Consider the following 144,179-nt stretch of genomic DNA (forward strand, 5'->3'; position numbering starts at 1 on the left):
TATAGAAATTAGAGAACATGGCTAAATTATCAGTAACCTGAAGTATTTATAGAAATTATTAGAGCAAAGTCTAGAAAATGAGCTGTCCACAAGAGGCAAAACTCAAGACTTACTGAAACCTAAAGTTTTATTTACATGAATTCTGTTATTGGAAGCTTGGTTTACGTTAAAGTGAGGAGAGTCATGGAAATTTTTCCTCCAAGTTTGAGGAAACTATGGAAGAACTAGGAGCTGCGCGCCATGGTTTTAACCAGCCTCAACTTACAGATAATTCTCATCTTTTTTGGCAACTGCAGGAAACACAGTAATAGGATTTGGATTAGGATTGTTTTGTGGTGTGCCTATTTAATGGCAGATTGGATAGCAACTGTTGCCCTTGTTATCATTTGGACAATCTTGGAAATGTAGTCAAAGAAATTGGCAAAATGGAAGACTTGATCCAGTCGTAAAGTTAACTGCATTTTGGGCACCATTTCTTATGTTGCACTTAGGAGGCCCTGACACCATTACAACTTATTCCTTGGAAGACAACAAGCTGTGGTTGAGGCACCTTCTTGGATTGGGAGTAGAAACAGGAGTGGCGCTGTACGTTTTCATCATGGCTTGGACAGGTTCTCCGCTCTCTAGTCTATCCATTCTAATGTTATGTGCAGGAATTATCAAGTAGAGAACATGGGCTCTTAAGTCGGCAAGCAATGAAGAATTCAGAGCCTCCATGGTCACTCATGTTGACCCTGGTGCTAATTACGCCAAATTTATGCAGGAATACTCCTTAAAAGAGTTTGAAGGGTTCCGGTTAATAGTTGAGATAAATGGGATCCATGTTCCTTTGGATACCGATGAGGATACTTCTTTTGTCCAAAATAGTTCCGAAAATGCTTCACAACTACATATAGCATATGAGTTCTTACAAGTTTTTAAGCGTTTTTTTGTAGATCTCATCCTTGGTGTTGACGATCGGGAACGTAGTCGAGCTTTTTTGTCCAAACTGGGTACGGGAACGGGAACGGGAACGGAAAAAGCTTTTGAATTGATAGAAATGGAACTTGGATTTGTGTGTGACATGCTCTATACCAAAGCACGATTGCTGCATTCACCACAAGGATGGATTCTTCGCTTCATCAGTTTTTTTGCTCATGTGCTGTGCTGGTTTTATTCTCACTGGCTGACCACAAGCAGTGTCAATTGTTGGTTTGATCATCATATACCTGCTATCTTGTGCTGCTATTCTTTTAGAGGTGTATACAATACTCTTTCTGCTCTCCTCTGACTGGATTGATCTTTGGTTTCGTAAGCACTCAGCTTATCAAAAACTCATCTCTCCTCTCCAACTGCCAAAACCTCAAAGGTGGTCAAATTCCATGGCACAGTTTAGCGCATTGAGCTTTTACTTTAAAGACAAACCCATGATTTGTGGTGGCATCCTGAAGCTCCTTTGCCTTGATAAGGTGCTAGAAAAATATCACTACAGGGAGTATATTGCAGTATCTGTTGGTTTGAAAGAACTGATTTTTGACCATCTCAAAGGAAGCTGGGTACTAGAAGAGTATCATCATACTGCACTTGAATGGATTGTTAAGGTTGATTTTGATCAGAGCATTCTTATCTGGCATATTACTACATATCTCTGTTACGTGGAGGATCATGCAAAAACTCAAGAAACTCTAGAAAAGTCAAGGTACAGCGCATTGAGCAAAAGCTTATCGCAGTATATGTTATATCTCCTAATAATGTGTCCTTTTATGTTGCCAGTGGGAATTGGAATGATCAGATTCCAAGATACTTAAGTTGAGCTCATAAGATTCTTTGTAGAATACTAACCCACCTCTAATGGTAATACTACATCTCAGAGTGGAAGGAGTAGAAACATTTGCTCATGGGTTAACGAATGGTATTTCGCCAAAAAAAAGTCCGAAGGAGATAAATCCAAAGCCCATGAGATGTTGATGAAAGTGAATACTATAGTTGAACCCAGTAAAGTGAAAGGGGATAGAAGCAAATAGGTGTTGTTTGAGGGGTGTATGCTTGGATCACAGTTGCAGGAAGTTAAGGAGAAGAAATTGGAAATAATTTGTAAAGTGTGGGTGGAGATGATGGCTTATGCTGCAAGCCAGTGCAGAGGGACTTACCACACTCAGCAGTTGAGAAGGGGTGAGGAATTTCTTTCCCATGTCTGGTTTCTGATGGCACATCTTGGTTTAACTGAACACTTCCAAATATCATAGGGTCATGGAAGAGTTAAACTTGTAGTGGAATAAACACAATGCTAGTATAACAATAATTAGTATGGATCAAACTAGAGATTTTTCTATTTTCTTTCTTTTGGGTGAATCCAGTTGTACTTGAGATGCACAAGAAGTTAGAACAATTATTATTATTATTATTATTACTATTGTTTTTAGTTGTCATCAATTTTTCATCACTATCTCTCCGTTTTAGTTTCATTTTGTTGAGAGTGATACTTTAGCTGCAGTGATTTAGTTTGGTTGTATGTTCATTTAGTTTGATTGATGTTAGTTTGCGAAACTATGTTGCTGGTTTCTAACGATGTGTCTTTGTTAAATATCTTATATCTGATGTATTAGGTAGCCGAGATATGGCTTTATGTCACGGTCCCACTCTTACGAGAGTGAAACAAAGGCTATGCGGTGCTTACTAGCCCCTCGTAGGTAGTAGGCCAACCGGTAGTGTTCCTCGCAAGCCAAAAACCCACACGATGTTAGTATGTTGCAAGCACAAAGCAAGCAGTAAGCATGTAACAATAATCGTTAAAAAAAAGAACAAGCAAACAAGGCAATAACATAATTGAAGGAAATGCATTCGTTTTATTCGATCTCAATGGAGAGAACAGCAGGGAGGTTTACAAGCATGCCATTACAAGCATGCTATTACAAGTTCTCATCTATGCCAATGGTCTAGTCCAACAGCTCGCCGACTAGCCACACCCCCCTAAAGAGCTTATTGAGCCATTTTGATTCCGAGAGGACTAAATATTAAAATATGCGAGGAATCATAATAGCACTATTCCTTTACAAAACAAACTATAATCCAAGCAAGTGACCATGGGCTTGATTAATGGCCCTGGATGAACTTGGCTTGGTGATATAACAATCAAAATACAAAAGGACTTGTGACTCTCACATCCTCCCCCACCTATTCTGTCAACGTCCTCGACGACTCAGCTGCTCTAAACTCTTCAATCATCTGCTTGAAAGGTGTTAGGTTGATCTCTTTCTCCCAGCTAGTCTCTTCACCTTCTAATTCCTTCCACTTGATGAAATACTCCCGTACTGGCTGTCGATGAACTAGTCTGATTCTCTCAACTAGGATCTCCTCTGCCTCCTTCGCAATCTTTGGTTGCTTGATGTTGACGTCGGCTCTGGCTGGCTTGTTGCATGCTGGATTCTCCTCATCTGGATGGTATAGCTTGAGGTTGCTCACGTGAAACACTAGGTGCACCTTCATCCACTCTGGGGTTACTACTTTATATGAGGCTCTCTCGACCTTGTCGATGATTGGCATTAGCTCCTTATATTTCCTCATCAATCTCGGGTCTCGATCTCGAAGCCAATGGAATTGTTCTTGTGTGAGTTTCACCTTCACCATGTCTCCCACGTTGAATTCCAGAGGTCTCCGCTCTTTGTCTGCCCATTTCTTCATTCGGTCGGCTGCCTTCTCCAAGTAGGCCTTAGCTATCTCCATGTTGCTCTTCCATTCCTTAGTGAAGTTGAAGGCCCTTGGGTTTTTGCCCTTAAACTCGTCAATTGTGTGCGGCAGCAGGGGTTTCTGGCCATTAATTATCTCGAATGGGCATTTGTTCGTGGGGGACCCCTTTTGCGCGTTGAAGCAAAATTGAGCTACATCAAGGAGCTGCACCTAATTTTTCTGGTTGGCATTGATGAAATGTTGTAGATATTCCTCCAGCATGCCATTGAATCTCTCCATCTGTCTATCTGTCTATGGGTGATAACTGAAGGATATGTTGAGCTGTGACCTGAGAAGCTTAAACAATTTTGTCCAGAAGGACCCTGTGAACTTCGCATCTCGATCACTGACAATAGGTTGGGGCACTCCCTAGTATTTCACTACAAATTTGAACAATAGACGAGTAGTCTCCTCGACCGTGCAGTATATTGAGGTTGGAATGAAAGTCGCATATTTTGAGAATCTATCTACCACCACCAAAATACTTGTCAAATCCCCGATCTTAGGAATGTTGGTGATGAAGTCAAGTGATACGCTTTCCTAGGGGTGAGTAGGGATGAGGAGTGGTTCCAAAAACCCTGGTGGTTTTCGTCTTTCCACCTTGTCCTGTTGGCACACGAGACAAGTACGGGTGTAGTCTATTATATCATTGTGCATTTGCGGCCAGTAGTAACCTTGCTTGATTAGTGCATACGTCCTTTGTCATCCTGGGTGTCCCACCAATAAGGTGTCATGGCACTCTCGTAACAACATATTCTTCAGGTCTCCTGATCTCGGGACGAACAATCTATTTCCTTTCGTCCATAATAGGCCATCTTCCTCCCAAAATTGGCGGGTTTTTCCTTCCTTGCACAGTTTTAGGATATTTTGTGCGAACGAGTCTCCCCCGAGATGCCGTCTTATGAGATCTCTCCTTGAAGTATTTATCGTGCTAGCAGCCACATTTGCTAGCATCTTTAATGCGGCAAGCTCCGTCTTACGGCTCAAGGCATCCGCAGCCTGATTCTTAGTCCCCGCCTTGTGCTTAAAGTGAAGGTCGAATTCCGCAATGAGCTCCTGCCAACGCGCCTGCTTTGGTGTTAACTTTGGTTGCATGAGAAAGTGACTGACTGCCGAGTTATCAATCTTCACCACGAACCTCGACCCCAATAGATAATGCCTCCATGTCTTTAAGCAGTGGATTACTGCAAGCATCTCCTTTTCCTGGGTAGTGTAATTCCTCTCCGTTCTTGATAATTTCCTACTTTCATAAGCAACAGGATGATCGTCCAGGAGTAAGACTCCTCCTAATGCAAAGTCTGACACATCAGTTTGCACTTCGAAGGGTTTTGTGACACCCGGAAGTGCTAAAACGGGGTCACTCATCATAGCTTCCTTTAGTTCCCCAAATGCCACTTGGCACTCTTGACTCCATTCCCACAGCACATCCTTCTTCAGTAATTCTGTTAAAGGTGTTGCCTTCTTGGAGTAGCATTTGACGCACCGACGATAATAATTTGCCAACCCTAAAAAGGATCTAAGCTCTTTAACATTAGCCGAGGTTTTTCATTCCTGGATTGCCTTCACCTTTTCCATGTCCATGCGGATCCTTCCTTGCTCAACGATATAGCCTAAAAATTTGATCCGTCTTTTGGCGAAGGCACACTTCTCCTTTTTTACAAACAAGTTAGTTTCTCGGAGTCTCTACAGCATCAACCGAATATGTTTGATATGTTCCTCAAGGGACAAACTGTAGATCACAATGTCATCCAAGTATACCACCACAAACTTATCAAGAAAATCCCGGAATACTTGGTTCATAAGGGTACAGAATGTCGCGGGCACATTGGTAAGGCCGAATGGCATAACCAAGAATTCAAAGGACCCATATCGCGTGACACAGGTAGTCTTTTCTTCATCTCCTTTAGCAATCCTCACCTGGTAGTATCCCGACCTTAAGTCCAATTTGGTGAAGAATTTGGCGCCGCTAAGTTGGTCGAACAAATCGGCTATCAGAGGAATGGGATATTTATTGCACACGATGACTTTCTTCAATGCTCAGTAGTCTACATATAGGCGTAGACTTCCATCCTGCTTCTTCTGAAAGAGCACTGGGGCGCCATATGGTGCTTTTGATGGCCTAATGAACCCTGCTTCCAAGAGCTCTGTCAATTGTTTCCTTAGTTCGGTCAGCTCTGGAGGAACCATTTGGTACGGCGGCTTTGCAGGGGGTTTTGCTCTTGGGGTTAGCTCAATTTTATGGTCCACGTCGCATCGAGGGGGCAAGTTCCTTGGTAAGCTGTTTGGCATCACATCTTTAAAGGTTTCCAAGGCTTTACCACGACGGGATGGGTCGATTCATCATCCCCTCCTTCTTTAGCTACTATCACAGCTACATAAGAGGGCTCTCTACGCCTTAGCCCCTTCTTGAACTGGAGGGCTGATAAGAGTTTAGAATCGCTCAATTGCTTCCTTTGTGCTGGGATTACCCCATTTTGCTTTCCCATCATCAGTAAGCTATTAGCAGCAGGAATGGGGATTGCTTTCTTTTCCACCAGGAAGTCCATACCCAAAATAACATCAAAATTATCCATTTGGAACACAACCAGGTCCACATGATCCTTCCAAGTTCCTAGTTTGAGAGGCACTTGCTTTGCCAAACCCACCATAGTAAGGCTTTGAAGTTAATGGCTTTCATCCGTCCAGCATCCCTGTGCAGGTGTAAGCCTAATCTTCGGGCTTCACCTTTTGAACAAAAGTTATGGGTGGCCCCCATGTCCACCATCACGCTTCTCGTGGCCTTTCCATTAATCACCGCTTCCACAAACATAAGACCTTTCTCCTCGGTCTTCTTTGCTTGAACGACCTGCCTGTTGAGGGCATTTACGAATCTTAGCACCCCCACTTGGGTGTAGTCTTCTCCTTCTTCTACTGTTTCCTCTCGCCTACCCTCATTTTCTTGGGATCGAATGGAAGCTTGTAATGCATTGAAGGTGGTCTTGTGAAGGCATTTGGCAACTCTGTGGGGACCATTACATAAGAAACATATCATAGGTCGAGGTCTGAATCCGAATGCATTGGGATTCCACAGTGAAGAGTCTCTTGAGCTCAAAGGTTTCTTGGTGTCAGCTCTCCCAGGTCTTGTGATATTAGTAGGCCTGAAGAACCTACCGCTGCTGACGTTCGAGGGAGGTGGTTGTGGTTTTCTATTGCCAGGGCTTTCTGTCGAGTAGTCCATTAGGCATTCTGCGGCCCCTAGCGCTGAAGCTAGGTCTTGCACCCTTTGTCATTGGAGCTCTGTCCTGGCCCAAGGTTTTAAACCTTCTAGGAAATAAAAGAACTTATACTTCTCAGACATATCACGGATATCAAGCATGAGGGCCGAGAATGCCTTCACATATTCCCTCACATTTCCAGTTTGTCTTAGTTCTCGTAGGTGTCGCCGGGCAATGTAGTCCACATTCTCAGGAAGGAATTGGTTCTTGAGTTCCTTTTGTAGTTGGTCCCATGTGTCAATGGTGCACCTATTGTTTTTTATATCTTTGTATTTGGATCGTCACCACAGCTTCGCATCATTGGTTAGATACATCGTCGCCATGGTCACCTTCATTTCCTCCGAGTCCAGGCTTATTGCTAAAAAATATTGTTCCATATCAAATAAAAATTTTTTAAGCTCTTTCACATCACGAGCCCTTCCATATGCCTGCGGCTCTAGCACTTTGATTCACCCATAATCCCCCCCGATTGGGGCAGCTAGTTGATTTTCTACCACCCGCATGGTGGGGGTGAGCTTAATATTTATTTGCCCTATTTCCATCTTCAACGCCTCCACTGTGGCTCGAAAGTCCTCCATCAGGTCTTTCATTGTGGCCATTAAGTTGTCTATGGCCTCTTCCATGGCTCCATCTCACTCGCCCGCAGTGGAGCTCGAAGGGCCAGTACTACCCCATGGGGTTTGCTTCCTCTCGAGTGCGATCACTCGACTTGCTAGGTCATCGACCATCTCCACCTTTTCAAATGCCTCCTCCCAGTTATGGCCTTTGATGTGTGTATCCACTATGCCAGCGAGCTCCCCGAGCTGCTGGTCTATGGCATCAAACCGCATTTCGTTTGTTAGCTTCGGCATCTTGTGTGAGTGACTCCAAACCAGGCTTTGAGACCAACTGTCACGGTCCCACTCTTACGAGAGTGCAACAAGGGCCGTGCGGTGCTTACTAGCCCCTCGCAAGTAGTAAGCCAACCAGTAGTGTTCCTCGCAAGCAAATAACCCACACGATATTAGTATGTTGCAAGCACAAAGCAAGCAGTAAGCATGTAACAATAATCGTTAGAAAAAGGAACAAGCAAACAAGGCAATAACATAATTGAAGGAAATGCGTTCATTTTATTCGATCTCAATGGAGAGAACAGTAGGGAGGTTTACAAGCATGCCATTACAAGCATGCTATTACAAGTTCTCACCTATACCAGTGGTCTAGCCTAACAACTCGCCGACTAGCCACACCCTTCTAAAGAGCTTATTAAGACATTTTGATTCCGACAGGACTAAATATCAAAATATATGAGGAATCATATGATGCGAACCCACCCGAGCTCACACCACCAACAACTCGCAGGGGTACTGATCCGATACGGATGAAGTCTGGACCGATCACTAGGGCTCAAGCTAAGAGGTTTAAGGATAACCTTGCTACCTTTATCTAGAGAGTAATTCATTCTCAAAAGAGCTTGTCCATACCTGAGGATAAAAGACCTGTTTTAAGTATCCAAGTGGTGGAGGCTGATACATCGGATACCCATACATTGGACATTTTATATCAGACATCGTTGCCTCGGACATCGGGGTCTTGACTCGGACATTTGATCTCGGACTTCGGACATCGGATGTAACTTAGTTCGGACAGACATCAGTTAGCTCGGTCAGACACAACTTAGCTCGGACAGACATCAGTTAGCTCGGATAGGCCATAAGTTAGCTCGGACATCAGGCAGACATAAGTTAGCTCGGTTGAAGACATAATTCAGCCTAGATGTCAAAGTCAACTCGTTACCTAATTTGCGATTGACTTTATTTCTTTTTGGGTTATTTATTTATTTATTTTCTGGACAAATAACTTTAGGAAGGTTTTTACTTTATTCTTTCCATTGTCAATTAATTAATTCCTAATTTAATATAAAGGAATTAATTAATCAAACTTAGATTAGGAAAGGAAGTATAGTTTCGGCCAACTAGGTTTCTTTATATGTGTGGCCGATTTTTCCTAGGGTTTTTAGGGTTTGTTTTGTTTCTTTCAAAGCCTATTTAAAGGCTTATTTTTCAATAACAATACAACTTTGATTTGATTAAGAAAATACTTGTGAGATTAATTATCTCTTTGTTCTTTGAGAACACCTAAAACATCATTAGAGAATTGGTTGTTTTAGCTTGACTTATCAATAGGTTTTCCATCCCCTATTGTGGCGTCTACATTATACCAAGGTTTCTAACCACAGGTTGCTTAGGGGTTGAGGTCAATTCCATTAGAACTTGAACTTAATTAAGATCCGGGCTAATATAATACGGGTTTAGGAGCAGGTCGTCCTAGGTTCGTATCATCATAATAGTACTATTCGTTTACAAAACAAACTATAATCCAAGCAAGTGACCATGGGCTTGACTAAACACCCTGGATGAACTTGGCTTGGTGATATAACAATCAAAATACAAAGGGACTTGTGACTCTCACACTTTACATGTGAATGTATGGTTATTGCTGGTCTTGGTGAGGTTTGATGAAAATTTACCATTGAAAAGTGTTACATATTGTGCTGTAATGAAAAGTTCCAAAGCTGTTTTTCTTCGGTTTTTCACCATTTTCTATGTGTTGCACTCTCTAATTTCCCGCATATAAAACTTGCAAAGCAGGTCTTAACTGGGGGCATAGGGGGTGGGACAAATGTGGCCCTCAGATGATCAAGTTAGATGTTATTTAATAATATAGTTGGTTGATATGGACCTATATTATTATTATTATATAGGAAAATATCTTTTATTTAATTATTAGTTATTAATATTATTATAGATCAGCTAGTGCCCATGATTAGTATCGCGTAGTGATGGTTATTTATTTTGTACAGTTATAATAGAATGAATATATAAATCTATTGGCATCATGTAATGATGGTTATTTATTTTGTACACTTATGATAGAATGAATGTATAAATCTATTAATTGTATATTGAAAATATGAATGAGTGAAGTAAATTTCTAATCAAACTCTATCTTTATCCTTTTATTTCTTTCTTTTCGATTTTTCTATCTAAAATTTATGTTTTCCTTTTGATAAAAAGGAAAATGAATCATTGATTTTTATTTTTTTATTTAATTATATGTTATTTACTTCAATAGTTGGAAAAAATCACTCGTTGTTTGTTACGCTTTGTTAGACATTGCAAACAAAACTCGATTTTTTTAAAAAAAAATTAATTTGAAATTGTGCTAAATTACATTTTTTATGCAGTGACTACATTACAAACCCCGCTAATTGGTCCTTAATTGTTTACTTTTTCTTTTAATTTTTAAACAGTATACAAAATTACTTTTGACAAATTTAATAGATAAAATTAGATAATTGGACTAAATTTGTAAGAAAACAACAATATATGTGGGTACGGTTTTGTAATTTGGAGCAAAAATGCAAAAGGCGGTATATGTGAATGGTAAAATAAAAAAAATTACTTTTTTCTTTTTTTTTTTTTTTTTTTTTTGGGATATCTTATGGGCAAAAGTGCCTGAATGAACTGAGACTTCCCAGTTGGAAATAAAGGCTAAGAGAGTTGCCATCATGACCTGAAGGAAGTGATGGGGAAGCTGCTGGTTCAACCGAACCAGATGGAAGGAAAGCTGCTTTGCTTCTGACTTTATTCGCAATTGAATGGTGAAGACTTAATAAAAAAGTTTAAGTTGTTGCTCGCCATTTCCTCGTAAAGTTCTAACCATTTCCAGATCCTAAGTGTTTTTCTCTTCCTTTCTTTCTCATAATCAAATAATTAAGTTGTTGAGCCCCCATATCATGAATTGTCTGTACCTGATAAGCTGCTGTCCATAGAGACATGCATTAACTTGTTGTGAACATTTTTTTTTTTTTGTGGTAGCTAAGCTCTTCAAACTAAATTATGGCCAAGCCAGAGAGCATGATGAAATATAATGATCACTAGTTAGAACCAGAACCACACAACTGGATATACAACTTTCACGTGCCATACAAAAGCTAGAGAAAGTGCTGGCGCTTGAGGAGGAAGTGTTTCTTCGCCCAACATTCAGATGGAAAATAGATGAAGTTAAAATAGAGGCTTTCAACCTCATAAACTTGACAAGGCACTCAAGGGAGTTATTCGGTAGATTCGAGGAGTACATTTATGTTGGTGGACAAGGTAATAATCCGCTTGAGATATTCGAGAAAGAGGTTCTGAACTGTAGGATTTTGGAACAAAAAGCACAGCAAAAGGAAAGGAAAGAAAACAAGGAGCGTAAATTGGTGTGAAAACTTATCTCATTCAATTTTGGACAAAAATATATAAACACAAGCTTACAATAGTAAATCACCTACTTTTCACCTACTATTGCAATAATCATACCACCAGAAGACAAGCTATACTTTGGCTATCTAATACAATAGTGTTTTAGCCAAAAATTAAATATGAAACAACTACACATCAAAAAGCAACTAGGACAGCAATGAAAGTCTCATTGCACTAACACTCCCCCTTGGCACTTTTATTGGAAACACTAAGATCATTTTTTAATATTCCAAACCTATTTCTTAGCAATGGTTTTGCCAAAATATCAGTAAGCTGGGCCTCAGACCTGTAATGAACTAGCTTCACTTTACCATTTCTTTCAGCTTATAAACTTTATCTTCCTTTTCTTGAACAACAAAGCATTCAGGTTGTTCAACATACACTTTTTCTAGCTAGTAACCATTTGGAAATGCAGATTTCACATCTAAATGGTAAGCTTTCCAACCTTTTTGACTAGCAAAAGCTAGTAGAAATCTGATTGTCTCATGCCTTGCAAATGGTGCAAAGGTATCTCCATAATCAATACCTGGTTGCTGTACATAACCTTTAACTACCAATCTTGCTTTATTCTTGTTTATTGTACCATCTGAATTGAGCTTCATCCTAAAGACCCACTTCACTCCAATTACCTTTTTGCCTTGAAGTTTGTTCACCAATTCCCAAGTTTTGTTTTTGTTTATCATGTTAATTTCTATTTCCATGGTCTCTTTCCATATCTCGAACTGATTTGCATCATAGAAGGTAATTGGATGACACAATGCTTGGTTGCATCTCTCATATACATCAGTCAAGGGTTTTGCACCTCGGACATCGGTTAAGGATCTTGTATCTCGGATATCGGACAGGGGTCTTATACCTCGGACATCAGACAAGGGTCTTGTACCTCGGACATCAGTCGGGGGTCTTATACCTCGGACGTCGGTCGGAGGTCTTGTACCTCGGACATTGGTCAAGGGTCTTATACCTCGGACATCGGACAGGGGTCTTATACCTCGAACATCGGTCAGGGGTCTTGTACCTCGAACATCCATCGGGGGTCTTGTACCTCGGACATCGGTCAAGGGTCTTATACCTCGAATGCTTCTCTCATGTACATTAGCCAAGGGTCTTATACCTCGAATGATTCTCTCATGTACATCAACCAAGGGTCTTGTACCTCGGATGATTCTCTCATGTACATCAGCCAAGGGTCTTGTATCTCAGATGCATCTCTCAGATGCATCAGTCGAGAATCTTGTACCTCAGATGCCAATAGCATTTTCGTCATCTGAATTAGCCTTCTCCTGAATTTCACCATGTTCTTGGATAAAATTCTCTTCTGAGGCTTGAACTTCACTCTTTTTCCAATTCCATTATACTATAAAGCTTTTATCTTTCATTTCAACATTTAGAATTTTACTTCCATGTTGATCATATATTGTGCAACATTTATCTTGAAAATTCAAAGAATATCTATTTTTAAGCATTTTTCCCACACTTAATAAGCTTTGATTTATTTTAAGTACATATAACACATTTGAAATGAGTTTAGTACCTGTTGAAGTTTTCACAGCTACATCTCCTTTGCCTTGAACTTGGATAAAATCTCCATTTCCTATTTGGACTTTGGAAACAAAGGTTCTATCCAAGGTCTTGAAAAGATTAGCATCATGAGTCATATGTTGAGCGCATCCACTATCCACCAATCAAGCTTCTTTGCTATTGTTTTCTGCATAACATGTAGCAACAAACAATCTTTCCTCACTTTGCCATGCTTCATCAGTAACTTGTACCTGGTGTGCTTGTTGTATTGGTCCTCCTTACTTTTTGCAAACTTTTTCAACATGTCCAAGTTGTTTGCAAGCTCTACATTGAATATTAGCCGTAAACCAGCAATATTTTTTAGAATGGTTGTCATTTTTGCAATGAGAGCACATCATAAACTTCTTTCTTTCACCCTCTCTATTTGTTTCACCCTCTCTGTTTGTACCAGCACCATATCATCCTTTGTTATTACTTCCTCCACCTTGCTGCTTCCTTTGGTTATTGTTTACTAGAGCCTTGCCTTTTTGTTATGCTAGAAAAGCATTTTCTGAAGTTTCTTATTGTCTTATAGATCTTCTTTGTTCAGTTGCTTGTAAAGCATTAACAAGCTCTGACAAAAAAATCTGATTCAGGTCTCTTGACTCCTCCAAGGATAAAATCTTTGTTTCGAACTTTTCTGGCAAGCTGACCAGCACTTTTTTCACTATTCTTCTATCTCCTAGCTCCTCTCCAAGAATTCTGATCTAGTTTACTATCTTCATGAGTCTATCAATGAAGTCTTTTACCAACTCAGAATCCTTCATTCTTAGAGTTTTGAACTCCCTCTTTAAGTTCAATACCTACATTTATCTTGATCTTGCACTTCCCTGGAACTCTTCTTTCAGCTTGTCCCAGACTTCTTTAGCTATGGTGCAAGCCATAATTCTGGTGAATATCACTTTTGAAATACCAGCATGTAAGGCAGATAAAGCCTTAAACTTTTTAGCAACCTCCTCACTATGTTGCTTTATTTGAGCGATAGTGGGATTTGCTGTCAAAGAGGGAGGATTTCTTTCGGTCTTTACAACTTCCTATAAGTCAAAAGCTTAAAAGTAAGTTTTCATTTTTATAGACCACATGGCATAATTTTCTCCAGAAAATATAGGAGGTGATGAAGCAAAAAAATGAGTTCAAGCCATTCGAAAAAGAAGGAAAGGTAGAAGGAAGGTTTCTGTATTTTTTGTTATTTCAGTCACAACCCCTCTAAGATAATTTGAGCTTTGATACCACTTGTAGGATTTTGGAACAAAAAGCATAGCAAAAGGAAAGGAAAGAAAACAAGAAGCGTAAATTGGTGTGAAAACTTATCTGATTCAATTCTGAACAAAAATATATAAACACAAGCTTACAACAGTAAATCACCTTCTTTTCACCTACTATTGTAATAATCATACCACCAGAAGACAAGCCATACTTTGGCTACATAATACAACAATGTTTTAGCAAAAAGCTGAATATGAAACAACTACACATCAAAAAGTAACTAAGACAACAACAAAAGTATCATTACACTAACATGAACCTTGCTTACCAGGTGGACAGATGCCACATCTTCCTTCCTTTATGGAAGAGAAATGAGAAAAAAGAGACAACGAGGCAGCCTCATGGAGAAAATGATGCTTTTCAACAATCTTTCACACAATAAAATGTTTAAAGAGATCATGAAAGCCAAGAATGCATTCACTTCCTCCACCAACTGCAGCAGTTTAGCTATTGACGATGCCAATAGCCTCTCAAGCAATGCAGACATGCTGCCCCTGAAAGCTACCGATTATTGTTTGAAGTTTGGTAGATCAAATTTTGTTTATTTTAAAGAAAAGCTAAATGGAATGACTTCCAAAGAGTACCATTTATGGCGTTACTTATCAATCTTGGGGGAAGTAAGATCTGGAAAAACAGCTTTTGCCAAAGACATATATAGGGCAGTTACTAATGATCCGAAGTAGTGGTTTGAAATCAGTGCTTGGGTTAATGTGAGGCCGGAATACAAAATAAATGATATCTAAACTGACATAGTCCAACAATAGAAAGCCACTAACTTTGCAGTACCTAATGAGATAGTCGGGAGTCTGGATTCCAAAAGATTGTCTGAGAGGGTGAAGGAGTGGTTGGAACGTTGCAGATTTTTCATAATCTTGGACGATGTCCACTACATGTATTCGATGGAAATGTATAATTTCTCCAACCTATGTAAAAGGAATTGAGCTATGATCCATCATTGTATTGTTATTTATTTTCTGTTGTATTATATCCTGTGACAGTGCGAGTTATAATTAATTTCTAAAAGAATAAAAGAAGATAGAAGATCACTAAAAGTCTAGTGTCAGATTGCGAGGATTATGCTAGAATGAACAGCGAAATAATGTCAACAAATTCTCATCTTATGAAGTCGGTCCACCCTATTTTCAACATTCTATAAAAGCCAAAGATAGCTTAAAAAAGTTCTGCAAGTATAGTTAATTAACATTGAAAAAGTTCTGGTTCCAGATATATTACAAGCAACATTAATGAGATTTACATGTGTATGGTATAAGCTACATCCTCTACTTTGGAAGACAGATTGTTTCTTTCCTTCTTTCTTTCTTTACACTATTGGGAAACAGAGTGGACACCTCCTTTCTTGCCTTAGCTATTTGCCATAAAATTGCTACATAAATGTAACTCGGTGGTTTGAGGTCAATGGAAAAGAATATCTTCTAACAATGTAACTGGTAAGAAAATAATAATTAGACCTTTCTTTATCCTTTACTTGTTATTCCAATCTTGTGGGACTGCTAGAGACAAAGTGGACCTTGTTCTTTCTCTTTAGCAATGGTTGAGTAATATTGGATGTTTAGGATGGAATAACTTTGCACCTTGAAAGCAAAAGGTATGCAAAGATTAGTCCAAATCCCCTTCTTACTTTCCTAGAATGGAAATGTCACAACTTTTGCTGATATGCAATTCACTAAGATTTATTTCTACTTTTGAAGTTTGGAATGTCAGCAATCAATCATTTTGATCGATCAACAATCTGCATAAGTAAATGAACAAGTTTTTGATGTGGCAAAGAAATTAGGGAACCTGTTTTTTTTTTCACCCTATAATGTTATAGAAATCAAAGGAAAGTAATAGTCATCAGTTGTCTAGAGGAGGCAAAAACTTGATAATAAGTAACCTGAAGTTATATATACATGAATTATGCATAATCTTGGAAATGTAGTCCAAAGCATTGGCCAAGGAGAAAAACTCAATCCGAATATTGAGTTTAACTGCATTCTGGGCATTATTTCTTTTGTTTCACTTAGGAGCGCCTGACACCATTAGAACTTATTCCTTTGAAAGACATTGAGCTGTGGTTAAGGCACAACTTATTAGCTTAGGAGTAAAAACAGGAAAGGTGCTGTTCATTTTCATTATGGCTTGGACAGGTTCTCGACTCTCTAAACTTTACCATCTTGTGTCCTGAGTCATGCACCCAAATTGAAGCATACTAGCCAATCAGTTTTCTTTGTGCTCTATAAACCTCCCTTCATTATTCTTGCCAAGTTATTCCATATGCGGAATTGTAAAGAAGTTCCTTTCCTTGAAACTGAATCATCACCACGCGAAAATAGTGATTTAGCGACGCAAAAAAAAAAAAAAAAGTAAAACGAAATATACAGAGACGCATTATACCATATCGCTTAATGCTCTATCGCTAACAATATTAGATAAATAGCGACGTATGAGAAAAGGTCGCTAAAAATGGAGAAACAGCGACGCTGTAAAACCTATGTCGCTAAATATAGATGAAACAGCGACATTATATATACGTTGCTATATGTTAGGATTTTTTGCGACATTTAAAATACTATGCCTTTGTTTTGGCAAATATACGCATCGCTAAATCTTAGACTTTTAGCGACAAGTTTAATTGTACGTTGCTGTTGAGGAAATTAATATGTTGCTATATATATTGATGTTTAACCTTTAGTGACTTTTTATTTCGCGTCGCTAAATATTATCGTCGCTAAAAGTTGAATTGGCGACATTTATGTTATGCGTCGCTAAATGTGTTATGCGTCGCCCTTTTTGCTTTTTGTATATTTTTTTCTATTTTTTTATTTTTTAATTTGTTAGGGTTTAGTTTATTTTATTTTATTATATTTATTTTTTGGAATTGTGTGAAAATTGATTAGAAATTATCAATACCAAAAAATTAAAATAATAAAAATACCAAAATAACTAAAATTATCTTGATCGAAAGTAATTGGAATACAAAAATTGCATAAAAAATATTTTCATAACAAAATAATTATCAAATAAATTAAATATTATTTCATGAACTAGTTTTTGAATTAGTAACTATTGAACTATTGTATATGCGAAAGCACAAGCAATATTAATTAAATCTCCATGAATGCATACTCGTTGAGATGGAAGTTAACATCCTCTTGTTGAATATATTACACCCTCATAGTACTGCATGAAAAAATTAATAAAATTATAAACACTTATGCAAAATAAAAAATATTAATTATTAAAAAGTAATTTAGTAGATGATATAGAGAATATTACCGTTGTTTCTTAGGAAAGCAAATAAAAAATTTAATTAAATGTCATAAGTATTACTTCGACCATAAGTTAATAAATTTACTTACCAATTTATTTAGAAGGTAGTTTTACTTACCATGGAGATCTCCATGAATTGCATACTCATTGAGATGGTTGTGAGCCGTCGTAGTATCGCCCAGAACATCTTCTTCAACCAATTCTTCTTCAACAAAAGTATGATATTTTGTGGAGTTAAAACAACAGACCATCTCGAATCAAAACAATGTTAGGCAATATCACAAACAAAATATCTACAAAAGCAAGATTAAGAAAATTTAATGAAACTAATCTATGGTTAATATGAAAAAAATTAAAAAAATAAAAAACTCAACCCACCACATGCAACTGCCAACAACAAAGAAAAAAGAAACTCATCTACACGATGGAGACAAAAAAAGAAGAAACCCAACTCACAACGAGGGTGACACAGAGAAACTTGGCTTTCTGACGGCAATGTAGGCAAATGACAAATGAAATCTGAAATATCTCACTCTTCAAGTCCCTCTTAGGTTGTTTCCAAATCTAATATTTATTAGATAGAATACTTGATGTAGTTTAGAAAATAAAAGAGATTCAAAAGCCCACGTACAAATTTCAAAACGCGCCAAAATTTTCATAAAAATGGCAAAAAAGGCGACAAAACTGATAACGCAATTGTTTCTGGTAGCGTCGCCTGTTCCCCTTTTATTTTTTATTTTTGTTATTTAATTATTTTTTTCTTTGTTCATCTACAAATAAATATTAAAAATAATTATAAAAAATATGAAGCAAAAATACTAAGATAGTTGTTTAATTTTTTTGTTTTTCAAGTATAACTTACTTATTCTTAAAATTTGCAAGTCTTTTAAATTGTTTTTTTTTTTTAAATGAGAGAACAAGAGACGTAATAACCCTCTGATTACGTCGCTTGTTATTGTTGTTCTCTAATTATTTTGTTTCTTAAACATAGTTTATTTTCTGTTTAAAATTGTAAATTTTTAAATTGTAGATTTATTTTTTCAAAAAATGGAACAAAATAAAACAAAAAATAATAGGCGATGCAATTTGCTACGATTGTGTCACCTGTTCCATTTTTTCCTTTTATTTTGTTATTTCATTTTTTTTTCTTTTTTCATCAGCAAATGAATACTAAAAAGTATGAAGTAAATATCTATTATTTTGTTATTTCATTATTAACATATATGTGTATATACGAAACACAAATATCTAAAGATCTAAGATATGGTATACCAAATATAGAGTACTAATACAACAAGGACTTACTGATCAATTTATCTAAATAAATATATTAAATGAGCTATACTTTCAGTCATGTGTTTATGCTTCAATGATAGTTTATCTGATTTTACAAGATACATTGCTACAAATATTTAAGTCTTTAAATTGTATTTTGGCTTTTTAAAAAAAAAAAAAAAAAAGGAAAAGGCGACGCAATGTCACCTGATTGCGTCGCCTGTTGCATTCAATGATTATTTTTATTATCGTTCCCTAATTATTTTATTTCTCAAACACATTTTATTTTGTATTTAAACTTGCAAGTATGTAAATTGTTTTTTTTAACAAAAAGTTTTAACAAATTAAAAAAAATAATTGAACAGGCGACGCAATTCCTCCTAATTGCGTCGCTTGTTTCCTATAATATTTATATTTATTGTTGTTCTCTTTTTATTTTGTTTCTTAAGAAAAAATTATTTTCTATTTCAATTTGCAAATATGTAAACTATATTTTTGTTTTAAAAAAAAAGAAGGGAACGAATAAAAAAAAATGTAATAGGTGACGCACTGTTAAAACATTGCGTCGTCTATTTCTTTTTAAATATAAAAATACTATTTCAAATAATTGAAATTTAATAAGAAAATAATTTGTACTTAAAAAACAAAAAACTAAATAAATAATTAATATATTTAATTAATATTTTATTCATATTTTTATTAACTCTTTATTAAAATTTTCAAAATAATTAAATTTATCACAATATTTTTATTTTCTATCTATTAAATATGTATTAACTATTTATTAAATTATTAATTTTAAAATAATAAAATTATTATATAATTTAATATTTTATTTATTTGAAATATTAGTTTTCTATGCCTATATTTATTTGAAATTTATTATTTATAAATTATTTTGTATGAATTTATCTATCAAATAATCTTAATTTGATAAAACCAAAAACAGACGATGCACTATTAAAACATTGTGTCGCCGATTCCCTTTTAAATTCAAAAATACTATTTAAAATAATTGAAATTTAATAAGAAAATAATTTATACTTAAAAATAAATAAATAAATAAATAAATAATATATTTAATTAATATTTTATTCATATATTTATTAACTCTTTATTAAAATTTTCAAAATAATTAAATTTTTCACAATATTTTTATTTCCTATCTATTAAATATGTATTAACTATTTATTAAAGTATTAATTTTAAAATAATAAAATTATTATATAAGTTAATATTTCATTTATTTAAAATATTAGTTTCCTATGCCTATATTTATTTGAAATTTATTTTCTATCAATTATTTTGTATGAATTTATCTATCAAATGATCCTAATTTGATAAAACCAAAAAGCAACTTTCAAATTGGAGGGGGAAAAACAAATTAACGTCACTAAAGCGGGAATAGGCGACGCATTTCTGTGAGACTATTTCCAGATGCGTCGCTAAAAGTAATAATAGGAGACTGTTTTTAAAAATGCGTCGCTAAATTCACTAAACAGCGACGCATTTCTATGAGAGTGGTTTCCAGATTCGTCACTAAATGTAATAATAGGCGACTGTTTTTAAAAATGCGTCGCTAAATGCTTTTTTAAATATAAAAAAAGTTTTTAAAATAATTTTTCATTACCTTTTAAACATAAAAAAGATTTTTAAATAATTTTTCAGACCTTTAATGACACAATTATTAAGAAAAAATTTCTTAAAAATAATTATTAATGACACAAATTATTTTTTTTTTTTTATATTCATGATCATTTTTTTTCCCTAAATGTCAATTAATATTGAAAACACAAATAAATTTGCAAGTTAATTGAAATGTGAATTTCATAAAAAAAAAAAACCTTCATATGGGGCGACACAGAGGACCAAACCCACGTCACCCCATATCAACCCTTTTTTTTTTTTTTTTTTTTTTAGATATAGATATATGATCATGTTTTATTCCATAAATATCCAATGATATTGCAAACACTAAATAAATTTGCAAGTTAATTGAAATGTGAATTTGATATAAAAACCTTCATATGGGGCGACGCAGAAGACTAAAGCTATATTGCCCCATATCAAAAATTTTTTTTTCTTTGTATGTTCATGATACTTTTTTTTCTCCTAAATGTCCAATGATATTGAAAACATTAATAAATTTGCAAGTTAATTGAAATGTGAATTTCATATAAAAATCTTCATATGGGGCGATGCAGAGGACTAAATCCACGTCGCCCCATGTCAAATTATTTATTTATTTATTTATTTATATTCATGATCATTTTTTTCCTTAAATGTCAATTAATATTGAAAACACAAATAAATTTGCAAGTTAATTGACATGTGAATTTCATAAAAGAAATTTCATATGGGGAGACGCAGAGGACCAAACCCCCGTCTCCCCATATCAATTTTTTTTTTTTTTTTTGTTTAGATACATGATCAAGTTTTTTCCCTAAATGTCCAATGATATTGCAAACACTAAATAAATTTGCAAGTTAATTGAAATGTGAATTTGATATAAAAAACTTCATATGGGGCAATGCAAACGACTAAATCCACGTTGCCCCATATCAAAATTTTCTTTTTTATGTACATGATAATTTTTTTTTCCCCTAAATGTCCAATGATATTGCAAACACTAAATAAATTTGGAGGTTGATTGAAATGCGAATTTCATATAAAAATCATCATATTTTATGCCCTTTTCCCTATCTTAGTGGGCAACTCATGTAATTAACGTGGGTCGCCGGATACATTTTTCCTTTTTTTATAAACAAAAACACAAAATGAAGAGAAACGAGTAATTTATTTGGATTTCAAATTGTAATATCAACTAAACAAATATTGAAACACACTCAAATAACTAATATCAACTAAACTACCTAATAAGTTTTGAGTCATATTGAACGAGGCTGAAAAGCAACGTCACTTAGTATTGTTTGTAGCGACATTAACTGAGTTTCTGTTTCGTACTGTCGTTAATTGTTTGTCGCTAGATCTCAATTTTTTGGAATATAGCAACGTTATGTGAGGTATGTCGCTAATATTATTATTGAGCGACACGTTATCTCGCATTCTTTATTACGTCGCAATATGGGTGTCGCTACATCTCAATTGTGTTGTATGTAGCGACTACGAGTGAGGTTCGTTGCTATTATTATTATTCAGCAACGTGTTATCGCATATTTTTGTATTAGGTCGCCATATTACTGTCGCAAAATTGCTATTTTCACGTAGTGTATATTTCCTCTTTCATTTTAATCTATAAGCTACTTATGCATATATTTTCTTATAAATTGTCTTGCAAGAAAGAGATATTCAAACCAATGTATTACTTCTCGGCCCAGAAACCATATTGAGACAACCAGTCAAGTATGGCTGCCTACTACTACTACTAATACTAATTAACCTTTCTTTCTGGGATTCTGAAGTTAGGATCGGGCTCATAACTTCTCACGAGTCATGACTATGCTAATTGACTGAGTTTGTTGCTTGTTTTTGTTTGGTTTTCTTTTCCTTTTTCTTTTGACCTTACAATATGCACTCTTTTCTTTGTTTATGGTATTAAATATTAATTTGTTATATGGTCCTTGTGTTATATCTTGTCATGTGAAAACTTGGAATCTATTCCAGCAACAACCAAACAAGTTGCGATACCAATTTGCCGGTTCAAGGAACTAATATTTTTTTTATTATTATATTTATTTAAAACAAAAAAAAAAAAAAAATCTTTGCAAACAGTCTTTATATATAGGTTGTGTTAAACAAAATGGAATTATAGGAGCCACAGAGAATCCATTTTGGAGCATCCTTGACGTGCAATGAATTATAGTATGTATTTGGATGCGTTACGCCACAAAATACAATATCTCGTTCTGTAGATCCATTTTTCTTTTAGTTAAATAACCAACAAAAAAAATACTTCTTACGTTTTTTTTTTTTTTTTTGGGCCCTTTTTGGACTGTCGAGTAAAATAGGTTCCTAAAGGATTATATTATTCAAAGTTATGGAGATAAAACCATAATTTCTTAGCTACAGCCACCGCACAGCTAATATATGGAGATACTAAACCAATGTAAGGCAATAACAGTATATAACTGGTTTTGCGGACTCGAAAACAATTTTCTGAATATTTTTCAAAGTTTTTGAAAATCCAACAAGATTAAAACCTATATTTTTAAAACTTTGAATGTAATTGTGGACCTAAAAGCATATTAAACGAAGAATTTGATCATATAACTCAAACTGCCAGTTGAGTTACACCACTCTTTTATTGTGGTTGACCGAAAATTCTGTACTTTATGAAGATTGAAAAAAAATACTAAAAAAAAAAAATTTCAAAAAAGGGAAGTACAACTCCAATGATAAAGGGAGGAATATGGTTGGGCGTTGAAAGGCTTTTAGAGATGTATCACCGAAAGTTACTTTGTCATCAGATTCATTGTGTATAAAGGGGAAGGATAAAAAAATTTTTTTAAAAAAATTGATTATAATGGGGTTGAAATAATTAGAACGACAAAAAATATAAAAATAGATTCGTCCCAAATAGTAGCGAATATATAAGTTGAAAAGATTTCAAATACTGCAACCACCACCAAAAAACAGTTCAATCAATGATCTTAAATTAGTATCACTAACAAACAATGACAGAACATATATATTGTTTTTGGTGAATATGACAGATTATTCAGACCGACATTGCCCAAAAGAAAAAAAAAAAAAAAAAAAAGAATTGAAAAAGTATCTTCCTGCCTATGTTTTGGAAAGAAGAAAATGGAGAGAAAGGAAAAGAAAATGAAAGAAAAAAAATAAAAAAGAGGAAAAAAGTTGAGCTAGAAGACGTCCCAAATGTTAGAGCCCATGAAACAGGGAGAGAGACTGTTGGAGTCGTACTTTTTTACAAAACTTGTACAGATGGCTTTCTGGGTCTTATTTTGCTGTGGCTTCGCTTTTTTACATATTGGGTACTAGTATCATCAAGACATATAGACTAGTTATTTTTTGTAAAAGCCAAAGGAAGTATCAAAAGTTTTTTAAGTTAGATTATTATAGTTGATTAACATGAAAAAGTTTTGGTCCAGACAAATCACAGTAATAATGACAAAAATTTTGGTATTCCAATATTATGACGATGTTGAGAGTAATAATGAGAATAAATTCTGGAGTTCCAATCATAATTATTAAAATGGGCATCATATCATCTATTGTTTTTATAAAAAATATATTGCATATTTTAACATATCATGTATTGTAAGATGTAGTTTATAATTTAATTTTTATTAGAACATAATTAATATATATATATATATATATTTATATAATTTATTAAAAAATTCTTAACATATCATATAAATATAAAAAAAGTAATAATTGAAATGAAATAATCATATAAGCAAGAGAAAGAGACACTCTAAGTCTCAAGGAAATTTAAAAATAAATACTACTCAGAATGTAATAATATTACAATAATACCCCACGCCATACCCACATGACCACTTCCCAAATTTAAAAAGGCAGTAAATATAGAACAGTAAATATAACAGTAAATACAAAAGAAGTAATAATTGACGTGAAATAATAATATAAGCAAGCGAACGAGACAACCACTAAGCGCTAAGGAAATTTAAAAATAAAGACCACGGAGAGAATGTAATAATATTATAATAATACCCCACGCCAGTCCCACATGGCCACTTCCCCGAATTTAAAAAGGCGGTAAATATAGAACAGTGAATAGGTATTGACCGAGAAAACGAGGTTGCGCAAGTCTTCTCATCTTCGCGAACAAAGGAAAAGGAAGAAAATGGGTAGGTAAGGGTGTCCTAAACAAACAGAAACCACTGGAAAATACGTGAAAGTGAAGAATAAACAAGGAAAGAAAGAAGAGAAATTAAAAGATGGAGAACCGAAAACCAAACTTACCATTGTTGCTGTTGGGAGTGATTTTCTGGTGATTCAGTGATTTCTGTGTTTTTATAGTCACTTGTGCTTGATTTCTATGTTTGTTGGTTGCCGGATTAGGCTCTCTCACTCTTAATTTTCTGTATCGACTGTTTCGTGTATGGTTGTGGCGTCGGAAGAGGAACGTCTGCATACGGTACGTATAGATTTTGTTTCGAAACAATAAGTATCGTACGATACGTATCGTGTATCGTATGATACTGATAACATTGGCTACAATAGCATGATTTTAGGTAGAGGCAGAGCCACACCATTATAAGTCCAAATCACCCCTTAGTTTTCTAGCATTTTACATTGTAGGACTGCTGGCTGGTATGCATTTCAGATACATTTATTTCCATATTGAAGTTTGAAAGAAAATATCTGTCATTTGAGGCATCAGTGATCTAATCAAATTATGTTTTTTTTTTTTTCATAACCAGGATTGAGGACAAGGAGATATTATCGACATGGAACAACAATCTGCAGAAGTCGATGAACAATTTCTAAATGTGATATAGAAATTAGAGAACATGGCTATATTATCAGGAACCTGACGTATGTTTAAAGAACATCAGAGCAAAGGCTAGAAAATCAGCCGTCTACAAGGGGCAAAACTCAAGAATTGCTGAAACTGAAGTTTTATATACATGAATTCTGTTGTCGGAAGCTTGGTCTACGTTAAGGTGAGGAGAGTCACGGAAATTTTTCCTCCAAGGTTGAGGAAACTATGGAAGAACTGGGAGCTGCGCGCCATGGTTTTAACCAGCCTCAGCTTACAGATAATTCTTATCTCTTTGGGCAACCGCAGGAAACACAATAGTAGGATTTGGATCAGGATTGTTTTGTGGTGTGCCTATTTAATGGCAGATTGGATAGCAACTGTTGCCCTTGGTGTCATTTTGGACAATCTTGGAAATGTAGTCGAAGAAATTGGGAAAGATGGAAGACTTGATCCAGACGTTGAGTTAACTGCATTTTGGGCACCATTTCTTCTGTTGCACTTAGGAGGCCCTGACACCATTACAGCTTATTCCTTGGAAGACAACGAGCTGTGGTTGAGGCACCTTCTTGGATTGGGAGTAGAAACAGGAGTGGCGCTATACATTTTCATTATGGCTTGGACAGGTTCTCGGTTCTCTATTCTGTCCATTCCGATGTTATGTGCAGGAATGATCAAATACGGGGAGAGAACATGGGCTCTTAGGTCTGCAAGCAATGAAGAGTTCAGAGCCTCCATGGTCACTCCTGCTGACCCTGGTCCCAATTATGCCAAATTTATGCAGGAGTACTCCTTAAAACAGTATGAAGGGTTCCAGGTAATAGCTGAGGAGATTAATGAGGTCCACGTTCCTGTGGATGATTCTTCTATCCAAAATGCACCACAGCTGCGTAGAGCATATGACTTCTTGCAAGTTTTCAAGCGTCTTTTTGTAGATCTCATCCTTGGTGTTGACGATCTGGAACGTAGTCGATCCTTTTTTTCCAAACTGGATACGGATACGGATACGGGAACGAGAACCAAAAAAGCTTTCGAGTTGATAGAAATGGAACTTGGCTTCGTGTATGACATGCTCTATACCAAAGCACGATTGCTGCATTCACGAGGAGGATGGATTCTCCGGTTCATCAGTTTTTCCTGCACTTGTGCTGTGCTGGTTTCATTCTCACTGGCTGACCACAAACAGTGCTCAATTGTTAATTTGATCATCACATACCTGCTATCGTGTGCTGCTATTCTTTTAGAGGTGTATGCAGTACTCTTACTGCTCTCCTCTGACTGGACTGATCTTTGGTGTCACGAGCAGCCGACTTGTCAAAAACTCATCTCTCCTTTCCAGCTGCCAAAACCTCCAAGGTGGTCAAATTCCATGGCGCAGTTTAGCGCATTGAGCTTTTACTTTAAAGACAAACCCATGATCTGTGGTGGAATTCTGAAGATCCCTTGCCTTGATAAGGTGCTAGAAAAATATCACTACACAGAGTATATGACAGTATCTGATGATTTGAAAAAACTGATTTTTGACCATCTCAAAGGGATTTCTAAGGATTCATCAAAAGTTGCAACAGATATCAGAGACATCATATCCCGCCGAGGAAGCCGGGTACTAGGAGAGTATGCTGCACTTGAATGGAGTGTTAAGGTTGATTTTGATCAGAGCATTCTTATCTGGCATATTGCTACATATCTCTGTCACATGGAGGATCATGCAGAAACTCGACAAATTCCAGGAAAGGAGTGCGGCGGATCGAGCATAAGGTTGGATCATCCAGAAACTCGAGAAACTCCAGAAAAGAAGTATGGCGAATCGAGCATAAGGTTGGATCATCCAGAAACTCGAGAAACTCCAGAAACTCCAGAAAAGAAGTATGGCGAATCGAGCATAAGGTTGGATCATCCACAAACTCAAGAAACTCCAGAAAAGAAATACGAAGAATTGAGCATAATGTTATCGCAGTATATGTTATATCTCCTAGTCATGCGTCCTTTTATGTTGCCAGTGGGAATTGGAATGATCAGATTCCTAGATACTCAAGCTGAGCTCATTAGATTCTTTGAAGAATACAAGTCCACCTCTGATGGCAATACTACATCTCAGAGTGGGGGAAGTAAAAATATTTGCTCATGGGTTAATGAATGGTGTTTCAACACCACAAAAAAGTTCAATGGAGATGAATCCAAAGCCTGTAAGATGTTGATGAAAGTGAATACTATAGTTGAACCCATTAAAGTGAAAGGGGACAGAAGCAAATCGGTGTTGTTTGAAGGGTGTAGGCTTGCATCACAGTTGCAGGAAGTTAAGGAGAAAAAATGGGAAATAATTAGTAATGTGTGGGTGGAGATGCTGGCTTATGCTGCAAGCCAGTGCAGAGGGAGTTATCATGCTCAGCAGTTGAGAAGGGGCGGGGAATTTCTTTCCCATGTCTGGCTTCTGATGGCACATCTTGGTTTAACTGAACAGTTCCAAATATCACAGGGTCACGCAAGAGTTAAACTTGTAGTGGAATAAACAGGATGCTAATATAACAAACATTAGTATGGATCGAACTTGAGATTTTTTTTTTTTTTTTGGTTGGTGAATCCAGTTGTACTTCAGATGCACAAGAAGTTAGAGCAATTATTATTTTTAGTTGTCATCAATTTTTCATCATTGTCTCTCCATTTTAGTTTCATTTTGTTGAGAGTGATATTTTTGCTGCAGTCATTTAGTTCGGTTGTATGTTCATTTAGTTTGTTCGATGTTAGTTTATGAAACTATGTTGCTGGATTGTAACGATGTGTCTTTGTTAAATATCTTATATCTGATGTATCAGGTAGCCAAGATACGGCTTTACATGTGAATGTATTGTTACTACTGTTTTTGATGAGGTTAGGTGAAAAATTACCTTTGAAAATTGTTACATATATTGTGCTGTAATGAAAGGTTACAGAGCTGTTTTTCTCCGGTTTTCCACCATTTCCTATGTGTTTCACCCTCTAATTTCCCGCATATAAAACCTGCAAAACAGGTCTTGACTGGGGGCATAGGATGTGGGACAAATGTGGCCCTCGGATGATGAAGTTAGATGCTATTTATTAATATGGTTAATTTTTTTTATTTAATTATATATTATTTGCTCACTTTAATAGTTGTTTTAAAAAAATTATCACTTGTTATTTGTTACGGTTTGTTATACATTGTAAACAAAATTCAATTTAAAAAAATAATTTAAAATTGTGTTCAATTATATTTTATGCGCGGTAACTATATTATCTATGTCCCTTAATCCTTATGTTACCACTGGCCCCTTAACTGTTTACTTTTTGTTTTATTTTTGGACAGTATACAAAATTAATTTTGACAAATTTTCAATAGATAAAATTACATAATTGGACTAAATTTCTAAGAAAACAACAATATATATGGGTACGGTTTTGTAATTTGGAGACAAAAATGCCAAAGGCACCCGACTTCCCGGTTGGAAATAAAGGCTAAGAGAGTTGCCATCATGACCTGGAGGAGGTGATGGGGAAGCTACTGGTTCAACAGAGCCAGATGGAGTGAAAGCTGCATTGCTGCTGACTTTACTCAATTGAAGGGTGAAGACTTAATCAAAAAAGTTAAGTTGTTGCTCGCCATTTCCTGGTAAAGTTCCAAACTGTTTCCAGATCCTAAGTATTTTTCTCTTCCTTTCTTTCTTTATTTCTTTCTCATGATCAAATAGTTAAGTTGTTGAGCCCCCATATCATGAATTGTCTGTACCTGATAAGCGGCTGTCCATAGAGACACGCATCAACTTGTTGTGAACAGTTTTATTTTTCTTTTTGGTTTAAGCTAAGCTCTTCAAACTAAATTATCGCCAAGCCAGAGACCATGATGAAAGATGATGAATGCTGGTTAGAAACCACACAAGTGGATATACAACTTTCATGTGCCATAAAAAAGCTAGAGAAAGTGCTGGATCTTGAGGAGGAAGTGCTTCTTCGCCCAACAGTCAGACGGAAAATAGCTGAAATTAAAAAAGAGGCTGAAAACCTCAGAAACTTGACAAGGCATTCAAGGGAGTTATTCGGCGGATTCGACGAGTACTTTTATGTTGGTGGAGAAGGTAATAATCCGTTTGACATATTCGAGAAAGAGGTTCTGAACCTTGCTTACCAGGTGGAAGATGCCACATCTTCCTTCCTTTGTAGAAGAGAAATGAGAAAAAGGAGACAAAAGAGCCTGATGAAGAAGATGATGGTGCTCTTCGACTTTTTTTCGGACCAACATGATAATATGTTCAAAGAGATCATGAAAGCCAAGAATGAATTCATTTCCTCCAGCAACTTCGGAAGTTTCGATATTGACCACCCCAACAGCCTCTTCTCCGACGCATACATGCTGCCCCGGGAAGATACTGATTATAGTAAGAAGTTTGGTAGATCAAATTTTGTTTGTTGTGAAGAAAAGCGAGGTGGAAAGAATTCCCCAGGCTACCATTCGTGCGGTTACTTATCAATCTTGGGGAAAGCAGGATCTGGCAAAACAACTTTTGTCCGAGAATTATACAGAGCAGTTACCACTGATCTGAAGGAGAAGTTTGAAATCAGTGCTTGGGTTAGAGTGAGGCCAGAATACGACATCACTGATATCTACACTGCCATAGTCCATCAACAGGTACATACTGATATGAGAGCAAGAGTACCCGATGAGATAGTCGACAATCTGGGTTCCGAGAAATGGTCTGAGAGCGTCAAAAAGTGGCTGGAAAATAGCAAGTTCATCATAGTATTGGACGATGTCCATTACATCTGGTCGAAAATCAAATCCCACTTGAAAGATCTGTTTCCAATCAGAACATCACAGCGGAGTACAGTAATAATGACCTCCTGTGAAGCACAAGCATCGGAGTTTACAAGGGTTATTAAGGTACTTAGTCCACTAGATGGAGAAAATAGCAGGGAATTGTTCAAGAACACCTTGAAGAAGGCCAAGATGATGATAACCCAGATAGATGAGCAGGCTGAAGATGATGCCTTAAACCAGAGAGAGACAGAGCGTCTCAAGGAAATCATCGGCGAAATAGGTAGCCATTTACCTCTGGGAATCATCACGCTGGCTCGTCTTTATATGACCCACAAGCATGACAACCAGAAATCAAGTTCTCCATTGTCATCATTAATAGACTGGGATTTGAAGTATCAAATGCTGCCTCCAGGAATAAGACAGTGTTATCTTTATATGGGGATCTTTCCAGAAAATTTTGAGATCCCCATAAGAAGACTATTCAGGCTATGGATAGCGGAGGGACTGCTGGCAGTACCTGATTTGCAGTCTTCAGAGACTCCGTCTTTAGAAGATTTGGCACTGAGTTATCTAATGGAACTTGAAAGCAAGCAAATGATATCTGTAAATTGGAAAAATGGACGCCCCAAGACGTGCTGCATGCTACTTGATAAGCACAGATTCTTCTCAAGAAAGGCCATGGATCTTGGAATTTTCCATGTCCATAAAGGGTTGGAAAAGTCAAGTTCAGAGTTCAGGGTACGGCTTGCAGAACATGCTGACATCAAGCACTATACCCCTTCAGCTGATGATTACAAGCTGCGTTCTTACATATCTCTCAACCGAAAGCGGGATACACCAGCCCAACATGTAGCTGGTTTTCTCAACAATCTTGCTAAAAATGGATTTGGATTGCTGAGAGTACTAGATCTTGAAAATGTTTATAAACCACTGCTACCGGCAGAGACACTTGAAAAACTATTCTTTCTAACATACTTGGGCTTGAGATGGACTTTCTTGGATTCACTTCCTGATTCAGTTGGTACCCTGCAATACTTGGAGACTTTAGATGTCAAACACACTAATATTACCATTTTGCCTAGTACCATTTGGAAGGCAAAGAAGCTTAAACATCTCTATATGAACCAAGTTCACTTTGATATATCCATTAAGAAAGGCTTTACTAGTAGTTTAGCCAATCTGCAGACATTGTGGGGGCTGTCTATAGGTAGCAGCAGAGAAGTGGTGAAATCGTTGAGCAAGTTGAGAAGCCTCAGAAAATTGGGTTTGACCTATCATTCTACAACAGCAGAGGAAATAGCTAACTGGATTTCCAAACTCGCCTATCTTCAATACCTGAGGTTGAGATCCATTGATGATGTAGCCGAACCTTCAAAACTCAAGTTGCCTGCGGATATGAGCAAGCTTGAAAAGCTCTCTGAATTGTATTTGGTGGGCGATTTATCATCTACTAATCTTCCTCAGTTTCCACCCAACTTGAAAATCCTCACTCTGACAGGGTCTCAACTAAAGAATGACTCGCTGCGAATGCTTGGAAAGCTATCCTGTCTTGAAACATTGAGGTTTTATGGACAATCATATTCTTATGATCGAATCATCTTTCACAAGGATGAATTCTCAAACTTGGTTGTTTTGAAACTGTGGAAGCTGGTGCAACTGGAGACTTTGGAAATGAAGGAAGGAGCGATGTCCAAACTTCAAGAATTAGATGTCAGATCCTGTCATAATCTGAAATCAATGAAAGGACTGGAGCAGGTTGGTGGCTTGCAAACAATTACCTTAGCAGATATGCGTGACGAATTTCTAGCAGTGGTTGAAAGTAAAGTGAGCAAAGATCGTTTAGTTGTTACAGTACTGGAGCAGGTTGGTGGCTTGAAAACAATAACCTTAACAAATATGCCTGGCGAATTTGTAGAAACAGTTAAAAGGGAAGTGAACAAAGTTCGTGTAGCTGTTGAAGTACGAGAGCAGGTTGGTGGCTTGAAAAAAATAACCTTAACAATTGTGCCTGACGATTTTGTAGAAACGGTTAAAAGGAAAGCGAACAAAGATCGTGTAGCTGTTGAAGTACTGGATCAGGTTGGTGGCTTGCCAACAATAAGCTTAAAAAATACGCCTGACTATTTTGTAGAAACAGTTAAAAGTGAAGTGAACAGAGTTCGTGTAGCTGTTGAAGTACTAAAGCAGGTTGATGGCTCGCAAACAATAACCTTAATAACTATGCCAGACGATTTTGTAGAAACAGTTAAACGCGAAGTGAAAAGTAAAGTGAACAGAGATTGTTTAGTTGTTAAAGTACAGAATTTGAAGTCATCTCCTATATCTACAAGTAAGTTTTTTGTTTCCATCCATCCCTCTCTAGTGTTTGGTTCATCTATAACATATTAACAATAATGACATATACTACCTCTGTGAATTATGCGAAAATCTATAGCTATACCATCTCATTTATAAGACAAAACATGTATGCATTATATAAATATATATTATCTGGTTATTAAAGATTACTTCGTTACAATCTCAAGTTTCTTATTTTTTCTTGACTTCTGAGAAAACTGATACTTTATTGATAGACATTAGACGGAGTAACAATATTAGTTGTAGCAGCTCTCTATTGATAATGCTCATGTTTGTTAACAGTAGCTTTTAGATGATTGTTTATCTTGTATCTGTTGGTTACACGGGCTTATCACAAGTCCTCACATCTTGTATAAATTCAATACTATCAATGCAATAATGTACAACCTTTTATCACTCTGTGCATATTATTTACCCTTTCATTTATGAAGTATTAATTGTTTTTTAATCTTCAGACCAAAGCAATAATAACATGAGAGGTCGTGGACGAGGAAGGAACAGTGGAGAAGGAATTGTTTGCCAATTCTGTGGACTGGGTTACACCGTCCGTGATTGTTCGGATAGGTTCAACAAAAATTTTTCAGGAAATAAAAATCAAGATATCTCTTCCGCTGATTATTCCTCTCCAGATGTTGTTGTCAATCCTGAGTTGCCGCTAGACAGTGATGCGACTGACCATGTCACCGCAGATCAGTCAAATCTCCAGCAAAAGTCTAAATATGGAGGCATGGACAAGCTTATAATTGGCAATGAACAAGGTTTGTCCATTGTTCATGATAGTTCTTACATTTCCTTCCCTCAACAAAGCATTTAAAAGATATTCATGTGCCAAAAATAAAAAGGAAAATCTGTTAAACATATCAAAATGTCCTTGTGAAATACTGTTAATAATACTGTCAAGACTAACCTCTGATAATAATATTGTTATTGAGTTTTAACTCTCAAAATGTCCTTGTGAAAGGCCAGGTTACGAAGAAGGTACCTCTACGTGGCACACTTAAGGATGGTCTTTTATCGTATTTGTCTTCCTGGAGTAGGAAATAAAAATCCAACGTCTGTTTCAACCTCCAAGCCAAGTTTTACTAGTAATTTTTCTCCATATTTCCCAAAAAATAGGACCTCTGGCATTATCGCCTAGGTCACCCTCGTTTGATGTGTGTAAGGACTCAAGCTACTCAATGTAGTGAACTTTCTCTGAATTTAGCCAATATTAATAGAAAAGTATGTAGTTCTTCATGTCAAGTTTCGGTTAACAAAAGTCAAGCTCCCTTGGATCTTGTCAGATGTGGGGTTCCGTACCTGTTTTGTATGATGATGGATATCGTTGTTATGTTATATTTGAAGATTACGTTTTTAGATTTTCCTGGTATTACCAGTGAAATTAATTATCATATTGATGGCATGCATGCGTACTCTATTGCTACATTTTTAATCAAATAGACTTCCAACAAAAATATTAAATTTTAAATCCCCATATCAAATTTTATTCCATAAAATTTTTGATTATTCAGAATTAAAAATTTTTGGATGAATGTTACCCATTTTCAAGATCCTACAGATACAATAAACTTTCTTTTCTTACTAAAGCTTGTATTTTCATCGCATGTGAATGTTACTGAAGCTTGTGTCTACAATTAAGTTTTCTATTTCCATCCATCCCTCTCTGATGTTTGATTCATCTATAGCATAGTAACAACGATGCTATATGCTACCTATATGAATTATGCAAAAATTTATAGCTATACCATCTCATTTATAAGATAAAACACGTATAGATTATGTAAATATGTATTGGCTGGTAATTGAAGATTACTTCATTGAAATGACTCAAGTTTCTTTTTCCTTTATACTTCGTATAGCAGTCTGTTAATTAGTTTGTTATAACAACAATTGTTAAATGCTATATAATTATTCCATGTTATTAAGTTTGAGCTTCTAAGAAAACTGATACTTTATAAAGTATTAATTGTCTTTTTGATATATTCATCTTTGTTTTTTATTTTTAATCTTTTATCTGCGCAAATTCTATTGTCACGAAAGGTACAAGACATTAAAGGGCCAAGCATGAGTTGAAAATGCGACAAACTGAGGAGAAAGCAAGAACAAATGGCCAGAGCTTGGAGGGAAAAGTGCTTCAATATTAAGTGCGTGTTTTGTAATTTCGGTTCGGGTTTGAGTTTCAATATATATAATATGTATTCGATGCAAGTGTATAATCTCTCCAACCTATGTAAAAGGAGTCGAGCTGTGATCCATCGTTGTATTGTTATATATTTTCTATTGTATTATATCCTGCAACAGTGTGAGTTACAATTAATTTCTAAAAGAATAAAAAAAAAAAAAAAAAGATAAAAGATCACTAAAAGTCTAGCGTCCAATTGTGAGGATAATGCTAGAATGAACCACGAACTCATGTCAACAAGTTCTCATCTTATGAACTTGGTCCACCCCATTTTTGACATTCTATAAAAGCCAAAGATAGCTTAAAAAGTTATCCAAGTACAGTCAATTAACATTGAAAAATTTTCGGTTCCAGAAATATTACAAGCAACATCCTGTACTTTGGAAGACAGATTGTTTCTTTCCTTCTTTCTTTCTTTACACTATTGACAAACAGAGTGGACACCTCCTATCTTGCCTCAGCTGCTTGCTTAAAATTGCCACATAAACGTAAGTCGGTGGATTGACCTCAATGGAAAAGAATATCTTCTAATAAAGTTAAGTGGTAAGAAAATAATAATTAGAGCTTTCTTTATCCTTTACTTCTTATTCCAGTCTTGTGGGACTGGTAGAGACAAAGGGAACCTTGTTCTCTCTCTTTAGCAGCGGTTGAGTAATATTGGTTGTTTAGAATGGAATAACTTCACACATTGAAAACAAAAGGCATGCAAAGGTTAGTGCAAATCCCTTCTTACTTTCCTAGAATGGAATAATCACAACTTTTGCTGATATACAATTTACAAAGATATCTTTCTACTTTTGAAGTTTTGAATGTGAACAATCAATCATTTTGATTGATCAACAATCTGCACAAGTAAATGAACAAGTTTTTGATGTGGCAAAGAAATTAGAGAACCTGTTTTTTTTTTTTTTTTTTTTCGCTCTGTAGTGTTATAGAAATCAAAGCAAAGTACTAGTCATCAGTTGTCAAGAGGAGGCAAAAACTCATGAATAAGTAACCTGAAGTTGTATATGCATGAATTATGGATAATCTTCGAAATGTATTTCCAAAGCATTGGCTAAGGTGGAAGACTCGATCCGGATATTGAGTTTAACTGCATTCTGGGCACTATTTCTTCTGTTTCACTTAGGAGGGCCTGACACCATTACAGCTTATTCCTTTGAAAGACATTGAGCTGTGGTTAAGGCACAACTTATTGGATTAGGAGTTGAAACAGAAGAGGTGCTGTACATTTTCATTATGGCTTGGACAGGTTCTTGACTCTCTAAATTTTACTATCTTGTTCCCGAGTCATAACCCAAATTGAAGTATACTAGCTAAAAAGTTTGCTTGTGCTCTATAAACCTCCCTTCATTATTCTTGCCATGTTATTCCATATGCAAAATTGTGAAGAAGTTCCTTTCCTTGAAACTGAATTATGTTTCTTTGTTCAGTTTAGTCTATAAGCTACTTAATGCATATATTTTGTTGTAAATTCTCTTGCGGGAAAGAGATATTCACATCAATGTATTTCTTCTTGGCCCAGAAACCATATTGAGACAACCAATCAAGTATGGTGGCCTACTACTACTACTAATTAACCTTTTCTTCTGGAACTCTGACGTTAGGATTGGGCTTATAACTTCTCACGAATCATGACTATGCTAAATGACTGAGTTTGTCTGTTGCTTGTCTTTGCTTGGTTTTCTTTTCCTTTTTCTTTTGACCTTACAATATGCACCCTTTTCTTTGTTTATAGTATTAAATATTAATTTATTATATGGTCCTTGTGTTATATCTTCTCATGTGAAAACTTGGAAGCTATTCCATCAACAACCGAACAAGTTGTCATACCAATTTGCCGGTTCAAGGAACTAACAATTTTTTTTTTATTATTATATTTATTTAAAAAAAAAATTGCAAATTATTTGCAACCAGTCTTTATACATAGGTTGCATTAAACAAAATGAAATTATAGGAGCCACAGAAAACCCATTTTGGAGCATCCTTGACGTGCAATGAATTATAGTGTGTATTTGGATGTGTTACGCCACAAAATATATTCTTTCATCCTGTAGATCCATTTCTCTTTATAGTTAAATAATCAACCAAAAAAAAAAAAAAAAGGAAAAAGTTTACCCTTTTTTTTTTTTGGTCTCTCCGATAAAATGGGTTTCTAAAAGATTATATTATTCAAAGTTATGGAGTTAAAACCATAATTTCTTAGCTACAACCACCGCACAGCTAATATATGGAGATACTAAACCAATGGAGGGCAATAACAGTATATAACTGGTTTTGTGGACTCGAAAACAATTTTCTGGATATTTTTCAAGGTTTTTGAAAATCCAACAAGATTAAAACCTATATTTTTAAAACTTTGGATGTAATTGTGGACCTAAAACCATATTAAACGTAGAATTTGATCATCTAACTCAAATTGCCAATTGAGTTACTCCATTCTTTTATTGTGGTTGACTAAAAATTCCGTACTTTATAAAAGTTGAAAAAAATACCGAAAGCAAAAAAAATCAAAAAAGGTTAAGTACAACTCCAGTGTTAAAGGAGGAATATAGTTGGGAGTTGAAAGATTATTAGAGATGTATCACCGAAAGTTACTTTGCCCTCATCAGGATTCATTGTCTATGGAAAGAGGAAGAATTAAAAATAGAAAAAAGTGATTATAATGGGGTTGAAATAATTAGAATGAAGAAAAATATAAAAATTGAATCGTTCCAAATATTAGTGAATATATTATTACCACCATCACCGCATAAAAACAGTTCAATCAACGATTTTAAATTACTATCACTATCAAATAAAGACAGAATATATATTATATTTGGTGAATTTGACAGAATAATCAGACTGTCATTGGCAATATATATAAAGGAATTTTGTTATGTTATTACCAAAAAAAAAAAAAAAAAGGAATTATTATGGTCTTTTTTACCACAATTGTTTTTCCATCGTTTCCAAAAAATCAAAAAGTGATTTGTTTTCCTTATATATTTTTATATTTAAAAAAAAAAACAAATATTAACACATAAGAAACAAAAACCAATTGAATTTTTTTTTTTTTTTTTTTGGTAGACAATAAAATTCAAAATTGCATAGAAATAATATCACAACCTCAACAATATCATAGGATGGGATTAGAACTGAATCAACTCATTGTATTAGAATAGAAAATGAATCAAAACTTCCTATTCCATAAGAATTAAATCAAGACAAAGAACGGACAGTATTATCACCCACTTCCTTTTTTTTTTTTTTTTCTCTCCTCTCTCTAAATATATTGTTTCTCTGATATTTCAAACAGAATAAAGAATGAACTCTGCAGGCTCAATACCCACAACCGGGTTAGGACCACAACGGCTCATCTGGGCCTTGATGCTCCCGCCGGTGCCGGATCCGGCGGCGGAGCTGCTGCCAAGAACATGATGATTGTGGATGTGATTGTTATCAGCCGATGAATCAGTAGGAGGGTGGTAGTACATGCGGCTTGTTTGTGGGCAATGAGAATGAAACCTTGCTGCCATTCTCACTCCCACATCCAATAGCTCCACGAACTTTGCCATGTGTATAAATATATTTGTGTATCTACCTCGCTATGTTTGGGAAGAAGAAAATGGAGAGAAAGGGAAAGAAAATGAAAGCAAAAAAAAAAAAATTAAAAGAATAAAAAAAAGGAAGAAAGTTGAGCTAGAAGACGTCCCAACTGTTAGAGCCCATGAAACAGGGGAGAGAGATTGTTGGAGTTGTATATTTTTTTTCCAATATGGTGGCCAAAAACATATATAGCTGGCTTTCTGGCTCTTATTTTGCTGTGGCTGGTCATTTTCCTTTCGCTTTTTTGCATATTGGGTACTCCTAATTAATGTATTTGCTTTTCTGCCCTTGACTTTTAAAAGTAACTTTACACAGTGCCCTTTCGTTCCTTTGAATGGTCTATTGTCTTTTTTTTTTTTTTAATTGTTGTATTGTTTATGATCCATTTGCAGAATAAATATTAAATATCACAAAATCACCCTCTGTCATAATAATAACTAAATAGCAAAATCACTATTTACTTTTTTCAAATGAGAATTCTTTAAAAAAAAAAAAAAGCAAATAATCAATTATTGATTATAAAATTATTTAAGTTTGTTTTTCAAGTTGTTTAATGTGTAAAAATTATTTGTAGTTAAAAAAAAAAAAAGATTAACATTATAAAGCTTTTCTTTCTTGACGAATCTATAATCCATAATAATAATAATTAATATAATATATTTCATTTATAGATCGTTTCTTTTCTTGATCAATAATAAATTTTCATCTTTCTTTATTACCAATAAACCTTTAGAAACATCCATAGCAATTTTGACGATTCAAACAAATAGTCATAAAACAAGTTGAGAAGTATGGAAATTTTCAAAGGGCGAGCGAAGACTAGACTAGATTTCAATGTGAACAAAATCAAACGGAATATATCATAAATAGAGAAAAATATAGGGACCTAGGTGCAAATAAAATAAATTGTTTGTGCCAACGACTCGAATTTTTGGGTTATATAGTGGAGGACGGTGACGTATAAAACGCGTTTTGAAAAATTGCCGAAAATGTTCGCCGCGTGCCAAAGACGCCAGCGGCACGACAGTTGAGACTCTTTTAACAATTCACAAAAGTAAGCGTAATAAACCTTCTTTGTTGGGTCTCTTTACCATTATGCCCCCACATTATTATTGAAATTACTCCATTCCGCCAATTTCTCTTTGACTAAGTATTTGCATTTCCCACTTTCCCCAACTCCTTTTCTTCCAATTTTGACCTAAAAACTTCGCCTACTTTTTTTCACCTTGCAGATGGTGACTGCCACTCCACCCAATCAAAATCTCCTCCTCAGTTGAAAATTTAAGAATGCATGCTTTGCTTTTCTAAATAAATTTAATTCATTGACAAAATCATTCATGGTTTGATGCTATTTTCCTCCCTCCAATAAAAATGGTATTAAAAATGTAGAGAAATATTTTTTTCATTAATAATAAAAAAACCCATATTTTTATATATTATTGTATATTTGATTTATTTGAAGTTTGTGTGGTTGGCAAATTGTTATCCCATTACCAAAAGATGTCAATTTTAGTATCCTTAGATATTGACTATTATAAAAGTTATAAAATCCTAGGAAGCCTTTTGTCAGCATAATGAGCATCATATGTGGAATTTTTTATATTGGTCCGTCCAATTGAATTGGAATATATATTCCAATTTTTTTTGGAACCTTTTTCCCATGAATAAAATATGGATTTCCAAATTCAAAGGATCCAACTCAAAGGGAATCGTCGGCTCCTAAGAGAAATTAAAAGAAAAAAAAATTAAAACCAACCTTTTTAGAGTCCATTTTTTGAACCGGTTTGGATGGAATTTGATTCATTGGACACATATAAAATACTCCGGTTCATATCAATAGAATTTAAAAAATTTATGGGACAGGTCATAAGCCCAAGAATACTGGGAGCCTGTTTTCACTCTGGGCCCATGCAAAGGGCCTGGAGGGCTAACTATGAAACACTTGAGCCCATTAATATGATATTGGGCAACTACCCAGATCTTGAGGCCATTAATGATTGTTGATCAGCTTAACAATTTTGAGCCCATTAAAATAAAATAAGGCCAATTAAAATATTATTGGGCCTACTAAATGGATCGTGTAACTGTTAATAACGCTCTGAACTGAAAAATATCCGGCGCTCCCGCGCATTTTATCATTAATACCTTGACAACTGCTAACCTACGCTTATGTTCTTCTTCTTCTTCTTCGTCTGTTTTACTGCTCTGAGTCACTTCCAGGCCAGTCTTTCACACTGAACCTTATCCAGTTTTCTTCTGCCTGCCGCTCAATGGAGCCTCACGTCCTGGAACCCACTAACTTGCGACGATCGTCCTCGACCTTCTTAACACGCACCATGCGTTCAATAAAACTCCAAGGTGAACATACCCACTTGACAAACCAAACAATTCGCTGTTTACAATTATCTAAACGGAGCTCCCCTTCGCCCCAAAATGGACTCCAGAAGGACTCCAAGAAGGACCTTTCCCGGATTCTGAGAACGGATGCTGCTATTAGGAATATTGAGAGGAAAGCAAACTCGAAGAAGTACAATAGGTTGTGGCCTAAAGCTGTTTTGGAGGCTTTGGATGAGGCTATTAGAAAGAATTTCTGGGAAACCGCTCTCAAGGTTCGAGCTTTTCTTATGATTTTTTTAGTTCTTTATATGACTTTATCATGCGGGTTTTGCTTCTGGGTGTGTCGAATTTTTGCTCGTCTGATTCTGATTCTCTGAAATTTACTGAGCCTTTGTCTTCTGAGAAATATTAGTTTATCTATTTTAAGACTTCTGGGTTTTTTCTTTTTGGTTGAGTAGAATATAGGTGATGGAAGAAATTCTTCAAAATATTCTGTTCTGTGTCAGATAGAAATGTTCTTTTTTTGGGCTATAAGCCTTTAAAGTTTGTTGCATAAGTGCGTTTTGGGATTCTACCCATATACTGTGGAGCTTCTTCAAGCCTCCAATTGTTTCTGAATCTGTAGTGGCTTTCTGTAGATTTTTGGACTGCTAAGAATGCAACACTGGTATGAGCCAAGATGCCAGACATACACAAAACTCCTGATGATGCTTGGAAAGTGCAAGCAACCAGAGCAGGCCAGCGTACTCTTTGAGATTATGTTATCTGATGGACTCAGACCTACTGTTGACGTGTATACCGCTCTTGTTTTTGCCTATGGCCAAAGTGGCCTACTGGACAAGGCATTTTCTACTGTGGATGATATGAAATCTGTTTCTGAATGCAAACCAGATGCATATACATATTCTATTCTTATTAGCTGTTGCACTAAATTCTACCGCTTTGATCTGATTGAACATGTTCTCAATGACATGTCCTGTCTGGGAATTGAATGTACCACAGTCACATACAATACTCTTATCCATGGATATGGTAAAGCTGAAATGTTTGAACTGATGGAAGAAACATTAATGGGTATGATTGAAAGCAGCAGCTGCCTTCCGGATGTTTTCACATTAAATTCTTTTATTGGGGCTTATGGAAATAGTGGGCAAATTGACAAGATGGAGAAGTGGTATGATGAATTTCAGCTAATGGGAATAAAGCCAGACATTAAGACATTCAATATCCTGATCCGATCATATGGGAAATCAGAAATGTATGATAAGATGGGTTCTGTTATTGAGTTCATGGAGAAAAGGTTCTACTCTCCTACTATTGTTACTTTTAATATCGTTATTGAGGTATTTGGAAAATCTGGAAATGTTGAAAGGATGGATGCATACTTCAAGAAAATGAAGCACCAAGGAATGAAGCCTAATTCTATCACTTATTGCTCTCTTGTTAGTGCTTATAGTAAAGCTGGGCTTTTGAAGAAAGTTGATTCAATTATGAGGCAAGTAAGAAATTCTGATGTTATACTGGATACACCTTTTTTCAACTGTGTCATTAGCGCTTATGGTCAGGCTGGCGATGTGCAAAGGATAGGTGAATTGTTTTTGGAAATGAAGGAAAGTAAGTGTGTGCCTGACAATGTCACTTTCGCTACCATGATCCAAGCCTACAATGCTCAAGGCATGATTGAGGCTGCTCAAGACTTGGAGAGTAAGATGATCACCACAAGGAACTATTCAGGTATCTTGAACTGTCTTTCACTTGAATTGTTCTATCTGTTTCCTTGTCACTTGGATCCTACAAATAAACACTTCCACTTGTGATTTTACTGTGGTACTCTAAGTTTAGTTCTTGCATGAGATTGGTGCTAAGAAATATTACTAAGAGATTGGAAGTTCAAGCCTCTCAATTGGTGTTGACAAGGGCCAATTGACGGGGGTTTGTTGGGATATCAATTGTCTTTATATTTTTAGCGGTGGTTAGGTGTCCCAAACAGAAATCAGACATTTGTTTTTCTTTACCAATATTCAAGAGTCTAAAAAGTTATAAAACCTAAAGGACTGTCTTTGTTTGAACTCTTGGTATTGCTTTGTTTTATAATTAACCATAATGTCTTTTTCAGGTGCTAAGTTCATTGGTTGCTAGTACGACGAAGTACTTAGGAGGAAAAAAAATTCAAAGTGGACCATGCAAACTTCCAGAATGGTTATGTAACTGGTAGTCACCCTTCTGTTTTCTCTAAATAACATGCAAATCACATTTTCTTTTGGTTTTTTAATATACAACTGCCAATAAACTTCTGATTTGGAACATATTTCTTGAATATTCTATGTGCAGCTCAGGAATCATTTGGCCCAAGGAATTTGACCCTCCTGGCATCATTTAATAGAAGAAAATCCTCTGGCATGGAGTATGAAATCTTACCGTAGAAAAAAGTTACATTAATTATTCTAGATACATGTAACTTCATAGTTCTAACTTTTTAACAGATACTTCACATTTGTTTTACTCGTAAAAACCCGTCCCAAGTCTTCCCCTACAGGAAGACTTTACTAGGTTAGTGGACAATTTTAAGCCTGGACTTGGACATTTTGAAGCACATGCTTTTCATATTGACCTAACCCAATATGTTGGACTGCAAGCTCTTCTCATATTGGGATTAGGCCCATTAAATGGTGGTGATATATATGCATTGGACATTCCAATAGGCAATATGGTCCAAAGAAAGGGGGCTAAGCAAAGAAGAAAATTAAGTGGATGGCTTCTGTTGATGGAAACCAGTGTTCAACTCTAGTATGGTGAACACACCGAGATGGGCTGTTCTTGATCCTTCAAGAGGGGATAACTAGATGCTACCCTATTCGATTGATCTGATCCACAATGCCAGACCTCATCAAAATGGACTAGGAATATGGCTTATGGCTAAGATTTGCATCCTAGAATTTCATTTATTTTATTTATTAAACTATGATTCTGGATTGAGTAAAAAGTGTACTTGTTTTTGTATCAATGGTATTGGTGGAAATGATGTCTAATCTACAAACTTATCAAAGTACACACAAGTCATTCAAATTCCCTCATGATCTGCTAATTTCCCCCTAGGTTTCAAAAAGTTTGAAGAAGAATGAAAGAAATATTAGAAAGAAAAGAATGAAAAGAGTGTCAATGGAATTGCATAAGGTATAGAAATGGAGGAGAGGCTTGCAAACTTTCGCATACAACATCACTGAGTCAATAGAAGAAAAGACCTATAAACCAGTCTAGATCTCAATATTGTGGAACTTCTTCAAGCCTCCCATCGTTTCTGAAACTGTAGTTGCTCTCTGTAGATTTTGGACTACTAAGAATGCAGCACTGGTATGAGCCAAGGTGCCAAACATACACAGAATTCTTGATGATGTTCGGAAAGTGCAAGTACCCTGAGCAGGCCAGCTTACTGTTTTACATTATGTTACCTGCTGTTGATGTGCATACTGCTCTTGTTAGTGCTTATGGCCAAAGTGGCCTCCTGGACAAGGCATATTTACAGTGAATGATATGAATTTATTTCTGAATGCAAGCTACATGCATATACATACTCTATTCTTATTAGCTGTTGCACTAAATTCCACTGCTTTGATCTGATTGAACATATTCTCAATGACATGTCTTAGCTGGGAATTGATGGAAAAAACATTGACTGATATGATTGAAAGCAGGCTTTCTGGATATTTTCACATTAAATTCTTTTTAGAGGGCCTATGGAAATAGTGGGCAAATTGAGAAGTTGGAGAAGTGGTATGATGAAAATTTCAGCTTATGGGAATAAAGCCTGACTTTAAGATGTTTAAATCCAGATCAAATCATATGGGAAAGCATGGATATAGGATAAGATGGGTTCTGTTATTGAGTTCATGGAGAATAGGTCCTATCCCCTACTTTCGTTACCTGTAATATTGTAATTGAGGTATTGGAAAAGCCGGAAATATTGAGAGGATGGATGATTAGTTAAAGAAAATGAAAAATCAAGAAATGAAGCCTAATTCTATCACTCAGTGCTCTCTTGTTAGTGCTTATAGTAAAGGTGGTTATATGAAAGAAAGTTGATTCCATTATGAAGCAAGTTAGAAATCCCGATGTTATACTAGATACACCTTTTTTTAACCGTGTTATTAGTGCCTATGGTCAGGCTAGTGATGTGGAAAGGATGGGTGAATTGCTTTTAAGTGCGTGCCTGACAATGTCACTTTTGCTACCATGATCCAAGCCTACAATGCCCAAGGCATGGTTGAGGATGCTCGAGACGTGCAGGGTAAGATAATCGCCACAATGAAATATCCAGGTATCTTGATATGTCTTCCACTTGAATAGTTCTATTTTTTTCCTTGTCACAAAGGATCTTACAAATAAATACTTACACTTCCACGACTTATGATTTTACTATGGTTCTCTAAGTTTAAATCTTGCATGATATTTGTGCTAAGAAATATTACGTAGAGATTGGAAGTTCGAGCCTCTGAATTGGCGCTGACAAGGCCTATGGATAGGGGTTTGTTAGGCTTTCTACTGTAGTAGATGTCCTATACAGAAACCAGGCATTAGTATTTGGCGTTTACCAATATTCACGAGTCCAAAAGGTTATAAACCTAACAGGACTGTCTTTGTTTCAACTTTTGGTGTTGCTTTCTTCTATGATTAATTACAATGTGTTTTTCAGGTAAGAAGTTGATTGGATGCTAGTACGATAACTTACTTCGAAGAAAACTTTCAAAGTAGACTGCAAACTTCCAAAATGGTCATGAAACAGGTATTCACCCTTTTCTTTTCTCTACTTACCTTGCAAATCACTTTTTTTTATTTTTTTTATTATACAACTGCCAATAAACTTCTGATTTGGAAAATATTTCTTGAATATTCTACATGTAGCTTAGGAATCATTTAGCCCAAGGAATTTGACTCTCCTGGCATCATTTAATAAAAGAACATCATTTAGCATGGAGTATGAAATTTTACTGTGGAGAAAAGTTTCATAAATTATGTCAGATGCGGGTGACTTCTTGGTTCTAACTTTTTAGCATGGGTATGAAATTTTACTGTGGAGAAAAGTTTCATAAATTATGTCAGATACGGGTGACTTCTTGGTTCTAACTATTTAACACATACTTCACATTTGTTTTACTTGTAGAAAGCTTGTCCCATGTCTTTTAATTTTGTCAACTCTTTTGTTCTCCTCTGACATAATTCTCTCTATATCTCTTTCCTCTTCCATTTCCCCTACAGGTGGACTTTATGTTACTAGGCCACAGGTCAATACCAAACCTGGACCTGGACTTCTTAAAGCGCATGCTTTTTACATGGTCATAAACCCAGTTTGTTGGACTATATCCTCTTCTTATCTTGCGATCAGCTCCATTAAATTTTGATTATGTATATTCATTGGGCATTCCAATATGGGGCCTAAGGAAGTAGGCTCAATCAATAAAGCTAAGTGGATTGCTTCTGGGTTTTGATGGAAACCAGTGTTCAAGTCAAAAAATAAAGGTATATGGGTATAGTGAGATGGGCTGTTCTAGTACATGAAAAGGAGATGACAACTAGATGGAACCTCACTATTTGATTGGTCTGATCATGAGTGCCAAACCTAACTAAGAGAGAAACCAAGCTTGGGTGGACTAGGAACATGGCTTAGCTAAAGACTGTATTCTTTAATCTCATTTTTATTTTATTTGTATTAAACTATGATTCTGGAGTAGTTTCTTCCATTTGCTTAAAATTAGGTGAGGGATATGATTGACTAAAAAGCATATATGTTATTGTATCAATGGTATCGGCGGAATGATGTCTATTCTACCAACTTATCTAAATACACGCAAGTTATTCAAATCTGCTATTTTCCCACTATTTTTTCCAGCTTGGAAGTTTGAAGAAAGAATGAAAAAGAGTGTGAATGGAATTGCACAAAATACAGCAGTGGAGGAGAGGCTTGCAAACTTTCCCATACAACATCATTGAGTCAATAGAAGAAAAGACCCTATAACCCAGTCAAATCTTAATATCTTCTAACAGATTGCAACAAATAGAGTTTGACCCACAAGGCCATAAAGCAAAGAGGCTTCTAATGGAGCTATCAAGCAAATCTATAACACTGTTCGGAGTCCCTTACAAGCCAAGTTTAGGATTTTGTTTTCAAAAGGTCCCTATGGAAAACATCATTACCTATTAGAAACTAAGACAATAACCCATCTCATACAAGTATTATTCAACCCCGATCATGTAGGAAAAGGAGACTAGGAAGTGGAGAGAAAGGTCAATTCTAAAGACTCGGTCGGTGTAGTAGCATATAATCATTAGAAAAAAAAAGCACTTTTATGACAGTTTTATTCGAATGCATATAATGGGGCTAAATTTGACAAACATTATTCTAATTGTAGCTTTTGGGGTCTTTGTGACCAATATAGTTAAACCAAGCTCATAAATAATGCAATAAAAGCTGATCTTGGCTTTAAGTCTTCACTAAATCTGACATAAAATACTGTGACATGAAAAAATTTCAATGTCACTCGATAAGGTTGCAAAATTTTGTTTAATACATTAGAGCAAAGGAAAAGTATTTTATTTAATTAGCTTAATTTCCCCATTTCCCAAACAGCTTTTCGGTATGCAAAAGTCCCACTTTAGGTATCAAGAAAATTATGTGGTTTTTGATTTAGGTGCTTTCCATAATTCAAACCATGGAATGTTTCATATGAAAGAACTTTACTGTTTGAATTTATGACCAAAACATGAACTAATTTCCACTTCATCTTCACTTTTAGTTAATTATTTAATCCAATATATTTAGTAAGTAATTTTCAAATAGACGTTCTTCACATGGAAGTACAACATCATCAATGTGAACCTTATGACAATAAGCTCTTAACAAAATATTCAATGCATTCAACACCATTTGCGTTCAAGCATCTTGATTATGACAAACAAAGATTAAAATTGCCCAAAAATGAAAAACTTTTTTGGAAACCACATTGTGTGTGATTGGATAGCCGGCTCCATTTGGAACTCTCCAAATTATTCCATTTGGATTTCAGAACTAATAAGTAACAACTTGATGACTTCTTTTGTTTATTCCTTTCATTTTCTTCTTCTGCCATTATTGCCACCATGCCACATTCAACTTTGGGGTATATGCTATTTGTCAATTTATACCATCTTCTTCCTCCTCTAGAACCCACTTCCATTTCTTCATCTTTTTACTCTTTTTTTTTTTTTTTTTTCCCCACTTTTTCAAGGCACTACAATTATGCTTCTTTGAACCCAGTATTTGGAATTTTGGTGCAATATGTGTAGAATCTACAGTTAAAGGGTACAAATACTCAAGCACAAAGGAATGTCTATATGACAAAGACATGTTCAAAGAGAGTCATTTTCAGCTTAATCAAGATAATGCACAATCATAGTAAATGCTAAAGATATCAAACTAGCCAATGGACAGGCTTCTAATTAAAGCCCTGTCTTGTAAGCTAAGAATTCAATAACAAATGGAGATGGGCATCTTGGTGTGGTTTGATTTGGACAAAAAGAAAAATCTTCAATGAAAAATGACCCTTTCAAAGGTTGATCAATTGGAATGAATTTATTTAATTTTAATTTCAAACGCAATCTTAACTACTCTATCTCATTCTGGATAAGACTTTTTTTTCATAAGTTGAAAACACTGTTTAAATAACAAGTAACGAGTAAAAAAATTTATCAGCAAAAATCAGTCAATAAAGAAGAGATAAGTTAATTAGTTGTTCTACTCATTTGGTATAAGACTCCTAAATACTAAAGACACATTATTGTTGAATAAGTTATGGCTTTTGGGTAACCAAATAATCCAATTCCATATCATTTGCCTTATTGAATAAGTTGAGCATGCATAGCCAGATTAAATTTCCAACAGAAAATTTACTTAAAGCTAATGGAAAATGAACTAAAAGAGGTTAGTAATTATCAAATTATCAGGCGGGTTAAGATAAACATTGATAGCCAATCAACCTCCTGTTTGGCATGGAATGATTTCTACCGTTTGCTTTGGCCAAAAACAAAAAAAGGAATAAAGGAAAAAAAAAGAAAAAGAAAAAAAGTTCAATGCTCAACTGAACATAGTAGAGAGGTACAAATTGCAAACAATTAATGCATATATAGATATGGAGCTGTCTTTCTTATGGAGAATATAATAGCCAAAAAACAATGCAACTGAAAATAAAATTGAAGACGAAAAATTAATGAAAAAGGTGAGGATGGTAATGTGGTGGGAACATTTGTGACATAAAAATTAATTGAAGGTCCAAAAGTTAATGACCAAAAGTTAATGAGACTGAGTTGATAGAAGTAACAGGCCAGGAAATGTGTAATTTTGTAATAAAATGGTCCATACATAAATACATGTATGTAGTTCGTCTCCAAATCGAGTGCAACTTGCATGCATTTATGATCTACCTTCCATGAAATGTTTCATGTCTTTCATGAGAAGACATATATTGTTGTATTCCAAATTTGCCTCTCATCCATCACCATCTCAAAGATATTATTTCTACCTAGACAGGAGGCAGATATTTCGCTCTCTTTAATTTCATTTGAAATCCTTGTCTCACTTTCTTTTGGACTCTACTTGCAAATCTTTACCATTTCTCTTATAATATCGTACTATATCTCAAAATAGTTAAATTAGTCTCCCTAGAAAACTGTATATATAACATGATGAAGATATAGCAGTTAAAATTTAGGTAAGATTGGAAAATAACAAGCTCAGACACATATTATTAATATATAGATTATAGATACATGATATAGATATCTCTGATATTTTAATGAATATATATGCATATAATATATAATATCGGTTGGGACCTAGCAAGCAAGATAGATTGCATTGATAGCTAAACCAGATCATATGTCATGTTGAAGATTCATATCAGAATTAAATACTCAAAATGACATAATTTTGAATCTATCACATGCGTAATAATCTTTTGGTTTTGATTGCTCAACAATTTTATTTATATGTATAAGTGGGTTCATGATAATCCGTGGACAGCAATTTTTCTAAAACAGAGATAATATACATATATATATATATAGATATATATATATATTGGTGTAGAGTGGACAAAAAATGTGATGTTTTTATTAAGAAAATAAACAAAACCACCAAAATAGTTTGGCAAGATTGTAGTGTGAACTGTGAAAGTGGCTTCAAACACCTTGCTATACTATACAACTCAACAAATTCCATTTCTAGATGGCTTAGATCTAAGTATAGAAATTATTTTCAAAGAAGCTCAAAACTAACTGATTATTTAGATGTTTCGTATTTATACATGTATTTGCGCATTGCTGATCCATAAAGAATTTGCAATCTGCCAGCATGACAATGTTATCATATATATTATATATACAAATATATATTCTATAATACAGTCATCCAAAAAAATAAAATATTCTATATAGATATATATATATATATATATATACACACACACATTTCCTACCATATATGTATGGCTCCCCTGTCTTCTGCCACTTGTTTCTTTAGAACTTCAATAATGCACAATTTGCCAGCAGATAATGACATATGGGTACCTAGAGTACTATTTCATCATGCAAGAGTAAGAAAATGTATAAAAAAATGAAAAATAATAATATAAATAAATGTACAAAGCTAGCAACTAATCTATCTAACATCTATATTTTCTGCTCTTGATGACCTTGACACTTTGATGAATATTGGAATCCTATTTATCCATTAAAAAGAAAAACAGAAAACGTAGAGAAAGAATGAGAATCTTTGTTATTACCTTTAGAGGACAAATAATTGCTCAAAATGCCATTCTGCCTTTGGGAAAATGTCACTGTTATAACAGATGTATATACATATACGTTACACATATAATAATATATATCTCTAAACCTATTGGTCCATTCTTCTCCATCACTCATGCATAAATGCTCTACTTTTTGTTAGCTAAAAAAAAGCCAAGATCAAATTGAAATATCTCTCTCTCTCTCTTTTTTTTTTTTTTTTTTCAACAAAAGGAATTGTGATAAGGCTGACGAATAATTTGAATTTTCTACCACCATATGACTCAGCAGTTTGCTGTCCTTTTTCTGTTTTTCTGGTTAGAGTATAGCATTTTGCCTCTTCTAACTAAACTTGTCTTTTATTTATGGTTTTTAGGAAAACCCCCAAAAAAAAAAAAAAAAAAAATTTGAGAAAGCAAACAGAAATTAGAGTCACCAATTGACGGATCTACCACGGCTAATGATATAAACTACAAGTACTCCAAATTGTCCAATTGTCGGTGAGGAAAAAAAAACCATTAAAAAGATGAGATCAATCCAGAAAATTGTATCTATTTGGAAGGTTATGGTCAAATCATTTTAGTCCAAGTGTCACCCTTTTTTCTGTTTGGGGAGGGAGAATTTGAATAAGTCATGTGCTTTTAGCTTTCTTCCATTTTCTGTGCAATCATGGTTGCATTATTGATTCCATGCCAATTTAGGGCTTCAACCGAGAAAAATATTTCTACATATTTTATATACTGTACATATATAAATTCAAATTCAGAATCATTTTACTAAGAAATATGAAGTTCATCATTCAATTGTCTGAACAGAGAGAAAAAGAAAAAGTTGAGCTTGAAGAGTACTTGGTTCTTCTCCAAAGAAATCAAAATCACACAAAAAACAATTAATTACTAAAGTTTAGCTACTAGGTGAAATACTGCCAAACACTATTACATCTATTAGCCCTTTTGAATTATTAAATATATAAGACAGAAATTTGGAAACCACATATAGTATTTTTCAAACCATCAACCATTCATTTAAACTTAATTATCGCAATTTTTTCTTGTCCTTCAAGTCAGTTTTGGTCAGTGGCCAAGAAGAAATATCTTGAGGACTACTTTTGAAAGGTACTGAATTTTCCAAGTAGTTTCCTCATCCTAATGTGTTAAATGTTTTGATAATTATATTCACATTTTATTTACATTAGAGGCAAAGCCAAGTAGCCAACATTCACTTAAAAAAAACAAAAAGAAAAAAAAAACTATTAAAATATATTTATTTATATGGTGGTGATTGGTTTGTTGGCTATACATATGAATGGTTTTTGGTCTAAAGTGGTTTCAATGTTTCATTATTAAAGAAAAGGATCTAAATTCATTTGACTAATTTGGACGTATTCTATAAGTTATTTTGTTGATTCATCAAGTCGAATGGATATTCTGATGTTCATAACAATGGAGATACTCCAAGATAATTTTATGGGAGGTAAAAAAATCAAGCATATTTCACTGAGAACCTAATGCTACTATAATTTGTTCATGGAGATAATTAATATTTTTTTAATAATCTGGGTCGATTAATATGCATATTCAGAATTAAATTTTTGTTTTTGTTTTTTTTTTTTTTAAATTGGAGTTTTAAATCTTAATTATCTCTTATCAATCATGTAAATCTGAACTCTCTCAACAAATTCATTATTCAGGTATATATATCCATGGAGTTCACAATAATTTTCATGTCAATGATTTTATATCTTAATGTGCCATAATTGATGACAATTACCTAGTTAAAATATTAAAAATATTCAAGCTATTTTGTTGTTTTGTTATTTGTTTTTAACATTCATTTTGTTGGATTTCTCATAATTCTCTCTCTTATTTATGTTTTTCATTTGTTTACTTTATGATGTTAAAAGCCATATTTAGATTTCTTATATATATATATATATATATATCTGTATTTAAAGTTAATGGGTATGTTCATATCTTAAGTACTTAGATTATATTATATACATGATTAAATACATCATTAGATTGTTAATGATTAATCGTTAAGGAGTAATCAAAGACATTTCAAATCATGCCACGTCAAATTGTTGTTTGGTTAGCAATGCTGAAGTCCATTACAATGTTGTCTATATTACCATTTCATGCAGCAAATCTTTGAAAATGGACCTTTCACAATCTCACAAATTAAAAATCCTCCATAAAAGGACAAAAATTGCTTTAAGGACTAAGCAAAAGTAGTTTAAGAAGTTTGTATAATTTCAAGTCTATCTAGTCTTTGTCCCAGAGAAAAACTTCTTTCACATCAATTATATCCATATGCTATTGAGGGAAATCAATCATAGTGTTCATGTTAAGATCAATTTTATTTTATTTTTTCTTTTATAAATATGTTTAGATCATTTGATTCACTTTCAAAAATTAAAAAAATAAAATAAACCACTTTTCATCCACAGAGAAACTAAAATTTCCGTTTGAAAAAAGTGGTGCTATAATATTAAATTACCAAGATTGCATAATTAGATTAATTTAATAAATGTATTTACTTTAGATTCCGATAGGATAATTTTTATAGTTTGGAGAAAATAAGAAACACATATTGAATAGGATATAGAAAATATAAAGTGAAGTTTGATAACATAAAAAAGGTTTTTTTGTTTTTGATTTTTTTTTCCTTTCTAATTCTAATTGTGTGTAATTTATTTATATCAAATTTTTGTTAATGTTATTTAAGTATCTTAGTTCATTGTAAATATAAAATTAAAAAATCAAAATCAAAATACAATTTGAAATTGTATTCAATTTTTTTAAATTAAAAAAAAAATTAAACTTTAACTATCACTAACAAATATTAAGGAAATTACACATAATTATGTTACCAAACACTTATGTTTTTCTTTTTGGTATTTAATTTAAATTTAGTTTTTTTGTTTTTTTCACTCTGGTGTCAAAAATTGAACTTCACCAACCCACTTACTCAGTTATAGTAGTGCCAACAAAACAAACATTTTATTCACCAAAAAAAAAAAAAAAAAAAAAACTAAGGCTTTAATACAGATATGATGGCCAAATAAGTACATTTTTTTGGGATAAATATTCAATTCATTTTATGTTATTTTAAACAGAGTAGAAAATAACGGTCTGTCTCTGCCCAACTGGTTCAAAGTCACAGCAACATTTGTGGCTTCTAATTAATTAATTAATTATATTTAGTTGGCAGTGCTTTGGGGAGTCTAAGTTTAGGAGATGATTAAGCAATTAAGCTTTCAGCCGACTCACTTAAATCAAGGATTAACAATGCAAGGCCTTGATCAAGCTGTCATCGTTACAAGTGACAGCTACTAACAAAATTAGCCGCCAATAAAATGTTCGCACGTGTGCAACCAAATCTTTCACGTGCAACCGCTGAACCCCCACACGACTGGGGGTGCCTTCTTCCTTGCCTTCCTGCCTCACATTCAATGCCTTTCACGTTGTGATATGGACCACACGGATAGACCACCAACTCACTTTTTTCACTCCTTACCCAAATTACTGTTCTACCCTTCCCCCATGTTAACATCCAAGTTCCTAAACTACCCCTCTATTTGACTAATATGCCCTTCGCATTTTAATTTTGTACATGAAAATTATGAAGGTAGTGTACCTTCTCCTGTATTTCCACGGGTAGATATTTAGAATTTTTTACTGTAAAATATTCTAATAATGTTAAAATAAGCTTCAAAAATTAAACTTTAGTAGTAAATGATAATTTTTACCCCCTTATACCAATCATGGGTCAAGCAGTAAGAAAGACCATCAAAAACTAGAATTAACTAACTGCCTCTATAAAGTCACCCACCCCAAGTTTATTTTATTTTATTTTATTTTTTTTGAGATTCCTTAGTAAAGGAAACTGAACGTTTGGGTCATATAAATTATAAATATATTTCATTTTATTTTTTTAGAGGCCAAATATTATTATAATTGAGCCGCCGAAATTGATAGTTTAGAAGAAAAAAACTACTTAGCTTTTACATTTGCAGATTTAAAAATTAAAATTCGAGTTTTGACAAGATCTGTTATTGCCTTGGATAGTTGCATACCATAATACAGTATGGTGTAGGACTATAGTCCGATGTCTATGATATTATCGAAAGGTATTTTTTTTAAGGTAAAAAAAATATTATTATAATTTAATTATTACACCATAATTAATAAAAATATAACTTTTTGTATTTTATTTATACCCTTAGTAGGCCATTGCTAATACTCAAATTTTAAGGTAGAAAACTCTAATAGAAACACTCTATTGTTCTTAAATTAATTAATCTTTTTTATCTTAATTTTAAATCATCAACTTGATGGTCCAACTCCAAAAACCGCCCCACTTTCATTCACACACTTTAGGTGGTACCTGGTCCAATATAGGCGAATAAAAGCCTAAATTCGGCTAAGAGCACAAGTTTCCAATTTGATCCTTTGCTATAAAGACGAAAACACCCTTTAAAACTGAAGAGACACGTCAAAATAAAAATTAAAAAAAAAAAATAAGGGAAAGAAAATTAAAAGATTTAGGAGAGATTGGGTGGTGAGAGAAAAGACATAGAAACTCCAATACACACACTTTAAAAGAGTACAACTCCAAATCTCTCTAAAAAAAAAAACTATATAAACCGACTCCCGCTATTTCTGCATCTCTTGCAAAACTCATAAACGAACTCTCTCTCTTTTTTCCTGTTCTTCTTCTTCCTCTGTTTCTCTCTCTCTTTCTCTCTTTTTCTTTTTCTTGGCGCACTTTGATGGAATCCCCTTCTCGTTGCTCCGTCATCATCATCGGCGCTGGTGTTTCTGGTAAAATTTCAAATTCCTTAATCAAATCCCGGCCGTCGATTTTTCTTTTCTTTTTTTTTTTTTTCCTTTTCTTTTTGTTCACTTTTTTCTTTTTTTGGTTGAGAAGGTATTTCGACGGCCAAGGTATTGGCCGAGAACGGCGTAGAGGACATAACAATTTTAGAAGCTTCGGACCGTATCGGTGGGAGAATCAGGAAAGAAGGTTTCGGTGGCTTTTCGGTGGAACTCGGAGCCGGTTGGATCGCTGGAGTAGGTGGAAAAGAGTCGAATCCGGTTTGGGAACTCGCCGATAAATCCGGACTCCGTACATGTTTCTCCGATTATAGTAATGCTCGCTATAATATCTATGATAAAAGGTATTTAACGGAAAATACCGCCGGAATTTTTTTTCCCCTCTTTTTTCTCTTTGTTTGTCTGTTTAAGGAAAAACTTTTTCTGTTTCTCCTAATTTGCGCCGGGTGGTGAATTAGTCTCTCAAGCCTTTTTTTTTTTTTTTAATTTGATTTAAGGTTTTTTCGCCTACTCGCATTCTGCTCCACCGGCGCAATTTAGCATTTTTAGTTTCATTTTTTTCTAATTTTTTTTTTATATGATTCAGCGGGAAAATTTTTCCGAGTGGAATAGCGGCTGACTCGTACAAAAAGGCAGTGGAATCGGCGATTCAGAAGCTGAGGAATGATGAGGCAAATCCTTGTGGTGGCGACTTATCCAAAGGAACCGAACCGCCTTCGTAAGTCTCTCTTTTCATCTTTTCAGGATGTTTCGACGAAATTCGGCTTTAATAAATATTATTTGGAAAAAAATAAGAATGTATAATATAAATTTAAACATAGCTTTCTTAACTGTATTATTATTCGTGATTTCACTTATTTTGGTTTTTTGTGCTTTGTCTTAGCATGCCCAAAACGCCTATGGAGCTCGCCATTGACTTCGTACTGCACGATTTTGAGATGGCAGGTCAGTTTCCATATTTTCATTTTCCACGGTCAAATCTTCTGTTTGGCTGCTGTGAAAATAGATAAAATTCTTGGAAAATCTAAAAATATGAAATCTTATTTATACTACATTATAAAATTTTTTCTCTGTTTTCATAGCCTTGTTTCTGAAAGTGAGAGTTTCTGTTTTTATGTTTTGCCAGAGGTTGAACCCATATCTACTTACTTGGATTTTGGAGAGCGAGAATTTTTAGTTGCTGATGAAAGAGGGTATGAATTTTTGCTCTACAAAATGGCTGCAGATTTCTTGTTTACCTCTGAAGGAAAAATCTTGGATAGCCGTCTCAAACTCAACAAGGTACACTACTACAAATATCTTCCGTTTTGTAAATAATAATAATAATAATAATAATTAATTTAATTTTTTTGCGTCATATTATTTGTTATTTAAATGTTTTTGGTCGCTTTGCTGTTTTTTATTATCCAATCATAACGTGGAAACAAAGGGACATATATGAGTTAAATACATAAGAAGAAAAGAGGAACAGGGGAAAAATACGAATTTCTTCTTTTGTTTGCATGTGCTCTGCTTTCTTTTTGTTGTTGAGATTGATTGACCCCCACCTTTTATAGTTTTGAGATAATGACGTTTTTTTTTTTTCCTGAAAGCTGTTTTGCTTTTTTTTCTTTTGCTTTCCGGGAAAAAATATTATGATACATATTATTATATTTGTCAAATTTTTACCTTTTACCAGGGTCAACTCATGTTTTTGTTTGCTTTTATATGATTATATTTTATTTTATCCAGGACCAGTGTTCTTCTTTTTATTATCTTTAAATGTCGTACTTGAAATTTTCATCATCGGTTTCACGGGCAAACCAAATGATATTTTTAATCTGGTTATGTGGTTGAAGATTTGGCGCTTTTTTAAATTACCTTTTAATTGCAAAATAGCTGTCTTACAATTAATTATTATGAGATTTCTTCATTTGGAAGCAAATGTGATGCAAAAGGAAAAAAATTTGAAGGGGGGTTATTTCACTCCAATTACACATATTTGGAAGTTATGTCATTTGATTTTTTTTTGTTTTTATGGATAAATATAGAAGTGCATTTGAAGCAATAATATAGAGATTGAGCTGTGCTGATCATGTGAATTTTTTGCAAGTTATATTATGTACATGTTTCATAATTGTAATGATTTTTCACTTTAATCATACCAAGTATTGCACCTTTGACCTTTGTTAGAACATTTTCAAGTGCTCATTGCAAAGTTAAAAAAGAAAAAAGCTTTTCTCATGTAGAGGACCCCCACTTAGGGCCATCACATGACCTACCTACAATATATTTGATTTCAATCATATAGCCATGAATAGCCATTATCTTTGTTACCTTTTAAATGCCCTAATGTCACTCATAAATTAGTAGGGTCGAAAGTCCCAATTTTTTCATTTTTCTGCAGTGTCCATTATGACCCAAGAACAATAACCGTTGTGGTGAGATGTCATATCAGGCTCATATAAGAACATGAAAGTAGGGAGTGTTGTCACTTTTCTCTATTTAATATGCTGTTGTCGTTGGCTTAATTACTGAATTGCTCAAAAGAATCAGTATCCAATGGACCTGATTCTTTACTCTATGATTTATGGCTGTTTTCAGAAAGCTCTCATTAATGGGTAATGGGTCAATGAATCTGAATTCTGTGCAGTTTCTTATTTAATAAGTCTTTTTCCTTTTTAATTTTGCATTCATTTTCATGTTTGACCGTCCAGAATCTTATGGGTTCTTTTTAAGGGGTGGTCATCATTCTTGGACTCTTTCACATTTTCAATTATTTTTGATATTCTATTAACTCATTGGCTTCTTTTTTTTTTTTTTTTTTTTTTTTTGAGAAAAAAAAAAACTCATGGTTTCATCATTCATGCACGATTTTGGGTCCAGGTTGTTCGGGAATTACAGCACTCGAGAAACGGCGTTACGGTAAAAACGGAGGATGGTTCCGTTTACGAGGCAAGTTACGTGATTTCTTCCGTCAGCATTGGCGTTCTCAAAAGCCAACTAATTTCCTTCAATCCTCCTTTGCCCGTACGTCTCATCTTGTTTTATTTATTTATTTCATGTTTTTGCCAACTTTATCACTATTAATGCTCTTGGGTTTGTCAAGGATAGCCTTGTAGAGTAACAAAGAAAATATATCTAACAATGCCCTCATCGGCAAGGTACATATTTTTCGAAGACTTTAATAACATGATTTTTTTAAGTGAATTTTTTTGTCCGTTTAGGATGTGGGTTATCCCTCACGTCTTTGACACGTATTATATCGTAGAATCTTTAGCGTTAAACGTGCACATTTTACTGTAGTCCAACATAGTGGAATCTGAGAGGGGTTGGGTCCCTTGGATATGGGCCCCTCTTCATGGTAGTTTCCCATCCGTTTACTTGCTACGTAGGGCGTGGGCCCACCAAATTAAATACGATTTAGTTGAAGTCAGAAGTAATGGATCGTAGGTCTAGTAAATATGGCTTGGCTGGTTGTGACGCAAGAGAGGGACTTTCGAGGTGTTATTTTATGCAAATCCCATGGATTGCTGGATCCATAGAATTGTAACCCACAGGGTTATCCTTAGGAATAGGTTGATTGGGTCACCTTTTTTTTAAAAAAAAATAAAAATTGAATGCCTATGCATTCTTCGATTTGGTTTTAGTTATCCCGGTTAATTAATCATTGCGTAATGGTCAATCTTTTTGTTTGCATTTGCTCCCTGCGCCGGGACTTCAAAGGGTAGTGCATATTAATTTTCCATTTTACAATAAGTTTGCTAGAAAATTTATTAATTTAATTTGCTTAATGACGAAACAGAAATGGAAAACGGATGCGATAGAGAAATGTGATGTGATGGTGTATACAAAGATCTTTCTTAAGTTTCCATATAAGTTCTGGCCATGTGGCCCCGGAAAGGAGTTCTTCCTCTATGCCCATGAGAGGAGAGGCTACTACACGTTTTGGCAGGTTGGTTTATTTTTTTAATTCTATCCATCATTGTTGCCAGCTAACGCTATACGAATTTCCACGTTTGCTACTTTTAAGAGATTAATTAAACTAATATTATGTGATTTTCCTCGTTTACTAGTATCAGATTAGTTTAACTACATATTTATGTTGTGTTATGCATAGAATTTGCAAGTTGCCTGTTTTTGTTGTCGTTACTGCCTTTTTTGTATTTTTCCTTTGATATATGGTCTCTTCAAGATTGTGAAATGATATGTTTTAATGTTATTCATGAACTAGGAAAGAAGTTAAAAGTTTAATTTGCTAAATTTTAAATAGGATCTTAGATTTACGTGACTATTCCAACCAAGTACTTACGTCCTGCATTTTAATGATGTGTGTATCGATGATATGTGGAAACTCTCTGTGTCTGGATTTTACTTTTTTGCATAGTATTATTACCAAATCATTAATGGACGAGTCTATTTACAGAACAGTAAACTTTCCTTAAGGTGAATGCATTTGATACTATCATCAGTTTCTTTTGTCAATTTCTGAGATATTTGATTTGAGGGCTAGTATCAAATATTGCTTTTGCCTATTATTTTAGATGTTACGTACTTGAAAACGTCACTTAAATGTTGAGAAAGGCTCATCTCCCATTATCTTGTATAATGTTAGTTTTGATAATTCTCTTTTTAAGGCTAGATAGTCAAGCAGAAAACTACAAACAACGAAAACAACGTGGCTGAAATAAGCCAATAGTGTGGATTTTTTTTTTTTTTTTTCTTCTTTTGTTTTTGTTTTTTTTTTTGTTTTTTTGTTTTTTTGTTTTTTTTTTTTTTTTGTTTCTCCTTAATAGGCGTTTGTTAATAAGCTTTCGAATTATGATAGCGATGTTGTCGTCACTGTGTTTTTTAACAGTTGGGTTGCAACTACCTTTCGTTTGCTATATGATACACAAAAATTAAATTTTACATGGTTAGTTTCTGATTTTTTTTTTCTTTTTTTATTTTTTTCCCCTATCGTGATGCTTTGATATCTGTCACTCTCTCGGAGCTGGCAATATTTGTTGCACTGTAGGAGCAATCCTTGGCTCAGCTGTTGTTGACTTGGTTTTATTGGCTTTATACTCTGTATTATAATCAATTTTTGGACGTCGCAAAAAAATAAAATAAAATAAAATAAAAAAATAAAATAAAAATTTAACTCTATTCTTCTGTTTTAAAAAGATTGATAAATCTTAGCCACCACAACTGTCCGGTAGTGCAGACATTGTGGGATCTCTCTGTCTCTTTCGTTTCCAAAAAATTATTTAGTTGCCAGCGTAGACTTCATACCAATTATATTGTCATGAAGAACCGAAAAATGAGAAGTGTATTTTCTCTTTTCCCTGATGGGTGATTGATAAGCACATTTGTCTTTAAATAACGGTGTGGAATTGGATTATCTTCTTAAATCTTTATAACTTACTTCTTGCCCTTTTCATCCAAGTTGGTTTACTGATGTGTTGCCAATGTCATTAGCACATGGAGAACGCATACCCTGGATCCAATATCCTGGTTGTGACGTTGACAAATGGGGAATCTAAGCGTGTGGAAGGTCAGCCTGATGGAGATACATTGAAAGAAGCCATGGGGGTGTTAAGGGACATGTTCGGGCCCAACATTCCTGATGCTACTGATATACTTGTGCCTCGTTGGTGGAACAACAGGTTCCAATGTGGCAGCTATAGCAACTATCCCATAATCTCTAATGACGATGTTGTTCAGAATATCAAGGTTTTTATATCTTACTCTTATGCTTCTTACATTGCCATCGTTATTAGATTAAAATAAATCCTGTTCGTTACAGTCTTAATTAAAGCTTAATTATTAAACTTCGAAACTAGTTCTTTTTCAATTTATATTTTTCTCTGTATTATATCAGGCTCCCGTTGGACGCATATTCTTTACCGGAGAACACACAAGTGTAAGATTTAATGGCTATGTCCATGGCGGATACCTTGCAGGTAATAATAATAAATCGATCATTAGCTATTTAACAAAATATCACAAACATGTATTATAAGGTCTTTACTTATGCAAATTGGACATGATCAACAGGTATTGACACCGGTAAGGCTTTATTAGAAGAGATGGAAAAGGAAAAGAAGGAGATGGAAAGAAAAAGCGACAATCAGACATTTTTATTAGAACCTTTGCTTGCATTAACTCTAACTCAGACAGAAGCAGTATCAAATCTCCACAAATGTGAAATTCCTACACAGCTATATCTTAGTAGCAAGATCGGCATTCAAGAAGCGATATTATGACTAGAAGAACCTCTAGACTATTCTCACTTTGCACAAGTCGAAAATATGACCATCGAAGTTGAAAACATGACCATTAGGAAAGATGGCAAGAAGGATTTGGATCTAAATTACGATCTGAATCCTGTCTGAGCTCTTCGATTCCATCCATAATTTAGAATGAAAGTTTGGATTATAGGAGCAGAGAATAGGGGAAAAACATGTGGTGGAAAGGTGCACAGTTTTTTCCTAACAGTTACAAATGTTTCATTCGAGTTAAAAGGAGTACTTCCATGGAGGTCCTGGTTTGGGATGTTGGAGTAAATTGGTTGGCAATGCATAATCAAAATCAAGTTCATTGTTGGAAGAAATTGGAAATACTAAGGTATCGAGTACTTGGGTTCCAATTGTATTAGAACTTCATTAATGAATGATAAAACTCTCTTTTCTTATTTACTTTCGAATGTTGATTATTTAAAAGTTCAAATCTATTTGGTTATTGTCCTAAAATTGTTGTCCATGATCCCTCTTCTTGTATTGTTATTCTTTGGAAAAAGGGAAAAAAGCCCAAATTATTGGGCTAGTCGTGATGCGGCCGACAAAGACTAAAACTTGGACTCTCCTAATTTTAGTAGTGGGCCGAAATGTCAAAATCTGAGTGCTTGTCATATACCCACAATAAAAAGGCCAATTTTGCCTTCCAAACATTCCCTTAACTTTAGGCCCACCGTGTTTGAGAATTGAAACGGGCGTCTGTCCTACGGGCATCTGTCCTACCGATAAAGGCACGGTGGTGGTTGTGGTTGAGAGCCTTAAATAACATTAACCATCTTCCATTCTTTTCTTTTGGTGTTCGTCCCTGTACTGTCATCAATCAACAATCATAAACAATGTCGTTTTCATGACATTATTATAGTTGAATAATCTAACATGTCCTCCTGAATTAAGGGTACTTTTTTTTTTTTTAAATATTTCTTCTCACGACTATTTATTTTGTTAAACTTGTTTAGAATCTCAAATGGGGCAACACTAAAATTATTTTGGGGAATCAGAAGCATTAGGATAAACTTGAAATTCAAACTACTCCATTCCCACTGAAAATTCGAGTTTTTAACAAACTTACTAAATTGAAGTTTTCAAACAAAATCATCTTAAAGTTTATAATATATTCAATTGCCAACCTTATCTTATAAACAATTTATAGTTTAATAAATAAATATGTGAAGGAAGAAAAATTTAAATACACTTTGGTTAAACTACTCCACTAATAATATTTGTACTCATGTACTTAAATTATGTATAAATAATTAAATAATATAATGTATTAGCAACAAAAATTAAATAAAATATGAATTACAGTTGTATGATGACCGACGAAGGAAGCGTATTAGTGTAATGGTGTTGGTTAGACTAGATTAGATCAGATTAGAGTAGATTAGTCCTTGTGAGATTCTTTGTACGAGTGAAGTCACTGCTTTAGTTCATTTTGTCGGCGAATCATTCACCAAATTAACTAAAAACGAAAACAAAACAAAAGCAAAAACTTTGACTCGTCAGACATGTGGCGCTGAGTTTACAGTCAAGCGGGAGCAGCTCAGCTTTTGTCAGCTTCGGTTCTGCAACATAGTTCTATCGGAAAAGAAGAAGCTCAAACTCATCATTCCCCAACCTTAATTTTAAAAAACCATTCGAAAAACAAGATCGTTGAAAGAGGGTAGTTTTGGATCCAAATGTTGGTTCAAAACCCCCCAACAACGCCAAAACCCCATCAAAAATCTTCGCAAACGCACCTCGCCGATAACTTTCCTCGGCCAAAACCCATCACTTTACCAAAATGGGTCTCCATCAATCTATTCAAAATCACAACTTTTTCAATCTTGACACTCACCATTGCAGCCCTTTTCTTTCTACACAGCTCCAGTGACTCCAGCTCTACTTTTCTCTGCTTCAATTCCAGACCCAAGAAACGCAGCCCCGTTGAATTGCCGAAAATCAGCTTCAAGTCAATCAAACCCATTTCGGATAAGTCATCTGTTTATGCTTCATTTCGCTCAGAACGGTGGATTGTTGTCTCGGTTTCGGATTATCCATCCGATTCGCTTCAAAAGCTGGTCAAAATCAGAGGGTGGCAAGTCCTTGCAATAGGGAATTCGAAGACCCCTTCGGATTGGAAACTCAAAGGGGTGATTTTTCTGTCTTTGGAGGAGCAAGCTAATCTGGGTTTTAGAGTTTTAGATCACCTTCCTTATGATTCTTACCTGAGGAAGAGTGTTGGGTACCTTTTTGCTATCCAACACGGTGCAAAACTGATTTTTGATGCTGACGATCGTGGGGAAGTGATTGGTGGTGATCTTGGGAAGCATTTTGATCTGAAACTGTCTAATGTGGATGTAATGCAGGAGAGGATTTTGCAGTATAATCGTCAGAATGTCAATAGAAGTGTTTTGAATCCATATGTTCATTTTGGGCAGCGCTCGGTTTGGCCTAGAGGATTGCCTTTAGAAAATGTTGGTGAAGTTGCTCATGAAGAATACTATACTGAAGTATTTGGTGGAATGCAATACATTCAGCAAGGTATATCTAATGGCTTACCTGATGTGGATTCAGTTTTTTACTTCACTAGAAAGTTGGATTCAGAAGCATTTGATATAAGGTTTGATGAGCATGCTCCAAAAGTTTCTTTACCACAAGGTATAATGGCGCCATTGAATTCTTTCAATACACTGTTTCATTCCAATGCATTTTGGGCTTTGATGCTTCCAGTTTCAGTTAGTTCAATGGCTTCTGATGTCTTGAGGGGTTACTGGGCACAGAGGCTTTTATGGGAAGTAGGTGGTCATGTCGTGGTTTATCCTCCAACAGTACATAGAGATGATAAAATTGAATCATACCCATTTGTAGAAGAGAAGGATCTTCATGTGAATGTAGGCAGGTTAATTACATTCTTGGCTTCATGGCGATCTAATAAGCATCTGTTCTTCAAGAAAATTTTGGATTTGAGTTATTCATTGGCAGTTGAAGGGTTTTGGACTGAGAAAGATTTGAAGTTTACTGCAGCTTGGCTTGAAGACTTGCTTTCTGTTGGATACATTCAGCCAAAGCTTAAGGCAATAGAGTTGGATCGGCCAAGACCAGCCGCAAATCATGCAGATCGGAGGGAGTTTTTCCCTCAGAAACTTCCTTCTGTGCATCTCGGGGTTAAGGAATCAGAGACGGTGAATTATGAGATTGGGAGCTTGGTTCGGTGGAAAAAGAATTTTGGTAATGTTGTGCTAATCATGTATGTAGATGGGCCTGTTGAAGGAACCGCTTTGAAATGGAGGTTGCTCTATGGCAGGATATTTAAAACTGTGGTGATTTTGTCTGGGAAAGCTAATGCAGATTTATCTGTGGAACAAGCTCCAAAGGACCAAGTATATAAGTTAGTATATCACAATTTCTTTGTTGTTTCCACTTCCTTTGGTGCACATATTCAATGTTTTCTTCAAAGTTGACATTTTTCACTGGTCTGATTTTGATTTTCCTGGTGTTATAAAATGTAATGCAGGTATCTTCCCAAGATATTCAACAGTTTCACTAGTTCCGGCGGATTCTTGTTTCTGCAGGGCGATACGATTCTCAATTACTGGAATTTAATGCAAGCAGACAAGTCTAAGCTGTGGATCACTAATAAGGTAATGCAAATCTCTAGCACAAAAGTCCGGGTTCTAAACTAGCAGAGACTGATATTTTCTTTTACCTCTTTTAGGTGTCTCAATCTTGGACTACACTCTCAATTAACGGTGACAATTCCGAATGGAATTCAAAACAAGCTGACATGGTTAAAAAAGTTGTCAGTTCTATGCCAGTTCACTTGCAGGTCAGCTACAAGGAGAATAGCAAAGAAAAGAGTCTCACTGTCTGCAGTTCAGAGGTGTTCTATATTCCACGACTCTTTGTGGGAGATTTTGTAGATCTTGTTGGTCTTGTGGATAATTTCGGAATCCATCACACGGTTGCAGTGCCTATGTTTTTCATGGCGATGGATTCGGCCCTTAAATTCGACTCTGTGCTCTCTAAAATGATCTATAAGCCAAAAGAAACGACTGATAAGCCTTCAAACTTTTACTCTGCACAAGTACCAGCTGTTCATCCATGGACTGTTTCCAATGAGGCTGATTTCATGGAACTGATGAGAGTCATGGCTGCAGGGGATCCCCTCCTAATGGATCTGGTTTAAATTCAGCGCAGATGTCGGCAGCTGGACTTGGTAGAAAAGTACATAGAATACTTTTGTCAACATTGGTAATTACCATTTCTTTTTCTTTACAAGTTTTCAAATTCATCTTGGAGGGGATGCCAATATTTTGTGTTTCCATTATGTAGTTCTTTTAGATTTCTTTAGCTGTTTGATTCATTCAATGAAAATGTAAATCCCTCTAGATGGTATGTAAAACTTTTGAACTTTTTTAGTTATGGCCGCTCTATTTCGTCTTTCAAAACTGCTCAACTTCTTTATTTTGATGGAGAAGTAATATATGAAGTTTGATCAAGATTTTGCTCTTTATTTCATATAATTTGCTAATTAAATTCATGACCAAACTAAAACGAAGAGTAAAAGTTATCCTCAGAATTTGAAAGAGTTCTCAGAGTAAGACTATTTGAATAAAAAGGGAAAAAAAGTTCGACTAGTTTTACAGCATAGCAGACAAATCGCTAATCTTATCAACAAACCCACCGGTTTTTATCCAAAATATTTTTTAAACAACGATTTAGAAATCGCCAATGCATCTCCCTTGGCTTTCACGGGGTAAATTTCTGTACCATTTTGCCAATTATTTGAAAATTTTATCCAGTCTTTTCTCCATTCCTCCAACTTGAAACTCTCATTTTCTTTCAAGCTTTTGGACAAGGAGTCAAAATAGGTTGAAGCTCGCGGTAGATAGTAGCTTTCCAACAACCCACTCCAGAACTTATTTGCTGATAACAACAAAGACAAATAATATGTTAAAACAATGTCAAAGCCTCAAGGAACAATTATAAAAACTGTATTTTAAACATTACCATAATCATGAAGCGTGCTCTGCGTAGTTTTTGTGGTATCGAACCACATTGTCACTTGTGTTTTTGCATTCCACTCGTACTGAAAGAGAGAATAAAACATTTAATCAACAAATTTCAATATATCTTTTCTTGCACATAGACATGAAAAATTGAGAAGACAACATCAAAGAAAATTATTCACTTTTATAGCCAACTTGTAAATTGACATAACCCAAAAAAAAACTTACTTGTAAGTGTCATCTATATGGATGATGTGGTGAAAGGCACCTCTTATAATCAAATGCTTAACCATTATTTTCTAAAGCCCACATATTTTACTTTGACATTGCACAAAAGTATGATATTGTGTAACCATCACATGTAAGTTCTTCTCCGAGTAACCATTACATGTAAGTTTTTTCTCTTTCTTACTTCCCTAGTGAGAAAATTATCATATGCTCAAAATGTTAACTCAAAGAGGGAATATTCTAACCTGTTTCCTATCATTAGGATTGACTGCTAGCTTTTTTGCACTTTCAAGCCACGTTCCAAGTAAATAATTATCATCAGAAGCAAGAAGTAGTTCGATATCCTTTATAAGTTGGATAAATTTTGTGCTATATAGGCTAAAAGCTTTTTCATCCTTCTGTTGAAAAGCAGTCACTGCGTCCAGATATACTTGGTTTGCTAGCTTTGATAGCACTTGCCTTGTTAAGTCAACCAAGTCATATCTGTCATAATGTCAGTCAGAGTAAGCATTGAGCTTATATATGTGTATGTTATGTGTTGAATTTCAAAACAGGAGTTTGCACTGTAAAAGAGAAGAAGACTAACTTAGTGAAATAAAGACATTAGGTTTGCCAGTTTTATTTACCTATATGTGAGACTTCCAGCTAGATCATTACCTGCATCGATAAATAGCTTTAAACTATTGATCACCTCCGCTGTAGAATACCATAAATGGGACTTAGGCAGCTCCGAGCTAGTTTCTCCAAGTAAAACTCTTCTTCCACCTAGTGTGGAGATAATTTTCATCCAGTTTTCTTTTGAATTGTTAGCTTTGGGATTTTGTTGCGGATTCCAATCTGGAAATTTTACTATAAAGTCTATGTTATGGTCCTGCAACAAGTTAGAAAGCAGCATCAAAGCACCAAACACAGAAAATGAAATTGTTTTGTAGGACAACACTAAGCACTTCTTCACTTCCAAGGCTTATGTTTCAAAGGAAAAAAAATCATGGAATTGTAAAAACATACAGCGATTCCATCAGTGCAATTGTAAATTGTGTGATGAAGAATTTCCCAAGCTGCCTCAACTTGATGAACTGCTTTACCATAGCGTCTATCGGAATAGGTTTTCAGCCATTCCTTCAAAATCAATGGTATCGAGCAATCATAAAAAATAATCATCACAAATGTTCGTAAATCCTATTTATAAAAGCTAATTCCTAAAACTACTAATAGGAGTTTTCTTGCTAACATGGAAAATGGCAGAGGGAACAGAGCTAGAAAACAGAGTTCACTTACCTGAACTTGAACCTTTTCACTGCGAAATGCCATTTCAGACATTAATTCATAAACGACAGGGTTTTGCTCTATTCCTTCCATGCACATGCCAACACCAACCTATTATGGTATTATGAAGTAATTACCAAGTGTTTTTACATTAAGAAAGTAAAAAGATGTAATGTCTCACAATGTAAAGGTACCAAAATTTATTTATTATTTTCACATCCTAATCTTGGTAATAAAAGCAAAACAATGTCAGTTATATCGTGTATAATGAATGAACTGGCAAGAGGATTCTTCTTTCACGGTTAAGGCTGACAAATTCTACATACCATGGTAGAATTTTTACTGACACGAGCATCAACTGGACCTGTAGCAATTGCATCCAAGATGCCATACATTTCAAGATTTCCGCCGAAGTTATGCAAGAGACACCTGAAGTGCATTAAAATTTGATCAAGTTTCAAGGAAAAATTTGGAACCATTCTGGAAATAGAACATGAAACAAGAAATATCTTGATGATTGAACATCTTACGAAAATGTAAATAGCAGTTGATCGATAATGGAGTCAATTACCACACATAAGGAGTGCCGTAAAATTGTGATGATGATTCCCATATTGGATGAACATCAGCAAATAGATCAAGAACTATCATTTTCCCAAATGGAATAGAATGTAAAAGTGCCTGCACAAGTCAACAACTTGAAATTGATCAATAAAAGTTAAAAGAAGGGAAGAAAAATACAGTCCCATGCATGTTTCAATGCTCTAAGCTACAAAGAACAACTTAAGAAAACTAAATGTCAAGTTTTATATCATCTAATGCTGTGTGTATATATATACATACTTTCATCTGAGGTGGCTTCCAGAAAGAAGAATCTGAATAGAAGAGCCAACCCTGCAAAATTATATAACTGTCAGCAAGAAATGATTTGAAATATGCGAGAACAACTAAAACCCCCCCAAAAATTGACGAGAAAACTTGACTAACACCACATTATAACAGGACCATGCACAATTTAGACGCTGAAAAACGAGGGAATTTCATATATGAGGGAATTTCATATATGATGAAGAAAAGTCATTACAGATGCTTCATGCACATGTGCAATAAAGACCCAAGATTTGAGCCATCTGTTTTGAACTAAGTTTTAAACCATTGGTTTAGGACCTAATGTCTATTTGGTCCTGTTTGAATCCTACTAAACCCCATTCATGTTACTGTTCTGTTATTTTTTATTTTTGGTGTAAGACTCGTTTTCTTGCCTGCTATAGAACAGATGGTAGAATTAGTAAATGTTAAATTTTATTTCGAACAGACATCAGAACTATAAAAAATGGGGAAGAAGGTGGTTTAAAAGAATTGAGAACTATACTTGCATTAACCAAACAGCATCTTTATCTCCTTCTGACATTGCTTTGTACACAGCAGCTCCAAGTGATGAGATATATTCTGGATCACTGGCAGGTGGAGCATTTTCATTGAATGTATCACTGCATTGAACATCATATCATGTGTTTCAGCCATTGATCTAAGCCAGATTGAACAATATTTGAGAAAAATATATCGGAATAGACAGAAAGATGCATGTGGACAGAATAGTTACGGTTAACTAGCAACAGTATTATTTCATAAGAAGGAATTTACCAGTTATAGATGTCAGTCACATCCCCATATTCTGTACTTTTACATATACAACACAAAACAATGGAAATTAGTCAGCACTCAGAATATAAAATGGGATATTTGGAAACCTCATAGATAAACCTTTTGATATCATATTTGATACAATACACACCTTGAACTTGTTGCTTAATAAAAGCTGCCCCAATTTCAATAAATAAAGGATCAGAAGGATCAAGAAGGTAAGTACAACACCAGCGAGGATCACCATCAACAGTGCCCCTGAATTAAAATAAGAAATGGAAAAAACTCAACATCTAGATATAGTAGTTCATTGACTTGATGTATAGACTGAAAATCATGCCGTGAAATAAGAACCAAATGTGACATTTCTAAAGAGTTTATTAAGGTACATGAATTCAATGAACACCTCAAGATTTAACTTGAGGAATGCATCAAGCAATGGCTTATTGTATTAATGAACAAGCACTTTATGATACCAGTCACCAAGTCTAGTTATGTTGGCTGAAGGATGAATCTTCTTTAAAGCTGCTGGAACATTTCCAGAGAATGCTGGCAGCACTGAAACAAAGTAGAGATCAACCACATCATTAAAAGACCAATTTACACAGATCTTGTCGAGCATCAAAGATATATGGAAGTTGATGATGGGAAATTGTAATTTTTACATCAGAATTCACGATTACCTGGAGTCATGCCAAGTTCTAGCATCCTTAACAGTATCTGTTTCTGCAAAATTAATTGTTGATCCAGCCAAGCTTGTGATAATGGTCCGCCCCAACTACAATAAGATATATATTATGTTATAAGCATATGATAAAAACAAATGAGTGGCTAATTCACCTTTACTTACGCGTGTAAGTTTCCCATACGAGCCCATGCAAGAAAGGCAGGTCCACCAAAGAAATCATTCAAATCTTCCTTGCTAATATTAAATCCCTACAGGCCAAAGAAAAAAGGACATGGTAAGGCCAACAGTGCTGCTGCACTTGGAAGTCAAAAACTTACAGATTATGAAATTGGCTGAAAAATTATAAATTATTTATGTCATGACGTAATATCTTTTAAAGGGCCACAAACAACCACCAAATTATCCACTTTAACAGTTAATATTGATAAAAGTTAAGAGCAACACGAATATCTTTATGGCCATTGGACAATTCATGGAGACTTAAGGATTATGATTTTCCAAAAGTTAAACAATGTAAATGGGAGACAAACGATGAAGCATAGTAATAGTTAGGATATTTAGCAATATAATCATCAATTATTGTTCACCATGAAAACTTTCTGCCAAATCGTTTCTTGCCCTGTGAATGCTAAAGGCAGATTAATCCCCTGAAGTGCCATCCAATCTATCTCTTTCTCCCATCTTCCCCAGTCCCACCAAACATATGAATCTGCAAAGATATCGTGCATATTACATTTTGTTTCAATCTTTCTTCGCTTTCTAAAAGAATGTCATCATATTTTTTGTGATTATATATTATAGTCATTGATCTAAACTGTTGTATAGTAATTCATAATCACACCAGTTTAAAGGGAATACTCACAACTAGACGTAACAACATTTTGGTAATAGTTCCATGGAACTGGCCTTTGAATTATCACTCCCTCATCTTTAACAAGAGGCAGAGAACCAGGATGTGGGATGGAAGCAATCTGAATACCACCAGTCTTGTCCCAAGAAATATGAGCACCACACCAGTACTTTAAATACCAATGGAGGCCAGATGCCAGTTCAACTGCTGTGGTCCCTCTTACTCTGAAAGAAATATATATCATTTGTTACTCGTCCAAGACATTCTGATTGCAACCAAACAAACATATACATAAAGAAGTGAACATTGCCAGAAAAGTTTGTTCAAAGAATGTAAGAGAGAGCTATTAAATATAGTCTCAGACAAGATTAAAAAAAATAACATACAGTATATCTGGCCCTTGCTGGCCTGAAAGGTTGTAGTTGTTTAACAGAAAGCAACTTTTTCCTCCACAAACATCCTGAAATGTGAAAGCAAGATGGTCAGCTTGATCTTAACCAGATAGATAGTATGGAAAGTGGAATTGTCACAAAAATCAAACTGTTAAAGCTAACTACTTTATTTATTTTAATCTATTCCAAAGCTTTGCTAGCACAAAAAAGGCATCAAAGAGATGAAACCCAAATGAAAATTTGATAAATCAAGCATAACATAACACTGAATGCGGCAAATTGAAGACACACAAATCAACAAGCAGTGATAAAACACCAAACAGAAGTTATCCAGAAGAACTAAAAGTAAAACATTTAATAAAAAAAGGAACTAACTCTACCTTGGAGACAATCTTCAATCGGAAAGAGTTCAAATGGGTAGGAAGCAATCTCTTAAGAACACCTTTAGCTGCAGCTTCTTGAACTGAAGCAGATGATCTTTTGGAGTCTAACCGCCGAAGCAAAGCCTTAATTGCCTCTCGTTCAGATAGAGCTATTATGGGTACCAGTAAGAGAATCAAAATGAAAAACAGGGTCTTGGAATTAAACATGGTTTTAGATTTTGGAAGGGGTGGCACTCTGGTTTTTGCTTCAGTGGATGATTAACGGCTCAATTTTATAAATATCATTTCCTGATGTAGAAGTGTCCTTCAAAACAAAAAGAGTCAATATTTAGCCGGCAGTGTTTTCTACCACTTAGAGCTTGCGAATCCTTCCTTTTATCTTTTCCATATATAATTTTTCGAACTAATTTTTTATTTTTTAAAGAAAAAAGAAAAACCCCATAGGGAAAAAAAACTGTTAAACAGCCAACTTAACAGAGCAACCAAACCAAACCAATCCAGTTCGGTTTCTGAAACGGGTTAATTTCGGGTTATAAAATACCCGATTCAAATCGAAAATTCACAGAATATTGCATATAATGCAACACGTGGTGTTTTCTCACTGGAGGTCTATGAATTGCGATGCACTCTCAACACATTGGATCAAAGAGAGAAACACAAACCTGTTTGCCTGGTTCTCTCCCTGCGCCTCCTCTCTGTCCACTTTCCCTCCAGTCTATACTTTTATCTTCCCCGGCTTCTTTAAACCCTGATTTCTATAACCACAAACGCTAAAAAGTCACAATTTTGGTACTTGCCCAAGTTCAAAAACCCATAAAACCAAAAGTCTCTGAAGCGTAAAATTGAGTCTTTGACAGCCGAAAGCGCGTAAGTACTCAGTACAGTTGCTATGGAGGTGGAAGCGCCGCGGCAGACTGAGATGGTCAACAACGTCATGTGCCTTCTGGTTGACCCAGAAGGGAATTCATTAGGACCTTCTATGTACCTTCCACAAAACGCAGGCCCTCAACAGCTTCAACAAATCGTTAATAAGCTTCTTAATAATGTAAAGCTTCTTAACCTCTGCTCTGTTTGTTTGTTGTGAGAATGTCTATCTAATCAATTTACAAAGTTTTCATTTTGGGTTTGTCCAGGAGGAGAAGTTACCATATTCTTTCTATATATCAGATCAGGAGCTTCTTGTGCCGCTTGCAACTTACTTGGAGAAAAACAAAGGTGGGTTTAGTTTAATTCCATTGTTGGAATGGAGGGGAAAAATTTTCATATGATGATTTTCTTAACTCTTTAATGTCGTAAAGTTTTGAACTTTTTATTGTTTGGTTCAATTTCCTGATGATTTTTTTTTTTTTTTTTCCTTCTTCTTTTGGGTTGACAAACTTGCAGTTTCTGTGGAGAAGGTACTCTCAGTTGTTTATCAACCACAAGCTGTTTTCAGAATCCGCCCAGTTAATCGTTGCTCAGCAACAATTGCAGGTATTGAATTTCAGCTTTCTCATGGACATGTCATTGTAATGAATCTGTAACTAGATAAATTCCACTGAGCCAGTTATTATATTTTATATGATAATTATGCTTTATTATCTTCTGGTTTGCAAGAGATTATTTAGATGATTCTCTTCAATAGTGTATGTTGGTTTTGCACTGCAGGTCATACGGAAGCTGTACTTTCAGTTGCCTTTAGTCCTGATGGTCGCCAGTTGGCTACTGGTTCCGGTGATACCACTGTTAGACTTTGGGATCTTAATACCCAGACACCATCATTCACATGTACAGGTTTGAAATCTGGAACTCATTGCATTTTTTTACTGTTTACTGTCTACACATAGCTTTGATGTTATATACCAAATAAAGGAAAAGAAAAACGAAAAACTTGTATAACAAGCAAAACTTTTCTGTTGTAAATCATTTGGCTTTTCGTTTCTTACTTTTAATAATTTGGACTTTTGATTTTTCATATAATTTTTGTTGTGCATTTTCAGTTTTCTTATCATCAGTCTTCCTATCATTTTATTGACCATAAATCTTATGTTATGCAGGACACAAAAATTGGGTTCTTTCTATTGCATGGTCACCCGATGGTAAGCATCTTGTAAGTGGAAGTATGGCTGGAGAACTTCAAAGTTGGGATCCACAGACAGGGAAGCCATTAGGCAATCCACTTGTTGTAAAGTCTCTGCACTTGATGCAACTAGAGTTTGCTTCTTTTTTATTTTTTTGGATTTGCACTCTTTGAATGTATCACTCTGTTGTTGACTGAACCAATTAGCTAAGTTATCTGAATTAATCTTGTATTGGACAAATTGTCAGTCAAGTAATTAAAGTTTTGTACAACTAACATTTTGTAATCTATTATTTCTTAGGGCCACAAAAAATGGATAACTGGAATATCTTGGGAACCAGTCCACCTGAATGCTCCATGTCGACGCTTTGTAAGTGCTAGCAAAGATGGGGATGCACGCATATGGGACGTTTCATTGAGGAGATGTGTTATATGTCTTAGTGGTCACACACTTGCAGTGACTTGTGTCAAATGGGGTGGAGATGGAATGATTTATACTGGGTATATATATTTTTCTAAAGCCATTCCTGTTATGATAAACATTTGTTATTGTTAACCATGCTCAATATTTTTATGTCAACTCAAATATAAAGAAGCAAATTTTTTTTTTTTTTTTTTTTTGGGAATATCATGAAGATGCCATATCTCTAACTGTTGGCATCCAATTTTAACTGTATTTTCATCCTTTGGGGACAGCGAAAATCCAGTGAAAGGTGATTGAATTTCGTACATTCAATGGGGATAATTTTGAGATTAAACTGCATGCCTAAATGGATATTCCCAGCTCTACTTATTATTTTTTGCAAGCTTTATTGCTACTAAATTTACAATGTGGCTCTAGTGTGGTTCAAGTTCATGTGCAATATCTTCTCCTAAATTGCAGCTCCCAGGATTGTACAATAAAAGTTTGGGAAACTACACAGGGGAAGCTCATTCGTGAATTGAAGGTGAGTTCACTCACTGTTTTCTCTAGTTACAACCAAAGATTGCATGAATTGAAGGTAAGTGTATGCATATTTTTGTGATATTCACTTGTTCCATGTGATATTTCTCAAGGGCCATGGGCATTGGGTTAACTCTCTTGCATTGAGCACTGAATATGTTCTTCGTACTGGGGCTTTTGATCACACTGGTAAACAGTATTCATCTCCAGAGGAAATGAAACAGGTAATTTCTTTTACTGGTCAAGTAGCTGCTTCTTTATACCTTAAAAATGCATATCCTTATCAATGATGCAACCAGGCCATTACTAGAGGTCTTCTGGTGTTAGTTTCACCGATAAAATTCTCCCCTCTTAAATAAAACATGAAAGATACTTTTTCTATATGGGTTACTTCTTCCTATTTAGTACCCATAATCTCCCACCTTTGTTGCTAAATAGTTGGAATTTCCTGGTTCTTTCAATCGTTGCTATGGAATATGGTAATTAATTATTATTGTAATTAAATTTAGGTTGCTTTGGAAAGGTACAACAAAATGAAGGGAAATTCCCCTGAAAGGCTGGTTTCTGGATCTGATGATTTTACAATGTTCCTATGGGAGCCTTTTGTGAGTAAACATCCTAAAACTCGCATGACGGGTCATCAACAGGTATAAGTTCTGTATTGTTTTTATACTTTTTAATTGTAATCCTAGTTGTTGATCATTGTTTGTTGAGTCATGCAACATTATTTGCCTTTTGGTCTTGATATATATTGTTTTAAGGGAATAAACTTGCCTGTCCTATTAGTGGCTTTGTTCTCTGTTATATTTTCATTTAGCAGTCAGCTTATTTAAGATTATAGAGTTATTCATACAATGTCAGCTTTAATTTGTACCCTGATTGTGGTTATTTTCTGATTGAGATACTTATGTTTATATTAAGGGAATCCTTTAAAGGTATCATATGAAGTTGCACAGATTGGTTTTCCAAGTTACCATAAATGAAGTTTGAATGTGTTTCTTGCTACAGCTAGTAAATCATGTGTATTTTTCACCTGATGGACAATGGATTGCAAGCGCTTCATTTGATAAATCTGTCAAGTTATGGAATGGTACTACAGGAAAATTTGTTGCTGCCTTTAGGGGCCATGTTGGTCCTGTTTACCAGATTAGGTATATATCGATTCTATAAATTCTGTTGCTCGAGTACTTATTTTCTATGGCTAATCATTATGTTGCATGTTGTATAACAGCTGGTCTGCAGACAGTAGGCTTCTTTTAAGTGGAAGCAAGGACACCACGCTGAAGGTAAATTTGGTACAATCATACAGATTATTAGATTTTCTTATGGAACACAGTTCACTTCAAAATTGGTGTGCTTTTCAAATTTCAGCAAAAAGAAAATATCATGCATGATCCCCTAAAAATAAAAAAATGTTCTGCATGACAGACATGTTGAACCTCATTTTGATGCTATTATATGCTGCTCTAACTTGGTTGTACGTCTTATATATTTCAATGCTTGATTTCCTTAATTGGACCTTGGTTGAAGTTGCTTTGTTCATCTAGGTTTGGGACGTCAGGACAAAGAAATTGAAACAAGATCTTCCAGGTCATGCAGATGAGGTAAGTTTTCCTTCAAGTTAGAAAGAATAACTTTGAAGCACATAACTTGTCGCATTAATGACATATAATCTGAATTCTGAAGTCTGATTTGATTTTTTTTTAATTAAAAAAAAAAAGGTTTTTGCTGTTGATTGGAGCCCAGATGGTGAAAAGGTAGCTTCTGGTGGTAAGGATAGAGTGCTGAAGTTGTGGATGGGATAGATTTATTAGAAGGAGACAGAAGTAAGCATGAAGTTTCTGGATGATATGGAAACGAATTATATTATCTAAGTTTGGCTTCAAATGATTTATTACGAAGTGCGAAGAAGCCTATAGCCAAGGTGATAATGTGTGAGAATGGGAAGAATCAGTTAAAACAGTGGTTGGTAGAAAGCATAAATCTTTTTAGCCTGAAATGTGAGCACATTGGAAAATTACATTAGGAAAGTTTTGATCTTTTTGTACTGAGAAAAAAAAAAAAAAAAAAAAGATAGTCTCAACTTGATTCGGTATTACTTTTTATGTGTATTGAACCTTCACTATAATGTTATGGCTTTGAACTCACGGTAAAGTAATTGTTATATATCATGCAAAAATTAAAGGTTTCTACTCCCTTACGTAATGCTATTTGTTGATTGCGAAAGGATCATATGGTATTTACATTTATTTGAAATGGCAAACAAGGAAGCAAAAAAATACAAAATATAAAATAAAATAAAATGAATTGTGATGTTTTCAACCTCGAAGAATATTGATAAAAACGGAGTTTAATTTGAAAGTTGTATTACTATTTATTTTCTTCTAATTATTATAATAAATTGATATTCAATACTCATGATTCCATTTCTGCTGAATACAAACATGTTTGGTTTGGATGGTCTATTTTAATTGATGATGATATGGGTTGAACGATCTTTTTATAAATTGAAAAATTGTAAGCTGAGGTTTAACCTGGTGGTCAGGTGATCTTAAAAGGTGTCCCTGGTCTTAGGTTCAATTACGGGCATCCATGCATCAAGAGCATCTCTAAATTTGTGGAATTGATTAAAGAATATGAGGTATTTCAAAATACCTCTGTTTTTGGTTCAACTAGTAAAAGGTTAAAGAGAACAATTTATTTATTTATTTACTTGTATATTCATATATATAAAGAACCACACCGTAAAATTTTCGCATATATATATATATATATATATATATATATATATATATATATATATATATATATATATATATATATATATATATATAGATAGAGGTATAGTTCGGATCTATGCACATTTCAAAAATTAGTAAATGTCTGATAAGGGTTGATTAAAAGATGAGCCATTAGAAAAAGAAAACATTGCAAGCTTAGATTTGCCAAAATCTTGTAGCCTAGTGGTCAAGTTACCTATAAGAGTTCTTTAATCCAGGTTCAAGCGTGGGCACCATATATAATTAATTATTTATTTATTTGAAACTAGGATGGGAGCCTGTCTGACTCTATATATGTATCCTATCATGAGGTATTTTGTTTCAATTTAAAAATAGGTCAAAGAGAAAAAACTTTTTCTAAGGAAAATAGGTAATATTGATGAGGATGAGATGAAAATTTGCCTATAATCTTGCAGCCTTGTGGTCCAAGTGACCTGAAAAGGGTCTTATTGATCCTGAGTTCCAGTGTACGGGCATGCATGCATGCATGCATGTATATTCCCAAAGGGGCCTGAAGTTTAAAATTATGAGGTCTTTCGAACTACCTCTCTTTCTGCTTCAATTACCACAAGTAAAAGAAAAGCAATTTTTTTTTTCTTTTTTTTAATGTAAGGCAAAATACTACATAAGATTTCATTATTTACAAGACAAATATAAAATCCACAAGGGTGTATAATATGCTGATATTTTGAACAAAATGAAAAAGAAAACTCATAGATTAAGAAAGATAATAGGGTTCGGAGGGCCACAAGCCTAATTCAAGGATTGATGTAGATTCATTTCTTTTACTCATTTCAAAACAGTCCTATAAAGGATAAGAATAGCAAGATTGGACTTGCCTGATGTCTTGTATCCTTGTGGTAAATTATCCCGAAAAAGGTCTCTTTGATCCTGGCTTCCAACGAGGGCATTCCAAAATGAACACCTCCTAAAAAAATGAGGTATTTCAATATACCTCTGCTATTGGTTCAGACAAACCCAGGGTCAGGCTACATACTGATGAGATTCTATAGCAGTTTATGGGCTAGGCACAACATTTGATAGTCATGCTCTATATTAATATATTTACATAAGTTCAAAAGAATAACAAAGAAGGAATAATTTTCAACTTGAATCACTGTTACTTTTCATAATGCTATTAATTTTTTTTTTTTTGGAGTAATATTCAAAATGCTATTAGTTGATTATGAATAGATCATCTGGTGCTGACATTTACTTGAAATGAATAACAAAGAAAGAAAACATTACAAAAATTAAAAGTTTTTCAACCTTAAAGAATATTGACAAAAGGAAAGTCTACTTTTGGAATTTGTGCAACTTGTTTTATTCTTTTCAAATTATTTTACCAGATTTATCGAATAATGATGATTCCATTTCTGCTGAATATGAATATGTTTGCTTTAGAAGGTTTGTTGCATGTTTTAAATTTAAACATCCAAAAGAATGGTGACGGTGGATCTTTTATGAAATACCTCTGTTTTTTGTTCAACTAGTAAAAGGTCAAAGAGAGAATAATTTATTTTACACACACACACACATACATATTTTTGGTATTTTTGGGCACTGTGCTCATTTCAAAAATTAGTAAATGTCTAGTATGAATTATTAGAAAAAGAAAAATAGCAAACTTAAGATTGCCAACTTCTTGTAGCCTTGTGTTCATGTTACCTGAAAGGTTCCTTCGATCCAGGTTCCAGTATTGGCACCAAATATACAGAGAGAGAGAGTGTGAAACATGTCTTACCTATCATGAGGTATTTTAAAATACCTCTGTTTTTGTTTTTATCACAAAAAATATAAATTTAAGCATGAGATGGAACAAGCCATATTATCAGATGTAACTTGAAAAGCAATTTTCGCCACATCTTTCAGCGCAACCTGAAAAGGAGTTTTTGGTCCTAGGTTCAAGTGTGTGCATCCATTCACCACACAAAAACCCTAAATTCTTGATAGAAGAGGTTAAATTTAAAAATAGGTTAAAGAGAAACAAACCTACAAATAGGTCAAAGTTAAACAAACTTAAAATTTCATCCATTTTTTGAATTATTATTGTTATTATTATTATTTTTATCCTAATTGTAAAAGGTCAAAGAGAAACAAGTACTCCTAAGGAAATAGTGGTAATATTGAAGAGGATAAGCACAAATAAGAAAAATTGCAAATTAAGGTTTGCTTGTACTATTGTAGCCTTGTGGTTAAATGACCTGAAAAGCGTCTTTTTGATCCTGGGTTCAAGTGTATGGGCATGCAAGCAGAAGCAGATTTCCCAAACTCCTTTCCTAAATCCTTTCAAGTTATGAGGTATTCCAAAATACCTTTGTTTTTGCTTCAATTACTAAAAGTCAAAAGAAAAACAATATAAGATTTAATCATTTAGAAAACAAATATATAATCCACAAGAGTGTGTAACATGCTGATATTAATGTAGCCAAATCAAGGATTAATGTAGATTCATTTGTTCTTTCCAAAGGAGCTTCAATTCCTAAAAATCAAAAGAAAAACAATATAAGATTTAATCATTTAGAAAACAAATATATAATCCACAAGTGTGTCCAACACGCTGATATTTTCATCCATATAAGGGTGTGTAACATGCTGATATTTTTATCCATATGCTAGAACAAAATGAAAGTGAAAACTCATAAGATCAAGAAAGAAGGTATAGTTCAGTGGGGCACAAGCCAAATCCAAGGATTAATGTAGATTCATTTGTTCTTTCCAAAGGAGTCCTATAAAAGATCAGAATTGCAAGATTGGTCTTGCCTGACGTCTTTTATCCTTGTGGTAACCTTTGATCCTGGATTCCAAGTGTCAGCATTGCAAAGAGACATGAGGCAAGTATAGAGTGCTGTAGTTGTGGATAGGATAGATTTTACCAGAAGGAGACAGAAGTACAGAATGTAAGTTTGGCTTCAAAGTATATGTTATGATGTGAGAAAGAAAAATATATCCCAGGTGATAATATGATAGGAGAATCAGTTCAAACTGTGGTTGGTAGAATAGAAAAGTATTTTTGGCCTTGGGATTTTACTGTTGACTTAATTTACAATCGAAACTGATCAACTACTGTCACGTTTTCTTTGTGGATATCACACACGTGAACTTGACATAAGCATAAAAAAAGAAACAAGAGTTTTCCTGGAAGAGAAGTTGGAATGTGGATATCATGAATTGAAATTTGCCTCCACGAATGTCCATCAATATTCTTCGGATGATCTTCATTTCTCATTCAGGAGTGAATCATAAGGTCAGGCATACTGCTGAGGCTCTTGCAGTGGATTAAAAACCTTTTTTTTCCCTCCCCAAATTTTTGATAAGGAAATGTCTCAGAGCATGTTTTAACTCTTAAGCCTCGGGAATGTTCTGTGCTCAACCTCTGCATCATAATATTGAAAGCCTTGTTAAACTCACAAAAATGTTGGATGAAGAATACCACTGACATGAGATTCTCTGTATGTGATGATTAGCTAGGGGCTGATAATTGACTTGCATACCTATAGAAATGTGAGGAATGTGAGCATTCCCTGAGGAAACCAACCCAAAAGCTACGAGCAATCTTAAGCCAATCACCGTCCTTTTGACTCTGGCATTCTTTCATGGAATGATGAAATTTCTGGCATGAGTCACATAAAAAATAATAAGTTTTTATATGAAAAACAAGCTCAAAGGCTTATATGTGAGAAATAATTATGAGCAGAATGCAATCGCAAAAAGCTAATGAAAACCAATTGTATGGTTACCATTTGAATGCTTGGATCCACCAGCATAACATTACTTTAGTACCGTTGACATTAAGTTTCATTCTTTTTATGCAACTTTTGATGTGGTAACAGACTGAAAAATCTCACCAACATGGTTTTAGTTATTAAAAAAAAAATAAAAATAAAAATAAAATAAAAAGAAAAAAAATAAAAAATAAAAAACATGTAAAACACAATGAAACTTGATGGAGCCACAAACTGAAACCAGTGGATGAGTTACCATTTGTTTGGGCCAGTTACACCAGCAGTGTTGGACCTGCAAAATGCTTTTCAGTAACAAATCTCCTGCATCAAAGATGCTTATTGCATCAAGATCCGTGTTTCCTCCATGTAACTTGGTCAAGCTTCAATCATCTACTTGAGCAAGAAGCCAAACAGAGTCCTAGGCATCGTGGTTCACACTTGAACTTGATTGAGGAAGAAACCTAAAGCAAGGTCTTTCTTAGAAGATAGGTTGGCATGTTTTTCATAAGTTTCCTCCATGAATGTGCACCAATCTTCTGATGATCCTCATTCTTTCCATTTCAGGAGTGAATAGTAAGGTCATGCGTACAGCTGAGATTCCTGCAGTGTATTAACAAAGTGTTTTGGGAAGCTCGGCATATTATCAAATTACAGGAGGCATGATGATATAACCATTATGATATTGTTCAATTGTTATCACAATTTCTTCTTTGTTGCTTGGCATTATGGAACCAGGAGAATAGCTTTAATTTTTATCTATCACTAAAGACTAGTTTGTATATTTCCAATATATTTTATATGTTTCCAACAAGTCTCTTCCAATATATGTTTTATGTTTCCAACAAGTCTCAGATATTAAAAGTGAAACAGAGAATAAATATTTCAGTAATCGTAAGGACAGAAAATAGAAGATAAACCATACAGTAATCATTCTCTTAACAAGTACTAAATAAGATATTGGCATATTTCACATTACCAAAACCACAAGTAAGAAGAATACCCAAAAAAAATAAAATAAAAAAATTTGAAAAAGACCAACAACACAAGTGAAAAGAGCAGTCATTCAGTTTTTTTTTGCTTCGCTTTTTTGACAATATAAACTCCACAATAGTCAGTAGCAAAATTTACTACAATTAGTAAATTTTTTTCATGTTATTCTCATCAAACTCCCACTTGAAATAGGCACAAACCAAAAGCTGTACTATCATTGGAAGCAAAATTTACAGTGTTGTTTCACATGCAACAGTGAATTGTAGGGTCATGCATACAGCTGAGTCGACCAGCAGTGTATATTAAGAAAGGATTTTAAGCAACTTTGCACATAATCAAATTAAAGGAGACATAGTAATAATTGCCAACATGTTGCTTACTTGTTTAACAATTTTTATATGAAGAGTTATCCGAGCATGATCCAAGTGTTAAAGCCTTGAGAGTGTGCTTTGCTAAACTTCTGCAACAAATTATAGAAAATTTAGTTAAATTGTCCAAAAATCTGGATTCCTCCGTAAAGAAGGATATGACAATGCAAATAAAATTAGCCGTGATTGTTAATATATGTAATAACAAGGGAATGATAATTGATTTTCCCATTGTAACAAATTGGAGTAATGTGAACCATCTCTGAAAAAACCAACCCAAAAGCTGTAAGCAATTTTAAACAAATCATAACCAATTATCATCTGTTCAACTTTTGGCATTCTTTCATGGAGTGATGTAAATTATTAAGTTTATGTTTGAAAAAGAAGAAGACAATGCACGCATGCATGATGGATGGATGGATGGAAAAAGACCCCTACTTTAAAATTATATTTACATACCTGAAGAAGAAGTGGATGGTTCTTGTGGAAGATTAATCCTTTCACCATTTATATACAACCATGGGATGTGAGAAACCTTATGGCAATCCTCTCCTGTTTCCCTTTCACATCTTTGCTTTAAGATTGGATCACAATCTCTAATAGAAAGTTCTTCCAAATACGTGAGCTGACGCATTCCTTCAGGAAGCGATGTCAATTTGTTGCACCCGGAAATATAAAGCTCTCGAAGTGATTTGAGGTTGCCGATCCATTCCGGAATACCCACCAAACTCTTACACGATTCCCATGAAAGTTCTTGGAGGGAGGTAAGTTGCTGTAGCCCGTCAGGGAGAGTTTCCAGTGGTGGAAAATATCCAATATCAAGTGATTGCAAAGAGGTGAGCTGACGCATTCCTTCAGGAAGCGATGTCAATTTGTTGGACCCGGTAATACGAAGCCTTCGTAGTGATTTGAGGTTGCCGATCCATTCCGGAATACCCACCAAACTCTCACATGCATACAATATAAGTTTTTGGAGGGAACTAAGTTGCTGTAGCCCATCAGGGAGAGTTTCCAGTTCTGGCAAGCCTCCAATACAAAGTTCTTGTAAAGAGGTGAGCTGACGCATTCCTTCAGGGGGCGATGCCAATTTGTTGGACCCCTTAATATTAAGCTCTCGAAGTGATTTGTGGTTGCCGATCGATTCCGGAATATGCACCAAACCCTTGCACTCTGCCAATGTAAGCATCTCGAGGGAGGTAAGTTGTTGAAGCCCGTCAGGGAGAGTTTCCAGTTGTGGAAGACCATTGAACTCGAGATCATGAAGGCTTTGAAGAGCTTGCCACATATTTCCATCCCCACCGTCTCCGTATATGTCAACCTCATGGCAACTGGTAATCTCTAGTTCTTGAAGAGAGGTGAGATGTTGAAAAGCAGGTAATAAGGTCTTTAAATTTGGACAATGCCGGATACGCAGCTTCTTGAGAGAAGTAAGGCTGCAGGTTAACACCTCTGGGAGAGATTGTAGACTCTCAATCCCTCTAATATAGAGAAAAGTCAACTTTGAGAGAGGAGAGAAAGAATCCATCATCTTCATCTTCACCTGCTGTGTTCGTTGGAAAGTCTTCAACATATAATTATCAGTCAACTCAAGTTTTCCTTCCAGACAGGGGTAAAGTGGCATATTGGAAGTCAACTGGGGGCAATGGCTGATAGTTAATTGAGAAAGACATTCAAATGGAGGTATATCTTCTTCTTCTTCTTCACTAACATCCTTCCACCATCCCTTTAGATTGGGTAAGTCATCAAACTCAAGCCTTTGTAAGGTAGACAATAGCGGTACTGACATCACATTACTGTTTGAAATATACTCCAAGGAAGACAACCACCCCAACCTCAATGATTTGAGACAGGGGAGTTGACTCAGTGGCGACACATTTTTTATTTTCTTACAACTATATAAGACCAATCTGTCAAGTGCTGCAAGCGAGGAAAACCAACTTGCAAGTCTAATGCCGGCGCTGTAACCAATTATATATAATTTCTTAAGATTTGGGTGTGGTTGCAAGCTTTCCAACGTAATTTCATAATCCTCAGCCTCGGACGTTGCCTCAACATTGTCATCATTATCATTGCTTAGATTTAACCATTTTAACGCTAAGGCATGAAGATGTTGTTTTTCCTTCAACTTTGCATCCTTATATTCTTCACTCGCATCTTTTCCATGTTTCAAGTTTGTTATGTGCAACTCTCCTCTCAAGTCGTTGAGTTCCATTAATTCATTAAGCCCACCCACGCACACCTGACCTTGATTATGCCGCTTATTGGTCGGACCCACGCCCTTCTCATTCACTACGAACTCTTTTAAAGTCACAAGATTACTCAATTGTCCCAGCCCACGAGGCATATGAGTCAACCCCCAACATCCGTCATTCTCAAGATGCCTAAGATTCAGTAGCTTCTTAAAGTCTGTTGGAAATTCTACTAAACCACTGCAATCTGACAGTTTCAATGTCTGCAAATTCTGCAGCTTGGTAATTGAATTTGGTAGTGTCTTGATATCCCTATTCCCAGAAAGATCAAGATACCTTAAATGCTTCAACTTACCAATAGAATTGGGCACTTTCTTAAGCCTATGCTGATGAAGATCTAATGTACGCAGGACCTTTAAACGTAAAACAACATCCCAACTTACTGACATTTCTAAATCCCATGATAGTTGAGGATAAAGAATTGTTCGAATCCTATTTTTGCTAGGGAAAATAGTTGGAAACCGACCTGATGGATCGAAAACAAAATCGATAGATACATGCCGAGTTCTTCCATCGATATTTTCTCCAACAGAATGCAATGTAGCACACTCGGTTCCTGCTACTTGTACTGCAAGATCATGCATGAGGTCATGCATTTTGCAAGATATTATATCACCAAAATCATTTTCTGTTACTTCTTGAAAGAAAGATCTCCAAAGTAAATCCTTAAAATACTCATAGCCCACCTTCTCCAAAGATTGAACTGGAATTGATGGCTTAATAAATCCTTGTGCCATCCACAGTTTTATTAACATGTCAACTTTAATTTCACAATCTTTTGGAAATATACTACAATAAGCAAAACAATGTTTCAAATGTGATGGGAGGTTATCATAACTAAGTTTGAGTGTGGGTAAAATATCATTTTCATTTTGAGGTATCCTTGAAAATTCCATTTCAAGGTAAGAGGACCATTCTGTTTCTGGTATGGAATATAACATGCTTCCAATTGTCCTAATAGCAAGAGGAATACCTCCACACTTGTCCACAATTTCCATTGCAGTTTTTGCAGTGTTGGAGTTGTTTGGCTCTTGCCCAAGCTTGAAAGCCACATTTTTAAATAAAGACCAGGAATTATCTTTATTTAAAATCCCCAACATATATGGTTCCGTTCTAGTAATCTCTGCAACTACTTTACTACGAGTGGTTATCATTATTCTACTCCCCTTTGCACCATTTGACAATAAGTTTTTTAAGTCTCTCCATAATTGTTGATCATCATTCCAAACATCATCAAGCACAAGAAAATATCGCCTTCCATTTATTTCCTCTTGCAGTTGCTTTCGCAATTGATCCATCTCGAGATCCCCTGGACTCTTATCAGTAGCAGATTTAATAATTTTCTCAACCAGTGACTTCAACTGAAAATCTTCTGAGACACACACCCACATTTTCAACTCAAAATTTTTTCCAACCTCCTCATCATGAAAGATAAGTTGAGCAAGTGTGGTTTTTCCTAAACCTCCCAAACCCACTATTGGCAAAACTGACACATTCTCTTCAACCTTGGGATCTAACAAAAGGTCTAGTATGGCCTTTCTATCACTCTCCCTCCCAACAACTTCTTTTTTAGGTATGTAAGAGTGAGTTTGGTCCCTAGCTCTAAGGACAACTCTAGACTCCTCATGGCGCTCCTCCAAATGCAAGTTGGTGCGATTCTTACTAATCGCAGCTAGCCTATCATTGATGTCTTTTATTTTATGAGCCCTGGTGCGACGAAACAAAAGTTGGTTGGAGGATGAGAAGAAAGTGCTTACCTTCTTGCCCACATTAGTTCCACTCATCAGTTGTCGCCGCAAAGCTTCAGTGGAGACATCATCCATAAAGTCATCAGCCTCGTAAACAACATCTTCAAGCTCCTTGAGCCAGTTGCTGACCTGGCGGTTATGGTTCTTCTTCTCCTCAGCATCAAGAAGTACATCTCTGATTGTTGAAATGGTTTTTTCAAGTCCAGAAAGCTCCTTCGTTACACCCCAGATGGATCCAATCTCTTGCACAGCTGCAGAAGCTATGTTTTCAATGATCTTCTGTGCAATCCCAAAGAGGATTGAATCTGCCATTGTGAACTGTTTGGGACGTAGGAAAGCAGGTTAATGTGTGGTTTGTAATTTTAGTTTTTGGGCTGGAAAGTCTAAAAAGTTATGTTGCGGTAGAGAATATAGATTTCCTCTTGCTCAATATTTATACTATTTGCATGCTTGGGACTGTGGCAAACTTGTTATGCTTTTTTCATGGGTCTCTGCTGTCGTTTCTTGATCTGTTTTCCCTTTTATTTATTTATTTATTTTTTCATTTCTTTTTATTTTTTATTTTTAGTTTTTCTTTTTATATTATATATATATAAATATAAATATATATATATATATATATATATAAGTATGTATGATATATAAGAGATATATCATCTTTTTTTTTTTTTTTCTTATTTTTTTTTGTTTTTCTTTTTTTAGGTGTTATATAAAATACTTTTACACATTAGAATACCTTAACTTTAATAAAGTCAAAATTTATGTCAAGCAACATGTTGTTGCTAACATGGCACTAAAACCTGATTTAAAAGTTGAGAAAACTTAAGACCTGTTGACTAAATAAATATTTAACTGACCTGGATATATATATCCTAGCTGTCCATACCTGTCTATGGTTAGTGGTTCAACGTATTGATTATCTGTTCTGTATTTTTTTTTGTCTGGGATCAGTTTATAATTAACTCAAACAACTGGTATCAGAGCCGTTATAGTAAAACGCTAATCATATCTAATAAATTATTTTTGTAATAATATGATTGCTTTATAATTTTTCATGAAAAAAACTTGTCGTGTTTCACAGCTAATACAAGAAGACAAATAGGGTTCAATTATGGAGGGAAAGAAGCAAGACGATTATTTATTATTTGATTGTTAATAAATTATAATTGTTTTATTAATTTTTATCTTCCATGATAATTAAAAAAAATGCAAAGACATGTGAAGTAGCCCTGTTGTCGGTCAACGCATTCGGAGAAAAACTACGGTGCTTCCGAATACGTGTTCCAACTTTTATTACAGGAATAACGCCCAAATGCACATGGGTTTGTATTAATGGCGGAAAAACCCACATGGGTTTGCATACTGAAAATGTTCTCAATGCTGGGAGTGTAACAATAATTTGAGTGAAAAATGAATAAATAAATAAACATGTGTTGCTCTTTATTAATACAATATGAAAGGGAAAACAGTAAAATAAAGAGAAAGACTCGGAAAAAAAAAAATGCGAAGACATGTGGAGTGGTCATGTTGTCACTCAATGCATTGACCATATTGTACTTTTTTTATTTAGAGAATTAGTTCACTAATTTGTTTTTTTAAACTTTGATTAATTAAAATGTTTTAATCCCTCTCCATCTTTTTTCTCTGATTAATTTTATAGCAGCAGACAAAAACAGGCCTCCTAATAATAATGACTTGGAAAAGTATATGAAAATGGAAAATTATTATACTTTTTTCTTTTCTTTTCATTAAAGTTATGGTAATTTCACATCTAAAAAACGAAAGTGAACACAATAAAATAAAGAAAAAAGACTCGAAAAAAAAAAAAAATTCAAAGACATGTGGAGTGACTCTGTTGTCAGTCAATGCATTGGAAGAAAAAACTGCGGTGCTTCCGAGCACATGGGTTTGTATTAATGGCGGAAGCACGTACACCGGAATACTGAAAAAATATTCTCCATTCCGGGAGGGTAAAAATAATTGGAGTGAAAAATAAATAAATAAATAAACATGTGATGCTCTTTATTTCTTTGAGCTTCAATCAATATAGAAACAGAAGAAAAGACTTTATACCGAGTTGTTGACCTCCCTTTCGAAACTCAACCGGTAGGTTCCTTTTATGTGAAATTCATTTTTTATTTTTTAAATTGTGTATAATTTATTTATTCAATAATTTATTACTATTAATAGATGGCAATTAAATATTTTTATTGATTAAAAATAAAATAAAAAAATTTAAACAGAAAATAAAGTACAATTTAAAAATTATGTTGATTTTTAATTTTTAATTTTTAAAAAATATTTGTAGTTAACTAATATATTTATTAATAAATATTAACTATTATCTATTAATATTAATAATTTATTGAAATAAATAAATTATATATAGAAAAAAATAAAGACAAAAAATAAGACATGTTATCAAACGGGTCTATGCATTCATTTTACTGATTTAATTATACTTTTTTTTAATATTTTTACTTTGTTTATTTTCGTTTCAACTGATGACGTTTCACACCTAATAAGAAAACAAAAACATTAAAAAAGAAGAAAAGACTATTAAGCAAAAGTTTACATAGCATAAGACAGAATCAGATTTTACACAATAAGTTTACATAGCACTATTAATGGGCTACACACAACATTTGTTAGTCATGCTCTATATATATATATATATATATATATGTTTTTTTTTTTCCTTCCGTAAACTCAACTATATCGAAGAAAATCTTTTTTTGCAGATGCCATATCTCTAATTGTTCTCGTCCAATTTTCATTGTATTTTTATCTGTTTGGGACACATTTTTCTTATACAAAAGAGACAGAAAAATGACAGGGAAAATCCACTACAAGGTGATAAAAATACATCGGAAAAGTTTTGAGCTGTTTGTTCCCCAAAGGAATAACTAAGAAGAAACAATTTTCAACCTGAATCACTACTATTTTTCATAATTCTATAAGTTGATTATTAATGGATCATATGGTGTTTACGTTTGTTTGAAATAAAAATAAAGAAAGAAAACAATATAAAAAAAAATATTTGATGTTGTTTCAACCTTGAAGAATATTGACAAATGCAGAGTTTACTTTTGGAATTTGTGCTACCTTTTGATTTCCTTCTAATTATTATACTGAGTTTATTGAATGATGATGATTCTCTGAATATGAACATTTTGATTTAGAAGGTCTTAGCATATTTCAAATTTAAATATTCAAAAGAATGGTGATATGGGTTGGTGGATCATTTATTAAAAAAAAATAAAAATTGCAAGCTGAGGTTTTTTTGTGAGCTAATTTAATTCCTTTAAATTAAAAAAAATTAAAAATACCTCTATGTTTGGTTAAACTAATAAAAGGTGAGAGAGCGAATAATTTATTTATTTATTTACTTATATAAATATTTGGTATAGTTGAGCTCCAAGCTCATTTCGAAAATTAGCAAAAAGGGTTGATAAGAAGATGAGCTATTTGAAAAAGAGGACATTGCAAGTTTAGGTTTGCCAACATCTTACGGCGTTGTGGTCAAGTTTATTTCAAATACCTCTGTTTTGGTTTTTGGTTTAGAGGATGAGATGGAACCAATCTCATATAAAAAGTGACCTTTGAAAATCAATGTTTACCGCATCTTGCGGCCTTTTGGTCAACCGAGAAAAGGTGTCCTTGGTCCTACGGTCGAGTGTGTGCATTCACTACACTGAAACTCAAAATTCTCAAAAGATGAAGGTATTTCAAAATACCTCTGTTTTTGGTTCAATTTAAAATAGGTTAAATGGAAATTAACTTAAAAATAGGCCAAAAATACCCACACTTAAAATTTATTTCAATAAAAAAAATTAAAAAAGAAAAAAAGAAAATTTTCAAAGAGAAACAACTATTTGAAGGAAAATACTGGTAATATAGATGAGGATAGAGGAAGCCATGTACACAGTATAAAAATTGGAAAATGAGTTATGCCTATACTCTTGTAGTCTTGTGGTTAAGTGACCTGAAAAGGGTCTTCTTGGTCCAGGGTTCAAGAGCATGGGCACGCATTCATTTTAGTTCTTGGTCCAGGGTTCAAGAGCATGGGCACGCATTCATTTCAGTTCTGACGGGCTTTAATTAATCCTTTAAAATCGTGAGGTATTTCAACATACCTCTGTTTTTGGTTCAACTAGTAAAAGGTCAAAGAGAGAACAATTTATTTATTTACGTATATATATAAATATATATATATATATATATATATATTGTTGGTATAGTTCAGACCTACGCACATTTCACAAATTAGTAAATGTTTGATACGAAGATGAACAATTAGAAAAATGAAACATTGCAAGCTTAGTGGTCAAATTACCTATAAGGGTTCTTTGATCGAGGTTCAAGTGTTGGCACCACATGCATATACATATATATATATATATATATATATACAGTCCGTCTATGGTGCGGACGGTCCTCATGTGGACCACAATATTGGTGACAGTTTTTCATAGTATTGGTGACGATTTTCTAAAAAACCGTCGTTAATACTATGAAAAACCGTCACTAATACTGCGGTCCTCATATGGACCGTCCTCACCATAGAATTTTCGTATATATATATATATATATATATTTATCTATAACTAAGATGTGAGCCTTTCTCACTCTCTCTATATAATTAACACCCTGTGCCAAATTATACCGGAATTTTTTTTGCACGTTGACTGAGGTTGATCGTTGACCGAGTGGGTCAAAATTTTGACTTTTTGTTTCGGGTGGAATTTCGCATTGACCGAGGCACCATTGCAAAGTACGTATCATCTCGAATTCGAGATTAGTAGCACGTCGAAATCGGAGCTACCGTTTGTAAGTCAGTGTCAAAAGCCAATTCGGTGGCGAACTTGATCTCCTTTTCCCATAGTAACTAGGTAACTTGTCGGGAAACATATTCTAACAGTCTCACTACAAATACGTCTTCCAACACTTACCATCTACTTGGGCATTAACCATATGGGCTAGATACCCTTAACAACTTCTCTTTGATAGCTCCTTGGCAACAGGAGTAAAAATTAACTTCGGTACAGGCCCCTAACTCCTCCAAGAAACACCAATTTGAGTAGGCCAAATCGCTTAAACTTTACTTCCTTATGGTATCGGATTTTCCATTGGAAGGTCCAGTAGGGTTTTCCTAGGATCAAGGCTTACCTAGGGTTCCGATGAGGGATACCCAGTGCATAAATAATAACTCATGTCCAATACAGTATACAGAGCATTATACAAATAAATATGGAATTAAATACGATGACAGATAAAGAAGTAATACAAGATAGAAAGGAAAAAGGGAAGAAATACTTCTTGGACTTTTGGCAACGAACTGAGACATCGGGCTCGTCCCGAACGATCACCGTCTCCCAACCTGGACCTAGGGGAACGGAATTTAAAAACGTGAGATGCTAATCATCTCAGTGAGTGACCCTATCTACTGAACATCTTTAATGATAATAATATAACAAATAAAGGAATTTAATTAATACCAACAATTAAATAAATAAATAAATAAACATTTGAAGGTAATACTTTCTCTCAAAACCCTCACTCTTCACTCCGTTGGAAATGTTCCCCTTTTAAAACATTTTCACAAAACCCGATATTCATATTTCCTGAAAACCAAGGGATCAAATAATTTGATAAACCATAAATAAATAAATACCCCAAATATAGTTAAAATGTAAATAAATATAATAAATAATTTTTGAACACTTTTGGGGTTTGAAATTTTATCTGAAAACTTAAACTTGACGCACCACACCATATGCCAGTGATGCCCTCCAATACCCAGCGTCCCGAGCACCGACTGGCAGGAAGATTAAAGAGAGAAACTTGCAAACAGCACTTCGACATCTCGACAGTACCGCTGCTGAAACCGTCATCCCGGCCAAGGAGGGGGGCGGCTGTGGCCAATATCAAACTTGCCTGCCTACGGTCCAATGGGAACTCATGGGAGACATAATAACTTGCGCGCTAACCACATATACACCGGAACACCAATACTGTATGAGTACGTCTAAAATAATTACTAAATTAATTATAACCGTACCATTTTTCCAAAATTACCGTGAGAAATATACCAATTTTCATATTTACCACCCCACATATTTTCCTTTAACAAACCCGGTACGAAAACATCGATAACAATAAAACAATAATTTTCCTCATAACACGAGGTCCAACAAATAATATACCAAGGGCATAATTATAAAATTAAACCACCAATTAAACAAATAATTTCTCAAAATATTTAAACCAATTATGCCCAAAAACAATATTAAAACCACATACAATTTATTACTGAAAATACCTTGCTCATGCATAATAAATAAAATTAAATCACAATAAATAATAATTTCCACAATTATAATTAAATTGCACCACATGAGCATAATTTCAAATATCAATTAAACACCAATTAAATATAATTAATTGCCCCAAAATATTTTTAAAGGTGGGTCACTCACCTGGAGCACGCAATTAACCTAAGATCCTCCATGGGATCAATTCCACGACTCACCCGTGCTCCTATAACACAATTCACACACAGTCAAATAAATTAATATTTTATTCGGATAAATAATACCCGGTACCGGGGGGTCTAACATAAACGTTAACCAAAATTGACAAATTATATGTCAATGGAAAGCTTGTGAGATGAGGATCAGATTACCGACCTCCATTGAGCTCAATTCGACCGGCGGTGGCCGGAAAGATTCGGTCGAGATTCAATTCCTCGTATCTTGCAAACCGCTTCGAATTTTGGAAATTGGAGGCCATATTTGGGATCAGAAGACCCAAAATAGGGGGAGAGGGGTGGCAATTTGGACTGGGCTGGCCGGAAACGGCGAGAATCGTCGGAAAAATTCAAACCGCCGCCGCCGACTTCACCAGCCCGATCTGGGAGCGTCGCCCGCCGGCTGGCCACCAAATTTGGCTGGTGAGCTCGTCGGCGTGTGGTCTTGGATGGTGGCCGGCACATGATTCCTTCCGGTGGCCGGAAAATGTGAAGCAGGGAGAGAGATGTATCGGCGGAAGGGAGAAAAATGAAGGAAGAAGGAAGAAGAAGGAGGAAGAAGAAGAAGAAGAAGGAGGGGTTCGTGCCCTTTTTTTTCCCACGTGGGGAGAAGAAAAAAAAAAGAAAAAGAAAAAGGAAATTAAAATAAAATAAAATAATTAAATAATATTATTATATAAAATAACAATAATAAAATAATATGATATTAAGCATGGTTGACATGTGGCATCTCAACATGGTGACACATGGTCACATTTATTAAGTCACACGTGGCACATTGTTACACGTTTGAAAATAATATTAAAATAATACAATATTTGAAAAACTCTACAAGTCCATAACTTTCAAACCACATGTCCAAATCGGACGTGCCGCTAGTCTACGGACTCGTATCGACGAGTACTTCACAACCATGCATGAGTCAAAGCTTAACTTTGCATGAATAAAAAGTCAACTCCGGCACCCCTTGGACAGTTTTGACCTTAACTTGTTTTGCTCATAACTTTCAAACCGTAGCTCCATTTTCAACGTGCTACTAGTCTACAAACTCGTGCCAACGTGTACTTTGTAACAGTACCTCAGTCAACCTAGAATTCCATCCGAGTCAAAAAGTCAACTTTTGACCCTTTTTGTCAACGGTCAACGGTTAACCTCAGTCAAAGTTGAAAAATTTCGGTGTACTTTGGGACAGGGTGTTACATAATGAACTTCAAATACCTCATAAGCCATTTCACAGCATCCCCATGACCTCTTCCAGGGTTTGACATAAACCTACTGAGAATGCTTACAGCATATGCCAGATCAGGTCTAGTACTAATCATTAAATACATAACAGATCCTATAGCACTACAGTATGGCACATTATTCATATCTTCTTTTTGCTACTCAGTTACTGGATATTGGTCTATGGACAATTTGTAATGTCCACCCACCAGAACACTTGCCGACCTTGCTTCACTCATGTTAAATTTGGAGAGTACTTTCTGGATGTATGTGGTTTGTTGAAGCTTCATTCTTTTATTTCTTCTATCTCTAACAATAGTCATTCCTAAAATCTTTCTAACTTGCCCAAGTTCTTTCATATCAAACTTAGAACTGAGAGTTTGTTTTACAGAATTAATGACCTTTCCACTAGGTCCTGCTAGCAACATATCATCTACATGGAGAAGTAGATATATAGCATTTGAACTCATTGCATCTTTGAAATATAAGCAGCTGTCAAAACTACTCCTTGCAAAACTAGCTTTTAGTACAAAAGTATCAAATCTTTTGTACCACTACCTTGGGGACTGCTTCAAATCGTAGAGTAACTTCCTTAACAAGCATACCAGCTCTCCACCCTTTCTAGTAACTTCATATCCGTATAGCTGCTTCATATAAATGATTTCTTCCAAATCTCCATGGAGGAAAGCAGTTTTTATGAAGAAAGTCTTTTTCAAAGATTCTATATAAATTTATATATGAAACCGCGATAGTTACCTTTCAGAAAATTCTAATGATAGTGGAAATACCTATGCTTTATGAAGGTGGGAGAAAAGATAAAACTAATTAAATCATTAAGCAAAATTAACATCTAATTGCTCTAATTCCCAATCATAATGAGTAACAAGAGAAAGCATAATTCGAATTGTAGTATACTTCACCACAGGTGAGAAAATTTCATTATAGTCTACACCCTCAACTTGTGTGAACCCCTTTGCCACCAATCTTGCTTTGAACCTCACTGGATCAGTCTTAGTTAGCCCTTCCATAACTTTGTAGATCCACTTACAGTCCACAATCCTTTGATTTGAAGGAACTACTACCAAATCCCAAGTATGATTGCCATGCAATGACTTCATCTCCTCATCCATGGCCTGTTTCCACTTTCTTACAACTGTAGACCTGATAGCTTCCTTATAACTCTTAGGTTCGTTATCAGAAAAATCTTAAAATCCAACCAAAGCATAAGCTATGAAATCAGCATAGCTTTACTTTTTGCTTGGTATTATCCTTCGTTTGGCTCTATCTCTTGTCAAGAGATATCCAGGTGAAGCAATTGCCCTTGATGGTGAATTTTGCTGCTTCTCACCTCCATCATCTAATTCAGATTCTGTTTGTACTGTACTACCTTTGTGTTGAACTTCAGGCTCTTTCTCCTTTAGGGCCCCTTCTATCTGATGATCTGGTGTCTCAGGCTCAAAGACTGGTATATCCATCTGTCGTGTCTCCAGTTGTTGTCCATTACTAAGACTTGCATTGTTAGTAACCTTACAAGGCATAATAACTTCATTAAAAGCAACATCCCTACTCACAATTACTTTGAATCCTTTAGTCTCCCTATCCCAAAGTCTATACCCTTTGGCACCTTGAGAGTAACCTAGGAAAACACACTTTAAACCTCTAGGCTCCAATTTCCCCTCTGACTGGTGTGCATATGCTGCATAACCAAAAACTCTTAAATGACCATAACTTGGTAACTTTCCTGACCATACAAACTCTGGTGACTGAAAATTCAAAGCCGTGGAGGAAGACAAATTAACAAGATGCATGGCAGTCATTACTGCTTCTCCCCAAAACAATTTTGGTAACCCTGAAGACACCAACATACACCTCACTTTATCTAATAAGGTTCTGCTCATTCTCTCAATAACTCCATTTTGCTGAGAAGTATGCTTTACTGTCCTATGTCTCAATATACCTTGAGTTTTGCAAAAATTATCAAATTCTATATTACAAACTCGAGTCCATTGTCTGTTCTTAAAGCCTTCACAGACTTGGTTGCCTAGTTCTCGACCAATAACTTCCACTCCTTAAATTTACTAAAAGCCTCATCTTTCGACTTTAGTAACAATATCCAAACTTTTCTGGAATGATCATCTATTATGGACATAAAGTATCTGTTTCCACAATGAGTATAAACCTTAGCAGGACCCCAAAGATCAGCATGAACATAGTCTAGAATAGATTTGGCTCTATTGGTGTTCAATTTGAAAATGAATCTGTGTTGTTTATCCAAAATGCAATTTTAACAGAAATCTAGTTTATTTATTTGGTCCTTACCAAAAACATTTTGCTTATTCAAATAGTACAGGCCCTTTTCACTTATATGCCCCAATCTATTGTGCCATAACATGGTATTATCAACAGGAGTATTAATGGAAGCATTACAGGAATTGAAATTAACCTCACCAAGTAAAATATACAATCCATTTTTCTTAACACCTTTTAATGCAACAAAAGAACCTTTAGTTATTTTCATTGTTCCATTCTCAGTTTTAGAAGTATAACCAGCATCATCATGCATACCAAGAGAAATTAAATTTCTCCTTAAACCAGGAACATACCTCACATCATTTAAGGTCTTAATAGTACCATCATATAGTTTAAACTGTACATTGCCAATTCCAACTACCTTACACGAATGGTCATTTCCTAATAGAACCTGTCCTCCCTCATATTCTTTATAAGACTGAAAAACTTCAAGAATTGTACACATATGAAATGAACATCCTGAGTCCAGAACCCATTTAGACTTGTTATGTTCAGAGTCAGCAATAAGAACCTCACCAGATTCTTCATTAGAAGAAATAACTGCAAGATCACCATTCTCATGGTCCTTGCTTTTATCATCTCTTTTTTTCTTATAATGAAACTTCATTATGTGACATTCCCTCTTACAATAGTAGCATTTTCGACCCCTTGTTCTAGACTCAGATCTAGAATGGTTACGACTCTTTCCTCTACTATTAGTATTCCCAAAATTTCTGCTTTGACTTCTACCTCGGACATTAAGACCTTCTCCCTTAGACTTTGTCTTTATCTCTATATCCCTAGACCTTAAAGAGCTAATTACCATATCCAAGGATAGAGAATCACGACCATATTTTATGGCATTCTTGACATCTTTATATGACTCAGACAAGGAATTTAACAAAATTACTGCATTATATTCATCACTGAAAGAAACTTTCAATTAGACAAATCCAAAATTATCCGATTAAACATGTCAAGATTATAGTCTAAATTCTTTGAAATATCCATCTTAAAGCCAAAGAACTGCTTGAGTAACAAAGTTCGATTTGGGAGAGACCTTACTAGATAAAGCTGCTGCTCAAGTTTGTTCCACATCTGAGAGGTAGTTGTTACCTCATCTACCTTCCTGAGAACACTGTCAGAAAGATGTAGGATGATTGTACTCAAAGCTATCTCATCCATCTCCAATCTCTTGTCCTCTGGAAGATCAGTAGGGAATGACCTATCAATAGCTCTAGCAACCTTCATCTGCACGAGGACTGCCTTCATCTTCTTTGTCCATAACAGAAAATCTCCCTTTCCATTGAAGATTTCCACTTCTATTTTCGAAGCCATTGTTGCTTATCCAAGAAGCACAAGATTCAGAGAGTAGAATCTCTCTTAAACACTCAAAAGAAGTAACAAGAATGAAGCTCTGATACCACTTGTTGTGGAATTCAGAGAATCAAGAACATAAAATCAATAAAGAACACAAACAGTTTAACGAGGTGTGGCCAAGAAAATGCCTACGTCCTCGATGCTCAGGTCTGAGTCTCTGCTTTTATTATCTGAAGAGGAAATACAAGCTTCACAGTGTTTCCAATGGTGTTTCACACAGAAAAACACGCAAACACTTTTGTTGTGATCTCTTTACACCCTCACACAGAATCTCTCAATGTTTTCACAAAGAAAACCAATTACACTTACAGAACCTCCCAATGAATTGAATAAAGTATAGAAGAATCAAAATTCTCTCTCAAACCCTAACTCAATTCAATACATGCTCTGTAAAATCTATGATTCTCTCTTGCTTGAAGAAGAAGAAAACTATTTATCTGCATAACTGTTTAGTGTTGACGTGACAAACTTGTTGATGTGGACCACTCACTATGAAGCTTCTCCCAATTGACTTAATAACCACACCTGCCATTCACATGTTTTAGTTATTTTAAAACAGATTCCAAAAATGTTGTTTTTTCTTCTCGAATCACTTAAACTCCTCCCAGAACGACATCGTTTCATCCTCTTTCTTTATTTCCTCAGATCACAGGTTCGAATGTTAGCAGTTGAACAATATCGTATATTTCCTCAGCTCTTGAGGATTATTTCTTCACAGTGTTAATAAAAGATAAGAATTGCAAGATTGATACAATGAGTTTCTATAGTATTTTCTAAATACAATAAGTTTCTATAATAATAGTATAGACAAGCAAATTCTTCTGGATGATCATGAAGATGCCATATCTGTAATAAATAGATAAATACATAAAATAAAATAAAAATAAAAAAGGAGCTTTTGGCTGTTGATTGGAGTTCAAATTGTTAAAAGGTAGCTTTTGGTTGTAAGGATAAAGTGCTAAAGTTATGGATGGGATAGACTTTATTAGAAGGAGATAGAAGAGTGACGAGTTTCAGGATGATGCGAAAACAATCTATATTATGTAAGATTGGTTTGCATTTATTAAGAAGTGAGAAACAAGAATAAAGAATGGACCTCAACTTATTGTATTCAGTTTTGAGTTTTTTTGTATCAAAAAGAAGAACAAAGAAAGAATAATCTCAACTTCATTGTGATCTTATGGCTTTGAATTCATAATGAAGTGAAAGTCATATCATGTAGAGATTAATGGTGTCAACATGCATATTTGTCCCCTTACATATACTGCTGTAGGTTGATTATTAATGGATTATATGGTGTTTACAATTGTTTGAAATGGAAAACAAAGAAACATAACAACACAAAAATTTTTATGATGTTTTCAACCTTGAAGAATATTAATAAATGCAAAGTTTAGTTTGAAATTGGTGGTATATTAATTTAAAAAATTTCTTCCGGTTATTATAATAAATTGATATTGAATACCAATGATTCCATCTCTGTTGAATATAAACATGTTTGATTTGGAAGGTCTCAAAACATCCAAAAAAAATGAAAATTATGGGTGATGTGGTTAGTCTTTTTATGAATAGAAAAATTCCAAGCTGAATTTTGCCTATAATCTTGTATCATGGTGGTCGAGTAACCTTAAAAAGGTCTCCTTGCTCCTAGGTTCAATTATGGGCATGTATAGCAGCTTCTTTTAGGAACTGAGCAATTACAGAATATGAGGTATATATTTCAAAATGCCTCTGTTTTTGATTCAACTATTAAATGATAAAAGAGAGAACAATTTATTTATTTATTTACACACACACACACACACACACACACACACACATATAGTTTTGGAATTGTTCAGCTCTATGCACATTTCAAAAATTAGTAAACGTGTGGTAAAGGTTGATAAGAGAATGAGCTATTAGAAAAAAAGAAAACATTGCCAGTCTAGGTTTGCCAACATCTTGTGGCATTGTGGTCTAGTCATCTATAAGGGTCATTTAATCCTAGGTTCGTGTATTGACACCACATACATAATATACACTCATTAGAACTGACAGGGTTCACTTTGCATAGCTCAGGTCTTATCTATGATGAGGTATTTCAAAATACCTCTGTTTTGGGTAAATTTATAAAATGGGTTGTAGCATGGAGTTTAATTGAAGAATTTTGTATGCCACTTTGAAATAGCAAATAGGGAACATGAAATAGGAAATTTTTTGAAGATCCCATATCTCTAATTGTTGGCATCCAATTTTCGTTGTATGTTTATCTGTTTGGGATGCATTTTTCTTATACATTACGGCAGTGAGTCAACAGGTTACTGGTTATATAATCCAACAAAAGAGACAGAAAAATGACAGGGAAAATCTACTCCAAGGTGATAAAAATACTTTGGGGAAGTTTTGAGCTGTTTGTTCCCCAAAGGAATAACTAAGAATGAACGATTTTCAACCTGAATTACTGTTCCTTCTCATAATGCTGTTAGTTGATTAATAATGGATCATATGGTGTTTACATTTGTTTGAAATGAAAAATAAAGAAAGAAAACAATACAAATAAACTATTTGATGTTTTATCAACTTTGAAGAATATCGACAAAAGAAGAGTTTACTTTTGGAATTTGTGCAACCTTTTGATTTTCTTCTAATTATTATACTAAATAAACATTGAATAATGATGATTCTCTGAATATGAACATGTTTGATTTAGAAGGTTTTTGCATATTTCAAATTTAAAAATCCAAAAGAATGGTGATATGGGTTGGCAGACTGTCTAGCATGCCATGGAAATGGTTTAGATGTGGGCATGCTGTTTTGGAGTTTCGTACTGTTACACTGAAATATTATTTTTCCTGAAATTATTTTTCTTTTCAGTCATTGAAACTTTGAATGCTATTGTCTTGCTAGCTTTCTTGGCCTCGTCTGGAAAATCTGGTTTTGAAATTCTTGTGTACCATAGACTTTTTAAAGATGCAAATTTTTTAGTGCTCATTTTACAGGTATAGGTATCTGAGATGGATATGGAAGAAGGCCCAAAAGAAAAAGAGATGGACATGGAAGAAGACTCAAAAGAAAAGAAAATGGACATGGAAGAAGGCCCAAAAAATGAAGAGGTGGACATGGAAAAAGGCCTAAAAAACATAGAGGACATCAAATCAGAAGAACTATCTAATTCACCAGAAGTTTCTAAAGAAATGTAATAGTTACTTAGATTTAGAGAATCAGTTAATTGACTTATCCAGTCTGTTACTCACAGGAAGAAAGTCTATGGTTATTTTTAGTGATTCACACCTGATTTTACTTCCCTTTTAATTGCAACCATTTTATTCCTTAGCTTGCTTTTTGTTTGCTCTAGTACATATTTGACATTTTCCTTTACTCGTAAGTTCAGTCACTGTTAAATCATGAATCTCTCTTGTTTACCATTGCCAATGACTATTGTAGGCTTCCTATGCCATTAATTTGTTCAACTCATAATCTTATTTGATAAATTTAAACAAGGAGTTTTTCCTTCCAATGCTACATTTATGTTTTTGTGTATTTATTCTATGTGTAATATGTAGATCTTTTTCTTGTATAAGATGATTATAATCTGGTGCCTTTTACTTTGTAGGACTTTGTTGATAAGGGAGGTTCTGATGCTTCTGAACAGACTTGTCTCCAGCCCTGCATATTCAGCAACTGCATTGCAACTGTTAACAGGAAGTAGAGATATGGCCACTTTCACCATTGACATTGCAAACAGGTTATCACGAAAGGATAGAAAGAGTTAGAATTCTTTTAATGAGATGGAGAAAATGATGATCAGGGATTCTGAAGTTGTTAATTTGGCTCGAATTTTCAAGAAAAGGGTGTTTACATATTTGGAAGATCATATATCATAAAAATTTGTATGCTTTTTTCTGTTCAAAATTTTGTGAATTTGTATGTACCAAACATCAGTCATCTTTACAAGCGGAGGAAGTCAGTGTCAAGTGTTAAGCCACCATAACAACCTTTTTTTTGGAACATACGAGCAGTTTGTGTTAAGTCGAGTTACATTACAAATTTTGAATTGTAAATTCATTGTTGAGAAGATTGTACTTCTTTTACACTAAAATTAGTTTAAACTAAAAAGGAAAACTAATATTATATTAATAATAGTAATGAAAGCTCACTTTGTTCTATGAAGTATAGAGGACTTACTATAAACAAAGCTAGTTCATTTCCCGAAAAAGGTAACAATATTTGTCCAGAAGATTATGAAAGCAACTAAAAAAACATGTTCCAATATAACATTGCAAAATGAACATGAATACATAATAAATAAATAAATTAAAAAATTAAAAAATTAAAAAGTTGGTAAAGATTTAATCTCTAAAGAAACTGTTCATGACCAATAAAAGTGGATGAGATGTGCATTAAATGACTTCTTTGATGCAGATTATAGGTCTAGAAGTCTTTCTTGTAATACAAGTGATTTTTTTATTTTTACTTTTATTTATTTATTTTTAGAATGTTGTGGATAATTACAAGCCCAAATCCGGCCCAAACAAGACCCAATTCTGGTAAGGTCCTATTCAGCATCCCAACGGCTTGAAAAAGTATCAGAAATTCAAATTTAAAACCGAACCCGAAAATACTCTTATAAATAGAGCATCGTATTCCCTCTGTAGCTCCCGATATAAAAAACATGTAATTTTTCTTTTCTTTTTTGTTTTTTCAAATTTACTAAACTCCTTCTACAACGAATATTTGATGTGGGTTTAACACGGATCAACTTTTTGATTCAATTTCAATGAAGACCAAGACCTCCTTAGACATTGCCTGCATTAAAACAACAACAAAGAATGAAGTGTCTGAAAGTGGTATGTGAAACTGTGCCCTTTTTTTTTTTTAATTTTTTTTCCTATTTGTTATGTATCTTTTGTAACAATCCAGTCCACCCGCATGAGATATTCTCCACTTTAGGACCAGTCTGTACGGTTTTAAGAGGCCTCTCAGTGGTATTGTCCGCCTTAGACCTAGCCTGCACGGTTTTAAAAGGCCTCTCAATGGTTTAGGGGTCCCACCCCTTCACTTGGCAGTCCCACTGGCCCGGACCTCTCAGGCCCAACCGAGATATTGTCCACTTTGGAAGCTACGTGGTGAGCCCAATCCTACCCCTCACGGTTTTGCTTCCTCACAGGAAGGCCTCTCAAGGGAAATTTATCCACACCCTCTTATAAGGCATGTTTCATTTTCCTTTCCAACCAATGTGGGATTTCACAATCGACCTTTTTTAGAGCCCAGCGTCCTCGCTGGCACACCGATCCGGATCTGACTCTGATACCAACTGTAACAGCCTAGTCCATCAGTATGAGATATTGTCCACTTTAGGCCCAGACGCAAGGTTTTTAAAAGGCCTCTTAGTGGTTTAGGGGTCCTACCCCTTCACCTGCTAATCTCACTGGCCTAGATCTTCCAGGGCCAACCGAGATATTGTCTGCTTTGGAAGGTAAGTGGTGAGCCCAATCCTACCCCTCATGGTTTTACTTCGTCACAGGAAAGTCTCTCAATTTCTAACCGATATGGGATCTCACACTTTTAGTTTATGTTGAGAAAAAGGTTACATTTAACTCAGTATTTGTTTTTTTAAGTATACTTAACTCAGTATTTAATCATGCAAAAATGTAAAATTAACTCTGTTTAATGTATTGAAAAAAAAAATGAAACTTTGTTTAGCGTCTAAGGAATCCAATTCTCTTTTTTTTTTTTTTTTTTTTTTTTTTTTTTTTTTTATGAACGGTCATAATAGAAAAGCAAAAAAAGGGTCATATTTTATTTCAAAGAGTGTAGAAGAATTCTAACGGTAAAAAAAAATTCGAATTTAAAATACTAACAGGAAAATAATTTGAATTTAAAACACTTTCTATTCCCTTATATATATATATATATAACCAATCGAAAAACTAAAAACATAGTTTTGCTTTTTCTTTTTCAATTTATAAAGTTATTTTTTTTTTGTTTTTTTCCTCTCATCTCCATTGTTTTCTAAGAAACCCAGATCGTTACCAATTCGGTTTCAATGGAGTCGCTTTTTGCAAAATATTGAGAAGCTCTGCCCACCAACTGACCCATCCTCTCCAGGTCTATTTTCTATGAGAATTTCATCCTTCTGTATGATTGACTGTGTCTATGTGTAGCCGTCTGTGAATTCTAATATTTTTATTTTTTTTATTTTTTTATTTTTATTTTTTGAAGTAGTGAAACTTGTAAATGTTGCTGTTTCATGAGTATGAGTGCCTTTTCAATTTAGATGATTTGGGAAATAGGGTTTGATGAAAGTTAGATTTTAGATTCCTTTTTTTTAATGTTATAGTATTTAAATCATAATCAAGAAGACCACATGATATATTGTCAAACAGGTTTGAAGAAACAAGAAATGGCAATGTGTTTACATATAAGTATGATCTAGTTGACAAAAATGATCCTATGTTGTTTGCATATAGCATTTAACTATTACTGTTCTATTTGTCTGTGCTGTCTGGTTCTGTTAGTCCATGCATAATTTGGCTATCTTTTTCTCTAAAATTTTAAACCCTTTTTGCTGCTCATTTATTTATATATTTATTTTTGAATTATTTTCTAAAAACCATTTTTATTGAATGGTATTACTCTTTCCTTAAAGAGAGAAATATGCTTCCTGAGGGAGTTATTCTCCGGAATATGTAAGCTTGGCCAATATTGTGTTGTAGTTAATATTTACTCCGATAGGAATTCTATCTGTAATTGATCATTTGCAAGAACCTTAACCCTTGGCATGATGTCATCAGTCAAAGAGATTAAAATGAAAAATACTACAAAAAGGTGTTTAATGCCTCTTGGAATTTTAAATATGCTGAACCTGAGGTAACTTACAATGCTTAGTATTGACACATTGAGCATCAACCCTTATCTTGTAATTTCTTGATATTTGTTTCAGGCCTTTCTGAAATTTATGGCATGTTGACTCATCACAGATTCTTAAATTTTTTTCACACAATTGTGTTATGGACCAAATTTACTTCAAGCCAGTACAACATAATGGCTTGTTTTTTCTGCATTCTGGGATTATTATAAGGTATGTATGTATTAGCTCTTTCTAAAGGTCTCAACAAATATATGGAATTAGCATTCTTGTTTCATACTTTTGATTGGAATTTGCGCATCGTTATTTGAACTAGGAAACAAAGATTTTGTAAACTACTTTCCCAAGTATTGCTGCAAAGATGGGAAAGTAAATGAGAGAGACAGTATAATTGTGAGATTCTTAAAAAGAAGGCCTTGGTATACGAGAGGAGAACTCACTGATAGTTATTTTTTTATATTTTTTTAAAAAACGGTTAAATGTAATGTAGCATAACATAATTTCCTTCCACATTGCATTTGCTAAATGTTTGCCAGTTGTATGTTAGGCTCAAATCATTAGAAAGGGGAGTACAAAAATAAGCTTCTTTGTTTAGAATCTGTCTCTGTGTTTTGTATTTTTCTTTTGAGACATATACAAGATGAGAATTCATTGATATATATATATATATATATTTTATTTTTTTCCTCAGAAAAAAAGCTAATGTATGTAGCATAACATAATCTGCTTCCTCATTACATTTGCCAAATGTTTGCCAATTGTATGTTAGGCTTGCAAATCATTTAAAAAGGAAGTACTAAAAATATGCTTCTTTGCTTAGAATCTGTCTCTATGTTTTGCATTTTTCTTTTGTAACATATAAATTTGCAAGTAGGACTTATCTTTCTAATGTCTTCACCTATTAAATCTGACATTTTTATCCTTTTTCCTTGTGGATGCTATAGAATACAGTTGTATCAAAATTACATCAATGACTTTGAGACTAAAATCAACCTTTTCAAGCTCGCACACTTTGTGGTTTTAGTTTGTAGCAAATAGGTCCTATTTTTCTTATGTTGTGAAGATTTAATCCACAAATTCAATCTTGCAAAGTTCTGGTGTGTATGCTCAACACTTTGGAGAAGACTTAAGCTGGTGTGATTTCTCAAACTTGATGGATAAGTTTTAGAAGGGCAAAACACATCGTTTCATTTACTTGGAAATAAATAAGGATAAAGTGGTCATTTCAAGCCTATTATAACAGAATAACTGCAAGTTACATGTCTTAATCTGAGTGATTCCTCATAATAAGTTGGACGACGTCGTTTTGAAGCTGTTATGTAATATATATACACAGAACTCTTCCTCTTCGAGCTAAGTAACAGAAATACCAGTTTTTCAAGATTGAGAAAGAGTGAGGAGCTCCAAGATTCGTGTTCTACATTTTCTCTTATTGTATTCATTTTTCTTAGTGAAAAATCTCTGAGTGAATTAGATTGAATACACATAGTAGAAAGGGTGTAGAAAGGGGCTTCGAGTTTTGATTGTGTTTTCTGTGTGAAAACCAGTTTGTGTACAAGTGTTGGTTTTCTTTGTAATTGCTGCAAGATTAATAAGAGATTAGAAGCTCTCGCTAGAGCAACGAGGACGTAGGCTATCTTTGCCGAACCTCAATAAGTTTTGTGTTGTTTATTTGTTCTGATTTTCCAACAGTGGTATCAGAGCTTAGTTAAGTGTTCTTGATTCTTGGTTTTTTTACATTTTCTGTGAGAATCATCTTTGTGAGGGTTTTCAATTTTTCGAGAAGTCAGGAATGGCTACAAAATTGGAAATTGATGTTTTCAATGGCAAAGGAGATTTCTTGCTGTGGCGTAAGAAAATGAGAGCAGTACTGGTGCAGATGAAGGTGGCTAAGGCAATCGATGGAATTTATGCTGCTGATGTTACTGATGAAAAGAAGCATGAGATTGATGAAATTGCAATGAGCACAATTATATTGCATCTCTCTGATAGTGTTCTGAGGCAAGTCGATGATGTAAGTACTACTTCTCAAATGTGGCAAAAACTTGAACAGCTTTACTTGGTAAGATCCTTACCTGATAGAATTCTTTTACTTGAGCAATTTTTTGGCTTTAAGATGGATACTACTAAGGATTTGGACACAAATCTTGATGCCTTTAATCATTTAATCTTAAGCCTTGCAAACTGTAAAGTTACTTTTGATGATGAACATCATGCTGTGATCTTATTAAACTCATTGCCTGAGACTTATAGAGAAGTAAAGAATGCCATTAAGTATGGTAGGGACTCCTTGACCTTAGATACTGTTGTAAGTACCCTTAGATCTAGAGACTTGGAATTGAAGTCTGAATCCAAAGGTGAAGGACTTACTGTGAGGGGTAGGAGTGCTACTTGAAGTTGGGGTCATGGTGACCACAGGAGTAAGTCTAGGGAGAACTTCAGGTCTAAATCTAGAACTAGGGGTAGGAGGTGCTATTACTGTAAGAGAGAGGGACACATTATTAAAAATTGTTTTAAAAAGAAGAAAGATGAGAAAGAAAAAAGTCAAGAGTTTGGAGATTTAGCAGTGGCCTACACTAGTTTAGAACCTGCAGAAGTCTTGGTAGTGTCCACAAGCCAAAATCATACTGAATGGGTGTTGGATTCTGGTTGTTCTTTCCACATGTGTCCTGATTTGAGTTGTTTCAACTCATATACTAAGTGTGATGGTGGCCAAGTTTTGTTAGGCAATAATCGATCATGTTCAGTAACTGGCATTGGTAATGTGCAGCTACAGTTAGTAGATGGTACCATTAAAATTCTTACTGTGGTAAGGCATGTGCTTGATTTGAAGAGAAATTTAATTTCTCTTGGCATGTTAGATGAATCTGGCTTGTCCTGTAAAGCAGAGAATGGTGTCATGAAAGTGACCAAAGGATCACTTGTAGTAATGAAGGGTCAGAAGAAAAATGGCCCATATGTCTTACTTGGTAAGCCATTAGTCAATTCGAGTAATGCTTCTATAAGTTCACCTGTTGATAAAACTGCTTTATGGCATAAGAGATTAGGTCACATTAGTGAAAAAGGCCTGTATTACTTGAATAAACAAAATGTTTTTGATAAGGATGTAGTCAGTAATTTAGAGTCTTGTGAAACCTGTATTTTGGGCAAACAGCACAGGCTCAGTTTTAATTTGAGCTCAAATAGGGCCAAATCTGTCTTAGATTATGTTCATGCTGATTTGTGGGGACCTGCTAGGGTGCAAACACAGAGTGGAAATAGATATTTTTTTGTCTATAATTGATGATTATTCTAGAAAAGTCTGGATATACTTGTTAAAGACTAAATATGAGGCTTTTTCAAGGTTTAAAGAGTGGAAATTGCTGGTTGAAAACCAAACCAGCAAAACTGTTAAAATTTTAAGAACAGACAATGGTCTTGAGTTTTGCAATAGAGAATTTGATAACTTTTACAAGTCAAATGGTATTTTAAGGCATAGAACTATGAAATACATACTACAGCAAAATGGTGTGGCTGAAAGAATGAATAGAACCTTACTCGATAAGGTAAGATGCATGCTAGTGTCATCTGGGTTACCTAAGCTGTTTTGGGGAGACGCTGTTATGACAACCATGTATTTGGTGAATTTGTCACCTTCTACAGCTTTAAATTTTAGAACTCCTGAACATATATGGCTTGGTAAGAAGCTTGCTTATAGCAAGCTGAGGATTTTTGGCTGTGCTGCTTATGTCCATCAATTTGAAGGGAAACTTGAACCTAGGAGTTTGAAATGTATTTTCTTAGGCTACCCTAAGGGAATTAAAAGCTATAGGCTTTGGGATAGAGAAAGTAAAGGTTTTAAAGTCATTATTAGTAGAGATGTCATTTTTGATGAAAATTCTATGCCTTGCAAAGATACTAACTGTAACATCCCACATCGGTTGGAGAGGGGCACACCTCTCCCTACAAGACGCGTTTTGACAAAACCTTGAGGCCAGGGGGGAGAGAGGGAGTGAACCCTGGGCCAAAGAGGACAATATCTTGATGCGGGTGGTATTGGGCTGTTACAGTGGTATCAGAGCTGGACCCGGATCGGTGTGCCAGCGAGGACGCTGGGCCCCAAAGGGGGAGGATTGTAGCATCCCACATTGGTTGGAGAGGGGCACACCTCTCCCTACAAGACGCGTTTTGACAAAACCTTGAGGCCAGGGGGGAGAGAGGGAGTGAACCCTGGGCCAAAGAGGACAATATCTTGATGCGGGTGGTACTGGGCTGTTACACTAACAGTGCAGGTGATGAAATGAGCAACAAAGTGGAGACTAGAAGTTTAAATCTGTTTCCTAAGGTGGAAAACCAAGATAGTGAAGACCTGGATGGAAGGCCAACTTTAGAAGGAGTAAATGAACCTGCAAGAGGTGATGAACCAGAAAAACTAACACCTGCACAGTCTGATGAAGAATTTGAAGATAATCACACTCAACAGCAGTCACCAAGTACAAGAAACAAAAATATAGCATCACCTGGCTATTTGCTGACAAGAGATAGAGATAAGAGGAAAGGGAAACCAAACAGGAAGTAGAGTTATACAGACTACATAGCTTATGCATTGGTGGCATTCGAAGAGCTCACTGATAATGAGCCAAGAAGTTACAAAGAAGCAGTGAAATCTAAGGAGTCAGCAAAATGGAAAGAAGCCATGAAGGAGGAAATGGAATCTCTTCATAAGAACAGAACTTGGGACTTAGTACCAACACCACCAAATCAAAGAGTTGTAGATTGTAAATGGATCTACAAGGTCAAGAAGGGCATGTCTAAATCTGAACCAGTGAGGTTTAAGGCTAGATTAGTGGCCAAGGGATTTACTCAGGTGGAAGGAGTAGACTACAATGAGATTTTCTCACCGGTTGTGAAGTATACAAGTATAAGAGTCATGTTAGCATTAGTGACTCATTTTGAATGGGAATTAGAACAAATGGATGTCAAGACTGCCTTTCTCCAAGGTGAATTGGAAGAAATAATATATATGAAGCAGCCTGAAGGTTTTGAGATTAAAAGGAAAGGTGGAGATTTGGTGTGCTTGCTTAAGAAGTCACTGTATGGACTTAAGGAATCACCAAGGCAGTGGTATAAATGTTTTGACTCATTTGTGGTGAAATCTGGTTTTGAAAGAAGTAATTTTGACAGTTGTTTATATTTTAAAGATCCTATGATAGATAAAGCAGTGTATCTTCTGTTATATGTAGATGACATGCTTCTAGCTAGACCAAATGGCAGAATTATACAAATTGTGAAGAACTTATTAAAGTCAGAGTTCGAAATGAAGGATCTTGGACCAGCCAAGAAGATTTTGGCCATAGAGATAGTGAGAAACAGGTCAAGATGTGAAATGAAGTTGCTGTAATTTTCATATATTCAGAAGGTAATTTCAAGGTTTTCAATGGAAGGTGCAAAGCCTGCAAGTGTACCTCTTGTTGGACATTTCAAATTGTCAAGTGAACAATGCCCATCAACTGAGCAAGAGAAGGAAGACATGATAGCAATTCCTTATTCTAATGCTGTGGAATCAGTGATGTATGTGATGATCTTAACTAGGCCTAATTTAGCTCATGCCATTAGTGTCTTGAGTAGATTTATGGCAAATCTTGGCCAAGATCATTGGGAAGCTTTAAAATGGCTTCTAAGGTATTTGAAACATACAGCGAGTGAAGGATTGATTTATAAAAGGGATTCAAGTGGGGTGGAGCTAAATGGATATCTAGATTCTGATTATGCAGGAGATAGGGACAAGAGAAGGTCAATGTCCTCTTATGCATTTACCTTGTGTGGAAATTGCATAAGTTGGAAATCTCAGTTACAGCCTGTGGTGGCTTTGTCAACGACTGAATCAGAATATATGGCAGCAACTGAGGCTGCAAAAGAAGCCATTTGGCTTAAAGGGCTACTGATAGAGCTTAAAGCACTTAAGCAGGAGGTTACTTTGTACTCAGATAGTCAAAGTGCAATACATTTGTGTAAAAATCCAGTGTTTCATGAAAGATCTAAGAACATTCAAGTTAGATATCATTTCATTCGAGATATGACAGCTCAGAAAGTAATCAGATTAGAGAAGATCCCTACAGAGTTTAATCCTTCAGATATGGGAACAAAAGTGCTTACTGTTGGCAAGTTTAACACTTGCAAGAACCTGCTTCGAATAGGAGCAGGCTGATTAATTTATGAAGAAATCTTGCTGAGATGGTGATGAGCTTCTGTGTTTTGTTGAATTTGAGGATTACGTAGAGATATGTGAAGATTTAATCCACAAATTCAATCTTGCAATGTTCTGGTGTGTATGATCAACACTTTGGAGAAGACTTAAGCTGGTGTGATTTCTCAGACTCGATGGATAAGTTTTAGAAGGGCAAAGTGCATCATTTCATTTACTTGGAAATAAAGAAGGACAAAGTGGTCATTTCAAGCCTATTATAACAGAATAATTGCAAGCTACGTGTCTTAATCTGAGTGATTCCTCATAATAAGTTGGACGACGTCGTTTTGAAGCTGTTATGTAATATATTTACACAGAACTCTTCCTCTTCGAGCTAAGTAACAGAAATACCAATTTTTCAAGATTGAGAAAGAGTGAGGAGCTCCAAGATTCGTGTTCTACATTTTCTCTTATTGTATTCATTTTTCTTAGTGAAAAATCTCTGAGTGAATTAGATTGAATACACATAGTAGAAAGGGTGTAGAAAAGGGCTTCGGGTTTTGATTGTGTTTTCTGTGTGAAAACCAGTTTGTGTACAAGTGTTGGTTTTCTTTGTAATTGCTGCAAGATTAATAAGAGATCAGAAGCTCTTGCCGAAGCAATGAGGATGTAGGCTATCTTGGCCGAACCTCGATAAGTTTTGTGTTGTTTGTTTGTTTTGATTTTCCAACATATGTCTTCTTAAAATTTGCATCTGACTTTTTTTGTTTTTTCCCTTATGAATTGCAGGCTAGAGATGCTTTGATACAGTTGTTTCATAACCTTGTCAAGCTTTAACACTTAGCGGTTATAGTTTCTCGACAGTATTTAGTGAAAGGAGCAGCCATTAGTTATCTTGATGCAAAGAGCTGTATAAGTAAGATGCAAGAGAGCAATATAATTAAGATGCAAATAGCCATATTCAAACTTGAGCCACAAGGGGCCTAAAGGAATATGGAAAAAGTGCACTGGACAGCATAACAGATACTGATCCAATTGTTTCAAATTTGGATTTGATTCATTTATGCGAAACTCAGTTGTAAAAGATAATTTTTGATAATAAAAGATAAAGATTTTTTTAGGCTTGGGAGGAAGAAGACTGCTGGGATTTCCAGGTCTCTTCCTCTCTCTGTTGTGGGTGGGTGTGGTGTGGTGTGTGTCCCCCTCTCTCTTTTACTTGCTTTCTTTCCCTTTCCAATTTCTCTTTACATTCTTCTCTCTTTGCTTCTCTTTTCTCTATCTCTATTACATTTTCCTCTTGACTTTTTTTTCTGTTTTGTCTCTTTCTTTTACATCTCTCCTTTCTCTTTTATATCTTCCTTTACTTTCTCTCTTTAGTCTTTTTTTTTTTCCTGCTTTTCTCCTTCTGTTTACTTCTACACTGTCTTTGTGTTTAGTTATCCTTTCTACTTTCTAATGCTTTTTATCTTTTCATTTTCTTCTTATTACAATTCTTGTCTACTTTCTCAAATTATTATTATTTTTTTTTTCACTTTCTAGTTGCAATTCTTATTGATGCTATTGTTATGTTGTAAAACTAGTTTATTCCTTAGACTATCAATTTTACATTTCATGACATTCCATTTATGTCCTTAAAAATAATATAAAAAAATTATAAAAAAAAGTAGAAAAGGCTATCTTTTTTTTTTCTTTTTTTTATCCTGTTTACAAAAAACGTTTTTTTATTATTTTACACCCCCCCCCCTAAAAAAAAACTTTTTTATTTATTTTTAAAAATTTAAAAATAATAAAACTGATTTTTGGATTATATATCATTTTTGAGTAATCAGTAGTAATAGCCAGAAAAATGAGATCTCAAAAATAAAAGAGATATTTTTATTTTGGTAAATATGATAGACATTTTAATTAACACAATTAAGAATGTTTTGATAATATTCATATAATAAGAACCTTTTCCTATAACATATATATATATATATATATATATATTCACCAAAAAAACTAAGAATGTTTTTTTTTTTTGATATTCACCAAAAATAGAAAAAAAGAAAAACACAAAGAATGTTTTTCTATAAGAATGTTTTTAGGATTTTTTTTTTTTTAGGCATGAATAAATAAGAAGGGAAAATATTTTAAAGGTTAATACTTTTATGGTTTTTTTTTAAAGATATTATATTTTATATTATTATTAATAAAAAAAAGAAATGTATTTTATTTTTAAACTTACTCTCATAAATTTAAAAAAATAATAAGAAGGGAGCGTATTTTAAAGTGTTTTTAGGGTCAAACTTATTTTTAAACATAAAACCTAAGCTTTTAAACAAAGTTTATTGAATAAATTTATTAAACTTGCAAAACTTTATCCGAACAGAAAACTAACTACTTCATTAAAGGGCATAAGCACTACGCGAAAATTAAGCTCTAGCGACACATTATTAGCGACGCTACGAGCTAAATGTGTATAAAAAAATAAAACCGCGACTCTGAGATTAATACGTCAGTAAAAATTCGACCAATCGACGACGCATAAGAAAAAAGTTGACGTCGAGAAGTCGCGAGAAACAAAAACACACGACGCATAAGACTGATAGTCGCTGAATATTCAGCCCAATAGAGTCGCCTTTAATAGAGTGCGTATATTTTTTATCAATTGTATTGTTTAAATGCTACACTAAAGATAATTGTTAATCAATCTGATTTTCTTTCAACTTTCCAAATAGGTGAAAATATTTAAGAAAACTTACAGTATCTTAATTTTTTTTTCGTTCCACTTAACAAATATCTGGCGACGCATAACAAACTCTATGAGTCGCCTATTAAATTATTATTTTTTTTTGGATTTTTGAAAATATTAATCAGTTGACTTTCTTTCAACTTTAAATAGCAAGTGAAAATGTTTAAGCAACATCACAGTGCTTTTTTTTTTTCCAAAAAATTTTTAGGAAGACATATTATTGATATCAGGCGACATAGAAGCATTATGCGTCGCCTATTAGTTAAATTTTTTTTTTTTGGGGTTCTTTGTAAGTATTAAACAGTTGATTTTATTTCCACTTTAAATAACAAGTGAAAATGTTTAAGCAGCATCATAGTGTTTTTTTTTTGTTTTTTCAAAAAATTTGTTGGAAAATATTTTATTGATATAAGGCGACGCATAAACACTGTTATACGTCGCCTCTTAGTGTAACATTTTTTTTTTGGCGTTTTTTGTAAGTATGTAATAGTTGATTTTCTTTCAACTTTAAATAACAAGTGAAAATGTTTAAGCAGCATCACAGTGCTTTTTTTTTTTTTCCAAAAAATTTTTAGGAAGACATATTATTGATATCAGGCGACAAAGAAGCATTATGCATCGCCTATTAGTTAAATTTTTTTTTTTTTGGGTTCTTTGTAAGTATTAAACAGTTGATTTTATTTCCACTTTAAATAACAAGTGAAAATGTTTAAGCAGCATCATAGTGCTTTTTTTTTGTTTTTTCAAAAAATTTGTTGGAAAATATTTTATTGATATAAGGCGACGCATAAACACTGTTATGCGTCGCCTATTAGTGTAACATTTTTTTTTTTTGGGCATTTTTTGTAAGTATGTAATAGTTGATTTTCTTTCAACTTTAAATAACAAGTGAAAATGTTTAAGCAGCATCACAGTGCTTTTTTTGTTGTTTTTTCCAACAAAATTTTTGGAAGACATAGTAATGATATCAGGCGGCACAGAAGAATTATTCGTCGCCTATTGGTGTATTATTATATATTTTTTTAAGATTTTTAGTAAGTATTAAACAGTTGATTTCTTTCAAATTTAAATAACAAGTGAAAATGTTTAAGCTGCTTCAAAGTTCTTTTTTATTTTTGTTTTTTCAAATAAATTTGTTGGAAAATATTTTATTGATATAAGGCGACGCATAAACACTGTTATGCGTTGCCTATTAGTGTAACATTTTTTTTTTTTTTTGCGTTTTTTGTAAGTATGCAACAGTTGATTTTCTTTCAACTTTAAATAACAAGTGAAAATGTTTAAATATTTCAGAAAATATTTTATTTATATAAAGCAACATATACACACTCTTATGCGTTGCCTATTAGGGTAATAAATTTGTTTTTTGGTTCTTTTGTAAGTATTAAACAGTTGATTTTCTTTCAACTTTAAATAACAAGTGAAAATGTTTAAGCAGCATCACAGTGCTTTTTTTATTGTTTTTTCCAACAAAATTTTTGGAAGACATATTAATGATATCAGGCGACACAGAATAATTATGTGTCGCCTATTAGTGTATTATTATATTTTTTTTTATGATTTTTAGTAAGTATTAAACAGTTGATTTCTTTCAAATTTAAATAACAAGTGAAAATGTTTAAGCTGCTTCAAAGTGATTTTTTTTTTTTGTTTTTTCAAATAAATTTTTTGAAAAATATTTTATTGATATAAGCGACTCACACACTGTTATGTGTCGCCTATTAGGGTAACATTTTTTTTTTGGGCGTTTTTTGTAAGTATGTAACAGTTGATTTTCTTTCAACTTTAAATAACAAGTGAAAATGTTTAATCAGTATCACAGTGCTTTTGTTTTTTTGTTTTTTTGAAAAAAATTTTTTAGAAGACATATTAACGATATCAAGCGACACAGAAGCATTATTCGTCGCCTATTAGTGTATTATCAAATTTTTTTTTTTGGAATTTTTAGTAAGTATTAAACAGTTGAATTCTTTCAATTCTAAATAACAAGTGAAAACGTTTAAGCTGCTTCACAGTGCTTTTTTTTTTGTTTTTTCAAATAAATTTTTCGGAAAATATTTATTGATATACGGCAACGCATCAACACTATTATGCGTCATCTATTAGTGTAACAATTATTTTTTTTGGTTTTTTTCTAAGTATTAAACAGTTGATTTTCTTTCAACTTTAAATAACAAGTGAAAATGTTTAATCAGAATCATAGTGCTTTTTTTTTTTTTTTTTTTTGTTGCAAAAATTTTTTTGAAGACATATTATTCTTATAAGGCGACAAATAAGCATTATGAGTCACCTATTAATGTATTATTATTTTTGTTTTTGGCATTTATTAAGTATTAAACAGTTGATTTTCTTTCAACTTTAAATAACAAGTGAAAATGTTTAAACTGCTTCACAGTGCTTTTTTTTTTATGTTTTTTCAAATAATTTTTTTGGAAAACATTTTATTGATATAAGGCGACGCATAAACACCATTATGCGTCGCCTATTAGTGTAACAATTTTTTTTTTGGGTTTTTTTCTAAGTATTGAGCAGTTGATTTTCTTTCAACTTTAAATAACAAGTGAAAATGTATAAGCAGCATCACAATGCATTTTTTTTTTGTTTTTTCCAAAAAATTTTTTGGAAGACATATTATTGATATCAGACGATGCTGAATCATTATGCGTCGCCTATTAATGTATTATTTTTTTTTTTTTGGGTTTTTAGTAAGTATTAAACAATTGATTTTCTTTCAACTTTAAATAACAAGTGAAAATGTTTAAGCAGCATCACAGAGCTTTTTTTTTGTTTTTTTTTTCTTATTTGTATCAAGCGACCCTCAAGCATTTTGTGCGTCGCCTATTGACCTTTTATTTAAATATTTTTTTTTCCTTTGGTTTTGTGAAAATATTTATCAATCTGGTTTACTTTTGGCATCAAATAATCTGTTAAAATATTGAAGCACATAATTGTGATGGTGTTTGTTTTTTTTGCATTATTTGTATCAGGTGACTCTCAAGCATATTGTGCGTCGCCTGTTCATCGTTTATTTTAATTATTTTTAATATTGTTTGAAATTTTGTAAAATTGGTATGTTTAAAACCAAAGTTCATGCAAAACAAATACTACCTTATGAGCGATTTTCACAAATTTGTCTATGATATTTTATATGTACAAACAAAAGCTATTAACAAAAGCTAGCTATTTCACTACCATGCATATATATTCATTGGTTTGAGATACTTGTGATCATCGCTGTTGCCCATTCATCTCTAAATTCGTTGACATTTTCAGCTTGTAACCAAGTGACACCTTCGTACTGAACATGAGAAACTTATGTTAATACATATACAAATAATCATAAATATTAATTATTACATAATAGAAATATGATGAAATCATTAAATTAATAATAATTTACCATTCCTCTTAAGTCCCGGGGAGGAACTTTGCTCCTAATGATATCTCGCATTATCATCATCATATAGTAACTGCATTCCGTATTCCCGGGCTGCATCGGTGTCTAAATTTGCAAACAGTAAATTATGTGTAATATTAGATACGAATATATACAAGTATTTAAATTAACTAACAACTAATAATGCTAAGTTTATATATAATAATTACCTTAGTATTTTGCCACCGAAGTTTCTTTTCAAATGTCTTTCCTTGGTTCCATGCAATGAAGGAACTATATAGAAATATAAATATTGTATAAGATTATACAGTAGCTTCAAAAGTACAAATCCAATATAAGAACAATTAATTAAAAATATTAGAGTTATTAATTAACTTACTCGTCGATCAAAGATTTTAGATCCTTATCAATTATATTCTTATGAGTCTTCAAAGAATAAAAAAACCATGCTACTGCTTTGTATAAATCAACAACACATAGCATCCAATGATTACTAAAAACACCAATAAATATTTTAGTTAATATGATGTTTCTCGAAATTCATATTTTCATAACATAATTCAATAAAACTAACACAATATTACCTTGCACAGTAGGGAAATAACCATAGTTGATTATTTCTTGCATCTTGCCATCTACTCAATATATTTAATATCCGTTCATGAGGGTTTTGATGACCAACCGAAGCAATAATATCTGGATGAACAAAGCAATAATTCCTTTCGAAGGAGCCCATCAATCCCTCACATAAATGCCTACATAATCCGATTACAAGTAATTATAGTGTTTAATTAATTAAATTAAAGAATTAGTTATAAAGACATCCAAATTTAGTTTACCTTATGTAGAACAAGATGCATTCGGAAGATAATTCTTGCATATAACAAAAATCGTTTATATCGCTACTCGCTATGCCTAACTGTTGTTCTTCCCCAAAGATCTCTTTTTTCATATTAAAAAACCATAAATGATCGCTATCGACATCCTTGATCCGACGTAGCAACTCTCGGATCGTTGGGGTAACGATTAAGGGATCAACATTATCATCTTGATCATTCTCAACATTTGACCTGTTCGAGCTTCCCTACAAAACATCAACAAACAACATTTAAAATAGAACAAAAATGAAATTATTTTAAACTTCATTAATATATATAGCTGCATCGAACAATACCTCCTCAGATGGCAAGATAACAAGATCTCTTGGCCATGCAACAAATGCACCTTCAGCATCACCGACACATATGATGTCAAATGACGGAATAGGCAAAGGTGCAAATCCATCAATAACGTCATCAACAGTGACCTTATAATTTGCTGCACCTAGCTTCACACCATGGCACATATCCGTTGGCAGCGAAGGTACCAAAGTGCCACGTGCTACTATATGGCCAACATTGCCATGTGCAAGATTGCATTTTACACCCTGCAAAGTTTAAAAATAAAAATAAAAAGATTAATATATGTTCACATGACAATATTCCTTCAACTTAAAGACTCAATCCCATGACCTCATGGCGGTAGGTAAGACTCTTCAACCATGGGAGCTATATAGATAGTAATAACCCACTTAAACATACATACATATATATATATATATGAAATAATTACCTCAGGATAGATCCGAGGAGCATCAATCCAAGATGTAGATTAGGTCCCATGAGCAGCAACATCATCGAATTGGGTGCCCGGAGCATCAACATCATCGGCTGGGGGGGTCCCATGAGCAGCAACATCATCGACTTGGGTCTCAGGAGCATTAACATCATCGGCTGGAGGGGTCCCTTGACCAACAACATCATCGACTTGGGTCCCAGGAGCAGCAACAGTATCGGCTGGATGAGCGAGTGACGGAATCTGAATACCACATGCCGATATGAGCGCATCAACTTGGGCAGCGCTGCTGCTGCTTGAATTTCTGACGATCGCCACCAGACCTTTGAGCAGCATCTCATAGATTGAATTGTTTCCACTTCCCTCTGACTTGGTCTTTTTTTGTGAACTCGGCTTAGGAGTATGGAAAAAGTTATTCACCGTGTATCCTTTGCCTCGACCCCTAAGCCTACCTCCATACTCCTCTTTTCCCAAAGCTTGTGTTAGGATATCCACAGGAGGTGAAGGCCGAATTTCTCCTTCTATTGCCTTCTTCTTTAAGTCATTCTACAATATATTGTTTAAATGATTGAATATATCAATTTATATAATAATGAACTAAATAATAATATATGCAATAAATATTCATAAAAAATACAATACTCACAATTTTTTCCGCTACATGTTCAGTTTCTTCATTTGCATATTTTCCATCCTTCCCCATACGTGCCCGTATCCACAGGTCATCTCGGTCTACATAATCTTCAGTGCCTTTCTCAAGTTGCTTCAAAATTACAAATAGATTAATTTTAATAATGCAAGTGATCAAGTAACAATGACAAAATTAATATGGTTAAATGTAAATAAAAATAAATTGCATACAATGGCTCTTTCTAATCTCGCGTAGCCCATTGCACCCATCCTATGCGGATACTTGTTTAATTGCCGTTTTTCCGAATATTTTTGACTTAATGCCTACAAAAGTTATAAACAAACATATTAGAAAACCCAAATAACATAAGTCACCATAACAAATTTAATACAACAGTACCGTGCGTTAAATAAAACTATACTTGGAATTTATCCGACAACCTTTGTTGTACAAAATCATCCCACACCTCTTGGCTTATGAATTCATAAATTGAGGGCCGATGCTTCAACTTTTCGGGTGTGTCAATATATGGTCGAACAAAAGATCTATATAAGTAATTCTTGAATTTTCTCCATTTGTCACAACAATCTTTTAAAGTTGCCTTCCTAAAACTATCATCCTTACCCGTATATTGCTGCAAAATTAAAATATATATATATATATATTTAGTAACATTGATTGACAAGTAAATGCGGTAAGTTAGAAATGCAAGTAAAATGCATATATACAAGCTGCAAATGCAAAAAAAGAATTATAAAATCTCCATCAATTAAATATTATTCATAATAAACAATATCTAACAATAATGCACTCCGTACCTTTATTGATTCCCATAGGTTATCTTTTAACCTATCGGACACATCTCTCCAATTAGGTATATTAATTGGTATTGTGCTCCTAGCCAACGAGCCCTCCAAATTGTTTAGTTGAACGGCCTCAGAGTTAATAGCAACTCCAACCTCATTATATTGAGGTTCCAAGCTTTTGTTTCCTGCCAAATGCTTCCTAAGGTCTTTTATTGTTGTGGCCCCTCGTTTTCTACGCCTTGGGGATGATGTATTCGGCCTTTCCATATCACTGGATGGTGATCTAGCGCCATCCCCATCCGAGAGGACATGTTCATTAAAAGGATCCATAATTCTACATACAAAAAACATAAACACAAATTAATATTACTAAATAAACGATTAATAAACATAGGGTGTAGTATAATGAATAAACCATTAATAACAATAATAAACGATAAATTCATGTAATTTATTTACCAAGTGATGCAGTAATAGTATCTTCTCTTAACATCTATCCTCTTTAACAGTCATTAACATTTTCAAACTTTGCATCCGGCGACTAAATCAATGGATTTTGAGTCGTACAAACGATGTCGTTTTAAGACCCACAACAGAGCACCACCTCTGACATTTCCCACGCAATTTATAAAGGCTAGATCTTGAATTTAACCATATAAACACATAATACAAATAATAGCATATCATTTTGCTTTACATACAATCGAACCCCACTCAATAAATATAGCTATTTTTCCAAACAAAATTTAGCTAACCCATTGTCGACAACAAGCCATGATTTTGACAACATAAAACCCACCAAAATTACAGTAACGAACAAATATTTAAAAAAAAACAAAAAGACCAGCAAACAGAATTTTTTTTCCAGCAAACACATACACCACCGAACCTTAAAGGGGATGAAAAACAGCACACAAAAACAGCACACCTTGACAAATCCAGCAATCAAGAGGAAATTCAAGCCACCACAGCAGCGACGGTGACGGCACGGCAGAAACCCAGCAACCCAATCCCGGCGACGAACGGCAAAAACCCAGCCACCCAGTGCGACGGCGACGGCGACGGCAAGAAGGTGAAGTTCTTCCAACCCAACCACCGGCAAGAAGGAAGAAGCAGAGGAAGAAGGAACTTTTAAATTTAGGAAAGAAACCCACAAAATCCTTCAAACCCTTGAAAGAAACAAGAATGCATAATGAGAGTGTGATCCTTCAAAATCTTCTTATACCCCCTAGATTGCTTCCAACTCTCAAGTTTCCGTACTTATGGTTAAATGTTGAAAAGAAAGCCCATAGATTAACGTGCCACTTTATTTCTAATATTTCATGAATATTGGGGAATAAAAAATGGTTATTAAAAACATTTTAGGGGCAAATAAAAATATTTAAAGACACTTACAAACGAAAAAATGGAAATACAAAAAAAAAAAAAAAGAAATCAAAAAGAGCGATGTATAAAGAAGAAACTACGTCGCCTATAAAAATTAAAAAGCATATAAATTTTAAGTGTTTTGAAATGTTAAATAAAAAACAAATATACTTGAAAGAAAATTAGACTGATTAAAAAAAAAAAAACTCATTCATGTTGTTTAAAGATTTTCACTAGTTATTTGATGCTGAGAGAAAATCAGATTGATTAAAAAAATAAAAAAACAAAACCCATTTATGTTGTTTAAATATTTTCACTGGTTATTTCATGCTGAAAGAAAATAAAATTGATTAAATAGGAAGACAAAAAAAAAAAATATAACTTTGGATTATAGGCGACGCATAAGGGTGATTATGCGTCGCCTATTACAATAATTTAAAAAAAAAACTTTCTTTATCTTATTTAAATATTTTCACTGGTTATTTTATGCTGAAGGAAAATCAAATTTATTAAAAAGGAAGATAAAAAAAAAAACTTTGGATTATAGGCGACGCATAAGGGTCGTTATGTGTCGCCTATTACTATAATTTAAAAAAAAAATTTCTTTATCTTGTTTAAATATTTTCACTGGTTATTTTATGCTCAAAGAAAATCAAATTGTTAAAAATGAAGGTTTAAAAAAAAAAAAAACTTTGGGTTATAGGCGACGCTTAAGACAGTTTATGCGTCGCCTATTACTATAATTTAAAAAAAAAAAAAAAACCTTCTTTATCTTGTTTAAATATTTTCACTGGTTATTTGATGCTCAAATAAAATCAAATTGTTAAAAAAGAAGGTTTAAAAAAAATAAAAAAAAACTTTGGGTTATAGGCGACGCATAGGACTTTTTATGCGTCGCCTATTACTATAATTTTTTTTTAAAAAAAAAACCCTCTCTTTATCTAGTTTAAATATTTTCACTGGTTATTTTATGCTGAAATAAAATCAAATTGTTAATAATGAAGGTTTTAAAAAAACAAATTTATTTATCTTGTTTAAATTTTTTCACTGGTTATTTGATGCTCAAATAAAATCAAATTGTTAATAATGAAGGTTTTAAAAAAAAAAAATTTCGTTATCTTGTTTAAATTTTTTCACTCGTTATTTGATGCTCAAATAAAATCAAATTGTTAATAATGAAGGTTTTAGAAAAAAAAAATTTCTTTATCTTGTTTAAATATTTTCACTGGTTATTTGATGCTCAAATAAAATCAAATTGTTAAAAATGAAGGTTTAAAAAAAAAAAAAACTTTGGGTTATAGGCGACGCATAAGACAGTTTATGCGTTGCCTATTACTATAATTAAAAAAAAAAAAAAACCCTCTCTTTATCTAGTCTAAATATCTTCACTGGTTATTTTATGCTGAAAGAAAAACAAATTGATTAAACAGGAAGATAAAAAAAAAAAAAATAACTTTGGATTATAGGCGACGCATAAGTGTCATTATGAGTCGCCTATTACTATAATTTAAAAAAAAAAATTTCTTTAACTTGTTTAAATATTTTCACAGCTTATTTGATGCTCAAATAAAATCAAATTGTTAATAATGAAGGTTTAAAAAAAAAAAACTTTGGGTTATAGGCGACTAATAGGACTTTTTATGCGTCGCCTATTACTATAATTTACAAAAAAAAAAAAAAAAAAAAAAAAACCTCTCTTTATCTTATTTAAATATTTTCACTGATTATTTTATGCTGAAAGAAAATAAAATTGATTAAAACGGAAGATAAAAAAAAAAATAACTTTGGATTATAGGCGACGCATAAGTGTCATTATGAGTCACCTATTACTATAATTAAAAAAAAAAAATTTTGTTATCTTGTTTAAATATTTTCACTGGTTATTTGATGCTCAAATAAAATCAAATTGTTAATAATGAAGGTTTTAGAAAAAAAAAATTTCTTTATCTTGTTTAAATATTTTCACTGGTTATTTGATGCTCAAATAAAATCAAATTGTTAAAAATGAAGGTTTAAAAAAAAAAAAACTTTGGGTTATAGGCGACGCATAAGACAGTTTATGCGTTGCCTATTACTATAATTAAAAAAAAAAAAAAAACCCTCTCTTTATCTAGTCTAAATATTTTCACTGGTTATTTTATGCTGAAAGAAAAACAAATTGATTAAACAGGAAGATAAAAAAAAAAATAACTTTGGATTATAGGCGACGCATAAGTGTCATTATGAGTCGCCTATTACTATAATTTAAAAAAAAAATTTCTTTAACTTGTTTAAATATTTTCACTGGTTATTTGATGCTCAAATAAAATCAAATTGTTAATAATGAAGGTTTAAAAAAAAAAAACTTTGGGTTATAGGCGACTAATAGGACTTTTTATGCGTCGCCTATTACTATAATTTACAAAAAAAAAAAAAAAAAACCTCTCTTTATCTTATTTAAATATTTTCACTGGTTATTTTATGCTGAAAGAAAATAAAATTGATTAAACAGGAAGATAAAAAAAAAATAACTTTGGATTATAGGCGACGCATAAGTGTCATTATGAGTCACCTATTACTATAATTAAAAAAAAAAATTTTTTTTATCTTGTTTAAATATTTTCACTGGTTATTTGATGCTCAAATAAAATCAAATTGTTAATAATGAAGGTTTTAAAAAAAAAAAAACTTTGGGTTATAGGCGACGCATAGGACTTTTTATGCGTCGCCTATTACTATAATTTACAAAAAAAAAAAAAAACAAAACCTCTCTTTATCTTATTTAAATATTTTCACTGGTTATTTTATGCTGAAAGAAAATAAAATTGATTAAACAGTAAGATAAAAAAAAAAAAAAACTTTCGATTATAGGCAACGCATAAGGGTGATTATGCGTCGCCTATTATTATAATTTAAAAAAAAAAAAAACCTTCTTTATCTTGTTTAAATATTTTCACTGGTTATTTGATGCTCAAATAAAATCAAATTGTTAAAAAAGAAGGTTTAAAAAAAATAAAAAAAAACTTTGGGTTATAGGCGACGCATAGGACTTTTTATGCCTCGCCTATTACTATAATTTAAAAAAAAAAAAAAAAACCCTCTCTTTATCTAGTTTAAATATTTTCACTGGTTATTTTATGCTGAAATAAAATCAAATTGTTAATAATGAAGGTTTTAAAAAAACAAATTTATTTATCTTGTTTAAATTTTTTCACTGGTTATTTGATGCTCAAATAAAATCAGATTGTTAATAATGAAGGTTTTAAAAAAAAAAAAATTTCGTTATCTTGTTTAAATTTTTTCACTGTTTATTTGATGCTCAAATAAAATCAAATTGTTAATAATGAAGGTTTTAGAAAAAAAAAATTTCTTTATCTTGTTTAAATATTTTCACTGGTTATTTGATGCTCAAATAAAATCAAATTGTTAGAAATGAAGGTTTAAAAAAAAAAAAAAACTTTGGGTTATAGGCGACGCATAAGACAGTTTATGCGTTGCCTATTACTATAATTAAAAAAAAAAAAAAACCCTCTCTTTATCTAGTCTAAATATCTTCACTGGTTATTTTATGCTGAAAGAAAAACAAATTGATTAAACAGGAAGATAAAAAAAAAAAAAAAAACTTTGGATTATAGGCGACGCATAAGTGTCATTATGAGTCGCCTATTACTATCATTTAAAAAAAAAAATTTCTTTAACTTGTTTAAATATTTTCACTGCTTATTTGATGCTCAAATAAAATCAAATTGTTAATAATGAAGGTTTAAAAAAAAAACTTTGGGTTATAGGCGACTAATAGGACTTTTTATGCGTCGCCTATTACTATAATTTACAAAAAAAAAAAAAAAAAAAAACCTCTCTTTATCTTATTTAAATATTTTCACTGGTTATTTTATGCTGAAAGAAAATAAAATTGATTAAACAGGAAGATAAAAAAAAAAAAAACTTTGGATTATAGGCGACGCATAAGTGTCATTATGAGTCACCTATTACTATTATTAAAAAAAAAAAAATTTTTTATCTTGTTTAAATATTTTCACTGGTTATTTGATGCTCAAATAAAATCAAATTGTTAATAATGAAGGTTTTAGAAAAAAAAAATTTCTTTATCTTGTTTAAATATTTTCACTGGTTATTTGATGCTCAAATAAAATCAAATTGTTAAAAATGAAGGTTTAAAAAAAAAAAAAACTTTGGGTTATAGGCGACGCATAAGACAGTTTATGCGTTGCCTATTACTATAATTAAAAAAAAAAAAAAAACCCTCTCTTTATCTAGTCTAAATATCTTCACTGGTTATTTTATGCTGAAAGAAAAACAAATTGATTAAACAGGAAGATAAAAAAAAAAAAAAAACTTTGGATTATAGGCGACGCATAAGTGTCATTATGAGTCGCCTATTACTATAATTTAAAAAAAAATTTCTTTAACTTGTTTAAATATTTTTACTGCTTATTTGATGCTCAAATAAAATCAAATTGTTAATAATGAAGGTTTTAAAAAAAAAAACTTTGGGTTATAGGCGACTAATAGGACTTTTTATGCGTCGCCTATTACTATAATTTACAAAAAAAAAAAAAAAAAAAAAAAAAATCTCTTTATCTTATTTAAATATTTTCACTGGTTGTTTTATGCTGAAAGAAAATAAAATTGATTAAAACGGAAGATAAAAAAAAAAATAACTTTGGATTATAGGCGACGCATAAGTGTCATTATGAGTCACCTATTACTATAATTAAAAAAAAAATTTTTTTTATCTTGTTTAAATATTTTCACTGGTTATTTGCTGCTCAAATAAAATCAAATTGTTAATAATGAAGGTTTTAGAAAAAAAAAATTTCTTTATCTTGTTTAAATATTTTCATTGGTTATTTGATGCTCAAATAAAATCAAATTGTTAAAAATGAAGGTTTAAAAAAAAAAACTTTGGGTTATAGGCGACGCATAAGACAGTTTATGCGTTGCCTATTACTATAATTAAAAAAAAAAAAAACCCTCTCTTTATCTAGTCTAAATATCTTCACTGGTTATTTTATGCTGAAAGAAAAACAAATTGATTAAACAGGAAGATAAAAAAAAAAAAAACTTTGGATTATAGGCGACGCATAAGTGTCATTATGAGTCGCCTATTACTATCATTTAAAAAAAAAAATTTCTTTAACTTGTTTAAATATTTTCACTGCTTATTTGATGCTCAAATAAAATCAAATTGTTAATAATGAAGGTTTAAAAAAAAAAACTTTGGGTTATAGGCGACTAATAGGACTTTTTATGCGTCGCCTATTACTATAATTTACAAAAAAAAAAAAAAAAAAACCTCTTTTTATCATATTTAAATATTTTCACTGGTTATTTTATGCTGAAAGAAAATAAAATTGATTAAACAGGAAGATAAAAAAAAAAAAAACTTTGGATTATAGGCGACGCATAAGTGTCATTATGAGTCACCTATTACTATAATTAAAAAAAAAAAATTTTTTTATCTTATTTAAATATTTTCACTGGTTATTTGATGCTCAAATAAAATCAAATTGTTAATAATGAAGGTTTTAGAAAAAAAAAATTTCTTTATCTTGTTTAAATATTTTCACTGGTTATTTGATGCTCAAATAAAATCAAATTGTTAATAATGAAGGTTTTAAAAAAAAAAAAACTTTGGGTTATAGGCGACGCATAGGACTTTTTATGCGTCGCCTATTACTATAATTTACAAAAAAAAAAAAAAAAAAAAAACCTCTCTTTATCTTATTTAAATATTTTCACTGGTTATTTTATGCTGAAAGAAAATAAAATTGATTAAACAGGAAGATAAGAAAAAAAAAAAAACTTTGGATTATAGGCAACGCATAAGGGTGATTATGCGTCGCCTATTACTATAATTGAAAAAAAAAAAAAACCTTTTTTATCTTTTTTAAATATTTTCACTGGTTATTTGATGCTCAAATAAAATCAAATTGTTAAAAAAGAAGGTTTAAAAAAAATAAAAAAAAACTTTGGGTTATAGGCGACGCATAGGACTTTTTATGCCTCGCCTATTACTATAATTTAAAAAAAAAAAAAAAACCCTCTCTTTATCTAGTTTAAATATTTTCACTGGTTATTTTATGCTGAAATAAAATCAAATTGTTAATAATGAAGGTTTTGAAAAAACAAATTTTTTTATCTTATTTAAATATTTTCACTGGTTATTTGATGCTCAAATAAAATCAAATTGTTAATAATGAAGGTTTTAGAAAAAAAAAATTTCTTTATCTTGTTTAAATATTTTCACTGGTTATTTGATGCTCAAATAAAATCAAATTGTTAAAAATGAAGGTTTAAAAAAAAAAAAACTTTGGGTTATAGGCGACGCATAAGACAGTTTATGCGTTGCCTATTACTATAATTTTTTTTAAAAAAAAAAACCCTCTCTTTATCTAGTTTAAATATTTTCACTGGTTATTTTATGCTGAAATAAAATCAAATTGTTAATAATGAAGGTTTAAAAAAAACAAATTTATTTATCTTGTTTAAATTTTGTCACTGGTTATTTGATGCTCAAATAAAATCAAATTGTTAATAATGAAGGTTTTAAAAAAAAAAACATTTTCGTTATCTTGTTTAAATTTTTTCACTGGTTATTTGATGCTCAAATAAAATTAATTTGTTAATAATGACGGTTTTAGAAAAAAAAAATTTCTTTATCTTGTTTAAATATTTTCACTGGTTATTTGATGCTCAAATAAAATCAAATTGTTAAAAATGAAGGTTTAAAAAAAAAAAACTTTGGGTTATAGGCGACACATAAGACAGTTTATGCGTTGCCTATTACTATAATTAAAAAAAAAAAAAAACCCTCTCTTTATCTAGTCTAAATATCTTCACTGGTTATTTTATGCTGAAAGAAAAACAAATTGATTAAACAGGAAGATAAAAAAAAAAAAAAACTTTGGATTATAGGCGACGCATAAGTGTCATTATGAGTCGCCTATTACTATGATTTAAAAAAAAAAATTTCTTTAACTTGTTTAAATATTTTCACTGCTTATTTGATACTCAAATAAAATCAAATTGTTAATAATGAAGGTTTAAAAAAAAAAACTTTGGGTTATAGGCGACTAATAGGACTTTTTATGCGTCGCCTATTACTATAATTTACAAAAAAAAAAAAAAAAAAAACCTCTCTTTATCTTATTTAAATATTTTCACTGGTTATTTTATGCTGAAAGAAAATAAAATTGATTAAACAGGAAGATAAAAAAAAAAAAAACTTTGGATTATAGGCGACGCATAAGTGTCATTATGAGTCACCTATTACTATAATTAAAAAAATAAATTTTTTTTATCTTATTTAAATATTTTCACTGGTTATTTGATGCTCAAATAAAATCAAATTGTTAATAATGAAGGTTTTAGAAAAAAAAAATTTCTTTATCTTGTTTAAATATTTTCACTGGTTATTTGATGCTCAAATAAAATCAAATTGTTAAAAATGAAGGTTTAAAAAAAAAAAAACTTTGGGTTATAGGCGACGCATAAGACAGTTTATGCGTTGCCTATTACTATAATTAAAAAAAAAAAAAACCCTCTCTTTATCTAGTCTAAATATCTTCACTGGTTATTTTATGCTGAAAGAAAAACAAATTGATTAAACAGGAAGATAAAAAAAAAAAAATAACTTTGGATTATAGGCGACGCATAAGTGTCATTATGAGTCGCCTATTACTATAATTAAAAAAAAAAATTTCTTTAACTTGTTTAAATATTTTCACTGGTTATTTGATGCTCAAATAAAATCAAATTGTTAATAATGAAGGTTTAAAAAAAAAAACTTTGGGTTATAGGCGACTAATAGGACTTTTTATGCGTCGCCTATTACTATAATTTACAAAAAAAAAAAAAAAAACCTCTCTTTATCTTATTTAAATATTTTCACTGGTTATTTTATGCTGAAGGAAAATAAAATTGATTAAACAGGAAGATAAAAAAAAAATAATGTTGGATTACAGGCGACGCATAAGTGTCATTATGAGTCACCTATTACTATAATTAAAAAAAAAAAAATTTATCTTGTTTAAATATTTTCACTGGTTATTTGATGCTCAAATAAAATCAAATTGTTAATAATGAAGGTTTTAAAAAAAAAAAAACTTTGGGTTATAGGCGACGCATAGGACTTTTTATGCATCGCCTATTACTATAATTTACAAAAAAAAAAACCTCTCTTTATCTTATTTAAATATTTTCACTGGTTATTTTATGCTGAAAGAAAATAAAATTGATTAAACAGGAAGATAAAAAAAAAAAAACTTTGGATTATAGGCAACGCATAAGGGTGATTATGCGTCGCCTATTACTATAATTGAAAAAAAAAAAAACCTTTTTTATCTTATTTAAATATTTTCACTGGTTATTTGATGCTCAAATAAAATCAAATTGTTAAAAAAGAAGGTTTAAAAAAAATAAAAAAAAACTTTGGGTTATAGGCGACGCATAGGACTTTTTATGCCTCGCCTATTACTATAATTTTTAAAAAAAAAAAAAACCCTCTCTTTATCTAGTTTAAATATTTTCACTGGTTATTTTATGCTGAAATAAAATCAAATTGTTAATAATGAAGGTTTTAAAAAAACAAATTTATTTATCTTGTTTAAATTTTTTCACTGGTTATTTGATGCTCAAATAAAATCAAATTGTTAATAATGATGGTTTTTAAAAAAAAAAACCTTCTTTATCTTGTTTAAATATTTTCACTGGTTATTTGATGCTCAAATAAAATCAAATTGTTAAAAAAGAAGGTTTAAAAAAAATAAAAAAAAACTTTGGGTTATGGGCGACGCATAGGACTTTTTATGCGTCGCCTATTACTATAATTTTTTTTTAAAAAAAAAACCCTCTCTTTATCTAGTTTAAATATTCTCACTGGTTATTTTATGCTGAAATAAAATCAAATTGTTAATAATGAAGGTTTAAAAAAAACAAATTTATTTATCTTGTTTAAATTTTTTCACTGGTTATTTGATGCTCAAATAAAATCAAATTGTTAATAATGAAGGTTTTAAAAAAAAAAAAATTTTCGTTATCTTGTTTAAATTTTTTCACTGGTTATTTGATGCTCAAATAAAATTAATTTGTTAATAATGACGGTTTTAGAAAAAAAAAATTTCTTTATCTTGTTTAAATATTTTCACTGGTTATTTGATGCTCAAATAAAATCAAATTGTTAAAAATGAAGGTTTAAAAAAAAAAAAACTTTGGGTTATAGGCGACGCATAAGACAGTTTATGCGTTGCCTATTACTATAATTAAAAAAAAAAAAAACCCTCTCTTTATCTAGTCTAAATATCTTCACTGGTTATTTTATGCTGAAAGAAAAACAAATTGATTAAACAGGAAGATAAAAAAAAAAAAAACTTTGGATGATAGGCGACGCATAAGTGTCATTATGAGTCGCCTATTACTATAATTTAAAAAAAACAATTTCTTTAACTTGTTTAAATATTTTCACTGGTTATTTGATGCTCAAATAAAATCAAATTGTTAATAATGAAGGTTTAAAAAAAAAACCTTTGGGTTATAGGCGACTAATAGGACTTTTTATGCGTCGCCTATTACTATAATTTACAAAAAAAAAAAAAAAAAAAACATCTCTTTATCTTATTTAAATATTTTCACTGGTTATTTTATGCTGAAAGAAAATAAAATTGATTAAACAGGAAGATAAAAAAAAAAAAACTTTGGATTATAGGCGACGCATAAGTGTCATTATGAGTCACCTATTACTATAATTAAAAAAAAAAAATTTTTTTTATCTTGTTTAAATATTTTCACTGGTTATTTGATGCTCAAATAAAATCAAATTGTTAATAATGAAGGTTTTAGAAAAAAAAAATTTCTTTATCTTGTTTAAATATTTTCACTGGTTATTTGATGCTCAAATAAAATCAAATTGTTAAAAATGAAGGTTTAAAAAAAAAAAAAACTTTGGGTTATAGGCGACGCATAAGACAGTTTATGCGTTGCCTATTACTATAATTAAAAAAAAAAAAAACCCTCTCTTTATCTAGTCTAAATATCTTCACTGGTTATTTTATGCTGAAAGAAAAACAAATTGATTAAACAGGAAGATAAAAAAAAAAATAACTTTGGATTATAGGCGACGCATAAGTGTCATTATGAGTCGCCTATTACTATAATTTAAAAAAAAAATTTCTTTAACTTGTTTAAATATTTTCACTGGTTATTTGATGCTCAAATAAAATCAAATTGTTAATAATGAAGGTTTTAAAAAAAAAAACTTTGGGTTATAGGCGACTAATAGGACTTTTTATGCGTCGCCTATTACTATAATTTACAAAAAAAAAAAAAAAAAAAAAACCTCTCTTTATCTTATTTAAATATTTTCACTGGTTATTTTATGCTGAAAGAAAATAAAATTGATTAAACAGGAAGATAAAAAAAAAATAACTTTGGATTATAGGCGACGCATAAGTGTCATTATGAGTCACCTATTACTATAATTAAAAAAAAAATTTTTTTTATCTTGTTTAAATATTTTCACTGGTTATTTACAATTTACAATTGTTATATCCTATCTCAAATTATGTCGTGAGATGTGATTTTGTGTTTGTGTATACTCATATATGAGAATAATTGAAAAGAGCATTGATAGAACTGTTTTATATTTTTAGATTAATTGACTTGGTGTTCATTGGAATGCTATGTGAAATTTTTTTTTGAATGTAATTTTAAAAAAAGTAACACAAATTAAAAAATAAATTTTAATTACTATTGGATAAGGTGACCCTTTTATATGTAAATGAGTCGCCTGTTTATATCAATGAGTCGCTAGATCATCTACCTTTTTAAATGTAAAATTACAATTTTAGAGTTATTGCCAAAAGTTTAAGAAGGAAATAAACAGTACTTGGAGAAACTTATTTGTTTTAAAAGAATTAAAAAAAGAGCGTCTATGAAACTGTTTATCCTTTAGCGACACAGTTTATCTGAATACGTCGCCTGTTTATCCAATTTCTTAAAATTTTTGGCGCGTTTTCAAAATTTACGCTGGATTTTGAATACCATTTCTTTTCACAAAATATGTGTTAGTACACTTCATAATAGGTGTTAGAATTGGAAGCAATCTAAAAGAGACTTGAAGAGTGGGATATTTCGTGTTTAATTTTCCATTTGCTTGCATTGCTATCTGGAAGTTGGATTTCTTTCTTCGTGGATTCTTCTTTCTTCGTCGCCCTCGTGGTTAGCTTGGATTCTTCTTTCTTCGTCTCCCTCGTGGTTAGCTTGGATTCTTCTTTCTTCGTCTCCATGGTTTCGGTGAGTTTCTTTTCGCTTTATGATTGGCGGTGACATGTGGTGGATTGGGTTATTTTTTATTTATTTATTCATTATACCCGAAGGTTAGGTTTGCTGGGTTTTCTTAATCTTGTTTTTGTGGATAATTTGTTTTCGATGGGTTTTCTTAATATTGCTTTTGTCGATAATTTGTTTGCGATGGGTTTTCTTAATCTTGCTTTTGTCGATACTTTGTTTGCGATGGGTTTTCTTAATCTTGCTTCGATGGGTTTCTTAATCTTGCTTTTGTCGATAATTTGTTTGAGATGGGTTTTCTTAATCTTGCTTTTGTCGATAATTTGTTTGCAATGGGTTTTCTTAATCTTGCTTCGATGGGTTTCTTAATCTTGCTTTTGTCAATAATTTGTTTGCGATGGGTTTTCTTAATCTTGCTTTTGTCTCAAATTTTTTTTATGATATTGTTTGATACTGTTCTGTTTAGATTGGTAGGGAAATGGATAAATCGTGGATAACGAAGGATAGAACCTCAAGCGATTTTGCTAAGGAGGTGAGTGAATTTTTGAAATTTAGCATGGAGAATGCCAATGATTGTAATGCCATACGGTGTCCTTGCATGCAATGCGGGAATATGAAAATCCATACTATTAGGGATATTAAAGGCCATATATATTGGAATGGGTTTGATGTCAACTATCGGCGATGGATTTGGCATGGTGAGTCATGTGCTGATGGTATTAGACCATCTTCTCATTTTGGGAATATTGATGTAGAATATAATGAAAATGATAGTAGTAGTAAGGAAGACGTGGCTTTCAATAGCTTAGACATGACCCGTGCTGCATTAGAAACTTTTGATAATGATCCTAATGAATTTGCTACCTTATTGGAGGATGCGAAGAAACCTTTGTACCTAGGTTGTACCAAATTTACCAAGTTGTCGGCTTTGGTTAAATTGTACAACTTAAAGGTAAGATATGGATATTCTGATAAGAGCTTTGATGTACTGTTGCAATTGTTATCCCAGATGTTGCCAAATGACAATGTGTTGCCAACCTCCATGTACAATGTTAAGAAGACTTTGAGTGCTTTGGGAATGGAGTACATCAAGATTCATGCATGTCCTAAAAGTTGTATTCTGTTTAGGAAGGAATATGTGGACCTTAATGAATGTCCTAAATGTGGATCTGCTAGATGGAAAATTGATAAGAATGGAGTTGCTAGCAATATTCCAAATAAAGTTTTATGGTACTTTCCTATTATTCCGCGTTTTAAACGAATGTTTCATAGTGTTGAAACTGCTAAGAATTTGACATGGCATGCCAATGGGAGAAAGGTTAAGACAGGGGAAATGCAACACCCTGCGGATTCTCCATCTTGGAAGTTGGTTGATCGTTTATGGCCAAACTTTGCATCCGAAGATAGGAATTTGAGACTTGGGATCGCGGCCGATGGAGTTAATCCACATAATATGTTGAGTAGTAGGTATAGTTGTTGGCCTGTGATGATGGTTGTGTATAATCTTCCTCCTTGGTTGTGTATGAAGCGGAAATTTATGATGTTAAGTCTTCTAATTTCTGGACCGAAGCAACCAGGAAATCAAATTGATGTATACATGGAGCCGTTAGTTGAAGACCTGCAGCGGTTGTGGAATGAGGGTGTTACGGTCTTCAATGCTTACCGTCAGGAGAAATTCACGTTGAAGGCAGTGTTGCTATGGACAATAAATGATTTCCCAGCTTATGGTAACTTGTCCGATCATGCGGTGAACGGATATTATGCTTGTCCAATTTGCAGTGAAAATACTTTTGCTACAAGGCTAAAGCATGGAAAAAAAATGAATTTTACCGGGCATAGAAGATTTCTTCCTCCAAATCATCAATATAGAAGGCAAAAGAAGGCTTTCAATGGATTTCAAGAATTTGGAGTGCTTCCAAAACCGTTGACTGTAGAAGAAATCTTAGATAAGCTTAATGCAATGAGATTTGATAACTCACACAAGAGGAAAAGGACTGTTGATTCTGAAGAATGTTGGAAGAGGAAGTCCATTTTTTTTGAATTGGAATATTGGAAATTTCTCCATGTGCGACATAATTTAGATGTCATGCATATTGAGAAAAATGTTTGTGAGAGCATATATGGTACATTGCTCAATATTCCTGGTAAGACGAAGGACGGAGTTAATGCTCGGTTAGATTTACAAGAAATGGGTTTGCGGAAAGACTTGGCCCCTAAGCCTCAAGGAAATCGAACTTTCCTACCACCGGCCTGCTATACATTATCAAAGCATGAGAAGAAATTGTTTTGTAAGTGTTTAGCGGACTTAAAGGTTCCATATGGTTATTCTTCAAACTTTAGGAATCTTGTTTCAATGGAGGACTTAAAGATGGTAGGATTGAAATCTCATGATTGTCATACATTGATGCAACAACTCTTGCCTCTTGCAATTCGTGCAATCCTTCCTAAACATGTGAGACATGCAATTGCAAGACTTTGTTTTTTCTTCAATGCAATTTGCAAGAAGTCTATCATTGTTGCTGAATTGGAAAATATTCAAAATGATCTTGTCACAACTTTGTGCCTTTTAGAGAAATTCTTTCCACCATCATTTTTTGATGTAATGGTTCATCTAACTGTACATTTGGTTCGAGAGGTAAGATTGTGTGGACCAATATATTTCAGGTGGATGTACCTGTTTGAGAGGTACATGAAAGTATTGAAAAGTTATGTTTGAAACAAAAATCGGCCAGAAGGTTGTATTGCTGAGGGTTACATATGTGAAGAAGTGATTGAGTTTTGTAGTGAATTTCAGAGAGGATTAGATGCAGTTGGAAACCCAATTGGTAGATATCAAAAGTTAAATGATAAGGATGATGTTGGTGCCCCATTTAAAGGTGGAAAAAATCAATCAATTGATCAACAACTTTGGGAGCAAGTTCATTGATATATACTTTCGAATACACTAGAAGTGGAACCGTATGTCAGGTGCGTATATACATGTTAATGTATAAATTAGTTGATATTTTTAATATATATATATATATATATATCAACATGTATAATTTAGTTGATATTTTGAATATATTAATAGGCATCGATAAGTTGATATGTTGGATATTTTTATTAATTACAACAACTTTTATTTGTTTTAGTATTCATTTTGAAGTCTTGAAGTCAAGCAAAAAAAATCGAGGAAAAAAAGCAAAATGGTTTCAAGACGAACACAAACGTACATTTACGTACTGGTTACGTGATAAGGTATGGGAAAGTTAAATATTCAATATATAATATCATTGTTTTAGGTTTAATTTTTCATATTTTTCTATTGACTAGATTGCACAAGAGCGGAGTCAACCTAATCACACAGTGTCTGAAACATTACGATGGTTAGCCCATGGTCCGCAATGGGTGGTAACGAAACATGAAGGATATGTCATTAGAGGGGTTAGATTCAACACTATAAATATGGATAATAAGAGGGTCACCCAGAATAGTGGTGTCAAAGTTATTGCCAAAAGTGAGCATTTTGCTAGTACTAAGGATAATAACCCAATTTTAGCCGAGATGACATACTATGGGATCATAAGAGAGATTTGGGACGTCGATTACACTATGTTTCGAATTCCAGTATTCAAGTGTGATTGGGTTGACAGCAGTGGTGTGAAAGTTGATGAGATGGGGTTTACATGTGTTAACTTTAGTAAAATTGGATATAAATCTGACCCATTCATCATGGCTTCACAAGTTCAACAAATATTTTATGTTGAAGATCAACTTGACTCGAGATGGTCTGTTGTTTTAACTCCACCATGACATTGTACTTTTGTTGAAGAAGAATTGGTTGAAGAAGATGTTCTTGGCGATACTACAATGGCTCACAATCCATTTGCCATACAATTGCCAAGTGTTGATGAAAATGATCCTGAGGATGAATGTGAGAGTGGCTATGTTCGTAATGACTGTGAGGGGTTATGGATAAACAATATCTTCTAAATAAATTGGTACGTATATTTATTAACTTATATTTTAAGTAATATTTATTTATTCATTATGTGTTTTTTTCTTATGTGTTTTCCACTTTAATTAGAAGGTAAATATTCATTAAATTTTCATTTGCCAAATTATAAATTAATTTATTAATTATGATTAAGTTTTTATTAATTTATTTTGCGTCAGTGCTAACAAATTTTTTCATTTTTCCATATGCAGTATGAGGGCGTAATATCGTCAACACGAGTACATCAACTTCCATCTCAATAAGTATGCATGTGTAAAAATATGTCAATGATATGATATTTAATTATATTAATTATTGTTTTGTTATGAACAAGTATATATTTTAAATTTTTATATTCTAATTATTTTGGACGAAGTTAGTTTGGGTTTTTTGGTATTATAATTAATTTTATATTTTAATAAATTTTTAAAAATTAAAAAAAAATAAATCTAAAAAAATATAAAAGAAATGGCGGTTTATGAAGATAACTAAAAGTCGCCTAAAATATATAATGACATATAATACGATCAATTTGGCGACTCATAAATTTCGCGACTCTACACAAAATGTCGCTTAAAGAATTCTTCAATTTTTAGCGACATAAATATATTGCTGCATATGTCGCTAAAAATTCATAAATATGCGACTCTTATAATTTGTCGCTAAAACATGAACGGTCGCTAATTTAGAGACACTAAAAACACCTCGCTAATTTATACGGGTCGTTAAAAAAGGGATATATACAATTTGTCGCTAAACAATAATGCGTCGCTAAATAGGCGAAAAAAAAGCGTCGCTAAAAATTCATGAGACGCTAATTTGGAGACACTAAAAAATAGTCGCTAAAAATATATGGTCGTTAAAAGAGAGACTCACATAATCCGTCGCAAAAACATAATGCGTCGCTAAATAGGCGACAAAAAATGTGTTGCTAAACATGAATGAGTCGCTATTCAGGGAGTATTTTTAGCGACATAATTATTTGGCGACGTATTATGTAAGTGTCGCTAAAAATTTATTAGCGACTTTATTATAAAGAGTCGCTATTTTATGAGTCGCTATAAGTACATTACTGTATGAGTCGCTAAAAATTAAATGTGCGTCGCGAAAAATTTTTATTAGGCGACTGTTATTATACGTCGCCTGTTAGCTTATATATTTCGCGACAGGATATTTGGCGACTCCGTCGAATGCGTCGCTGTTTATTTAGTGCGACGCAGTACTTGCGTCGTGTATTAGCTCGATTCTAGTAGTGAAGGACATAAATTGGAATTTCATTAAATTTGGGATGGATAGTTTAATGGAACAAACCATTTTACACCATGACAATAGTGTCAAAAGGAGGGCAATTAGAATATTGCAACTAGAGAAATGAAAGAGAGAAATTAGAAAGAGTGTAATAGAGGAAGTGTAGAAAGAGAAGAGAGTGGAAAGAAAGTGGAGGGAGAGAATCTAAACAAAGGATGTAGGAGAAAGAGAATAGAGAAAAATAAGAAAGACAGATTAAGGAGAGAAAGTAGGGAGAGAAACATAGAAAAGAAGGTGGGGAGGAGGGAAAAGGAGAAAGGAGGAATCATAGGGGATGTAGTGAGACATTGAAGAGAGGATGTAGAGAAAGAATGTAAAGAAGGAGAATGGAAAGGTAGGCAGGCAGCAGGGAGCAGGGAGATATGGGGATAGGGTGATAAAGTAGAGAATAGAGAGGGGGGAAGTTTTTTTTCTTTCTTTTATTTTTTTTGGGGTTTTGATATAATTATCATGTAATATCTTTGAATGTACTTTTCTGAAATAAATTCATTTTTCTCTCAACAAAGAACTCAAAATAGTTTGAATCTAATGACCATTCAATATCTTGAATGTATATATATTTTCCAATAAATTCATTTCAATTTCAGTTTTACCTTTTTTTCATTTCATTCTCAACAAAGAACGCTATTGCTAAATAGAAAATAAAAAACTCTTAACCAAGAACTTAAATTAGTTTGAAGAATGCATTCATAACATTGTATTGCATATAACAAAAAAACATATATTATATATAAAATATATATATTGCACGCAGACTTAACCATCAAAATAACTAGCATGCCTAAGTGGAATTCGTGATCCAATTTGGCTTTCTGAATGGTCATCATAAGAGAAGATTTATACTTCTATACTTCTCATATTTTGTATAACCTACTGTGTTTGAAACTTGTACTCAAAATCAAATTCTTTCTCCAACTAGTCTAGAAATGTACACATATAAAAACAAAAACAAAAAATGGGAATAAATAAATAAATAAATAAAAGCATTCAACAAAAGAATGCTCCTTACAAGAAGTAGTAGTGCTAGTGTTCGTTAAAGTTTTAGCAGTTCTATAGACATTGTACATGCAAACTAGCTTTGTTATGCAAACTAGTTCATATACATTGATTGTACCATAAACTATCTTCTTTTTTATTTTTTTGTACAAAGATTGGTCTTGCAACATTGTAGATTACCTTTATCCAAAAGTAACTTTTGAATCCACTTCTTCAAGTATTTACAGTGAGCAACCAACCCATAGCTTCTGTCTCAACTTCAATTACTTCTAAGTTCATCAAATTCATCAAAGCCTAAAAAATCTTAAGCTTTTTAAACCTGCTAAGTTTTTCTCCATTGTAAACCTGATATGGTATAAGTTGGACAAGGTTGGGAATGTCTTTGGAGTCTAAAAGTGGATGAATCATCCTTCATCCTACTTCCGTTCATAAACTTGTATAACATAGTGTTTTATGGACTTGGGTTGATCGTTTTGAGCCATGTACTGATGCCTTTAAGCTTTGAAGCAATCCAGTAACTTGCTTTTTTTTGCATTTCCAGCACCGCAAGCGAGTTTGTAGAGAAGATCATAGAAACAATGTCGATCATGGTGCTGGATAAGTAAGAACTCATCAACAATGTATTTGGTATCGTGGACAATGTCTTGCATCACCATGCTGCAATATGCATCACAGGCTTGGCAGACTGTGTAGCAAGCCATGGAAATGATTTAGAGGTGGCCATCCTCTTTTGGGGTATATTCAAATTCATACTGTCATATTGAAGTATTTGTATATTTTGAAATTGTTGTGTTTTCAGGCACTGAAACTTCGAAGGAATGCAACTTTGCTACCTTTCCTGGCCCTATCAAGCAAATCTGGTTTTGAAATTCTTGTGTACGACAGGCTACCTAAAGATGCAGAGATGGACACAAAAGAAGATGCAAAAGACAAAGAAATTTATGGTATGTTTAGTCGGTGTAAATCATAAGCTCTTTTGTTTACCATTGCAAACAACTATTGTCGTGGGCCCCCAATGCCATTTACTCTGCTAAATAAATATATATATATATATATATTGATAGCTGTGCTACATTTATATTTGCATGTGTTTATCTGTGTAACATGTATACCTTTTTCTTGTATTAGATACTCTGATACGTCTGAACAGACTTGTCTCCAGCCTTGCATATTCTGTATTTGCACTGAAACTATTAACAGAAAGTAGAGATATGGACACTTTGACCATTGATATTGCTAACAGATCATCTCCAAAGGATCAACGAAATGGAAGTTCTTCTAATGCCATGGAGAGACTGATGATCAGGGATTCTCAATTTGTTAATTTGGCCCGAATTTTTAAGAAAAGGGTGTTCGCATATTTGGGAGATCGCATACCATAAAAAACTTTGTATTCCTTCTTCAGTTCAATTTTTTGTAAATTTGTAGTAGCAAATATTGGCCATTTTTACAAGTGGAGGAAGGCAAGGTTAGCTTTAGTCACATTATTTTAACAAATTTTAAATAGCGAATTCATTGTGAGAAAATTGTACTTGTTTAACTCGAAAATTGGTTTGAACTAAAAGGGGGAAGAAAAAAAAATAAAAATCAAAGCTCACTTTGTTCTATTAAGTAGAAAGGAATTAGTGAAAACAGAGTTCATTTGTTATGTGCCCCAAACAAAAAAAATAAATAAATAAATAAACATATTACAATACAAAGAATGTTACAACAATATTTAACCAAAAATATAATGACAGGAACTGAAAAACCTATGTTCCATCCGTTTACCAAATGATGAAAGAAAATTTAATAAAAAACAAAAATACCAAAAATTTTATCACTTAAATAAAATATCCATCCAGTCCCCAATCTCTTCCATGATCAACAAAAATGGTTGAGATGTGCAACAAATCAGTATCAGTTTTTTGGTTCAGCTTTATGAGAAACTCGTTAGACATATTAATGAAGTCTAGATCTTTGAGGTTGCTTAGGCATTCAATCCCTGATGGCACTTCCTCCAACAATTTACAGTCTCTAAAAATTAGTTTCTCAAAAGAAGGCATTGTCCCTCTCTCAATTGTCACCCTTTTCAATCTGTCAAATTTTCCAAGTACTAGCATCTTGAGCATTTTGAAACCTTCAGCTTTGAAATACAATGTTTCTCCTATTGTATTTTGGGCCAAAAAATTTGAATGATTTGTAAATGGGCTTTTGGGCCTTTATTTTGGTTTTTGTCTCCTACGGTTGATGGAAAAATGGTGTTTTATTTTAATCAATAATTTAAATATTTTTTGTAAGTAGAGGTTGAGAGTTTTAAGGAAATAAAAACTCTAGGATAAGTGATGGAAGAGGACACGTTCTTTCAACATTCTTTTCAACGTATTTTTCAGTTTTAGAAAACATAGGAAAAAATTCTTGAGTTCTTTACGTGAAAAATAAAGAGAAAATCACAGTGATTTTGATACAGTGGTGAAGTAAAAGTACACTAATAGTTCGACGAGAAAAGCTTCAGAGGTGCTGAATCTGAAAGCTTTTGCAGCCATTGTATCTTGGGAGACGACTGTCAGAAAACATTTGCACCGGTGGAGCGGAAATCGTCTTAAAGAGATTGTAGTACCACACAGACCTTGGTTAGACTTCTAGAAATTAGATCTATTAAAAAAATACAGGTTCTAATTATTTTAATTATTTTATGTAATTTTATTTATTTTATTTAATATTTCCACATGTATCTACATATATATATTTAAACATTATTTCCAACAATCTTAAGACGATTTCAAAATTTTATATATGCATATATATGTGGAGATTTGATTTATTTATTATGTTAATTGATTATTGTGTATGTGTTGCATATACATGGTTATATATATGTTTTGAATATGTGTTTACTATGTGAGTTTCCCGTTGGCAAGAAAAAAAAAATTGCTTCATATTGTACTGTTTTGTGTTTGGGCATGTGTATAATATCTACTTATATTTTTAATCAAAATTGATTTACCCAAACAAATACATGCCATGTTTCTATTTCTTGTATATGTTATTTTTGTCTGTGTGCTTTGGTTTTTGAAAGAACAAAAACAAAAAAAATCATCAAACCCGTGAGGTTTAAAAATTTTTGGGCAGTTATTAACTTTTTTTTTTTAAATAAAAATTGTTTCCAAAATTGATTTGCCCATGGATTTCTAAACATTTTGGTGAATTTTTTGGATTTTTTGATTGCCAGAACAGTATATTTTGACCGGAAAATTGAATTGGGTCAGAAAAACTTGTTTACCAGTAACATGGGTCGAGAAAACCCGGCTGGAGGTTGAAGACGGGTCAAGATTTGGGTTAACAGATCGGAAAAAAGGCTTGGGTAAGAATCTGGATCAGTGGGCCAGAATTTTAAATTCTATTAGGCCTGGTCCAGTTTCACAGCCCAGCCCGCGATTAGAACAGGCTACTATTCAGCCTAATACCCAGACCCGATTCAGACCCCAGCCCAAGTGACACGGTCCAATTGCAATTGGGCTCGCCATGTGTCATGACGAGAAATCACCACGTGTTGTGACAAAATGTTGACAATGGCGCACAGTGGCAAGGCGACGTGGCATCCCATGGCTAGGCCACCTGTCACACAGTCGCGAGGCCACGTGTTGACCTGTTACAGGTGACACGTGTCGGTCTCTTGGAGCACCGCATGTCGCCTCCTGGATATGCCACGTGTCGATACCTGTAACACCCCGTCCCGAACCATGTTGGAATTGTTCCACGTTGACCGAGGTTGACTGTTGACTATTGACTTTGACCATTGACTATTGACCCAAAGGGTTAAAAGTTGACTTTTTGACCCGGATGGAATTCTAGGTTGACTGAGGTACCGTTACGAAGTACACGTTGGCACGAGTTCGTAGACTAGTAGCACGTTGAAAACGGAGCTACGGTTTGAAAGTTATGAGCAAACAAAAGTTGAGGTCCAAACTGTCCAAGGGGTGTCAGAGTTGACTTTTTATTTATGGGGAAATGAGCTTTGACTCATGCATGGTTGTGAAGTGCTCGTCGATACGAGTTCACAGACTAGTGGCACGCTTAAAACGGACATCCGGTTAAAAAGTTATGGACGCGTGAAATTTGCCGGATACCGTAATATTTTAATGTTTTTGAATCGATGAACAATGAAATACCACGTGTCATCACCTGACTGGTCCACGTGGATGAACAGTGTCACCACTGTGGCTTTTATTTGACAAAAATCTCAGGGAAGAGAGATAGGAGAGAGAGAAAGAGAGAGAGAGAAACCGATCGGCCGCCGAAATCTTCAAATTTTTCGATCGATTCTCGTTACACGCGCCGGTCAGACGGAAGCCTCTTCCCATTTCCGGACAAACCCCAAAATTTCACGGCCATTGGTCCCCGGACGCGCCCGGATCGAGGCGGCGAAGCTCGGCGGTGATTTTTCCCTCCACCGCTGGCCACCACCGTTTGCCCTATTTCTGGCCATTTTTAGGCCACACGCACCAGCCACCCCTCACCATCTCCTCAAGTCCGGCCTACCCACCAAATTTCACGGCCACCGGACCTCCGACGCGCCGGGATCGAAGTGTTTTCCGGCGAGGGGCCGAAAATCTTCAAACCCCGATTTCTCCGCCGTCCGGCCTCCGTTTGCCTCACCGCCGGTCCCGTTGGAACCCTCTCCTCTCGATCTACAAAACCGTCAAAAATCTCAGCCAACAGCCATCGTACGTGCCGCCGCCGGCGACGGTTGCCGGTGACCAAGGTGGCTCGCCGGAAGTTACTGTTCCGGCAAGTACCCAGTTGCACCGCCGGTCCTTGTCCACTGTTTCCGACCTCCTGAATCCAAATCCAGCATCCTTTTTCGCCAATTCACGACGGTTTGAGAGAATCAAAGAGTTGAATTCTGAAAGCTTTCCGGCGAGATTCCGGCCGCTTCGGGTCCGATCATCGGAAAGTAAGACCGAATCCGTGATCCTTGTTCCACGAGCTTCGATTCGGTATACTATTCGACCATTTTGGTTAACGTTTGTGTTTAACCCCCCCAGTACCGGGTATTATTTACCCAAATAAAATATTAATTTATTTGACTGTGTGTGAACTGTGTTCTAGGAGCATGGGTGAGTCGTGGAATTGATCCCATGGTGGATCA

At 33.8% G+C, this 144,179-nt stretch overlaps 8 protein-coding genes and 2 long non-coding RNA genes across 18 annotated transcripts; 7 read left to right on the plus strand and 3 right to left on the minus strand.

Moving 5' to 3' along the window:
* Positions 1–24,141: 24,141 nt before the first annotated feature.
* Positions 24,142–27,882, plus strand: LOC107435107 (uncharacterized). The gene is made up of 2 exons (XM_060814116.1): positions 24,142–24,704; positions 24,991–27,882. The coding sequence occupies exon 2, from the start codon at positions 25,198–25,200 to the stop codon at positions 27,556–27,558; it is 2,361 nt and encodes a 786-aa protein (XP_060670099.1). The 5' UTR covers positions 24,142–24,704; positions 24,991–25,197; the 3' UTR covers positions 27,559–27,882.
* Positions 27,883–28,477: 595 nt separating this feature from the next.
* On the plus strand, positions 28,478–34,463 carry LOC107431461 (disease resistance protein RPM1). Of its 3 annotated transcripts, none has more exons than XM_060814416.1 (4): positions 28,479–28,674; positions 28,864–32,146; positions 32,631–32,933; positions 33,142–33,533. In XM_060814416.1, exons 2-4 carry the CDS (start codon positions 28,903–28,905, stop codon positions 33,174–33,176), a joined length of 3,582 nt encoding a protein of 1,193 aa, XP_060670399.1. In that variant the 5' UTR covers positions 28,479–28,674; positions 28,864–28,902; the 3' UTR covers positions 33,177–33,533. The 3 variants fall into 3 exon arrangements, with proteins under 3 accessions (XP_060670401.1, XP_060670399.1, XP_060670400.1); XM_060814417.1 differs by having other exon boundaries at positions 28,869–32,146; XM_060814418.1 differs by lacking the exon at positions 33,142–33,533 and adding an exon at positions 34,216–34,463 and having other exon boundaries at positions 28,478–32,146.
* A 5,655-nt stretch (positions 34,464–40,118) lies between these two features.
* Positions 40,119–46,141, plus strand: LOC107431441 (pentatricopeptide repeat-containing protein At3g53170). Of its 5 annotated transcripts, none has more exons than XM_060814373.1 (7): positions 40,119–40,557; positions 40,924–42,019; positions 42,402–42,496; positions 42,617–44,600; positions 44,743–44,895; positions 44,976–45,065; positions 45,539–46,141. In XM_060814373.1, the coding sequence occupies exons 1-3, from the start codon at positions 40,219–40,221 to the stop codon at positions 42,422–42,424; spliced, it is 1,458 nt and encodes a 485-aa protein (XP_060670356.1). In that variant the 5' UTR covers positions 40,119–40,218; the 3' UTR covers positions 42,425–42,496; positions 42,617–44,600; positions 44,743–44,895; positions 44,976–45,065; positions 45,539–46,141. The 5 variants fall into 5 exon arrangements, with proteins under 5 accessions (XP_060670356.1, XP_060670357.1, XP_060670358.1 ...); XM_060814374.1 differs by having other exon boundaries at positions 44,756–44,895; XM_060814375.1 differs by having other exon boundaries at positions 42,617–44,342; positions 44,448–44,895.
* Positions 46,142–54,725: 8,584 nt separating this feature from the next.
* LOC107435113 (polyamine oxidase 1) lies at positions 54,726–61,595 on the plus strand. The gene is made up of 10 exons (XM_016046671.4): positions 54,726–54,924; positions 55,031–55,280; positions 55,523–55,654; positions 55,820–55,881; positions 56,063–56,217; positions 57,802–57,945; positions 58,721–58,870; positions 60,376–60,630; positions 60,779–60,860; positions 60,955–61,595. The coding sequence occupies exons 1-10, from the start codon at positions 54,873–54,875 to the stop codon at positions 61,161–61,163; spliced, it is 1,491 nt and encodes a 496-aa protein (XP_015902157.3). The 5' UTR covers positions 54,726–54,872; the 3' UTR covers positions 61,164–61,595.
* A 953-nt stretch (positions 61,596–62,548) lies between these two features.
* On the plus strand, positions 62,549–65,620 carry LOC107431450 (probable glycosyltransferase STELLO1). Its single transcript, XM_016042359.4, has 3 exons — positions 62,549–64,560; positions 64,687–64,813; positions 64,888–65,620. The coding sequence occupies exons 1-3, from the start codon at positions 62,870–62,872 to the stop codon at positions 65,356–65,358; spliced, it is 2,289 nt and encodes a 762-aa protein (XP_015897845.2). The 5' UTR covers positions 62,549–62,869; the 3' UTR covers positions 65,359–65,620.
* Positions 65,621–65,721: 101 nt separating this feature from the next.
* On the minus strand, positions 65,722–71,978 carry LOC107435111 (alpha-N-acetylglucosaminidase). 2 transcript variants are annotated; one of them, XM_016046668.4, is made up of 19 exons: positions 71,630–71,978; positions 71,244–71,317; positions 70,870–71,081; positions 70,595–70,716; positions 70,170–70,255; positions 70,003–70,097; positions 69,796–69,877; positions 69,471–69,577; positions 69,320–69,350; positions 69,048–69,165; positions 68,519–68,569; positions 68,247–68,356; positions 68,002–68,104; positions 67,688–67,786; positions 67,418–67,528; positions 67,036–67,280; positions 66,655–66,892; positions 66,183–66,261; positions 65,722–66,098 (listed from the first exon to the last, which is right to left on the minus strand). In XM_016046668.4, exons 1-19 carry the CDS (start codon positions 71,837–71,839, stop codon positions 65,863–65,865), a joined length of 2,409 nt encoding a protein of 802 aa, XP_015902154.3. In that variant the 5' UTR covers positions 71,840–71,978; the 3' UTR covers positions 65,722–65,862. The 2 variants fall into 2 exon arrangements, with proteins under 2 accessions (XP_015902154.3, XP_048330353.2); XM_048474396.2 differs by lacking the exon at positions 71,630–71,978 and having other exon boundaries at positions 70,870–71,122; positions 71,244–71,303.
* A 350-nt stretch (positions 71,979–72,328) lies between these two features.
* On the plus strand, positions 72,329–76,826 carry LOC107431460 (notchless protein homolog). Of its 2 annotated transcripts, none has more exons than XM_016046670.4 (13): positions 72,329–72,677; positions 72,766–72,847; positions 73,016–73,105; positions 73,280–73,405; positions 73,669–73,796; positions 73,993–74,192; positions 74,575–74,638; positions 74,748–74,858; positions 75,144–75,281; positions 75,643–75,785; positions 75,866–75,920; positions 76,165–76,238; positions 76,356–76,826. In XM_016046670.4, exons 1-12 carry the CDS (start codon positions 72,522–72,524, stop codon positions 76,207–76,209), a joined length of 1,338 nt encoding a protein of 445 aa, XP_015902156.3. In that variant the 5' UTR covers positions 72,329–72,521; the 3' UTR covers positions 76,210–76,238; positions 76,356–76,826. The 2 variants fall into 2 exon arrangements, with proteins under 2 accessions (XP_015902156.3, XP_015897856.2); XM_016042370.4 differs by having other exon boundaries at positions 72,331–72,677; positions 76,182–76,238.
* A 4,740-nt stretch (positions 76,827–81,566) lies between these two features.
* Positions 81,567–82,656, minus strand: LOC112493390 (uncharacterized). Its single transcript, XR_009635822.1, has 2 exons — positions 82,510–82,656; positions 81,567–81,739 (listed from the first exon to the last, which is right to left on the minus strand). It is a non-coding gene; the product is annotated as an uncharacterized LOC112493390 (long non-coding RNA).
* Positions 82,657–82,673: 17 nt separating this feature from the next.
* LOC132800542 (putative disease resistance protein RGA4) lies at positions 82,674–86,806 on the minus strand. The gene is made up of 3 exons (XM_060814480.1): positions 84,038–86,806; positions 82,957–83,944; positions 82,674–82,780 (listed from the first exon to the last, which is right to left on the minus strand). The coding sequence occupies exons 1-3, from the start codon at positions 86,804–86,806 to the stop codon at positions 82,674–82,676; spliced, it is 3,864 nt and encodes a 1,287-aa protein (XP_060670463.1).
* Positions 86,807–103,881: 17,075 nt separating this feature from the next.
* Positions 103,882–112,483, plus strand: LOC125422500 (uncharacterized). The gene is made up of 3 exons (XR_007241197.2): positions 103,882–104,006; positions 104,842–104,979; positions 111,722–112,483. It is a non-coding gene; the product is annotated as an uncharacterized LOC125422500 (long non-coding RNA).
* Positions 112,484–144,179: the final 31,696 nt, after the last annotated feature.

Source organism: Ziziphus jujuba, chromosome 2 (assembly GCF_031755915.1).
Source record: "Ziziphus jujuba cultivar Dongzao chromosome 2, ASM3175591v1".
Classification (NCBI taxonomy): Eukaryota; Viridiplantae; Streptophyta; class Magnoliopsida; order Rosales; family Rhamnaceae; genus Ziziphus; species Ziziphus jujuba.

Bases quoted from the DNA above. Each gene is read 5' to 3' on its own strand.
- LOC107435107 (XM_060814116.1), top strand. From the start codon at position 25,198: ATGAATTCTGTTGTCGGAAGCTTGGTCTACGTTAAGGTGAGGAGAGTC.
- LOC107431461 (XM_060814416.1), top strand. From the start codon at position 28,903: ATGATGAAAGATGATGAATGCTGGTTAGAAACCACACAAGTGGATATA. The intron at 32,147-32,630 runs GTAAGTTTTTTG...TTTAATCTTCAG, and splicing joins GTCATCTCCTATATCTACAA to ACCAAAGCAATAATAACATG. The intron at 32,934-33,141 runs GTTTGTCCATTG...GTGAAAGGCCAG, and splicing joins TATAATTGGCAATGAACAAG to GTTACGAAGAAGGTACCTCT.
- LOC107431441 (XM_060814372.1), top strand. From the start codon at position 40,219: ATGGAGCCTCACGTCCTGGAACCCACTAACTTGCGACGATCGTCCTCG. The intron at 40,558-40,923 runs GTTCGAGCTTTT...GGCTTTCTGTAG, and splicing joins TCTGGGAAACCGCTCTCAAG to ATTTTTGGACTGCTAAGAAT. The intron at 42,020-42,401 runs GTATCTTGAACT...TGTCTTTTTCAG, and splicing joins CACCACAAGGAACTATTCAG to GTGCTAAGTTCATTGGTTGC.
- LOC107435113 (XM_016046671.4), top strand. From the start codon at position 54,873: ATGGAATCCCCTTCTCGTTGCTCCGTCATCATCATCGGCGCTGGTGTT. The intron at 55,655-55,819 runs GTAAGTCTCTCT...GCTTTGTCTTAG, and splicing joins AAAGGAACCGAACCGCCTTC to CATGCCCAAAACGCCTATGG. The intron at 58,871-60,375 runs GTTGGTTTATTT...CAATGTCATTAG, and splicing joins GCTACTACACGTTTTGGCAG to CACATGGAGAACGCATACCC.
- LOC107431450 (XM_016042359.4), top strand. From the start codon at position 62,870: ATGTTGGTTCAAAACCCCCCAACAACGCCAAAACCCCATCAAAAATCT. The intron at 64,561-64,686 runs GTTAGTATATCA...AATGTAATGCAG, and splicing joins CCAAAGGACCAAGTATATAA to GTATCTTCCCAAGATATTCA. The intron at 64,814-64,887 runs GTAATGCAAATC...TACCTCTTTTAG, and splicing joins AGCTGTGGATCACTAATAAG to GTGTCTCAATCTTGGACTAC.
- LOC107435111 (XM_016046668.4), bottom strand. From the start codon at position 71,839: ATGTTTAATTCCAAGACCCTGTTTTTCATTTTGATTCTCTTACTGGTA. The intron at 70,717-70,869 runs GTGAGTATTCCC...ATATCTTTGCAG, and splicing joins AAATGTTGTTACGTCTAGTT to ATTCATATGTTTGGTGGGAC. The intron at 67,281-67,417 runs GTATGTTTTTAC...AACTTGTTGCAG, and splicing joins ATTGCACTGATGGAATCGCT to GACCATAACATAGACTTTAT.
- LOC107431460 (XM_016042370.4), top strand. From the start codon at position 72,522: ATGGAGGTGGAAGCGCCGCGGCAGACTGAGATGGTCAACAACGTCATG. The intron at 74,859-75,143 runs GTAATTTCTTTT...AATTAAATTTAG, and splicing joins CTCCAGAGGAAATGAAACAG to GTTGCTTTGGAAAGGTACAA. The intron at 75,282-75,642 runs GTATAAGTTCTG...TTCTTGCTACAG, and splicing joins GCATGACGGGTCATCAACAG to CTAGTAAATCATGTGTATTT.
- LOC132800542 (XM_060814480.1), bottom strand. From the start codon at position 86,806: ATGGCAGATTCAATCCTCTTTGGGATTGCACAGAAGATCATTGAAAAC. The intron at 83,945-84,037 runs GTGAAGATGAAG...TCTCTCCCAGAG, and splicing joins CTTTCCAACGAACACAGCAG to GTGTTAACCTGCAGCCTTAC. The intron at 82,781-82,956 runs GTATGTAAATAT...AATTGCTTACAG, and splicing joins ACCATCCACTTCTTCTTCAG to CTTTTGGGTTGGTTTTTTCA.